This window comes from Pseudorca crassidens, chromosome 15, assembly GCF_039906515.1.
Source record: "Pseudorca crassidens isolate mPseCra1 chromosome 15, mPseCra1.hap1, whole genome shotgun sequence".
NCBI classification, from domain to species: Eukaryota; Metazoa; Chordata; class Mammalia; order Artiodactyla; family Delphinidae; genus Pseudorca; species Pseudorca crassidens.
Genome location: NC_090310.1, coordinates 66,712,407 through 66,833,811, shown reverse-complemented (window position 1 = coordinate 66,833,811; position 121,405 = coordinate 66,712,407). Strand labels below are relative to the sequence as shown.

Genomic DNA, 121,405 nt, shown 5'->3' with positions numbered 1-121,405 from the left:
CACAAACACTGCCGTATGCAGACACTCCATCTGATGAGAGACCGTCACGAAATGATTAAGGGGGCAGGTAGCATATACAGCGTGGCTATGCTGGACAAAGGAATGATTCACTTCCCCGGGGGAGGGAGCAGGACAAGAGATTTCGACACACTGCTCCGGACAGCACAGCAATTAAAAACTTACGAATTATTTACTTATTTTCCATTCAGTAGTTTCAGACCAGAGTCGGCCAAGCGGAACTGAAACCACGAAAAATCAGGCAAACTACTGTACACGGAAAATGGCGCCAGCTCAGCCACCATCTTCTCCGTAGGTCCCCGGGCGGGCGGGCACAGCGCATATGCGCCGCCTGGCGTCCTCAGCGCGCCTGCGCGGGCGCAGAGCCTCCTCCCCACCCCCCCACCCGCCCGCCCCACTCCCGCCGCCGCGGCTGCTGTGCTGACGGCGGGTGCCGGAGCTTCGGGTGAGTGTGAGCGCCTCAGCCCGGCTGGCGGGGGGCGCGCCATACTGCATGCGGGGTCGTCCCTCCTCTTGCCTTCTCCTTCCCCGCCTCATCACCCCAGTGCGGCCGGGCACCGGGTCAGCGCTGCCAGCCTCGTCTAGGTGTCCGGGCGCCCTCCGCCCTCCTCTCCTGGGGACCCGGGGGCAGCCCGGCCTCCCTCGGCCGCTCCCCACCTGGGCGGCGGGGCCCAGGGCGAACCCGCCAGCGACAGCGTGCAGGCGGCAGCGGCCGAACCTCTGGGTGCCCAACAGCTCAGCCTCAGGGACCCACCGCAGGCGCGACCCCCTTTCCCGCTCCTGCTCTGCAGGCGGCGGAGCTCGGTGGGCCTCGGGGTCGGGCATTCGTCTGCCCCGTCCGCCCGGCGGGGGGCCTGGAAAATGGGCCGGGAGCTCGCCTTGCACCCGTGCGGTGCCGGTGCCGCAAAGAGTACCCTCTGGCTGGACCCGGCGACGACCATGCGAGGGAGGGGCTTCTTAGACCCACGTTACAGATGAGGAAACTGAGGCACAGAGCGGTGAAGTGCCCTGCCCAAGGTCACGCGCCAGACGAGAGTTAGGAATGGCTCTTGAATTCAGGGTCTGGAGCTGTCAGGCTAGTGCGGTTGGAATTCGATCTTGTCCCTTTAAAAAAAAATCTGAAATGCACTTTCATCTCTGGAGTTGCTTCTTCAACGTCATAAAAGTAGGCTGCAAAAACAGCATTTTCTTGTTGTTGGAGTACAATTGAGGTATTACTGTAATAATGGTAATAGTAATGTTATTAATTAGGGGCTCACGTTCATCCAGCGCTTGCTCTGTGCCAGGGCTCCTGCCAAGCATTTTAAGGTTATCTCAGTATCTCAGCGCTTCGCCATGGGATGCGTCCTCCTTCCTTTTCATGCAGCTTTTTTTCTGCAGAGCTGGCCTCCCTGTCACAGATAAACTAGGCTTAGGAGGCAGGGACGCTCTCAAGGTGGCTTACTGGCAGAGCAGGGGTAAGTCTTGTGTGCCTGAGTCCAGATTTTGTCCCCAGAGGATATTATTAGCCTTCCTATTCTGGCTGCCAGGAGTGCAAGACTGGGATAGCTGGGCTGGTTGAATTTGGAGGTGACAGAGCGAATCTGGCGAGCATTCCCCTTATCCTGGGGCTTTCTGGCTGTATTCCAGTGCTGGGCTTGAACATCTCACTTAAGATGAAGTAAAAAGAGAAGGAGAGCATTGACAAGGTAGTGTTGCATCTAAGAAGCCTTACCGATTTAAAGTCCCAAAGGAATGGCTGTAAAAATATGCGAATGTTTCTTCCCCAAAACAACTAGCTCAAACTTTTTTTTTCTTCCTTAGCAAACCCTCCTACACACTTCAAAACTTCATTAACTTACCACCTTTTCTGTGAAGCCTTCCTTGCTTGATTTTCCCAATTAGAATTACACACACATACATATGTATATATGTGTGTGTGTAGGTAGGTAGGTAGGTAGGTAGGGTAGAAGCTTGTCTTACCCTTTGGCCTGTTAGCCCCTTGAGGTCAGGGGCCATCTTTGCAGCCCCAAGTGACTGGCTCATAGTAGGCCCTTGGTAAAGACTCAGTGAATTTCCGTTGCTCCTTTTCATTACTTAAAGGTGTTTTCCTGCCCTTCTGTTCCTCCTTCTTGCCCTTCAATTTCTCTTAGCTGTCCTTCTCTTTAGTTTCAACTTCTGGTCATCACTGGCCACTCAGAGGTCTCTAGTCCACCCTGTTGTGTCTGAAAATTTGCAGAAAAAGGTCCTATGTCAAGAAGCCTGTTTATGCCCAAGAGTGGAGTTGGTATATGTCACCTAAGTGTACAGGACTGTTTTTATTTGCATGTTGCACTAAGGTAGCCTAAGGCTTATAGCTTTTTAGTCTATTCCTAAATACATGTAAGATTCATTTTTACATTCTTTCGCCTTACGTGGCTGACTGCCCCAGTGTTATCAGAGTAATCACAGTTTTTACCATAAATCATTTCATAGTATTTATAACAATAAATATTTGAAACGGCCCTTTGGGAGGCAGTAGGTCTGCCAAAGTACATAGGTTCTCTACATAAATGAAACTTCTAAAATAATTTTTCCAAATAATCTTCTGCAAATAGATTGAGCTGTTATGCATAAGGCATGGTGCTGGGTATGGTGGAAGATTCTCATAGTTCTTGTTCAAAGAGCTCACTAGCAAAGCGATATGAGTCTAATGGTATACTCAAGTATAATGGAATAAGATATTCCAATGTGAGACGTTTCATAAAGTCATACGTCGCTCAAGGCTGAAAGGAAGTGTTAGGTCATTGAGTCCAGCTGTCTTGCTTTTACAGACTTCATCCTGAGAAGTGAGCTTGTCCAAGGTCGCAGAAGTGGTGCTACAACTTGAATGTAGACTTTTTATCCATCAAAAGTTTATCAGTATTTCTCTCGGTGAATTTATCCTTAAAGACCGGCAACTTTATTAAAATTTGTGCTTAGAACAGGGGTGAGGAAGAGGTGACAAAAATATGATTCATGTCTTCAAGGGAAGAGTAAAGAACTGTCCTCTATCATTGGAGACAGTGAGTACCTAATTGTGAAATTGTATGGTAGGGCAACTAGGTATGTCATAGGAGGGGGAGGAGCAAGGGGAATCAGTAAGAGCTGTGGTACTGAGAGCACTTTGGGGAGGATCGAGGACTTTCTGGGCTTTAACAGATTGGTATGATCAGAATTAATCAAAAGGACAAGAAATGCATTTTGAAATAGGGTGGTAAAACCAAAACAAGGTTACAGTGCCTGACAATATAATGTTTAAGGGACAATAAAAATAAAAAACCGGCTTGGGGCTTCCCTGGTGGCACAGTGGTTAAGAATCCGCCTGCCAATGCAGGGGACACGGGTTCGAGCCCTGGTCCGGGAAGATCCCGCATGCCGCGGAGCAACTAAGCCCATGTGCCACAGCTACTGAGCTTGCGCTCTAGAGCCTGTGAGCCACAACTACTGAGCCCACGAGCCACAGCTACTGAAGCCCATGTGCCTAGAGCCCATGCTCTGCAACGAGAGAAGCCACCGCAATGAGAAGCCCGCACACCATGATGAAGAGTAGCCCCCACTCACCACAACTAGAGAAAGCCCGCACACGAAGACCCAATGCAGCCAAAAAAAAAACCCAGCTTGACCAAGGTGGCTTGACTGTTAGAGGAGTGGTTCTCAACCATTAGTGTGCATCTGAATTACCTGGAGAGTTAATTAAAACACAGATTGTGGGGTCCCCACCTCCAGAGATTCTGATTCAATAGGTCTGGAGTGGGGCCTGAGAATTTGTATTGCTAACAAGTTCCCAGATGATGCCGATGCTTCTGATCCAGGCACAGCACTTAGAGAACTTGAGCTGGATTAGAAAGTTGAGAAGCGGGACTTCCCTGGTGGCGCAGTGGTTAAGAATCCGCCTGCCAATGCAGGGGACGTGGGTTCGAGCCCTGGTCCGGGAAGATCCCACATGCCGCGGAGCAACTAAGCCTGTGTGCCACAACTACTGAGCCTGCGCTCTAGAGCCCGTGAGCCACAACTACTGAGCCCGCGTGCCACAACTACTGAGCCCGCGTGCCACAACTACTGAAGGCCGCGTGCCTAGGGCCCGTGCTCCGCAACAAGAGAAGCCACGACAATGAGAAGCCCACACACCGAAACGAAGAGTAGCCCTCGCTCGCCACAACTAGAGAAAGCCCGTGCGCAGCAACAAAGACCCAACAGAGCCAAAAATAAATATATTTATTTAAAAAAAAGAAAAAAAAAGTTGAGAAGCTAGAGTCAGAAACTGTCAAAGAACTTGTTCCAAAAAAGTTTTAGAGTGTGTGTGTGTGTGTGTGTGTGTGTGTGTTATATACCAGCATAGGAAAGTTCTGGAAAGATACATTCCAGATTGTAATAGTAGTCATTTCTGGGAGTGGGATTTAGGAGGTTGGAGAATTCACTTTCACTCCATACCTTTCAATACTATTTTTGCATTGTGCACATATAGCTTTTGTATTTTAAAAAGGGAAGAAAAGTAAGAGTCCTTTTTGAAGATATGCACTAAAATATTTATGGATTAAAAAAAGAGCTTGCTAAAGTAATCTAGTGTCATACAACAAACATTTTTAGAGTGTCTGCTCTATGCCAGTTGCTGCTGGTTCTGGAAATACAAAGCCTTTGGTAAAGCTTGTAGTCTGGTGATCGAGATGGGTAGATTGCAGCTCTACTGAGTATCACGTGAGCTTCCTAAGCTCAAGGACAAGGGTCTAGCTCTGTGCGTGGCAGATAATAAGCACTTGGTAAATGATGAATGAATGATCAAATCCAGGCAAGAAGCGAGGACAGTCAGAAAGAAAAGGAAAGGGCAAATGGGAGATTCTGGAAGAAAAATTGACAAGCCTGAATAGAGATGATGAAAAGAAAGGGTGTATCAAGGACTTTCAAGTCCAAAGATTGATAACATTTGGATTTACTGCAGAACTGGATGTCCAGTCATCTATTCTGAAAGACCTTTTTAAACCATCCCCCCCAGTCCCACTTTTTTTTTTTTTAAGAGACTGCTTGAAAATAGCACGCAAAAACTTAACTAGATTTAGTATGAGTATTTACCAGGGCTTTCTTTGGTAAATGAAACTTTTTTTTCTTTAATCACAGTGCTAATTCTAATGTATTTATAAATATTTATCTATCTATCTATTTAGCTGCACTGGGTCTTAGTTGTGACATGCGGGATCTTTTTAGTTGAGGCATGCGGGCTCTTAGTTGCGGCACGCATGCAGGATCTAGTTCCCTGACCAGAGATGGAATCCAGGCCCCCTGCATTGGGAGCACAGAGTTTTAACCACTGGACCACCAGGGAAGTCCCTTCTCTCCCACTTTTTTTTTGTGTGTGTGTGATATGCGGGCCTCTCCCTGTTGTGGCCTCTCCTGTTGTGGAGCACAGGTTCCGGACGTGCAGGCTCAGCGGCCATGGCTCACGGGCCCAGCTGCTCTGCGGCATGTGGGATCTTCCCGGACTGGGGCGCAAACCTGTGTCCCCTGCATCGGCAGGCAGACTCTCAACCACTGCGCCACCATGGAAACCCTCCCCCACTTTTTGTTTGGAGGTGCTACTTTTTATATTCTTCAGAGATTCAATATAGAAAATTAAAATTAATTTCCCTAATAGAGGAGTTTAGCTATATCATTTGATTGTAATCCCTTTACCACCTAAAAATGCCCACAGTCTACAGTTTGAGTTTTCAATTGACCAAATATAAATTTCTGATACAGCCACTCTTCATACTTGATTTTATTACTAATTATTTTAAGGTTTTTTTGGTTGTTATTTTGCAGTATCTTTTTAAAGGTAATGCTATTTCAGGTTTGGAGCTAGTTATGTTTGTGAGTGTGATGGCCCAAAAACTCATATATTAGGATAAGGAAAATTTAGCTCATAAAAACTTGCTTCTCTTTTCTAATGATAACTTAAGAGAAGTCATGTCAGCTTTTCATTTAATTGGTAGTTGTCATATGATAATCTTTGCAGAAATACCATTTGCTTTCAAAAGAGACACAGTTGTTTATTAAAAATGACAGTTTTATCCTTATCTTTTAAGCCTGAACTTTCAACTTGAGGATAAAAATGAATGCTTTTTGAAATTGTGAGATTTCTTAGCTCTAAAACCATTTAATTTGAAACCTAATAATTGGCAGAGAAAGGAGAAGAGAGGAATCAGGCTATTATCTCTTTATCCCTGTAGTTGAGAAAGCTCTGGGGACCAGGCTTTCTGGGACCCAGGTTTTTAACCAGGATGTTGACTAAAGTGTAACTTAGGGTGATTAGACAGTCCACAGGGTAATTGCTTTTCAAATACTTCCAGATTGGTGCAGGTCTGTCCTATTCATTGAAGTAGTAATGATGATAATAATAATACCTAAACTTAGTATGGTGCTTCTCAGTTTTCAGAATTCTTTGATCATTAAGATCCTGGTAGACTCCAGTAGCCAAAGCTGAAAAAAATAAGTAGAAGAATTAATGGTCAGTTGGCATCAAGTGGAAGAGTCGTTTATAGAGGCTGCCCAAGCTCTAGCTGCAGGTGCTCAGGTGCAAATCCTTATTCTGCCCCTTGCTAGCTGTGTGACCTTTGGCATATTACAGAACCTCTCCAAGCCTCAGTTTCTTCATCTGTAAAATGGGGAGATTACAGTACTATCTTATAAGTGTGTGGGAAAATAAAATGGAATAATGGATGAAACTGCTTGTTCTGGTATCTGGCATAGAGTCAGTGATCAATATCTTATGAGCATCAAGTTAGTATGAGTATTAAGTATTGCCTCTTAGGGCTCTTATTTGTCCTTCACCTCCACGCACGTTGTCTTAAAGAACAGATTGTGTTCAGGGATTCTATCTCATAGCTGGTGGGAACTTGGAACCCATCCCAAGAGCACGTACCAGAGCCTTGCCAGCAGTAGCTTTCCTGGTGTCAAGAGTTGGAGACAGAGGGTAGTGCTTCTGCTTCTAAAGTGACTTTAGTATGACCCCCTTGTTAGGCTTCAGCTGGTTGATGGGTGTCTGGGATTAACAAGAACTCCCCTAGATGTGTGTTGCTTTGTTCTAATAGCTATCTGTACCAGTACCCTGGGATGAATAGAATGGTTATACAAGCAGACTCAGATCCCCAGCTTGGCAGTCTCTGCAGACCTCCCGTTTACCACCTGCTGCCAGAATCCTGGAGTGACACAACAGGAAGGCGGGCCTATTGTGAGGGGTGCTACTCTTTTCCTTTTAGAAAAACACAAGGTGCGTGGACAGCCCTTATCCAGGGCTGAGGACTATAGAGAGATTTACTGTTAAAATGAGGGTCTGGGGCTTCCCTGGTGGCTCAGTGGTTGAGAGTCGCCTGCCGATGCAGGGGACACGGGTTCGTGCCCTGGTCCGGGAAGATCCCACATGCCGCGGAGCGGCTGGGCCCGTGAGCCATGGGCCACTGAGCCTGCGCATCCGGAGCCTGTGCTCCGCAACGGGAGAGGCCACAACAGTGAAAGGCCTGCGTACCGCAAAAAAACCCCCAAAAAAACCAAAATAAAATGAGGGTCTGTGGGCATGCTTCAGCAGCTGCCTTTGATCACTCTCCCCGTCCCCCACCTCTGCTTATGGCATAGCATCTCTGAAAGTATTTTACTGGTGAAGAGTAACCCAGACTTTCCTTTATGCAGTGCAAAACATCAGTGAGCTGTATTTTAAAAAGTCATTGTTTCTTCCACAGAGCTGGGGGGTTGGCTTGTTTATCTGGCTTTCTGGGGAGTCTCCTGAGACCCTTTCCTTTCCTCAGGGCCCTCAGGAGACAGCAATGAAATCAACGTCCATTACCCTAGACACTTGAGAGGATGCTTAAGTTAATAGTTTTATGATACGATTAATTCAGGCTTTAACCCTGGCAAAACTTAAGAGGCAAGTCATCAGATTGTGCCTCTTAAAGACTGAAGTATGGCCTCTAGCCCAGGACTCTGTGGTATCTTTCAGAGCCTGGAATAGGAGTCCAGATGCCAGTCCCAACCCTACACCCAGCCGACTATGTGAATTTAGGCAGACCACTTAAACTTCTAGGCCTCTTTTCTCATCTGAAAGTGACAGCATGACTGTAGACCAGTGGTCCTCAGTTCTAGCTGCGTGTAAGAATCACCTGTGGAGCTTTAAAAGCAATACCTGGGCCCTGTCTTAGCCCGATTAAATTGGATCCTTAGGGTTGAGGCCTGGGTATTGATGTTCTTCAAAGCTCCCCAGGTCTTTCTAATGTGTAGCTAAGAGAACTGCTGGACAAGATGCCACGTTTTAAACAACTGTGTCATTTTGTTCCTCAGGAACCCTCAGTGATTGTCCAGTGATGTCTGAGTCATGTGCTCTGTGTTCTGACCAGCCTTGTCTTCTTTCCCAACTACGTTGTTCTTCCTGGTGTGTCTTGGATATGTTGTGTACATTTATTTCTTTTCCAGCTCAAATGTCCTCACCTGGAATGTCCTCTCCTCCCTTCCAGCTATCCAGAACATATCCATTCAAGGCCCTTCACTCTTAACTCCTTTGGGAAACTCCTGACCATCCCAGTCCTTAGTTATTTCTCCCACTTCTGCACTGGTTCCGACCTTCGTTTAACTCTGGCTAAACGTAGTGAACACTAGATGCAATGTAAGACATGATGCCCAGGTAACATTCTGTCCTCCTGGGTAGGTGGGACACATGGAAATCCACTGGTTTGACTTGTATACTGTTAAACATCTGTGTAGTATCTTGTATTGTTGGCTATTTCATTACGGTGTGTATCTTGTAACTGTTAGTTGATGGATGGCTCTCTGTGACCTGACTCCAGTGGACGTTTTTAGCTTTATCACCTATTACCAACAGCAAGCTTCTGCTCTTGCCAAACTGGAGCGTTTTCCAGCGGTGCTTTCTCATCATCTTGCTTTTTCGTTCTCCTCCCTTTCTGGCATTCCTTCTTTTATTCTCTCATCCTGACCTATAGGAATGGTGTCTATTCTTCAAGGTCCAGTTCAAATATTACCTCCTCCATGAAACTTTTTCTCAGCACCACAACCTGCATTGAGTGACCTTTGCTGTAAACCCCTGTAACCCTTAGAGCAGTGGTTCTCAGCTGGGGCTGATTTTGCCCCCAGAGGACATTTGGCAATACCTGGAGATATGTTTCGTTGTCACAACTGTGGGAGGAGGGTGCTGCTAGCATTCAGTGGGTGGAGGCCAGGGATGCTACTAAACATGCTACCCAGGACAGCCCCACAACAAAGAATTATCTGGCCTAAAGTATCAGTGGTGCTGAGGTTGAGCAAATGCCTTAGAGTTTGTCCAATTCATAGGCTCATGTTTATCCTGCCTCAGACTGTAGTGATTTGTTTATAGACTTAATCTCCCCCACTCAATTGAATTAATGGGTGAAGGCAGACTCCAGTTCCAAATCTGGGCTTTCTTGTTATTAACTTCATATTAAGGTTTAATCCTAGAGCCTGTGGCCAGATCCTAACTACACAGTGTAACTGAGGACCAGAGATAAAGCGGTTCTTAGTGTGGGATGGGCGCAGTGAGGCAATCAGCTGAATTTCTCTCCTTTTTACCTCCAGGTCTTTCCATCTGTGATAACCTGGGAGGAACTGTGGTGCAGGGCATAGAGTAATAAGCATTGGGGATCAGAAGAAAATTGGATTTTGCTTCGAGCCGTTGCATTTATTAGTTGTGTTTTTTGGTCAGTCCATTTCACCTCTTTAAGCCTCAGTTTCCTCGTCTCTGCGATAGAAATGATGCAGTGCCCCAGTGTTTTACCTCACAGTGCCATTGTGATAATCCAATGAGATGGTAGGTCTTTAACCTAAATTGTAAAGTGCTGTAATAATCATTTAGCCAGGGGTTTATAGGTAAAAAGAGAGGACGTGAGTCAGCTTGCTGTAGGAACACCACTGTCCACTTTCCCAGCCAGTCCTCTGGCCACTTTCTGCAGCTTTCCAGTCATAACTGCTTCAGCACCAGCTCCAGCTGACCCCTTCCAGCTCAGTCTCCTTAGTGTGCCTCCCTCGTTTGCTGCCTTCATTTTGGTTTGGTTATCTGCCTGCAATCTTGCCAAAACCAAAAGTGACTGATTTTGCCCTTAGAATACAAACTAGTGGCCGGGTGTCAGTACATCCTGGCAAAGCATGATGAAGGCCAAACAAATTACCTGGGTCATAGCATAGGGAAAAGCGACAAAATAAGACAGTGTAGGGCTTCCCTGGTGGCGCAGTGGTTGAGAGTCCGCCTGCCGATGCAGGGGACACTGGTTTGTGCCCCGGTCCGGGAGGATCCCACATGCCACGGAGTGGCTGGGCCCGTGAGCCATGGCCGCTGAGCCTGCGCGTCTGGAGCCTGTGCTCCGCAGTGGGAGAGGCCACAGCAGTGAGAGGCCCGCGTACCGCAAAAAAAAAGTAAGGGGGGGGGCATTATCTTTTTCTAAAAAAATTTATTTATTTATTTATTTTATCATTATTTTTTAAATCTTTGGCTGGGTTGGGTTTTCACTGCTGCGCACAGGCTTTCTCTAGTTGTGGCGAGTGGGGGCTACTCTTCTTCGCAATGTGCGGGCTTCTCATCATGGTGGCTTCTCTTGCTGCGGAACACGGGCTCTACGCACGCGGGCTTCAGTAGTTGTGGCACGCGGGCTCAGTAGTTGTGGCTCACGGGCTCTAGAGCGCAGGCTCAGCAGTTGTGGTGCATGGGCTTAGTTGCTCCGCAGCATGTGGGATCTTCCCGGACCAGGGATCAAACCCGCGTCCCCTGCATTGGCAGGAGGATTCTTAACCACTGTGCCACCAGGGAAGTCCGGGCCATTGTCTTTTGACAGGGAAAGTCAATGGCATTAAAATCTAGAAAAAATAAGATTCAGTACTCCATGCTAAAAAGCCCATGACTATGACTTATTAAACATCTAGAAAATGACATTTCTGAATTTAAGTGCAAGCAAAAATGACCAAGAGAGACACCAGTGTTCTTTGATACACAGAGTCAGCACTGAGAGGGCCTTTAAAGATCATCAAGAGTACTGACTTTTAATTATTGCACCAAAACCCTGATTCTTCTAGTCATGGAAAGAGCGCATCAGATGTGGACTCTAGACCTAGGTGGGCCCCTACCTAGCTGAGTGGCACTAGGCAAAGCATTTCTCCTTTCTGGACTTCAGTTTCCCCATCTGTCAAGAGAAAAGGCTGGGCAGGATGACATCTTAGGCCCCTGATAGGACTGACATTCTGTGACCCAAAAGCTCCCTGTAAATGTCGTACTTTACATGTTCCCCAGGGTAAGCACTCCCCTATCCTCTGCTTCACAGGGCTCTTACTATAATCCTACGAGGTCACCCAGTTATCAGTCTAATGAGGTTCAACGATTAGCTGAAGGTCACTCAGCAAATCAGTGGGAGGCTGCCCTTGGCCTGATTCCAGGGACATGAGGGTCTCAGGCTTTTATCTTACTCTACACTGTTTATTTAGTCAGAAAAACTCACTGAGATTTCCAGGGCTTAAAAACATTGTTTTGCTACTTTAAAAAGACAATAAGGAACTATACATAGTATTGGCTTTCTAAACTATACACTGTATTTTTTTTGGGGGGGGGGGTGCGGTACGCAGGCCTCTCACTGCTGTGGCCTCTCCCACTGCGGAGCACAGGCTCTGGACGCACAGGCTCAGTGGCCATGGCTCACGGGCCCAGCCGCTCCGCGGCATGTGGGATCTTCCCGGACCGGGGCACGAACCCGTGTCCCCTGCATCGGCAGGCGGACTCTCAACCACTGCGCCACCAGGGAAGCTCCCCCCTTTTTTTTTTCGTTTTTTGGCCGTGCTGCACAGCTTGTGGGATCTTAGTTCCTGAACCAGGGATTGAACCCAGGCCCCCAGCAGCGAGAGCGTGGAGTCCTAATTACTGGCCTGCCAGGGAATTCCCGCTAATGGCCCTTTCTTAGTCCTCCTCCTCTTTTCTGCTTCAGCATTTGACAGTTTCCCTCCCCTTCCATGTAACTTGGTCTTCTTCCTTGGCTTCTTTGACATTGTATTTCTGCTTTTCCTCTTGCATCTCTGAGCTTTTTTTTCCGGTTGTGCCAGGCCTTAGTTGCGGCACGCGGGCTCCTTAGTTGTGGCATGCAAACTCTTAGTTGCGGCATGCATGTGAGATCTAGTTCCCTGACCACGGATCGAACCCAGGACCCCTGCATTGGGAGCACGCAGTCTTATCCACTAGGCCACTAGGGAAGTCCCTCTGAGTTTTCTTTTTCTTTGTTTCTTTTCCGTCACTGAGCTGTCTTTCAGAAGAACCCAGGGCCTGCAGCTCCTCCTTGTCTCTGGTTTGGTGAGCGCCTACAGATTTTCCTCACTAATTCTGACTCCTACCTGTGTATCTCTTGTAAGGCCAAATTTCAGCTCTGGTTCAAAAGTGTTTTTTTCACCAATTTCTCAGTTCCCCCATTTCCGTTAACAGTGCCATCATTTTTTTATCCCTAGAAACCTTGGGAAAATCTGGCTCTTCTCTGATCTCAGGCTATTTTTTACCAACCATATACCCCAGATCTCCCTTTTTCTTTCTTTTTTTTTTTGAATTTTATTTATTTTTTATACAGCAGGTTCTTATTAGAATAAGAATCTCCCAATCTCCAAATTCATCACACCACCACCACCACCCCTACCGCTTTCCCCCCTTGGTGTCCATACGTTTGTTCTCTATATCTGTGTCTCTATTTCTGTGCTGCAAACCGGTTCATCTGTACCATTTTTCTAGGTTCCACATATATGCGTTAATATGCGATATTTGTTTTTCTCTTTCTGACTTAGTTCACTCTGTATGACAGTCTCTAGATCTATCCACGTCTCTACAAATGACCCAGTTTTGTTCCTTTTTATGACTGAGTAATATTCCATTGTATATATGTACCACATCTTCTTTATCCATTCGCCTGTCGATGGGCATTTAGGTTGCTTCCATGACCTGGCTGTTGTAAATACTGCTGCAGTGAATATTGGGGTGCATGTGTCTTTTTGAATTATGGTTTTTGCTGGATATATGCCCAGGAGTGGGATTGCTGGGTCATATGGTAGTTCTATTTTTAGTTTTTTAAGGAACCTCCATACTGTTCTCCATAGTGGCTGTATCAATTTACATTCCCACCAACAGTGCAAGAGGGTTCCTTTTCTCCACACCCTCTCCAGCATTTATTGTTTATAGATTTTTTGATAATGGCCATTCTGACTGCTGTGAGGTGCTACCTCACTGTAGTTTTGATTTGCATTTCTCTAATAATTAGTGATGTTGAGCAGCTTTTCATGTGCTTCTTGGCCATCTGTATGTCTTCTTTGGAGAAATGTCTATTTAGGTCTTCTGCCCATTTTTGGATTGGGTTGTTTGTTTTTTAAATATTGAGCTGCATGAGCTGTTTATATATTTTGGAGATTCATCCTTTGTCCGTTGATTTGTTTGCCAATATTTTCTCCCATTCTGAGGGTTGTCTTTTCGTCTTGTTTGTAGTTTCCTTTGCTTTGCAAAACCTTTTAAGTTGCGCTAGGTCCCATTTGTTTATTTTTGTTTTTATTTCCATAACTCTAGGAAGCAGATCAAAAAAGATCTTGCTGTGATTTATGTCAAAGAGTGTTCATCCTATGTTTTCCTCTAAGAGTTTTATAGTGTCCAGTCTTACATTTAGGTCTTTAATCCATTTTGAGTTTATTTTTGTGTATGGTGTTAGAGAGTGATCTAATTTCATTCTTTTACATGTAGCTGTCCAGTTTTCCCAGCACCACTTATTGAAGAGACTGTCTTTTCTCCATTGTATATCCTTGCCTCCTTTGTCGTAGATTAGTTGACCATAGGTGCATGGGTTTATGTCTGGGCTTTCTATCCTGTTCCATTGATCTATATTTCTGTTTTTGTGCCAGTAGCATATTGTCTTGATGACTGTAGCTTTGTAGTATAGTCTGAAGTCAGGGAGTCTGATTCCTCCAGCTCCGTTTTTTTCCCTCAAGACTGCGTTGGCTACTTGCAGTCTTTTGTCTCTCCATACAAATTTTAAGACTTTTTGTTCTAGTTCTGTAAAAAACGCCACTGGTAATTTGATAGGGATTACACTGAATCTGTAGATTGCTTTGGGTAGTATAGTCATTTTCACAATATTGATTCTTACAATCCTAGAACATGATATATCTCTCCATCTGTTTGTGTCATCTTTGATTTCTTTCATCAGTGTCTTATAGTTTTTTGAGTTCAAGTGTTTTACCTCCTTAGGTGTTTATTCCTAGGTATTTTATTCTTTTTGTTGCAATGGTGAATGGGATAGTTTCCTTAATTTCTCTTTCTGATCTTTCATTGTTAGTGTATAGGAATGCAAGAGATTTCTGTGCATTAATTTTGTATCCTGCAACTTTACCAAATTCATTGATGAGCCCTAGTAGTTTTCTGGTGGCATCTTTAGGATTCTCTATGTATAATATCATGTCATCTGCAAACAGTGACAGTTTTACTTCTTCTTTTCCAATTTGTATTCCTTTTATTTCTTTTTCTTCTCTGATTGCTGTGGCTAGGACTTCCAAAACTATGTTGAATACTAGTGGTGAGAGTGGACATCCTTGTCTCATTCCTGATCTTAGAGAAATGCTTTTAGTTTCTCACCATTGAGAATGATGTTTGCTGTGGGTTTGTCGTATATGGCCTTTATTATGTTGAGGTAGTTTCCCTCTATGCCCACTTTCTGGAGAGTTTTTATCGTAAGTGGGTGTTGAATTTTGTGAAAAGCTTTTTCTGCATCTATTGAGATGATCATATGGTTTTTATTCTTCAATTTGTTAATATGATTGATCACATTGATTGATTTACGTATATTGAAGAATCCTTGCATCCCTGGGATAATTCGCACTTGACCATGGTGTATGATCCTTTTAATGTGTTGTTGGATTCTGTTTGCTACTATTTTGTTGAGGATTTCTGCATCTATATTCATCAGTGATATTGGTCTGTAATTTTCTTTTTTTTGTAGTATCTTTGTCTGGTTTTGGTATCAGGGGGATGGTGGCCTCGTAGAGTGAGTTTGGGAGTTTTCCTTCCTCTGCAAGTTTTTGGAAGAGTTTGAGAAGGGTGGGTGTTAGCTCTTCTCTAAATATTTGATAGAATTCACCTGTGAAACCATCTGGTCCTGTACTTTTGTTTGTTGGAAGATTTTTCATCATAGTTTCAATTCATTACTTGTGATTGGTCTTTTCATATTTTCTGTTTCTTCCTGGTTCAGTCTTGGAAGGTTATACCTTTCTAAGAATTTGTCCATTTCTTCCAGACTGTCCATTTTATTGGCATAGAGTTGCTTGTAGTAGTCTCTTAGGATGCTTTGTATTTCTGCGGTGTCTGTTGTAACTTCTCCTTTTTCATTTCTAATTTTATTGATTTGAGTCCTCTCCCTCTTCTTCTTGATGAGTCTGGCTAATGGTTTATCAATTTTGTTTATCTTCTCAAAGAACCACCTTTTAGTTTTATTGTTCTTTGCTATTGTTTTCTTTGTTTCTATTTCATTTATTTCTGCTCTGATCTTTATGATTTCTTTCCTTCTGCTAACTTTGGGTTTTGTTTGTTCTTCGTTCTCTAGTTCCTTTAGGTGTAATGTTAGATTGTTTATTTGAGATTTTTCTTGTTTCTTGAGGTAGGCTTGTACAGCTATAAACTTCCCTCTTAGAACTGCTTTTGCTGCATCCCATAGGTTTTGGATCCTCGTGTTTTCATTGTCATTTGTCTCTAGGTATTTTTTGATTTCCTCTTTGATTTCTTCAGTGATCTCTTGGTTATTTAGTAACGTATTGTTTAGCCTCCATGTGTTTGTGTTTTTTACATTTTTTTTCCCTGTAATTGATTTCTAATCTCATAGTGTTGTGGTCAGAAAAGATGCTTGATATGATTTCAATTTTCTTAAGTTTATTGAGGCTTGATTTGTGATCCAAGATGTGATCTATCCTGGAGAATGTTCCCTGTGCACTTGAGAAGAAAGTGTAATCTGCTGTTTTGGGGTAGAATGTCCTATAAATATCAATTAAATCTATTTGGTCTTTTGTGTCATTTAAAGCTTGTGTTTCCTTATTAATTTTCTGTTTGAATGACCTGTCCATTGGTGTAAGTGAAGTGTTGAAGTCCCCCACTATTACTGTGTTTCTGTCTATTTCCTCGTTTATAGCTGTTAGCAGTTGCCTTATGTATTGAGGTGCTCCTATGTTGAGTGCATATATATTTATAATTGTTATATCTTCTTGGATTGATCCCTTGATCATTATGTAGTGTCCTTCCTTGTCTTTTGTAACATTCTTTATTTTAAAGTCTATTTTATCTCATGTGAGTATTGCTACTCCAGCTCTCTTTTGATTTCCATTTGCATGGAATATGTTTTTCCATCCCCTCACTTTCAGTCTGCATGTGTCCCTAGGTCTGAAGTGGGTCTCTTGTAGACAGCATATATATGGGTCTTGTGTTTGTATCCATTCAGCTAGCCTGTGTCTTTTGGTTGGAGCATTTAATCCATGCACATTTAAGGTAATTATCAATATGTATGTTCCTATGACCATTTTCTTAATTGTTCTGGGTTTGTTTTTGTAGGTCCTTTTCTTCTCTTGTGTTTCCCACTTAGGGAAGTTCCTTTAGCATTTGTTGTAGAGCTGGTTTGGTGGTGCTGAATCCTCTTAGCTTTTGCTTGTCTGTAGAGCTTTGGATTTCTCCATCGAATCTGAATGAGATCCTTGCCGGGTAGAGTAATCTTGGTTGTAGGTTCTTCCCTTTCATCACTTGAAGTATATCATGGCACTCCCTTCTGGCTTGTAGAGTTTCTGCTGAGAAACCAGCTGTTAACCTTATGGGAGTTCCCTTGTATGTTATTTGTTGTTTTTCCCTTCCTGCTTTCAATAATTTTTCTTTGTCTTTAATTTTTGCCAGTTTGATTACTATGTGTCTCAACATGTTTCTCCTTGGATTTATCCTGTATGGGACTCTCTGTGCTTCCTGGACTTGGGTGGCTGTTTCCTTTCCTGTGTTAGGGACGTTTTCGACTATAATCTCTTCAAATATTTTCTTGGGTCCTTTCTCTTTCTTCTCCTCTGGCGCCCCTGTAATGCAAATGTTGTTGCATTTAATGTTGTCCCAGAGGTCTCTTAGGCTGTCTTCATTTCTTTTCATTCTTTTTTCTTTATTCTGTTCCACTGCAGTGAATTCCACCATTCTGTCTTCCAGGTCACTTATCCGTTCTTCTGCCTCAGTTATGCTGCTATTGATTCCTTCTAGTGTAGTTTTCATTTCAGTTATTGTATTGTTCATCTCTGTTTGTTTGTTCTTTAACTCTTCTAGGTCTTTGTTCTTTAATTCTTCTAGGTCTTTGTTAAACATTTCTTGCATCTTCTCGATCTTTGCCTCCATTGTTTTTCCGAGATCCTGGATCATCTTCACTGTCATTATTCTGAATTCTTTTTCTGGAAGATTGCCTATCTCCACTTCATTTAGTTGTTTTTCTGGGGTTTTATCTTATTCCTTCATCTGGTACAAAGTCCTCTGCCTTTTCATCTTGTCTGTCTTTCTGGGAATGTGGTTTTCCTTCCACTGGGTGCAGAATTTTAGTTCTTCTTGCTTCTGCTCTCTGCCCTCTGGTGAATGAGGCTATCTCCCTTTTTATCTCTGTGATTCCAATAGCATGGTCAGACTCTTGTCATCTTTCAGCTGGATTTCTGCAGCAATCTTCTCTCTTTCTCCAATGTATTCCCCCTCTAGTTGGTCTGGCCTGTTGAATATTTTAAAAATCCCATCTAATTTATTGAAATCATTTTTGGTTGAAGGCAGGATGAAATTAGATTAACAGAGTCTATCTCTACCCCGCCCTCATCGTCTCTATTAAGGATTGTTGCTAATAATCAAGCCCTTCATTTCTTCACCTTCACCTCAGATGATCCCCACTTCTCCTCAGCTGATGAGGTCATATATTGGACTGTCATTGCTCAAAACTGATTATACCTGAGATCTAAACAAGATCCCCAGGTGATTGATTGTACATTAGAGTTTGAGGCTCATAGTACTGAAAACAAGCAAGAAATAGCCCTCTTTTCAGAAACTGGGTACCAAGTAATAGCTGGGATTTTGCTTCACTTTTCCCTACTCATTTCTTGTTCTCCTTGTCCTCAGCTAACTACTGAGATAATGAGAGTTCTTGTCCCGGTGTGATGACTCAAACCTTCAGTCTGAGGCATCTGAGTCATTGGTGGTATAGGATTGCTCTGAGTTTCTGTCACCTTTATTTCAAGGAGGTGCCTCTGTGGGGAGAGTGGAGGAAACCTGCCCAGGGTCCTACAACCAGTAGATGGGGGTCTGGCATAGACGTTATGGTATAGTGGGAAAAGCAAAGGTTTTTAAATCCTTGCCTTGTTACTTCCTTAGATGTGGATATTGGAAAAGTCACTTAACTTCTCTAAGCCTAAGTTTTTTGCTTATAAAGTAAGAAATGATGATATCTACTTGGGAGGAGTGTTAAACATAACCTCTGGGAGGAGGAGAATTAAACATAAGGTCTTGAGGTTATAATTTCTGGCACAGAGTATACTTTTCCTCTTTCCCTTTCTAGCCTTTTGATACGGGGTTTGCTTCCTCAGTTTGAGGATGGCTGTTTTTTACTTGTCACTCTCCCCTCTATCTCATAAAACTGGAAAAGAGTTCTTATCTACTACAGTTTATAAAATCCCTACTAGCCTCTTAAAAATATTAACAGCTCTTAGTTCCAGGATGGGAACTGGCAGCCATATCATTTGTGCAGATGAGGGCACTGCAGGCCTTAGATCCCCAGGAGGGAGCCAGTCTGTGGAGCTGAGGGATCTGGAGATGGAGTTTTCCACCATGTGATCTTAGTTTTCTTATAGGTGTTATAAAACTGCTCATTGGCAAGGGTTCAAGGGCAGTGAGAACTGAGCAAAAATTGAGTCTCCTCTGAGTCTCTGGAAGAACATGTTGGGTCCCCTGTGATGTGGAAGGTGAACATCTACTGTCTTGTTGCCAGTTCCTAAGTCACAGTGTCCTGCCTTGACTGCATTGTGCCTGGATGACAGGGACAACCTTCTCACTTAATTTGTGCCCTTGTTTAAGTGTTTGTCCTGGCACACACTGCATATTTCTTCATCTTTAAATAATGCATGGGAACACTAGGTGAATGCGTCACTTTGGCGGCGCCGCAGGCTTCCCTCTGTCCCTGAGGCTCCTTGACAGGCCTCCCCCCGTGGAGTCACATTTGAAAAATTAACATCTTGCAGTGCCCTGCTTTCACATGAGTGAATTAAAGTAAGGAATAAAGAGGTGGGTTGGAAAAACAGTTTCAGGAAATCACCATTTTACATGAGGGGAAAATGGAAATAGACTAAAATGTTAACGGTGGTTTTTAGAAGGAAGCTGTGAGTAAAACATCTTTTCATTATTCCATGGTTTCCGCATTTTCTGAAGTGAGCACACGTTACTTTTAAATAGGAAGAAGAAGTTTGAAATTGCCATTTTAAATTACTGGTAAGTAGTGAAATCCAAATGAAAAGTAGCCACAATTTATAGTGTGATTAATAAACAGAGTGAGTAGATCCCAGTTAGGCCAATATTTTGGGAGTTAACTGGGTTGAAGTGGGGACTATAAAAGAGAAATTTTAGATGCTGGCGGAAATTTGTGATAAAACGTTCAAGCCATCTCATCCCGTTTTGAAGTGTGACTGATATGAAAATAAAATAAACATTCAGTTTCTGGGCATTCAGTAGCTCAATCAAGTTTATAGAATACCTGGGATCTGAGAAAAGAACCACGTCCTATAGGGAGGTTTAATATCGGGCTTGTGCTGTCTAACTGGCACAAATGTTTGGGGTCCTCATGTTGGCAGGTGGGGTCCATAGTTTGAGCGGTGGTCCCTGTTGGCACCCTCTGGGTTCTTCAGAGTAATGGTAGAAGAGGTTTTGTTAGTCAGCCTTAATGTAGTCATAGTTGAGCAGGGTTTATTTTGGTGTATTGGTCATTAATAGTTAAGAGTTTGCCTGGAACACATACCCTCTCCATAGCCAACCAAGTCAAAGCCATACATCCTACCTCTGGAGGGAAAAACAGAAAAGTGGATTAATATGATAAAGTAGTATCTTGTGAAGGATTCCCACCAATCAGAAGTAATTGCTCCTCCTTTGAACTCCTCTGGCTCTTCTTCTTACTTCTCATTTTGTAGTTAGCTTTATAGATAGCTGTCGTCTCTACTCTTTAGTAAGCTCCTGGAAGGCAGGGACCTTCTTTATATCGTCCATAATGCTTTGCACAGTGAGTACTCAATAAATGGTTGTTGAATGTCTGAATTCCCAACTCATGAATTTAGCATTTTTCCTGCAGGGCCAAGGCAGAGGAGATGAAGCCTAGAGCTTTGGAGTCTGGGTGGGAATCACTTGCATGCAGTATCCAGTATCTGCAGCCTCTGCCCATGGCTTCCTGTACAGTAGGACGGAGGCTCTGCCTCTCTATTCCAACTTCCCCTAACTTCTCCCTCTTTGTGTTAGTTGTCTATTGCTATGTAATAAATCACTCCAAAACAAAGTTATATATTATGTCTCATGGTCCTGGGTCAGGAATTGGGGAGCAGGCTGGGCAGGGCAGCTCAGGATCTCTTCTGAGGTTGCAGTCAGATGTCTCCAGGGCTGCAGTCATCTGCAGTCTTGACTGGGGCTGGAGGATCCATTTGCGAGGTGGCTCACTCACATGGCTGGTAGGTTGGTTCTGACAAGTTGGTTCTCTTCCCCAGAGGGCTATTTGAATGTCCTCACTATATGGTGACTGGCTTCCCCCAGAGCTGATGAATCAGGACTACAGTGTCTTAAAACAGAAATTATAATGCCTTTTATATTGTCGCTTCAGAAGTCACATACTGTTGCTTCTGCCATATTCTATTACTTACACAGGCCATCCCTGATGTTTTTGGATGGGAGATTACACATGAGTGCAGATATCAGGAGTCAAGGACCCTTGGGCTCATTGGAGGCCATGGTGGAGGCTGGCTACCATACTCTCCATCTACTGCTTTGGTTCCCCAGGTGAAGGCTGGTGAGCTTAGCCTTGGTTTATCTGTTTATCCTAGGCTACAGCATTAACCTTCAATTTTTGTTCTCCCTTAATCCACCCTCCAAACTGTTGCTTTCTGAAGTGTAACTGTGAGCAGTGTTGTTCTCTTACTTATGCAAAGTAACTAAAATGGATTTTCCACGAGGGCAAAGACTATTGTATTAAGTATCTGTTGCTGCATAAAAATATTACTGCAACCTTAGTGGTTTAAAACGACACACATTTATCATCTCAGTTTCAGGGGGTTGGGATTCCAGCTGGGTTGACTGGGGCCTCTGCAAGGCTGCAGTCAAGGTTCCGGTCAGGGCTGGCTTCTCATCTGAGGCTCGACTGGGGAAGGATCCACTTCCAGGCCCATATGGTTGTTGGCAGCCGTCCGTTCCTTGCAAGTGGTTGGACTGAGCATCCCAGTTTCTTGCTCTTTTGGCTAGAGGCTGTTTCTTACCACATGGCCCTCTCACAACACGCCAACTTGCTTCTTCAAAACCAGCAGGGGAAAGTGTGTCTCTCCACAAGACAGATGTTAAATATTTTTGCAATGTAATCATACACAGATACTCATGTACATTCCATCACTTTTGCCATATTCTAATGGCTAAAAGCAAGCCATGGGTCCCACCCACACTCAATTGGTGGGGTGGGAAATTATGCATGGGTGTGAATGCTAGGAGGTACAGAGATCACGGAGGCCACTTTAGAGTCTGTTTGCCCTAAGCATCTAGTCTAATGTGTCTTCAGCACCCTGAACCACGCATGACACATACTAAGCTCTAATATTTGAATGAATGGATGTAGTGTGACTGTTATGTTTCCAGCTCCTAGTTTAAGCTTTTTGCTTCACTTCTCGTCTGTTTCAGAGTTACTGATTTATTCTTGAGAATCCTCTACTCTAATCTGTCCTCATGGATGAACTTCAGGATGTTCAACTCACAGAGATCAAACCACTTCTAAATGATAAGGTAAAGACTGCTGTTGTCACTAAAATATATGTAAGTCTTTTCTTCTGTGATTAGTTCATTTTCTATATTATCTAAATAGTAACTAACTCAAAACATATTTAACTTGACTTTCTATGGAGAGAATACTTTAAAAAATATATTGCTTAACCTTCTTCTTGATGTCTTGCCTCCCTTTCTTCCTACTTTTGTTTCCACTGGCCAAATTCAATCAAGTTATCCTTGGAATTTTCTTGTTTTACAGATAGAGATGTTAAGCAGAGAGTGTGAGAGTGGGTTTGACTTGGAATCCAAGTGTCTTGACTTTCAATTTCTATAAGGAAAACTTAACATCCATGGCTGGTGATGTACACAGGCTGCAGTGCTCTCTTTAAAATTTGTCAAGTCTGTGATGTGACCTTTCTGTCTACGTTGAGGTTTTCATCAGGGATGCCTGGATGTTGGTAATACACCTCATTTTTATGTTCATGTCAGAGAACTACACAATAAGCATCATAGTTAATAGCCACCAGGATTCAGCAAGTAAAGAGTGCTGTGATGGTGGGAGTTACCAAAAAGCTAAGAAAGGCTTATCCGCTCTCCTCTCCCTCTCCATTCAGTAAATGCGCCTGAAATTCTGTCTTTTCAGCCCTATTCTTTTGGTTTATTGTCATGGTCCCCTATTAAAATACTGTTCCAGCTTGATGTGGATGAGTGCATGGCATCCTTTCCTGAGGGAAGTATTGTTGGAGAGTAAGGGTAAAGATGGGTGAGGTCAGGATGGGGGCAGGGGCTATACCAGAAGATACTATTGCCTGTTATCTCTTTTGCCCAAAGCAAGGCCCTTCACCTACAACTTCTGGGGCGTTGACTTACTGTGTGTTCGTTAATTTGCTGTTGAAACCTGTCAACCCTGTTTTCGTCCCTGTGACCTCATCTCCATCCCCACTCCCACTCCTTCCTTTATCTTTCACCAGATTTCTTGCTCTCTCCCTTGGCAAGCTGCACACTTTTTTAAAACCCCCATTTGGTTTCTTCTGCTGCTTCCCTTCATGTTTTCAGAAAACTCTCTCCTTTAAGCAGTGTCTTTTGGTGCATGTGAAGAGCTGTCCCCAAAATGATTTGCTACAAAGAGGAGGAAGGAAATAAAATCTGCATCTGTAAAGCTTATGTATAGCCACAGAAATGAATCGTTACAGGGCAAGTGGGGGTAGGCAGTTTAGCTTCAGGAAGGTAGTAACCTATCCTAAACCTGGCTGATAGTCAGAATCAGCTGGGGAATTGCTTAAAAATACAGATTCCTGGGCCCCACTCTAGAACAACTAAATTGGAATCTGAGGGGAGGGGGACAGGACACACACACTTCTCTATAATCAGTGGTCCTCAACCCTGGCAGCTTATTGGAATTACTTGGGGAGATTTAAAAATGACCGATGCCTAAGTCCTACCTCCAGAGGTTCTAATTGAACTGGTCTGGGGTGAACTTTTTTAACAGCTTCCAAAATTGAGAACCACGCCTAAAGTGATTGTGATTAGACAATGTTGGAAACCCATGACCTGATGGATCTCAGACATTTGAGGACTAGGACACAGATAAGAGGAGGATTCTGCGTTGACCCCGGAAGTCCACAGGATGCCTGAGACACCTACATGAAGAGTTGCAGGCGGGACTTCCCTGGTGGTCCAGTGGTTAAGACTCTGCACTTCCACTGCAGGGGGTGCGGGTTCGATCCCTGGTCGGGGAACTAAGATCCTGCATGCTGTGCAGCGTGGCCAAAAAAAAAAAAAGAGTTGCAGGAGTTAATTGACTGGATACCTCGTAGAGAAGGCAGCTGGAAAAGAAAAGATTTGGTGACCATAACCACAGAAAAGCATTGAATTAACATCTGGGTCCTCATCTCTGAGGCCATAGTGATTCCTCAGCTATGTCTGATGTGTGCCCAAGTTCTCTGAACAGAATTGTGTCCCCTCCCCTAAAATTCATATGTTGAAGCCCTAGCTCCCTGTGTGACTTTATTGGAGATAAGGCCTTTAAGGAGGTGACTAAGGTTAAATGAGGTCATATGGTAGAGCCCTAATCCAGTAGAATGGGTGGCCTTATAAGAAGAGTGGGGGAGAGGAAAAGAGAGAGATCCACCCTCCACTCCCACTCCTGGCCAGGTGAGGACACATCTGCAAGCCAAGAAGGGAGCTCTCACCAAAAACTGAACCCTGCTGGAACCTTGATCTTGGACTTCCAGCCTCCAGAACTGTGAGAAGATAAATTTCTGTTGTTTAAGCCACTCAGGCAGCCTGAGCAGTCTAAGATACCAAGCGTTGTCTCACTTCCTCAAATCTGTTAGCTCTTCTTTGATAAGCCTGTGCCCACTTCCCACGCTCTATCTCCCTCCCTCCTCTTCCTGGGAAGTGCTTCTAGCCCATCACTATTCATGAGCACGCCCCTGTTCTAGCCAAGCTTTACTGAAGTAGATTGGCAAGAGGGCCCTCTTTAGAGGGTATCATTCCCAAAGAATTCTACCCCATCACACCCCACACTCCCCCACTATATCCATGCTTCTACCTTTGCCCAATAAGTGGGTGCTTTTGCATTATTTTGAAAGGTATAATGGTGATGATGCTTCTCATCCGTTATCTCATTTGATCCTTCCGAAGGCCTGGCGATGTAGGGCGCACAGATCAATTTATTCGCATATTGCTGATGAGGAAACTAGGGCTAAGAAAGCTGAAGTAGCTTACTCAGATTGTGTACCTAAGAACGCCTGCTGTATGGCAGGATTCTCAGTCTTGGCACTGTGAGTGTTTTGGGCTAGATTATTATTTATTGTGGGAGACTGTCCTGTGCATTGTAGGGTGTTTAACAGCATCCTTGGCCTCTACCCACTAGATGCCAGTAGTACCCTGGAGTCATGACAACCAAAAATGTCTCCAAATATTGTCAGATGTCTCCTGGCGAGGGGGGCAGAATCTCCCCATTTGAGAACCACTGCTCTTAGGGTATAAGCCTCCAGGTTTGAATAGGAGATGTCTTGAAATTTTTTGTTTTCGGGGAAGTTTTATTTTGCCTAATAGCCTATCCTGCTATTATGTATTAAGCACTTTTTCTGTGCCAGGTGCTTTACATACCTTCTCTCTTTTAATCATCAGAATATCCCTATGAAGTAGATAGTATTCCTCACTTAGCAGATAAAAATCTGACTGAAAGATGGGCTTGCCCCGTCAGTAAGTGGCCAAGCCAGGACTGAAACCCAAATCTTTCCTACTCCACAACCTGAGGCCTTTCCACTGTGTTCACACTAGATATTTTGGCATCACCTCTGAGGCTTGCCCTCTCTCTTTAAGGAGAAGCCTAGAGGCATTTATTATTTCACTTCATCTTTCTGTCCGTTCTCCTCATAGACACTCTTAGCCAGAGACATCGCTGTGCCCTTCCAGGCTTCAGGGAGCTAAAGGAAGTCTAGACCCAACCTGTAATGCAGAAATTTGTCCTGAGCTGACTATAAGGAAGCATTCTCAAAATAGCTTTAAGCGAGGCTTCTGTTAACTTTTCTCTTGTTTGTTGGTACTTTTCCCATTTACTTTTAGTATGCCTGTGATTTTGTCGACGGCTCAGAATGGTGAAGAAGTGGGTAATCTTGCCATGCTTGTTTTGGCTCCCGTGATGAAAAGAAGCACCTGCCAGCACTTCTGTTTGTTATTTTGGAGGCAGATATCGCACAGGAATGTGAAATGATTTTTTAAAAAATAACATTTAACCATTTTCAGAGCACTTTCACAAATACTATCTAATTTGAATCTCCTGACCTCTTGTGACGTAGGTAGTTAAAAGTATTTTTAGCTGCATTTTACAGATGAGGCCCAGAGAGGTTATATGACTTGTCTAACATTGGTGTCTTGAAGCCGGGACTAGACCCCACAGCTGTTGACTTCAGCCTGGATCAGGGGGTCTAGGGCTCTTCTCACCATATGCTGCCTCTTGTAGCTGGTTGTTCCAACCTCTTCACATAACAGACCTTGTACAAGCAGGAGAGCTGGCTGGTTTGTGCTTCATTTTCCCTGCCCTCCTCTACCTAATGTTAGTTCAGATACTGCCGAGCCTGTGAAAGCTGAAGACCAGGCTTGAGAAAATAAATAGTAGAACACAGTTGGCTTCATCAAAATTGAGGACCTATCAAGAAGGGGAATAAATACTTAGTGGGGGGAACAGAAACAAGTTATTTGCTTTGGTTGTTACAGTAGAAAGTGAGGAAAACCCTAAGGGAGGATATTATAAGAGGAAGCAAGGAGAACCCAGGGATGAGCATTTTTGTAACCTGCAGGACAACAGAGACAGGCCAAAGGATTTATGCCAACGTCTCTTTTAAAAAAACAACACAGGGCCTCCCTGGTAGCGCAGTGATTAAGAATCCGCCTGCCAGTGTAGGGGACACGGGTTCGAGCCCTGGTCCGGGAAGATCCCGCATGCCGTGGATCAGCTAAGCCTGTGTGTCACAACTGCTGAGCCTGTGCTCTAGAGCCCGCGAGCCACAACTACTGAAGCCCATGCGCCTAAAGCCTGTGCTCCACAAAAAGAGAAGCCAGTGCAATGAGAAGCCTGCGCACTGCAACGAAGAGTAGCCCCCGCTCGCCGCAACTAGAGAAAGCTGCGCACAGCAACGAAGAACTAAGGCAGCCAAAAATAAATAAGTTAAATAAATAAATTAAAAACAAAAACAAAAACCCCCCACAGATTTACTGACATTTTCATTAAAGAGTATTTGTGAAGTGCAGCATTGCTTGCACAATTCCCCATCTTTCTCCTTTCTACAGTAATCCAAAAAGGATTATTGTCCTTTTTTAGTAGAAATGCCATATTTTATTCTCTTTGACTGTTTTTAATCAGCTTGTTTCTAAAACTTTTACTGTTGTAACAACTCCTCCTCACTTTTGTTCCGAGCTCATCAATTGCAGGTAACGCTTCCTCTTTGGTATTCATTTCTTACTCAAATTGAGTATCTCTATTTTGAGATGCTCATAATCTCTTCCAAAATGATATTCATTGCATTTACTAAGTGCCAGAACTGGGAATAGAGTGGTGAATCAGACACAGCCCCCCCCCCATCAAGTTCACAGAACAGGTAGATTTGCCCCAAATCTCTTCCTGTTGGTAGTTGGTTCTAAGGTCTTATGTATCTTGTCTTTCCATTATATTGTTGCTTTCTGTCTTTTGACAGCTCTGTTCATTGACTAGATCTCATGTTGGGAAATTACATTTCTCTTCTCTCTAGCAGTTCTTTGTTTTTCAAACTTTCCTCCTTACCTTCCGCGCCTTATTTCATACTTCTCTTCATACACTGATGTATTCTCAGTTGCTTTTTGCTTATTCTCCAGCCTTGAACTGAGAGAATTACTTGTTTTTAATTCACTTTCTTGAGCTGCTTCATTTACCTTCTGCATTTGGCACTGAGCCTCCACCAGGAAACATTCCCCTTAGTTGGCTTCTACCTTGACTGCAACTTGCAGTAATGACTTTTTTCCTTGAGTTATTCTTTTTTTTTCCTTCCTCCACATTATTCTATTTAAAAAAATTTTTTTTTCTTGAATCCCTTTCTGCTACTTAAATCTGCTTACTGCAAGAATCTCTCTGAACATGGAATTAATGGTATATTCAAAATGGACAGAAAATAAAAAGAAAGCACACAGAGCCTGAAACTTTTGGAAGTTTTGTTGGAGTGGAACCTTGTACCGCAAATATAAGGGACAAATAAGTCCCCAGGGAGGTCTTTCTCCTTCCAGAATCTACCTAGTGAGTAGTATTGAATTTTTCTTTTTTTGGCCATGCTGTGTTGCATGCAGGATCTTAGTTCCCCGAGCCCCCCTGAAGTGTAAGTGCAGAGTCTTAACCACTGGACTGCCAGGGAAGTCCCCAGTAGTATTGAATTTTTAATGAGTTCAGAGAATTTGGCTTCAGTTGACCACGCTCAACTGAGGACCAGCTAATGAACGTCATTCAGAAACTCTGGATCCACCAGAGGGCAGACAGCAGAAGCAAGAGGAACTACAATCCTGCAGCCTGTGGAACAAAAACCACATTCACAGAAAGGTAGACAAGATGAAAAGGCAGAGGGTTATGTACCAGATGAAGGAACAAGATAAAACCCCAGAAAAGCAACTAAATGAATGAAGATAGACAACCTTCCAGAAAAAGAATTCAGAATAATGATAGTGAAGATGATCCAGGACCTTGGAAAAAGAATGGAGGCAAAGATCGAGAAGATGCAAGAAATGCTGAATAAAGACCTAGAAGAATTAAAGAACAAACAAACAGAGATGAACAATACAATAACTGAAATGAAAAATACACTAGAAGGAATCAATAGCAGCATAACTGAGGCAAAAGAATGGAAAAGTGACCTGGAAGACAGAATGGTGGAATTCACTGCTGCAGAACAGAATAAAGAAAAAAGAATGAAAAGAAATGAAGACAGCCTAAGAGACCTCTGGGACAACATTAAACTCAACAACATTTGCATTATAGGGGTCCCAGAAGGAGAAGAGCGAGAGAAAGGACCCGAGAAAATATTTGAAGAGATTATAGTCGAAAACTTCCCTAACATGGGAAAGGAAACAGCCACCCAAGTCCAGGAAGCACAGAGAGTCCCATACAGGATAAACCCAAGGAGAAACACACCGAGACACACAGTAATCAAATTGGCAAAAATTAAAGACAAAGAAAAATTATTGAAAGCAGCAAGGGAAAAACGACAAATAACATACAAGGGAACTCCCATAAGGTTAACAGCTGATTCTCAGCAGAAACTCTACAAGCCAGAAGGGAGTGCCATGATATACTTCAGGTGATGAAAGGGAAGAACCTACAACCAAGATTACTCTACCCGGCAAAGATCTCGTTCAGATTTGATGGAGAAATCCAAAGCTTTACAGACGAGCAAAAGCTAAGAGAATTCAGCACCACCAAACCAGCTCTACAACAAATGCTAAAGGAACTTCCCTAAGTGGGAAACACAAGAGAAGAAAAGGACCTACAAAAACAAACCCAGAACAATTAAGAAAATGGTCATAGGAATATACATATCGATAATTACCTTAAATGTGAATGGATTAAATGCTCCAACCAAAAGACACAGGCTTGCTGAATGGATACAAACACAAGACCCATATATATGCTGTCTACAAGAGACCCACTTCAGACCTAGGGACACATGCAGACTGAAAGTGAGGGGATGGAAAAAGATATTCCATGCAAATGGAAATCAAAAGAAAGCTGGAGTAGCAATACTCATATGAGATAAAATGACTTTAAAATAAAGAATGTTATAAGAGACAAGGAAGGACACTACATAATGATCAAGGGATCAATCCAAGAAGAAGATATAACAATTATAAATATATATGCACTCAACATAGGAGCACCTCAATACATAAGGCAACTGCTAACAGGTATAAAAAAGGAAATAGACAGAAACACAGTAATAGTGGGGGACTTCAACACTTCACTTACACCAATGGACAGATCATCCAAACAGAAAATTAATAAGGAAACACAAGCTTTAAATGACACAATTGACCAAATAGATTTAATTGATATTTTTGGGACATTCCACCCAAAAACAGCAGATTACACTTTCTTCTCAAGTGCACAGGGAACATTCTCCAGGATAGATCACATCTTGGATCACAAATCAAGCCTCAGTAAATTTAAGAAAATTGAAATCATATCAAGCATCTTTTCTGACCACAACGCTATGAGATTAGAAATCAATTACAGGGAAAAAAATGTAAAAAACACAAACACATGGAGGCTAAACAATACATTACCAAATAACCAAGGGATCACTGAAGAAATCAAAGAGGAAATCAAAAAATACCTAGAGACAAATGACAATGAAAACACGATGATCCAAAACCTATGGGATGCAGCAAAAGCAGTTCTAAGAGGGAAGTTTATAGCTGTACAAGCCTACCTCAAGAAACAAGAAAAATCTCAAATAAACAATCTAACCTTACACCTAAAGGAACTAGAGAACGAAGAACAAACAAAACTCAAAGTTAGCAGAAGGAAAGAAATCATAAAGATCAGAGCAGAAATAAATGAAATAGAAACAAAGAAAACAATAGCAAAGAACAATAAAACTAAAAGCTGGTTCTTTGAGAAGGTAAACAAAATTGTTAAACCATTAGCCAGACTCATCAAGAAGAAGAGGGAGAGGACTCAAATCAATAAAATTAGAAATGAAAACGGAGAAGTCAGAACAGACACTGCAGAAATACAAAGCATCCTAAGAGACTACTACAAGCAACTCCATACCAATAAAATGGACAACCTGGAAGAAATGGACAAATTCTTAGAAAGGTATAACCTTCCAAGACTGAACCAGGAAGAAATAGAAAATGTGAACAGACCAATCACAAGTAATAAAATTGAAACTGTGATGAAAAATCTTCCAACAAACAAAAGTCCAGGACCAGATGGCTTCACAGGTGAATTCTATACAACATTTAGAGAAGAGCTAACACCCATCCTTCTCAAACTCTTCCAAAAAACTGCAGAGGAAGGAAAACTCCCAAAGTCGTTCTATGAGGCCACCATCCCACTGATACCAAAACCAGACAAAGATACTACAAAAAAAGAAAATTACAGACCAATATCACTGATGAATATAGATGCAAAAATCCTCAACAAAATAGTAGCAAACAGAATCCAACAACACATTAAAAGGATCATACACCATGGTCAAGTGGGATTTATCCCAGGGATGCAAGGATTCTTCAATATATGTAAATCAATGTGATACACCATATTAACAAACTGAAGAATAAAAACCATATGATCATCTCAATAGATGCAGAAAAAGCTTTTCACAAAATTCAACACCCATTTATGATAAGAACTCTCCAGAAAGTGGACATAGAGGGAACCTACCTCAACATAATAAAGGCCATATACGACAAACCCACAGCAAACATCATTCTCAATGGTGAGAAACTGAAAGCATTTCCTCTAAGATCAGGAACGAGACAAGGATGTCCACTCTCACCACTAGTATTCAACATAGTTTTGGAAGTCCTAGCCATGGTAATCAGAGAAGAAAAAGAAAAGGAATACAAATTGGAAAAGAAGAAGTAAAACTGTCACTGTTTGCAGATGACATGATACTGTACATAGAGAATCCTAAAGGTGCCACCAGAAAACTACTAGGGCTCATCAATGAATTTGGTAAAGTTGCAGGATACAAAATTAATGCACAGAAATCTCTTGCATTCCATTACACTAATGATGCAAAATCTGAAGGAGAAATTAAGGAAACACTCCCATTTACCATTGCAATAAAAAGAATAAAATACCTAGGAATAAACCTACCTAGGGATGCAAAAGACTTGTATGCAGAAAACTATAAGACACTGATGAAAGAAATTAACAGATGGAGAGATATACCATGTTCTTGGATTGGAAGAATTAACATTGTGAAAATGACTATACTACCCAAAGCAATCTACAGATTCAGTGCAATCCCTATCTAATGACCACTGGCATTTTGTACGGAACTAGAACAAAAAATGTTAAAATTCGTATGGAGACACTAAAGACCCTGAATAGCCAAAGCAGTCTTGAGGGAAGAAAACGGAGCTGGAGGAATCAGACTCCCTGACTTCAGACTATACTACAAAGCTACAGTCATCAAGACAATATGCTACTGGCACAAAAACAGAAACATAGATCAATGTAACAAGATAGAAAACCCAGAGATAAACCCACGCACCTATGGTCAACTAATCTATGACAAAGGAGGCAAGAATATACAATGGAGAAAAGACAGTCTCTTCAATAAGTGGTGCTGGGAAAACTGGACAGCTACATGTAAAAGAATGAAATTAGAACACTCCCTAACACCATAGACAAAAATAAACTCAAAATGCATTAGAGACCTAAATGTAAGACCGGGCACTATAAAACTCTTAGAGGAAAACACAGGAAGAACACTCTTTGACATAAATCACTGCAAGATCTTTTTTGATCCACCTCCTAGAGTAATGGAAATAAAAACAAAAATAAACAAATGGGACCTAATGAAACTTAAAAGCTTTTGCACAGCAAAGGAAACCATAAACAAGACGTAAAGACAACCCTTAGAATGGGAGAAAATATTTGCAAACAAATCAACGGACAAAGGATTAATCTCCAAAATATATAAACAGCTCATGCAGCTCAATAGTAAAAAAACAAACAACCCAATCCAAAAATGGGCAGAAGACCTAAATAGACATTTCTCTAAAGAAGACATACAGTTGGCCAAGAAGCACATGAAAAGCTGCTCAACATCACTAATTATTAGAGAAATGCAAATCAAAACTACAATGAGGTATCACCCCACACCAGTCAGAATGGGCATCATCAGAAAATCTACAAACAACAAATGCTGGAGAGGGTGTGGCGAAGAGGGAATCCTCTTGCACTGTTGGTGGGAATGTAAATTGATACAGCCACTATGGAGAACAGTATGGAAGTTCCTTAAAGAACTAAAAATAGAATTACCATATGACCCAGTAATCCCACTACTGGGCATATATCTAGCGAAAACCATAATTCAAAAAGACGCATGTACCCCGATGTTCATTGCAGCACTGTTTACAATATCCAGATCATGGAAGCCACCTAAGTGTCCATCGACAGATGAATGGATAAAGATGTGGTCCATATATACAATTGAATATTACTCAGCCATAAAAAGGAACGAAAGTGGGTCATTTGTAGAGACGTGGATGGATCTGGAGACTGTCATACAGCGTGAAGTAAGTCAGAAAGAGAAAAACAATTATTGTATATTAACACATATATGTGGAACCTAGAAAATGGTACAGGTGAACCGGTTTGCAGAGCAGAAATTGAGACACAGAAGTAGAGAAAAAACGTATGGACACCAAGAGGGGAAAGCGGCGGGGGTAGGGGGGTGGTGTGATGAATGGGCGATTGGGATTGACATGTATACACTGATGGGTATAAAATGGATAACTAATAAGAACCTGCTGTATAAAAAAATTAATTAATTTAAAAAAATAGAAGAAAAAGAAACTCTGGATGCCAAACACTGTCAGACTGACCCAGTCATATCCTTTCTCCAGGATGATCAGTCACTCATGAAGCGTGAAGCCATTCTCCAAGAGGATCTGGCATCCCTTTGAGGAAAAAAAAAAAAAAGCCAAGAAAACAAGTGTTATATAGTCTTCCTCTGATTATTAGTACCTTTTCTTTGGGAGTCAAGCTGTGTACAGCTCTGTACATTGCATAAGGAACGTGGAATTTTTTTTTTATTTATTATTTTATTTATTTATTTTGGCTGTGTTGGGTCTTCGTTGCTGTGAGTGGGCTTTTTCTAGTTGCGGCGAGTGGGCTTTTCATTGCGGTGGCTTCTCTTGTTGCGGAGCATGGGCCCTAGGCGCAGGCTTCAGTACTTGTGGCTCGCAGATTCTAGAGCACAGGCTCAGTAGTTGTAGCACACGGGCTTAGTTGCTCTGCGGCATGTGGGATCTTCCTGGACCAGGGCTCGAACCCGTGTACCCTGCGTTGGCAGGCGGATTCTTAACCACTGCACCACCAGGGAAGCCCATGGAATTGTTTTTTTGCTAGGGACTCAACAAAGAAAAGATCACTTTGGTTTTTGGAGAGAATTGCATCTTTCTGCTTTTGGCATTTCCTTTTGCGCTCTTCTCAGGCTTCAGGGCCTCACAGAATGCTTCATGACTGTGATCACATGATAGTGAGTTAGGGAATTCATGCACACAGGGACAGCTGCTTCTCAAATTGCTCATCAGAATTTGTGTTTCTGTGTTCCAGGACCAAGATTTTAGTTCAGACTAGAGCGATTTTCCCTAATCTTTCTAAATAATCTGTAAAGGAACCTCTGGGAGCCCAGTAGGATTGAAGCTCTAATATGGTCTGTTTTGACATCATTATAAATTATTCCTCAAAAGATTAAATGAATCTTTAAGTTGTATATTACAAAATACTAAGTTACAGACTTTTTTTTTTTTTTTTTGGCCACGCCATATGGCATGCGGAATCTTAGTTCCCTGACCAGGGATTGAACCTGTGCCCTCTGCATTGGGAGTGTGGAGTCTTAACCACTGGACTGTCAGGGAAGTCCCGGCAAACATACTTTTTGTGCTATACCAAATCCTTTTTTTCTAAGTTTTTAATTACTAAAGGTAAGTTATATGCTCATTGTAGAAAAGTATAAAAAAAATTGTAATCACCCATAATCTATTTAGAAACAGCTGCTATTGTTAGTGTTTTGGTATTTTTCTTCTAGTCTTTTTTAGTGCATATTTTAATGTAGATGAGGTCAAACTTGGAAGACCATTCTGTAGCCTACTTTCTTATCATTTAATAACCGTATCATGTCTTAAACTGGAATGCAGTGGAATTTTTTGTTGTTTTCGACCCAAAGTCTTAACAGAAATATTTCAGCATTTAATTTCGTTATATTGGCTTATTCATTTTATAAATATATATTAACTTATACCCGGCCCTGTGCTGTATGTGGTGGAAGATGCAAGTTGAATCAGGGATCAGGGGCTCACTGGCTGGTCATTTATATCCTACTACAACGATCTACCCTGGTCCCTGAGAGGGCCCTTCCTCCTGCTTCTCATGTCTAACTAGATTTTAAACACAATGACTTCTCTGAAGGAGTTCTCAGGAATTGTATGGGGCTAGTGGGGAGCTAGGGAACTCTGTGATCCTTTTTACCAAGGGCAGCATTCCTTGGAAATGTGCTACCCAGTCCCATCTACGTGGCATCTTAGTTGTCTTTCCACGCTGTGACTGCATCAGACTTGACTTTGTGAACTTGGCTTCATGCCGGGACTAATACCTCAGACCGGCTGCCTCCACCACTCTCTGTCCTCTGTGTCATCTGCAGTCTCTCTGTGATGGGTAATCTATTGTGACTTTACTGCCACCTTTACAGAAATAAGGTGGTAGGATACAGAACTGTTTCTAAGAGGATCTTCTCGAAGGGGGATGGGATTGCTTAGTACTCCCTTGGCATCAGATTTCTTGATCTTCTCCAGAGGGGCAGCTTTGGGGAAGGTGCTGATAATTATTATAGCTCCACACCTTCTGGAAGCCGTTGTAGACAGATATAACACAGTTTCTAACTAACGAGAGGGGTGTTTTTTCTGGGCAGGAGCTTTTACTTTATGAAAAATCAAGTCAGAAGGTTTTCTTTTCCTCCCAAACACATCACTCATTACCCTTTTTATACTCTTATGTCATACTCTTGCAACTCTGAAATGCTACAAAAATGCCTCTGAGTCATTGGCATTGATTTTTTTTTTTTTTGGCAATCAAACATTACTATGATACAGTCTCTTTTTAGAAGGTTCGTGAATTCTCCTTGCATCTTTTGACTGTGTTTTACTTTTTAAACGATTCAGTGATTTGTCCTTTTTCCTATTAGGAGTTTCCTGGGATATACCAGTGTATTAGGAACCCTGTTTTATCATTCTTTCCCTCCTTCGATGACACCGCCTTTCTTCCTTGTTAAATTTCAGATCTTCCATTTCTGATCCACCTATATCTTTGTTCTCTTCTTTTTTTTTTTTTTTTTTTATTAAAGACACTTTTTCAATTTATTTTGGCTGTGTTGGGTTTTCATTGCTGGGCGCGGGCTTTCTCTAGTTGAGGAGAGCCGGGGCTACTCTTCGTTGCGGTGCGCAGGCTTCTAATTGCGGTGGCTTCTCTTGTTGTGGAACACGGGCTCTAGGCACGCGGGCTTCAGTAGTTGTGGCTCGCAGGCTCTAGAGCGCAGGCTCAGTAGTTGTGGCGCACAGGCTTAGTTGCTCCACGGCATGTGGGATCTTCCTGGACCAACGCTCGAACCCGTGTCCCCTGCATTGGCAGGCAGATTCTCAACCGCTGCGCCACCAGGGAAGTCCCTGTTCTCTTCTTAATCCTTTCTTTGCTTCCTTGTCCCGGGCACTCTGGCTCCTGCCTTTCTTTGCATGTCTCAGGGTTCCCTCTAGCTCCTTTCCTCCCAGGTACCTCCCGTGTGGGTTGTGAATGTGCTCTCAGACTCTGATCCATGTTTTACTCTCTCTCACTGCTCTCCTTAGGTAGGGAGACAAGTTACAGGCTTTACTGGGAAACCAGGCTCCTTTCCTTCATCTTCACAGGAAGCCTGCCAAAGTGTAGCCGCACCTCTAAAGGCTCACCTTTTGCTAACACACGTTAGGAACCCACCCGGCCTCCTCTGAAGCCCATTGATGAGAACCATTTTAGTTTTATGGCAACCAAGAGGCTGCACGTGCACTGCTTTCACTGTGAACTGAATTTGCTGCACATTTGGGGAAGCCACATGGGGAAACTGACTGTGTTTTCTGCCTTCTGTTGACAGAATGGTACACGAAACTTCCAGGACTTTGACTGTCAGGTAAGGACTGTACAAACACCAAGGAGGGCTGTGTACAGGATCTCTACAGTGCTCCCCTCCCTGTGCTGGTGGTGTTATGTAGAGGTGGATCTCTCTTCGTAGCTAATCATGACGCCTTCATATTCTTTTGGTCATTGGATCAAGTTTATTTAAAGTGATTTGCTATTGTGTTCAACAGTTGCCTGCCAGGTACCTGTTCTGTGGTTGTAGGTTATTGGGTGGGGCTTTCTCTTTGTAATTAAGATCTCCTTTCCTCAAATGTTATTGGAAACCCTAGTTACAGGTATCAAATGGTTGTCACCTCGCTGCAGAGAAGGCAGGGGAGGGGTATTTTGAGGGGAGACTTAACCAACAACAAACTCTTTTCCTAAAAGAAGAAGACACATTAAGTGTTATTAATATAAAATGCAGATATCTCTTGGCTTTATCTTTGGAAACGCAAAATTCAACCTGGCTCATTAGTATTTTCCTAAATGATATTGTTCGTCTTAGTCTGCTTTTGCCTATAGCTCTATTGCCAATTTGAAAATCAATAGAGTGAACCAGCAACCCTCCCTCCATCTTCCTACTTTATCTGTTGCCTGGCCCTGAAAGAAATGGGAGAAAGGAGTATGGAAATGGGAACCTTATAAGCCCGTGCAGCGTGACTCTCCTACTTTTGGGGTAGATGTCATAAGAGTGGCTATCAGAGGCAACATGAAGTAGACTCAGAGGGTACTAGGCAGGAAAGGAAGGTGCAGGGAAGCCAACTTCCTCGTGTCCAGGATTCACCCAACTTGTATACCCACAGGCGGATAGTTATTTTCAGATATATTAAGTTATGTTAAGTACAGTGGAATCTCTCCATATAGCATTAGAATCAAAAGGAAGAACTAATATCTGTCTCATAGGCAAACGAGTTATATCATAATAATTTATTGGGTACCTACTGTAGATACTAAACATACATCAACTCTAGTGCTTGGAACAATATCATTAGGTGGTTTTTATTAGAGATGAGGAAATTGAGAATCACATTTCATAACTTGCCATTGGGTGGAATTGGAGTTGAAAAACCCCCTTTGTCCTGAATCCATTGTCCATTCTTTCTCAGTTGGGAATGTCCAGAGCTGAGATGTGGCAAGGAGTTGAGTTGTGTGTAAAACTGAGGCTCCTTGGCAGGACAAATGAGACTGAGCCTCACTTTAGAAGGGGCAGGCTCCTTGTTACAGACTTTTTAATCCCAGTGCCAAACACCTCTTGGTGTGACTATTTGGTATACTTACATATACAACATAATCAGCCAAGTGCTGTTAGGGAATCATTTGCTATAGACCCTTACTCAAAAACAGGAAGTCGGGCTTCCCTGGTGGCGCAGTGGTTGAGAGTCCGCCTGCCGATGCAGGGGACACGGGTTTGTGCCCCGGTCCGGGAAGATCCCACATGCCGCGGAGCGGCTGGGCCCGTGAGCCATGGCCGCTGAGCCTGCGCGTCCGGAGCCTGTGCTCCGCAACGGGAGAGGCCACAACAGTGAGAGGCCCGCCAGTTTAACTTGATTGCTGTTAATATTTGATATAATTTACCTAGAAGGAGATCATTTGAGAGAGGATGACAGTAAAATTCAAGGTGAGGGATTCCAGAAGTAGTATATATATTCCTACCTAAAAGTGTGGAAGCATTTATTTTCATCAAATTGAGCACCCCCCCTTCAAAAAAATGGAATATTAAAAAATTATGTGCTTATTGCAAAATAGATAAGAAAATACCAAAAAGCCAAAAAATATAAATCACCTGTTATTTCACCAGTGTTAATATTTTGGTATATATACTTCAGGATTTTTTTTTCACACATAAACATACTTAGATATAAATGAAATTGAGTTTTAGAGATATAATTATCAATCACTTTTTAATATAAAGGCTTGAAAATAGCCTGGCAAAAATTCTTGATGTTTTGAGTGAAGCTCTAATATATTAACATGTTCTGGCCTCATCAAATATAACTTCTAGTTCAGTTCTGATACAAATGTTTGTCACTGTTTGTCACATGTCTGTTACTGGTTATGAATGTGTAGGTTCTCTGTGTTCTAAAGAAGAAAATATCATAGGCCCTTCTTTTTTCTCTCAACACTCAGGAATGCTCTTCATTCTCATCCGTCTCTTTGTTAAAGGTTTATGTGGTGTTCTGGAGACTGGGGGCATCTGGGTCAGGAGTCTAGGGACAGGTGATAGAAGGCCTAGGAAGTAGGAACTGTGCCCTGAGACATCTAGAGTGGCCCAGTTGGCCTGAAGGCTTCCCGGAGACCACTGGACATTCTTAGGAGACAAAGCAGAACAAATTTAAAGCCGCCCACTGGCATTGTCACTTAATGGAAAGGCACTCAGCCTTGACATTGGTGGTGTTCATTAGCATAAATGTGGCACGGGGCTAACTGAGGCCAGTTAATCTGGGCTTCCTTCTGGTCTCTGTCTTGCCTCAGAGAAATCTTTAAGGAATCTTTGATGATATTCCAGGAAGTTATCTTAACATCACAACCATGAGAGATCGTAACTTCAGTCTGAACTGCCTTTTCCCCCTTTACTAATCACCTACATGCTTTTTTTCCCCCCCCAGTAATTGAAAGTATACTTAAAATTGTACTATTTCTCTTGGTTCTTTGATTGTCCTAGTGACTTCATTGCTATATAGCTCCCCTGAGGCCAAAAGCAGTTGTATTGGGATATAAGAGTAATGAGGGGAGGGGTGCTTAGAGGTGACATGCTTAGAATTGCTGTAAAAGGAGAAAACCTATTGCCAGTTGAAGCAGTGAATCGGCAGGCTTATTGTCCATTTATCTACTTCAGTGCTGCTTAATTTTCTTCTATTTATGAGATTGTTTAAAAATTTGGAATTAGAGCTGAGACAAATGCTATATAGCTTCTTTGTGTTCGTGATATATTGCTTTAAAAAATAATTATACCTGGGGATTAAGAGGTACAAACTACTATATATAGATAAATGTTACAAGGATATATTGTACAGCATAGGAAATATAGCCAATATTTTATAAAAACGTTATTTATTTATTTTTTGTGGTACGCGGGCCTCTCACTGTTGTGGCCTCTCCCGTTGCGGAGCACAGGCTCCGGACGCGTAGGCTCAGCGGCCATGGCTCACGGGCCCAGCCGCTCCGCGGCATGTGGGATCTTCCTGGACCGGGCACGAACCCGTGTCCCCTGCATCGGCAGGCGGACTCTCAACCACTGCGCCACCAGGGAAGCCCTGTACAAACTTTAAATGAAGTATAATCCGTAAAACTTTTGGATCACTGTGTTGTACACCTGAAACTAATATAATACTGTAAATCAACGGTACCTCAACTTTTAAAAAAAAGATGGATTAATAAGGCGGTTAGAGGGATGGATAGACGGATAGATGCATGATAATTAAGTATAGTAAAATGTTAATGGTAGAGTTCAGGTGGTGGGTATACAGATGTTCACTGTAAGGTATTTCAACTTAGGCATATGGTTGAACGTTTTCATGATAAAATACTGCGGGGGGGACCAATGTTTACTTTTGTTAAAAAGTACACAAAACTGCTTTTAATTTTCACACAGCTCTCTCCATGGACATTTCCAGTACTTCTCCACATGCACACACACTTATGAACTTGTGATCACTATGTTTGTATAAATATCATCATTGTTATTTCTCACATGTTTCTAAAACTTCACATGTAGTATTTAATGTGTGTATATCACATGAGTAAATATGTTAAAAGATAACACTTGTGGGCTTCCCCGGTGGCGCAGTGGTTGAGAGTCTGCCTGCCGATGCAGGGGACATGGGTTCGTGCCCCGGTCTGGGAAGATCCCACATGCCGTGGAGCGGCTGAGCCCGTGAGCCATGGCCGCTGAGCCTGTGTGTCCGGAGCCTGTGCTCCGCAACGGGAGAGGCCACACAGTGAGAGGCCCACGTACCGCAAAAAAAAAAAAAAAAAGATAACACTTGTGTATAATCAAATTTAGAAAATGCAGAAAAGTATGAAAATAAAAGTTTCCTATAATCCTGTTCCCTAGGGATAACCGTATTTTATTTCTTTCCAGTTTTTACTTTTATATTCTGGTTATCAAAAGAGTACATGCTCATAGTTGAATATTTGGAGAGCACAGAGAATTATAAAGTAGCTAGAGAAAAGCTCACAGTCCTACAACCCAGGGGCAACCATGTTAATGTGTTCAGTGTTGAGATGTATGTCTGTGTGTATTATTTATTTATATTATTTATATTATTTATTTATTTTTATTTTGGCTGTGCTGGGACTTAGTTGTCGCATGAGGGATCTTTTTTTTTTTTTTTTTTTTTTTTTTTTTGCGTCAGGCAGGCTTTTTGGTTGTGGCATGCAGATTCTTAGTTGCGGCACACAGGCGGAATCTAGTTCCCCGACCAGGGATCGAACCCAGACCCCCTGCACTGGAAGCGTGGAGTCTTACCCACTGGACCACCAGGGAAGTCCCTGTATTTTATTTTCTAAAATATAATTTTTAAAGTTTATATAATTGGTCACCCTGGATGTACAATTATGTATCTCCTTTTCTGACTTAATATTAGAACACAATCTCATTTACGTGTCATTTTAAAACTTGCATAAAAATAATCTCTAATGGGGAATTCCGTGGCAGTCCAGTGGTTAGGACTTGGTGCTTTAACTGCCAAGGCCCGGGTTCAGTCCCTGGTCAGGGAACTATGATCCTGCAAGCCACGTGGCACAGCCAAAAAAAAAAAAAAATCTCTAATGGCTGCCTGTTATTTCACCATATGGCTATCCCATGACTTAACTATTCCATTATTTTTGGAAATTAGATTGCTTATAATATGTTCAGTTCACTGAACATTTCTATGCATAAATTATATGTACACGTTGGATTATTTCCTTAGATGGATTCTTGGAATGAACACACTTAAGGCTCTTGGCATATCTTGTCAAATTGCCTTCCACTTCCACCAGCGGGGTACTCAAGAAATATTAATGGAAAGTGAAAAGCTGCTGTCTGCCACAATATATCATTCCTGTAGAATTTGCTGATGATGGAGTGAACTCAAGAATGGAGTTCTTGCTCCTAGGAGAAGAACTCCAGGCCTGGCCAAGGGCTGAGTAATTTCATGCTGGCTGTTTAATTGCAGTAGCTCTTAAGAGGACTGATTTATAGAACTCTACTGTGAGGACTGGTTTTTTGTGCCACAGTTCAAATGTATGTATGTGACTGCGCCTTCTAAAGGGGTATAATCAGCTTTAAACTCTTGCAGGTCACTTGCTGAATGGGCGCTATTACAAAATAAGAATTCAGTGAAGTAAATAACTGAAAGTGCCTTCCACAGAAGAGAGGTGTTTGGAGACATCTGGGATTCAGCCACCTGCTACAGTCTGTTAGAGAGCTTGACCAGTTCCACGCTCCTCCCCTTGCCTTGAAGGATGTGATTGTGGCCCCAGTCCGCCTTTCAGCCTGTTGTCCCACTGCTTCCCATTGTACACTCCACCCACTCCCAGGAAAACTAGAATTATTGCTGACCTACCCGTCCTTCTGCTTTGTGCTTTTCCTTTCTGATGGCCTTTGTTCACAGGTCCTCCCCTTGAGATGCATACCCGTCCCCTTTTGGGTTTTTTTTCTTTTTTTATGACTGTTATTTATTTTTTATTTATTTATTTATTTTCTTATTAGTTATCCATTTTATACACATCAGTGTATACATGTCATTCCCAGTCGCCCAGTTCATCACACCACCGCCACCACCCCCAGCCGCTTTCCCCTCTTGATGTCCATACGGTTTTTTCTCTACTTTTGTGTCTCAATTTCTGCTCTACAAACTGGTTCATCTGTACCATTTTCTAGGTTCCACATATATGCATTAATATACGATATTTGTTTTTCCCTTTCTGACTTACTTCACTCTGTATGACAGTCTCTAGATGCATCCACGTCTCTACAAATGACCCAATTTCGTTCCTTTTAATGGCTGAGTAATATTCCATTGTATATGAATCGGATGTGGTACATATGTACCACATCTTCTTTATCGATTCGTCTGTCGATGGGCATTTAGGTTGCTTCCATGACCTGGCTATTGTAAATAGTGCTGCAATGAACACTGGGGTACATGGGTCTTTTTGAATTACGGTTTTCTCTGGGTATATGCCCAGGAGTGGGATTGCTGGGTCATATGGTAATTCTATTTTTAGTTCTTTAAGGAACCTCCATACTGTTCTCCATAGTGGCTGTATCAATTTACATTCCCACCAAGAGTGCAAGAGGGTTCCCTTTTCTCCACACCCTCTCCAGCATTTGTTTGTAGATTTTCTGATGATGCCCATTCTGACTGGTGTGGGGTGATACCTCAGTGTAGTTTTGATTTGCATTTCTCTAATAATTAGTGATGTTGAGCAGCTTTTCATGTGTTCTTGGCCATCTGTATGTCTTCTTTGGAGAAGTGTCTGTTTAGGTCTTCTGCCCATTTTTGGATTGGGTTGTTTGTTTTTTTACTATTGAGCTGCATGGGCTGTTGATATATTTTGGAGATTCATCCTTTGTCCATTGATTCGTTTGCAAATATTTTCTCCCATTCTGAGGGTTGTCTTTTCGTCTTTATGGTTTCCTTTGCTGTGCAAAAGCTTTTAAGTTTCATTAGGTCCCATTTGTTTATTTTTGTTTTTATTTCCATTACTCTAGGAGGTGGATCAAAAAAGATCTTGCAGTGATTTATGTCAAAGAGTGTTCTTCCTGTGTTTTCCTCTAAGAGTTCTATAGTGCCCAGTCTTACATTTAGGTCTCTAATGCATTTTGAGTTTATTTTTGTGTATGGTGTTAGGGAGTGTTCTAATTTCATTCTTTTACATGTAGCTGTCCAGTTTTCCCAGCACCACTTGTTGAAGAGACTGTCTTTTCTCCATTGTATATCCTTGCCTTCTTTGTCATAGATTAGTTGACCACAGGTGTGTGGGTTTAATGTTGTCTTGATTACTTCAGCTTTGTAGTATAGTCTGAAGTCAGGGAGTCTGATTCCTCCAGCTCCGTTTTTTTCCCTCAAGACTGCTTTGGCTATTCGGGGTCTTTTGTGTCTCCATACAAATTTTAAGATTTTTTGTTCTAGTTCTGTAAAAATTGCCATTGGTTATTTGATAGGGATTGCATTGAATCTGTAGATTGCTTTGCGTAGTATAGTCGTTTTAACAGTACTGATTCTTCCAATCCAAGAATGTGGTATATCTCTCCATCTGTTGGTATCATCTTTAATTTCTTTCATCAGTGTCTTATAGTTTTCTGCATACAGGTCTTTTGTCTCCCTAGGTAAGTTTATTCCTAGGTATTTTATTCTTTTTGTTGCAGTGGTAAATGGGAGCGTTTCCTTAATTTCTCTTTCAGATTTTTCATCATTAGTGTAAAGGAATGCAAGAGATTTCTGTGCATTAATTTTGTATCCTGGAACTTTACCAAATTCATTGATTAGCTCTAGTAGTTTTCTGGTGGCATCTTTAGGATTCTCTATGTATAGTATCATGTCATCTGCAAACAGTGACAGTTTTACTTCTTCTTTTCCAATTTGTATTCCTTTTATTTCTTTTTCTTCTCTGATTGCCGTGGCTAGGACTTCCAAAGCTATGTTGAATACTAGTGGTGAGAGTGGACATCCTTGTCGATTTTTTCCAGGTTGTCCATTTTATTGGCATAGAGTTGCTTGTAGTAGTCTCTTAGGATGCTTTGTATTTCTGCATTGTCTGTTGTAACTTCTCCGTTTTCATTTCTAATTTTATTGATTTGAGTCCTCTCCCTCTTCTTCTTGATGAGTCTGGCTAATGGTTTATCAATTTTGTTTATCTTCTCAAAGAACCACCTTTAATTTTATTGTTCTTTGCTACTGTTTTCTTTGTTTCTATTTCATTTATTTCTGCTCTGGTCTTTATGATTTATTTCCTTCTGCGAACTTTGGGTTTTGTTTGTTCTTCTTTCTCTAGTTCCTATAGGTGTAACATTAGATTGTTTATTTGAGATTTTTTTTGTTTTTTGAGATAGGTTTGTATAGCTATAAACTTCCCTCTTAGAACTGCTTTTGCTGCATCCCATAGGTTTTGGATGGTCGTGTTTTCATTGTTATTTGTCTCTAGGTATTTTTTTATTTCCTCTTTGATCTCTTCAGTAATCTCTTGGTTATTTAGTAACGTATTGTTTAGCCTCCATATGTTTGTGATTTTTTTGCTGTATGTGGGCCTCTCACTGTTGTGGCCTCTCCCGTTGCGGAGCACAGGCTCCGGACGCGCAGGCTCAACGGCCATGGTTCACGGGCCTAGCTGCTCCATGGCATGTGGGATCTTCCTGGACCGGGGCATGAACCCGTGTCCCCTGCATCAGCCGGCAGACTCTCAACCACTGCGCCACCAGGGAAGCCCTGTTTGTGTTTTTTACGTTTTTTTCCCTGTAATTGATTTCTAATCTCATAGCGTTGTGGTCAGAAAAGATGCTTGATATGATTTCAATTTTCTTAAATTTACTGAGGCTTGATTTGTGACCCAAGATGTGATCTATCCTGGAGAATGTTCCCTGTGCACTTGAAAAGAAAGTGTAATCTGCTGTTTTTGGATGGAATGTCCTATAAATATCAATTAAATCTATCTAGACTATTGTATCATTTATAGCTTGTGTTTCCTTATTAATTTTCTGTTTGGATGACCTGTCTATTGGTGTAAGTGAGGTGTTAAAGTCCCCCACTATTATTGTGTTTCTGTCTATTTCCTTTTTATACCTGTTAGCAGTTGCCTTATGTATTGAGGTGCTCCTATGTTAGGTGCATATATATTTATAATTGTTATATCTTCTTTATTTTAAAGTCTGTTTTATCTCATATGAGTATTGCTACTCCAGCTTTCTTTTGATTTCCATTTGCGTGGAATATCTTTTTGCATCCCCTCACTTTCAGTCTGTATGTGTCCCTAAGTCTGAAGTGGATCTCTTGTAGACAGCATATATATGGGTCTTGTGTTTGTATCCATTCAGCAAGCCTGTGCCTTTTGGTTGGAGCATTTAATCCATTCACGTTTAAGGTAATTATCAATATGTATATTCCTATGACCATTTTCTTAATTGTTTTGGGTTTGTTTTTGTAGGTCCTTTTCTCCTCTTGTGTTTCCCACTTAGGGAAGTTCCTTTAGCATTTGTTGTAGAGCTGGTTTGGTGGTGCTGAATTCTCTTAGCTTTTGCTTGTCTGTAAAGCTTTTGATTTCTCCATTGAATCTGAATGAGATCCTTGCTGGGTAGAGTAATCTTGGTTGTAGGTTCTTCCCTTTCATCACTTGAAGTATATCATGCCACTCCCTTCTGGCTTGCAGAGTTTCTGCTGAGAAACCAGCTGTTAACCTTATGGGAGTTCCCTTGTAATGTTATTTGTTGTTTTTCCCTTGCTGCTTTCAATAATGTTTCTTTGTCTTTAATTTTTGCCAGTTTGATTACTATGTGTCTCAACATGTTTCTCCTTGGATTTATCCTGTATGGGACTCTCTGTGCTTCCTGGACTTGGGTGGCTGTTTCCTTTCCCATGTTAGGGAAGTTTTTGACTATAATCTCTTCAGATATTTTCTCGGGTCCTTTCTCTCTCTCTCTTCTCCTTCTGGGGCCCCTATAATGCAAATGTTGTTGAGTTTAATGTTGTCCCAGAGGTCTCTTAGGCTGTCTTCATTTCTTTTCATTCTTTTTTCTTTATTCTGTTCTGCAGCAGTGAATTCCACCATTCTGTCTTCCAGGTCACTTATCTGTTCTTCTGCCTCAGTTATGCTGCTATTGATTCCTTCTAGTGTATTTTTCATTTCAGTTATTGTATTGTTCATCTCTGTTTGTTTGTTCTTTAACTCTTCTAGGTCTTTGTTCTTTAATTCTTCTAGGTCTTTGTTAAACATTTCTTGCATCTTCTCGATCTTTGCCTCCATTCTTTTTCCGAGGTCCTGGATCATCTTCACTATCATTATTCTGAATTCTTTTTCTGGAAGGTTGCCTATCTCCACTTCATTTAGTTGTTTTTCTGGTGTTTTATCTTGTTTCTTCATCTGGTACATAGCCTTCTGCCTTTTCATCTTGTCTATCTTTCTGGGAATGTGGTTTTCATTCCACAGGCTGCAGGATTGTACTTCGTGCTTCTGCTGTCTGCCCTCTGGTGGATGAGACTATCTAAGAGGCTTGTGGAAGTTTCCTGATAGGAGGGACTGGTGGTGGGTAGAGCCGGCTGTTGCTCTGGTGGGCAGAGCTCAGTAAAACTTTAATCCACTTGCCTGCTGATGGGTGGGGCTGGGTTCCCTCCCTGTTGGTTGTTTGGCCGAGACGACCCAACACTGGAGCCTACCCGGGCTGTTTGGTGGGGCTAATGGTGGACTCTGGGTGGGCTCACGCCAAGGGGTACTTTCCAGAACTTCTGCTGCCAGTGTCCCTGTCCCTTGGTGAGCCACAGCTGCCTCCCTTCTCTGCAGGAGACCCTCCAACACCAGTAGGTAGGTCTGGTTCAGTCTCCTATGGGGTCACTGCTCCTTCCCCTGGGTCCCGATGCACACACTACTTTGTGTGTGCCCTCCAAGAGTGGAGTCTCTGTTTCCCCCAGTCCTGCTGAAGTCCTGCAGTCAAATCCCGCTAGCCTTCAAAGTCTGATTCTCTAGGAATTCCTCCTCCTGTTGCCAGACCCCCAGGTTGGGAAGCCTGATGTGTGGCTCAGGACCTTCACTCCAGTGGGTGGACTTCTGTGGTATAAGTGTTCTCCAGTTTGTGAGTCACCCACCCAGCAGTTATGGGATTCGATTTTATTGTGATAGCGCCCGTCTTACCATTTCATTGCAGCTTCTTCTTTGTCTTTGCATGTGGGGTATCTTTTTTGGTGAGTTCCAGTGTCTTCCTGTCAGTGATTTTTCAGCAGTTAGTTGTGATGCAGGTGTTCTTGAGAGAGGGAGTGAGAGCATGTCCTTCTACTCCGCCATCTTGAATCAGTCTCCCCTTTTGGTTTTATTTTGTGGGGTTTTTTTTGGGGGGGGGTAAGGGTGAGATTAAGTACTAAAGGTAGAGGTGACTTTATTCTCATTTGGGGAGAAAAAAAAGAATCTTATAGAAAAAGCTAAGGCCTTTTATCACCACCCCCAATCTCAGTTCCCTTTTCCCCTGTCACTAGAGGGTTTATTTCTCTGACAAGCTCTGTCATAGCACGGGCTTGACGGCTGCCAACTGCCCAAAATTCACATCCTTCCAGCTTAGCAGCCTCACTGCTAAGAGAAGAGATCTTTACCTGTAACTTGAGGGAAAAGGCTAGGGGAGGGGCTTCCCTGGTGGCGCAGTGGTTGAGAGTCCGCCTGCCGATGCAGGGGACATGGGTTCGTGCCCCGGTCTGGGAAGATCCCACATGCCGCGGAGGGGCTGGGCCCACGAGCCGTGGCCGCTGAGCCTGCGCGTCTGGAGCCCGTGCTCCGTGACGGGAGAGGCCACAATAGTGAGAGGCCCGCGTACTGCAAAAAAAAAAAAAAAAACCAAAAAAGGCTAGGGGAGGAGTCTTATTGGCTTAGTATGGGACCTGTGTGTGTGGGTCACATGCATATCCTTGGACTGCTCACTGTGGCCAGAGATTGGGGTGTCTGAATTGGCCAAACCTGGACCCCTTCCTACCTGGACTAGAGAGTCCATGTTCTGAAGGTGTTCTGAGCTGTTTCATGTGGGTTAAATAGTCATTCACTCTTTTCCTCCTCATTGTTAGCTAAGGCTGTGTGAAGAAGGTATTGGAGTTGGCTTTGAAAAGACAGATAGGAAAAGATAGATTTTATGTTGACATATTGCAAAAGAAGCTTTCAAATGAAGAGCATGATTTGTAGGAAGTCTGAGAGTGTGGGTAGTGGAAAAGTAAAAGTCGATGTCTCAAAGAATATTGATTTAACCAGGCTGAAATATCTAAGAAGTAAGAGGGGAGAGAGCTGAGGCTAGAGTCAGGGAGAATGTATTACAGAACTTTAAGAAGGAAAATATGATTTACTCATAGGCAGAAAGGCTGAGTAATTGTGGAGGCAGATTCTTTTACTACGGGATTAAATGAAGTGCAAATGAACTTTATGCCACCACACAGGGGTAAGGCAGTGGGGGCATTATATTAAAATTTCCTATATAGTAAATAACAAAAACTATGCCCAAGGCTCATACAGTAGCCTGCTTATTAGAAACAGAATAAAACTCATACTAATAAAGAATGTTGACATTTCCAAGAGTGTGTTGTCCTACAAGTTTACCTAAACTGTTTCAGACTGGCCGGGGGGAGGAAGAAGCACTAATAGATATGACGTGATCAAAATTTAACTACGTTCAGAGAGGTATGACAAGTCAGATTGTGTAATAACTCTGGTGATGGCACATCTAGCAGAAGGAAAAGGACTCAGAAAAAAAGGTGAACACTGATTATTATCAATTAATGGTAATATCCTAATCTCTCAACTACATCTTTGATTAAGAGGGAGAGGCAGTCTAAGATGGAGAAGTATGTTGTGGACCGATATGATTTCAGGTGGTTTTATAAGCCTGGAGAATAAAGGATCATGTTTTAAAAGTGCATAGTCTTGGAGGTGGTAAGTAATCAGAGAGTGCTGGGAAAGATCTATGACCAGAGCCTATTGGACAGTTTCACTGTGCAGTCATACCCTCTAGAATGCTGGGGTGAAGGGTGAGGTAACTGGAGAAACAGCCTTTGCAGCAGTGATAGTTGGCTAAAGCAGAAAGGTGGCAGCAGCGTCACCCCTGCAGTGGCCTGACCACTGGATCAGCTCCATAGCCAAGGTCTCTGCACACTCATCTCCAGATAGAGACTTGTTCAGGCCATTCACATAAGGTCACAAAGGATGTATTTACAAATCCACATGGATGTGAGTGTCTCCTTTCTTTTTGTATTACTTTGAAAATGAAGAGAAACCATAAGAGATACTGACAACCAAGGGTTGCTCCACATAGGGCAACAGGATTGACAGATAGGGCCCAGGACTCTTGGCCTTTTGATACTTTGGTCGCTACACAATTTGAGGGCATATTATGGGGAGGTAGGGGCTAAGATCTCCCTAAAAAGTTGAAATTTTGTAAGCCAATTTTAACTCTGAATTTCATCCAGATTATGAAATGATGACAAAGTAGTTACTTTGCCCTGTTGCCTCGTCTGCTTTTTTTTTTTAAAGGAATTCCTTAATTTTTATTATTTATTTATTTATTTATTGGCTGTGTTGGGTCTTCGTTTCTGTGCGTGGGCTTTCTCTCGTTGCGGCGAGCGGGGTCCGCTCTTCATCGCGGTGCGCGGGCCTCTCACTGTCACGGCCTCTCTTGTTGCGGAGCACAGGCTCCAGACATGCAGGCTCAGTAGTTGTGGCTCACGGGCCTAGTTGCTCCGCAGCATGTGGGATCTTCCCAGACCAGCGCTTGAACCCGTGTCCCCTGCATTAGCAGGCAGATTCTCAACCACTGCGCCACCTCGTCTGCTTTTTAAATGTGTTCTCTTTTGCCCCATCTGTTTTATCTCCCTTTTCATCATCCTTCTGAAATTCCTTGACAGCTCACTATCCCCCTCCCTCCGCTTGGCACCCTCCCTTTTCCTGCACACACTATCCCCATCAATTACCAGGTCTTAGGAGGTCCTGCTAACCCTAGGGCCAAAGTGTAAGTTGTTTTTTTCCCTCAGTTCTCAGTATCACAGCTGAGACCAAGCCAGGATATTTAGTCAAGACTCTCCTGAAGGCTTAGATATGACACAGGAAGGCTCCAGCAACTTGACTGTCCAGATGACAGATGGTTGCGCATTCTCTTCAGTTTGGGTTCTCCTGTATTGTCACTCATCTGGCAGGGGCTGGTTTCTCCCTGTCTCCCTCTTTATTCTTTCTTTCTCTCAAGAAGTGTAACATGAGAGAGAGCGAAGCCTCCTTAAGTTCATTTTCGGAATATATCACCTCCCAGAAGGAATCAAGTCCTAACTTTAGTGTACATTCCTTCTCCAAGTTTTTATACTTTAAATATATGTATGTAGGGACTTCCCTGCTGGTACGGTGATTAAGATTCCCAGCTCCCAATGCAGGGGCCTGGGTTCGATCCCTGGTCAGGTAAATAGATCCCACATGCATGCCGCAACTAAGAGTTTGCATGCCACAACTAAGAGCCAGCGCAACTAAATAAATAAATATTTAAAAAAATATATATATATATATGTAAACATATACAATCTCTATAGTGTTGCTTTTTAAAAATATCTACATACGTAAGTCATATATCATATACAGATCCTTCTGCATTTCTACTCAGCATTGTTTTTTCAAGATTTTCTCTGTGTATTAATGCTTATAGTTCTAGTTCATTCATTTTTGTCTGCATCTCATTATATGAATGTCATAATTTATGTTTCCTTACTGATGACTAATTAGACTACTTTCAATTTTTTGACATTATAAATAAGGCCTCAGTGTATATGTATATATGTATATATATCGGCACATATCTTTTGTGTGTGAGTGTGTTTGAGAATCGCTTTAGATTATCCCTAAAAGTAAAATTGCTGTAGGGTGGACATCTCTTAACTTTACTAGAAATTACCAAATTTTTCTCCAGAGTAGTCGTTCCAGGTTACATGCCTACCAATAGTGTATGAAAGTTCTTATTTCTCTGCATCTTGGCCAACACTTGGCATTATCTGACTTAAAAATTTTTGCCATTCTGGTATGTATGAAATTGCATCTCATTGAATTTAATTTGTACTTTCCTGACTGCTAATAGAGTTAATGTCTTCCTCTTCAGTTTTCTTTCGCAGCATCCTATTTATTTCTTTCACAGCTCTGATCACAGACTATTGTTATGGGTTGGTTGGTTTGTGTGTTTATTGTCGGCCTCCCTGTGTAGAACGTAATCTCTGTGAGAGCAGGAATCACATCTCTCTTGTTCACTGTTTTGTGCCCAGAGCTCAGTCCAGGGTCTGGTAGTAGGGCTTCACTAGATAAGTAGTTGTTTAGGGAATGAGCCTGATGATGGTGGTGGAGGGGGTTCCTCAATAAGTGATGTTACCACGTGAGAAATGTTCATACAGCAACAGGAATTTATGTCTTTATATTCCTCCCATCCAAACCCTGTACTTTATTTCATAGCCAGTTCACAGTGCCTGATTCTCTCCTTCATTTCTTATTCGCCCTTTTCAAGCCTTTGAAGAGGATGTAGCAAGCAGTAATAGAGGATAGCAGAAATATTGAGTCACTTGTGGTTTGATTTGCTAGAGAGATACCTGCTGTAGCTTGCAGCCCGTGATTTGAGATATACTGACGTTCGATTAGTGTAAGATTGTTCTGTGCCCCACATGAGAGAAGGAACCAAGGCTCCGATGAGGTTCATTATTAGGTAGGAAATTAAGTTGGAAGTGCTTTGCCTTTGTTGAGATTCTTATTGACAGAGTTATTTTGTCTCAGCTACTATAACACTTCCTGAGATAGGTACGGACTTTGTCAGCAAAAATTCACTAGGCTAGGTGTGATAATTCATTTTTAAGAAATACAAATGTTGAAGAAGACTGGAATAAATCTCAGTTACTTTTTCTAGAGTCTCTTTTTTTCCTACCCAACCGCTCTTAGTGCTGGTCCCAGTAGCTCTGATTTCATCTTGTTCTAGCTTTATTCAGTTCCTGAGCTCTGCTCTGGCTGCATCTTAAATTTTACTCATTGCCTTGGTTAGGACCCTTTAGGATGCAGGGAACAAACCCACCCAAATATCTTAAACCAGAGGCAATCCAGGGATGTCTCAGAACTTAACAGCACACACAGCCGGAACCAGGAATTAAAGTGGTGGAAATGCGTACTATAAGCTCCCAAGTTTACTTCTCTTTTCAAGAGAAGAACCAAGCTGATGATGGAATCTCTTAGTCCCAATTACAGATTTTCAGGGAAGGATGCTGACCTAGCATGGACCAGATGCCCACGTGACTCCAGTGAGCCATGGCCATAAGGTTATAGTCTACAGACAAGGCGGCCAAGAGCCACTCCTGTACTGTATGGATGACACAGAAGGGCAGCTCCCAGGGAAGGGGAGAGATTTTAGGCAGATACACCCATAGGTGCTATTGAAATTATCAGTTGTTGAACATGCATTTAGAGGCTCTGAAGCCTCTGCCTTTTTACCCAGCAGCTTCTTCACATCTTCTGCTTCCTTAACTTTCCTTTCCCCAGGTTTTACCTGGCTCCTCACTCAACTTGCTGATCTCCTTGCCATAGCCAGTTATGAATATATTCTCAGCAGATCCCTGGCTTCCCCCACTTAAGAAAGTGAGCTTTGTAGATAAGGTATATTTTTCCTTAGTTTGTTTATCTGGAAGGAATTAAAAAGTAGGAATATTCTGTATGATATAACATCCGTCTAGTTGGCTTATAATTCAGCTATGATGTGTCCTGCCCCAGCTAGTGGGAAACAGCAGTGAATTGGTATTGTGAAACTTCAGTAACCTGGGAAGTCTGTTCTGCCCTTGCTGAGACCTTTATGTTCTCTTGTTACAGGAACATGATATAGAAACAACTCACGGTATGGTCCACGTCACTATAAGAGGCCTACCGAAGGGAAACAGACCAGTTATTCTGACATACCATGACATTGGCCTCAATCGTATGTATTTGATTTTATACCTTCCCTATTTTATTATAATACATATTCTTTGTATATTTTTTTAAAACACACAAGAAACCCCAGTATTCTGATAAACCATAGGCTTTCTCCTCTATACCTTAACCTTCCCTCCTCATTGCTACATGTTAATGGCAGAATTAAAGTTCCTGGGAAGTACGCAGTTGAATGCGTTTTGGGGGATACTGGGATTATATCTCCCTTTGTGTCATATCTGCTAAAGGACTGAAGATTATATGATGAACTGGTTAAGAAAGGAGAACTAAAATCAGTTTTTTTAAAAAAACAATCTGTGCTTTGGTTTTTTTCATATTTCGGGTTAGAAAATTCAGAGCTTGAACTTAACTTTGTTGTGAGCTCTTCAATAAATTAGTAAAAGTATTCTTATTATAGCCTGTCATGAGTGACTTTAATTAATTAATTAATTTTTTAACATCTTTATTGAAGTATAATTGCTTTACAATGGTGTGTTAGTTTCTGCTTTATAACAAAGTGAATCAGCTAGACGTATACATATATCCCCATATCTCTTCCCTCTTGCATCTCCCTCCCTCCCACCCTCCCTATCCCACCCCTCTAGGTGGTCACAAAGCACCGAGCTGATCTCCCTGTGCTATGAGGCTGCTTCCCACTAGCCATCGATTTTACATTTGGTAGTGTATATATGTCCATGCCACTCTCTCACTTCGTCCCAGCTTACCCTTCCCCCTCCCCATGTCCTCAAGTCCATTCTCTAGTAGGTCTGCGTCTTTATTCCCGTCCTGCCCCTAGGTTCTTCGTAACAATTTTTTTTTTTTTTTAGATTCCATATATATGTGTTAGCATATGAGTGACTTTAAATGGACTTCTCTAGATGGTAATATAAGATTCTGGCCCTAGCCCCAGGCATACAGAGTCTACGTACATGTGTTTTCTTGCACGCTCCTCTGGCTTTCAGAGGCGGCCTGCATTTGAAGTTACAGTCTAGTGTTGGAGCTTTTGTTGCCTCTTTAGCATGAGAAGGAATTTGAGCAGTTCCACCAACAGGGTAGAAATTGAAGCAAAAACCCCTCCCTGCACCCCAGCGATTTTGCCAAGAGACACAGTCTTCCACATGGTGAATGTAAGCAGCCTAAGATACTCACTTTAGCCGGGTTCTTGGGATACGGTCAGTATCTCTCTGTTAGGTAGGGGAATAAGATGCATGAAAAATGACAGTATTATGGGTGTAAGATTGTCTTGTGAAACACCAGCATTGGTTTCCTCTTTGTAGACATTCTGTAGAATTGAGGATTAGTTATCCTTTTCAAGTTGTTAAGATGTCTGGTAGTCAGCCTTTAGGACAGCTTGAATCAGACAGATTGTTCCGACACTTCACTTTAGTGAAACAGTGATTAAAAGGGGGTGAAAGAGGACGATGATGTGGAATTGATTGAGTAGAGGAAAATTGGGGAGAAATGGAGAGCTTGTGACTTATGAGTGTTTTGCTCTTGCAGATAAATCCTGTTTCAATGCATTCTTTAACTTTGAGGATATGCAGGAGATCACCCAGCACTTTGCTGTCTGTCATGTTGATGCCCCAGGCCAGCAGGAAGGTGCACCCTCTTTCCCAGCTGGGTAAGACCACAAGCAAGACCTTCTGGAAGACATGCACTCAGAGAGCAAACGGTTAAGCTCCAGAGGGAACAGTAGCCGTGTGCTTCCCTCCAAGCTGGTTTTAGCACAGCCTACAGGTTATACTTGTCAACCGACCATCTGCATATTTTCTCTCCTTGTTCTGAGAGGACTGTTACGTATACTCTATTCACGAAAACTGCATGTTTTCCCATATCCAGGAATGGCCCTCCATGAATGGGAGCCAATCACAAGGCATGAGTGTCTGGAACACCCACTTCTCACTGTCTTTTAACTGTCTCCCTCATCTATTTTTTTGGTGTGTGTGTCCCTCCCTGAAACTCCCAACTACCTAGGCCCAAACTCAGATCCCTCTGAGCTTCCTGGGAGCACCTCCCCACCCTTACCTTCAGTCTGGTGACAGGAATTTGAATATCAGTATAACCGTTTGTTTGGAGGAGCTGCCCTGTCAGCTAGAGGTGCATTTAACTGGACGTGGGCATGGAGCTCTCAGCCGCATCCTAAGCCTGCTTTGCATGGTGGAGCCACAGTGTCCCTGACTCTTCCCTGGACAGCATGATTATTGAGGAGACCTTGGAGGAGGAATGAAAGCACAAGCTGTGGAATGCTAATTCTTCCCCTCTCCCTTTACTCGTCTTCAGAGCTGCCTTTGCCAGTGGCTGCTGTGAAATGGACCGTTGCAGTGTTAGAATCATAGCTAACACTTCCCTAGTACTCAAACAGTATTCTTGACGCTGCATTGCATACTTTACATTTATTAACTCATTTAATCCTTCCAACCCTATGGGATAGGTTTACTGTTATTCCCATTGTACAGGGGAGACCAGAGATATTAAGTACCTTGGCCAAGCTTACATAACAAATAAGTAATAGAGCTGGGATTTTAACCCAGGCATTCTGGCTCCAGAGTCTATGTTATTGACTATGTCCAAGCTATTCTGTCTCTTAAACACAGATTGGCCGGTGACCAGTTTATATCCAACAAGATTTAGATCCAGTTCCTTTTTTCTATTTTACGTACAAATGGCTCAAGAGCACTCCAGTGCTTGAAGTGTTTCAAGCAGAGGCAGGCTGACTTCCCTGTCAAACGTAGAGCAGATCCTGCCCCATATGTAGGGGGTTGTCTGAAGATCCATTCCATCTTTGATGCTGTAATTTCTATTGACACTTCCTACTTCTCTTGGATTCTTGGTCTGAGTCAGTTTCGGGCTTGCCTGACTGTCTTAGGATCCAGTGGCTTAGATCATGAACCAAATTCAAAAGCAAATAATAAAGTAACCGGGTTATTCTAGGCCTAAGTAAAGCAAATCAGCCTCTATGATGAGCAGCCCAGGATTTGCGACTACGTGCCTAGGCCCAGTAAAGCTTTGTTTACTTTTGCACTTAGCTGCCTAAACCTAAGCAGCAGAGCAAGAGCAGTAGGTCGACTCTTACTGCTAGAAGTTTACTGAGCCTGAACCCCAAATGAAGTGGTTATTAGGGGTTTGGAAATACCCTGGAGAGAACCGTATTACCTGTTCTTTTCAAATGGCTTCCTCTTGTTCCAGAGATCACTCTTCAGGTCATAGAAACATGTAGGAGTTTTTTTGTTTGTTTTTTACTTTCCTCTTAGTGTGGCCGTTGTAGAGAGTCACACAACATGCCACAATCATTTCCGGGTACCACATCATCTCCTTTGAGCCTTTGGTAAAGGGAATGCTTTTATCTAAGAACCCTGTACTTTTCTAGCTGTTCTAGTGATTGGGAACTATGAGTACATTCTAATGTAAGTAAGGAGGTATCCTTCTGGATTTCAGGTACCAGTATCCGACAATGGATGAGCTGGCCGAAATGCTGCCTCCTGTTCTCACCCACTTAAAGTAAGTTCATTCTGCAGTTCTTTCGCATGGTTTTTGTTTTTTGTTTTTTCGCTCTTTCTACTATGTGTCTGATCTGGGGGATACGACGATGAGCAAAACAGTATCGTCACTACCCTCGTGGAGTGTGGAGCTTACATTCTGGTGTGGGAAATAATTGACAACAAGGAAGCAAACAAATAGTCACAACTTACGTGCTATAGAAGAAGTCAGTGGGGATGTTGTGCTGGAGGATAAGGGCAGGGTGTACACAGATAAGGCTAATTGAGGATTGCCTCTCTAAGGAGGAGTCCTTTAGATTGAGGCCTGGAGGATAAAAAGGAGTTACCTAAACAGAGAGCCAGGACAAGAGGATTCCAAACAGAAGGAATATGTCCAAAAGGCCTGAGCCAAGTGAGCAAGTGGGAGAAAGGCACAGGGTGAAATCTGAGAAATAGACAAGGACCAGATTGCACAGGTCTCACAGATGAGGTGAGAATTTGGGATTTTATTCAAAAGACAAAAAACACCGAAGGGTTTTAAGTGCTATCCAATTTAGTCTTTTAAAATGATCACTCTAGATATGTAAATTGCACATCTGTAAAGCAATTTACATTTTTAAAAAGAAATTACTCCAGCTGTGGAGAGAATGGTTTAGAGAGGGGTAAAAGAGAAAAAGCAAGGGACCAGTTAAACTGTTACAACAATCAGGCAAGTAAGTGACAATGATAGCTTGGTACTGGATACTGCCCAGGGGATGGAATGGAGTAGGAGCAGGCAGATGGAAATACTTTGAAGGTAGATTTGCTGATGGGTTGGATGTGCAGGTATTAGGAGAGTGAGCTGTCAAGGATGACTCCCAGGTTTTAGTCATATTTCATTTAATCCGTAAAATCAACTTAGAAGTAGGTGGTCATATTCTTGTTTTATAGGTAGGGAACCCAGGCTCAGGAGGTTAAAGAAACCTGACCAAATTCTGCATCCAGTAAGCGTCAGAGCCAGATTTGAACCCAAGTGCATTCTTTTCATTATGCCATCCTACCTCCAAATGAGTTAACCCTATCAATGTTGGTGTGTCCCATTCACAGTCTGAAAGGCATCATTGGGGTTGGAGTTGGAGCTGGAGCTTACATCCTCAGCAGATTTGCAGTAAGTACACGGAGGATTAGTCTCAACACTCTTGAGGCACTGCCTAGGTCACAGCTCTTACTGCTGTGTTAAACGACAAGGAACTGTTGTGGGATCTCATGTCAATTTTTCTATAAATTCTGTCAACAGATACAGGTTTGTATAAGGCCTTGCTTTGTACTTATAACACCTGAAGAATAACAGATGAGGGCAAGATATCATCAATAAAGATAATTCTCAGAGAATACTTAACGGTGGAATTTCTTACAACCATTAAAATTTTGTAAGAAGAGCTTGTAATGATATGCAATTCACATACACCATAACCTTAACAAAAAGGTTAGAATACAGATGCACATAAAGTTTGTCATAGGCATAGGAAAGAACTGAAAGGAAACATGAAAATACTAACAGGTTGATGTTGTGTGGTTAGATAATATGAGATTTTATTTTCTGCTTTTTATAATTTCTCTGTTTATCAAATTTTCTATAGTGAGCATAATCGGAGGGGGAAAAGTAAGCTGGAAAGTTTTTAGTTTACATAGAAATGTTCTTATTGATTTTTGTTTAAGGAACTCTTTCCCAAATGCCTCCTGGGTGAAGGGCAGTCTTCTGGAGGGTGGTATCACCTATTCATGTGGTTTTAGAAAAAAACTTAAGAAGGTGCTATTGGGGACAAGGTGTATGAGTATGAAATAGCCAGTCTAAGCCTCAGTAGCCCCTTATGCCCTGTAGTCCCAAGGGCACTGCCCCAGCAGGGGAGACCCACCATGAGCCAAACAACTAGAGATACCAGGTGCCGTCCTCTGCTGTGGAAATAAAAACCGTCTCCCCTGTAGATCTTTGCCAGGCGAGATCATGTGATGGTAGTTTAGGAAGCTGGTTTTCCAGATGCTAAGCTAGATTTATAGAGCTCCTTTTCTAAATATCCTCCCTAGCACCTCTCTGACCTTTCTTACTTTCAAATCTGAGGCATTGAGGCCTTGTAAGAGGTGACTAACCATGCTGCAGTGTTTTTAGAAGAAGCTGAGAGTGGGGCTCTTTACTGTTGTCTTTGTCTTGTTTCAGCTCAATCACCCAGAGCTCGTGGAAGGTCTCGTGCTCATTAACGTTGACCCTTGTGCCAAAGGCTGGATTGACTGGGCAGCTTCCAAAGTAAGACCAGTGTCCATTGGCTCATCTCTTGGTCCCCTCTCAAAATGGCTTATCTGGTTTTTATTTTTTCTTTCATACAGTCAAGGGCAAGAAGTTTTAAGTGTACAGCTTGATGAATGTTTACACATGTCATCTCCACTTAGTCAATATACAGAACATTTCCAGCTCTGTGCTTAATACTTCCTCCCTTTCCCAGAAGTAACTGTTATTCTGACTTCTACCGCCATAGATTGGTCTTATACATTCTTAAACTTCGTATCCTTGGAATAATAGAATATATATTCTTGTGTATCTTGCTCCTTTGATTCATCATTGTCTGTGAGTCTCGGTCACGAATGGAATACTATGCAACCAAAAACTTATGGGGTTTTTTTTGGTTATTTAAGGAAATGTGAAAATTCTCATGTTTAAAAAAACAGATAATAAAATTTTGTTAAATACGTATATGCATTTATAAGGAAAATAATTTGCTACTGGTAGTTACATCTTTGGCTGGTAGCATTACAGATGATTCTTATTTTTATTTTATGTATTCTATGTTTTCCTAATTTTCTATGATAAACACGTATTGCCTTCATAGTTACTTTAAAATATTAAACTATTCCACCTGCCAGCAGACCAGATTCTAAAAAGTTTATCCATTCCTCCCCACATTTAACTTCTGGAGAAATGATGTATTTCCTAGCTTTGGATGAAATATATTAACAACGCTATTGCCAGATGCTATGGAAATTCTTTCTTACAACCTGACTTATTTAAAATTTGTTTTAATTCCTATCTAGGATGTGGGTACATTAAAACTTACCTGAACACTCTTCATAATGTGATACAACCTAGTAAAAATTCTTATAAAGCTTTAGAATGACCTTATGAGTAGTAAACATGAATGAAATAGGTTATTAATTCTTATTATCTTTAATGTATAACCTGTGGATCACTGATAACCCACGTGAACATTTCTGGGCTTCTTTCTTCCTTAATCTTTCTGGGACTCCATGACCCTGCTCCACCCGTATCCACATCTGTCCCCCTGATTTCCTCTTGTCCATCTCCACCCCCAGCTCAGTACTTCACCTCTGATCCAAGTCAGCAGTAGGAATTGAGCATAAAAGCAACAAAGAAGGAAGGCTTAAGGGAATCAGCAACATAATTTGAGATGGAAATTTTTCTGAAAATAGACTAACAGTCTGCAGATTTACACAGATTGATGCATTTATTAGACTGTGATGTGCATAGTTTTGAAATGGGAAAAATTAGGAGAAAAATGTTCAAAATGCAAGAACATTCTGTAAACATAGCAGTTTCCTCCCACTACTTGAAATGAAGATAGCAAAACTAAAAGAAAGAGAAAAAATTGTTTTTTCTTTTGGATGGCTTGGGAGTAGTTGTAAGTCGTTCCTTATTAACTGTAAACCCAGTGTAACTGCAGAAATACAGGCAGGAATGAAGCAGCTAATAGCTGTGAGTTCTCGGTCCCACATTTTCGAAGAAGCAATGGCAGCATTTCTTCTAGCCACCTATTTCAAAGCAGGCTATATTATTACCCTGGATGGAAAACTTTTCGTTTTTTTCTGACTGGTTTCTTGTTCTCGGGTTTCCTGGGACCACCATCTCATGAAAATGTGTGATACTGAGTTGTGTTGTTTATTTGTTGAAGGATAACATATATACAAGAAAGTGCACTAGTGAAGTGGACAGCTTGATACATTTTTACCCATGCTAACTCCCTTGACACCAAGTTTTTATCTTTGTAGCTCTCGGGCTTGACAACCAATGTTGTGGACATAATTTTGGCTCATCACTTTGGGCAGGTAAGTGCCTGTGCCAGCCAGGAGAGGGGTGTGTTTACTGGCTTGTGTGCAAAGTCTTACTCACCTCAGGAAAGAAGGGTGCCCCAGAACTCACCTGATCCCAGTGGGTTACCACTTTCAGTGCCGTGTGAGATGCACGTGGCCCAGCAAAGGCCAGTCTTAGGGGAGAGGCATGAACTCAGTGCCACGTGGCTCTTGGCATTTGGAGAGAGGAGAGAAGGCAGCCCCCACCGCCCACCTGTTTCCTGCGAGCAGATGCCATCTGTTCATGTTTGACAACATCATGTGCCTCACCAGGCATCTCTGGAGCCAAATGAGGGAAGGGCTTTACAGAAATAGAAGTTTCAGAGAAAAAGAAACCAAGAATGTTAGTGCTGAAAGAACCTTAGAGATTATCTTGTTCAAACCCCATGTCTTACTGGTGAGGAAACAAGTCCACGGAGGAAATGGCAATTATATGGATAATTGTTACGTGAAAGAGGGGATCCCAGTCCTCTTTTCAGAGAGAAAGTGAGTTGGATAACAGAAGTCTTACACCAATTACAATGTGTGTTTTCTCCTACACCACCAAACAATTCTCAGACACCAGCTGGGTGTCCTGCAGTTCAGCTCAATGATGCCACTGTCTACCTGGAGATAGGTCAGATCCAAAAGATGAGGGCTCGGCCCTAACCACCAGGCCACCCCCACTGCTCCCCCTTCCCCCACTTCAGCCACCAGTTGCCACTCCAGGTTGTCACCTGTGCTTCTGACCAACCAGCTATATAGATCAGAGGTTCCAACGGCCCCCTCCTTGGGTTCAGTTAATTTGCTGGAGTGGCTCAGCAGAACTCAGAGAAACATTGTACTTACTAGATTACGGGTTTATTATAAAAGGACATATGACTCAGGAACAGCCAGATGAAAGAGATGCATAGGGCAAGTCATATGGAAAGGGGCACGGAGCTCCCATGCCCTCTAGGGTGCACTAGTCTCCCAGAACCTCCACGCCTTCACCAACCCGGAAGCTCTGCCGCTCCCATACTATGGAGGCTTCATTACAGAGGCATGATTATGTGGCAATCAATTCAATGGCCAGCTCCTCTCCCCTCCCCAGAGGTGGGGACTGGGTGGGATTGAAAGTTCCCACCCTCTGCTCACAGGGGCTGGTTCCACCTAGAAGTTACCTAGGGGCTTTCCTAAAATCACATCGTCAACAAAAAAAGATACCTTTTTCAATCTCATCAGTTTGGAAATTCCAAGCATTATAGGAGCCCTGTGCCAGGAGTGGATGAAGACCAGACACATATTTCTTATTATAAATCACAACATCACAGATGACCTATGAAGAAGGAATAAATGAGCAATGAGTTTGGAGAGCTGTGAGGTGTCTGGAGTTGGGGAGATGAAAACAATATAAATAGGAGTAATGCGGGCTCAACTGTAGTCTCTGTACTGAAGGAAAATGGTTGGTGGGGAGAAAATTAGCATTTACTGAGTACTCATTCTCTGTAAAGCACTTTGACAAGTACTTTTAGGTACAAACTCAGTTATTTTTCACGTGGTTCTATTAGACTTATTTTATTTTATTTTATTTTATTTATTTATTTTTTTTGCGGTACGCGGGCTGTGGCCTCTCCCGTTGCGGAGCACAGGCTCCGGACGTGCAGGCTCAGCAGCCATCGTTCACGGGCCCAGCCGCTCCGCGGCATCTGGGATCTTCCCGGACTGGGGCACGAACCCGTGTCCCCTGCATCGGCAGGCGGACTCCCAACCACTGCGCCACCAGGGAAGCCCTAGACTTATTTTAAAATGGAGAAACTAAGGGCCAGAGAGGCAGCGTAACTTGCCACCATTGTCCAGATAGCAAGTGGTTTGAATCCAGGTCAAGCTAACTCCAAAGCCCATAGTTTTTTTCTTTCATTGAGATTTTATTTTATCAAAGGTACAAATTCACACATATTTTAGAGTAGAGAAGTTCTGCAGGGCTTATTACAAAGAATCTGCCACTCACCCTGTTTCCTTCTTCTTAGATTAATTCTTTTAGCTGATTCTTTTGGGTTTTGCCTCTTTAATTATTTACTTGCATATAGTAAAGGACACAAATCATAAGTGCATCTCAGTGACCTTTATATTACATACATACACTCCTTTGTAACCACCACCAAATCAAGATACAGAGCATTTCCCTCATCCCCTAAGTTTCCCTCATGCCCTTTCCTAATCGCTATAATCCCCCTCCCCAGACAAGGTATTCACTCTTCTGTCACCTCTATACATTATCTTGCCTGTTCTTAAACTTTATATAAATGTAATTACAGTGTACCCTCTTCTGGGTCTGGCTTCTTTTGCTCGGTATAGTCTTTGAGATTCAGCCATGTCATTCTATGTATCAGTAGTTCATTCTTTTATTCTGTGTAGCAGTCCATTGTTATATACCATGAATGTTCCTATGAACATTTGGGTTGTTTCCAATCTTCTGTTTCTGTTTTACTATTATATTTATTTATTATTTTTAAAATTTTATTTATTTACTTTTGGCTGTGTTGGGTCTTCATTGCTGCACGTGGGCTTTCTGTAGTTGGGGCGAGCAGGGGCTACTATTCATTGCGATGCGCGGCTTTCTCACTGTGGTGGCTTCTTTTCTTAGAGCATGGGCTCTAGGCACGCGGGCTTCAGTAGTTGTGGCACGAGGGCTCAGTAGTTGTGGCTTGCGGGCTCTAGAGCGCAGACTCAGTAGTTGTGGCACGTGGGCTTAGTTGCTCCGCGGCATGTGGGATCTTGCTGGACCAGGGATCGAACCTGTGTCGCCTGCATTGGCAGGCAGATTTTTATCCACTGGGCCACCAGGGAAGCCCTGTTTTACTATTATAAATAAAGCTTCTATGAACATTCTTTTTTCTTTTAATATTTATTTATTTGGTTGCACTGGGTCTTAGTTGTGGCAGGCGGGCTCCTTCGTTGTGGCATGCAAACTCTTAGTTGCGACGTGCATGTGGGATCTAGTTCCCTGACCAGGGATCAAACCCAGGCCCCCTGCATTGGGAGCACAGTCTTACCCACTGCACCACCAGGGAAGTCTCCTATGAACATTTTTATATGTGTCTTTTTGGATATATGCTTCCATGTCTCTAAATACGCATATATTTCCACTTGTTGATTTTTCATTTGTGGGCATTATCTGTTGGCATTCCATTATGAAAGATGATTTCTCTCATACACACATACACACCGACCCCATGACACACGTTTGTGTTTTCCACCGCTCTATCCTCCCAATATAATGTAATTTGGATTAGATCAATTTCCAGCATTTACACTAGCATATAAATGTTATTCAGAGCTGAGCCATGACAGATTTCTTTTTCTGTACATTTCCCCTTTACCAAGTGACAGTGTTAGAATTTTTAAGTAAGGACCACTGGGGGGACACTGCAAGGTGATAGTGGCAGAAAGGCACTTCCTTTCCTTTTTTAAAAAAGTTTAAGACTTCCCTGGTGGCGCAGTGGTTAAGAATCCGCCTGCCAATGCAGGAGACGTGGGTTTGAGCCCTGGTCTGGGAAGATCCCACATGCCTCGGAGCAGCTAAGCCTGTGTTCTACAACTACTGAGCCTGCACTCTAGAGCCCACGAGCCACAACTACTGAGCCCACGCACCTAGAGCCGGTGCTCTGCAACAAGAGAAGCCACCGCAATGAGAAGCCCCCACACTGCAATGAAGAGTAGCCCCTGCTTGCCGCAACTAGAGAAAGCCCGCGCACAGCAACGAAGACCCAACACAGCTAAAAATAAATTAAAAAAAAAAAAATTTAGCCCAAGAATCAGGGCTTGCCACACAGAAGGCCTGGTGACACTCATCTCAGCAGTCTTCAGGTCACACTTTCTCCATCCTGTGGGCTGTTTCCAGGGTCCAGTCAGGAGACAGAAACCACACACTTCGAGTTGAGAAAATTTAACATAAAATATTGTTAACTAGTAGAAGGTTGCTTACTTCTCAAAGAGGTGAAAGAGGACTCTCTGGTGTCCAAAAGTAGCAGGTGGAAACCAGCAGCTACTCCTAGGCAGAGTGCATGTGGACACTCAGGGAACTAAGGACTAGTTGGCCCCCCCGCCCCCACCAAGCCTGAGAGTCATGCCTCTTCAAGGAAGGTAAGGTTTCCACAGAAAGTACAACCGGCCAGGAGTGAAAAAATTGCCAGAGGGTGAGGGCCGTAACTGGTCCATAGAGCCACTCACCAGATGAGGGAGACATTTGTCTGAAATAAGGTCTGAACAGCTGCAGAAGCTCCAGAAGCTGCAGCTGGATGGGGGAGAACCTGGGCCTAGGGCGCAGCTACAGCTTTTCTACGAGAATTCCTGACACCTTGAGCCAGTGGCTCCTGTGCTAAATTTTAAAAAGGGACTGGCAAATGGAAAATGCTTATGCATCCTAGCTCCAGTACTACAAAGAACAGTGGTTCTGAGGCTGGGGATAACTGGCACAGGTTCTTTGCCCAATGACTAGTGCTCCCTGTCTGTCCGAATTTTATAAAGGTGGATCACTGAAAGACCTGTGTGCACCAGGTGAGGCTTATCCCTTGGGTGATTAGACTGGGCCATTTCCTTGGGGAGCCCCTGATGTCAGCAGCTTTAGGTCTTTTCTCTGGGACTGGTCACATTCCCCAGATAAGCTTTGAGGTTACACACCAGACACTAATGTTAGTATTCTTGGAGCCAAGTTCAGAAAAAGACAAGAGCGCCTCAACATTCAGGCTTTAAACTTTCACTTTTCAGTATGGTGGGCCTGTGGTCTTCCAGATCAAAGACCTTGTGTTTTATCGTTCCCAGAGAATAGACCTTCAGTCTTCTTCTGAGGTGGGAAGAGGGAAGTCCCCCAGAATGCAGGGGGGGGATCTGGAGCTCCAGCTGCTTTATGCTTTGTTCCCATTGGACCACAGGTGCAGATAATTAGAATGATCATAGTCTTTGGTTTGTAATACACCCTCATCATTCATTGGTCCATGCACATAACCCACTTTTATTTAGTTAATTAGCTAGTTATTTTTAATAATGTAATAAGCACCCAAGATATTACCACCCAAAGCAAAAGCTAGGGTTCGACAGCAACCTGCATCTAACCAAATGATACTCTGAATTAACCTGTCCCCCTTCTTTTCTCACCCTGAGGAAACTACCATCTTTTATCAGTCCTTTGTTTTTCTTTATAATAGTCTTACTGAATTTATATGTGTTCTTTTACATTATGTACATATTTCTAATTATAAAAGGATATTATGCTGATGTAATTTGGGGAACTTTTTTCACTTAAAATTGCCAAGATTGGGCTTCCCTGGTGGCGCAGTGGTTGAGAGTCCGCATGCTGATACAGGGGACACAGATTCGTGCCCCGGTCCGGGAAGATCCCACATGTCATGGAGCGGCTAGGCCCGTGAGCCATGGCCGCTGAGCCTGTGCTCCGCAACGGGAAAGGCCACAGCAGTGAGAGGCCCGCGTACCGCAAAAAAAAAAAAAAAAATTGCCAAGATTTATCCACATTACTGCTGGATGACTGTGAACAGTTTTGTATATGCCTCCTGCTTTATTCGTACGAAAGTCCATCTTGGGTGTAAGTTTAGGAGTGGAATTGCTGGGTCTTCAGTGTTCATATATCATAAAATTCACACTTTTAAGGTTTAATGGTTTTTAGTATATTTATGGAGTTGTGTAACATTGCACTATCTCATTTCAGAACATTTCCATCACCCCAAAAAGAAACACCATACCTCTTAACAGTCACTCCCTGTTCTCCTTCCCCCTGTACCTGGCAACCACTAGCCTACTTTCTGTCTCTGTGGATTTGCCTATTCCGGACATTTCTTAAATGGAATCATATAATATGTGGCATTTGTGTCTGACTTCTTTCACTTAGCATGTTTTTGAAGTTCATCCGTGTTACATCATGTAGCAATACTTCATTCCTTTTTATGGCTGAATGATATTTCAGTGTATGGGTATACCACATTTGGTTTATTAGTTGATGGACATTTAGGTGTTTTCCACCTTTGGGCTATTATGAAAAATGTTGCTGTGAACATTCATATACCAGTTTTTACATGGACATATGTTTTCAGTTTTCTTGAGTATATACCTAAGAGTGGAATTGCTGGGTCACATGGTAGCTGTGTTTAACATTTTGAGAAACTGCCAGACTGTTTTCCAAAATGGCTGCACCATTTACAGTCATACCAGCAAAGCATGAGAGTTCCAGCTTCTCCACGTCCTTGCCAACATTTGATGTTGTCTGTCTTTTTGATTATAGCCATCCTACTGCGTGTGAATTAGTGTCTCATTATGGTTTTGATTTGCATTTGTTTATCTTCTTTGGAGAAGTGTCTATTAAAATCTTTTACCCATTTTTTAGTTGGGTTATTTATCATTTTATTATCAAGTTGAAGATTTCTTTATATGTTCTTGATACAGATCTTTAGATATATGAAATGCAAATATTTTCTTGCATTTTGTGGGTTGTCTTTAACTTTCTTGATGGTGTCCTTTGAAGCACAAAAGTTTTTATTTATTTATTTTTGTTTGTTTAACCTAATGAAAGCATCTTTTTTTGTTTTGTTTACATTTTATTGGGGTATAGTGTTGATTTACAATGTTGTGGTAGTTTCAGGTGTACAGCAAAGTGAGTCTGTTATACATATATCCACTCTTTTTTAGATTCTTTTCCCATATAGGCCATTACAGAGTATCGAGTAGAGTTCCCTGAGCTATATAGTAGGTCCTTATTAGTTATCTATTTTATATGTAGTATTGTGTATGTGTCAATCCCAGCCTTCCACTTTATTCCTCCCCCCATTTACCCCCCCAGTAACCATAAGTTTATTTTCTACATGAAGCACAAAAGTTTTAATTTTGATGAAATGCAATCTATTTTTCCTTTTGTTGCTTGCACTTTCAGTGTCATATCTAAGAAACCATTGCTTAATCCTTTCTCGTAAGATTTTTATAGTTTTAGCTCTTAACATTTAGGTCTGTGGTCTATTTTGAGCTAATTGTTTGTACATGGTGTGAGGTTGGAGTACCAGTTCATTCTTTTATATGTGAAAATCCAGTTGTCCCAGTACCATTTTAAAAAAGACTTTTCTTTGTCCAGTGAATTGTCTGGGCTCCCTTGTTGAAAACCAGTTGACCATAAATGTAAGGGTTTCTTTTGGAAGGCTCATTTTTATCCTATTGATATTTGTCTAGCCTTATGCCAGTATCACAGTGTCTTGATTACTGTATCTTTGTAGTAAGGTTTGAAATAGGGAAGTGTGAGTTCCTCCAACTTTGTTCTTTAGCAAGATTGTTTTGGCTGTTTAGGATTCCTTCCGTTTCCATATGAATTTTAGGGTCAGCTCGTCCATTTCTGCAAAAGAGCTAACTGGGATTTTGATAAGGATTGTGTTGAATCTGTAGATCAATTTAGGGAGCTTTGCTATCTTAACAATACTGTTTCAATCCATGCACGTGGAGTGCCTATCCAGTTATTTGGGTCTTTTAAAATTTCTTTCGGCAACGTTTTGTAGTGAAGTCTTCCCACTTTTGTTACATTTTTTCCTAAGTATTTTATTTTGGGGGTGCTATTAAAAATGGAAAGCTTTCTTAATTTCATTTTTGAATTGCTTATTGCTAATGTATAGAAATACAATTAAGTTTTGTGTATTCATCTTGTATCCTTCAACCTTGCCGAACTAATTTATTGGCTCTAATTGTTTTTTTGTGGATCCTTAGGATTTTCTACATACAAGATCATGTCATCTGCAATACACATAGTTTTACTTCTTCCTGTCCAGGCTGGATATGTTTTATTTCTTTTTCTTGCCTAAGCAGAGCTTTCTAGGCCCTGGATAGAACCTCTGGTACAGTGTTGAATAGAAGCGATAAGTGGACATCCTCATCGTGTTTCTGATCTTAGGGGAAGCCATTCAGTGTTTCACCATTAAGTATGATGTTAGCTGTGGATTGTTCATAGATGTCCTTCATCAGGTAGACGAAGCTCTCTTCTATTCCTAGTTTGTTGAGCACTTTTATCATGAAATCGTGTTGGATTCTGTCAGATGCTTTTTCTGTATCTATTGAAATGTATGTGTGACTTACGTTCTTTATTCTTTTAATATGGTGTATTACATTTATTGATTTTTGTATGTTGAACCAGCCTTGCATTCTCTGGATAAATTCCACTTGCTCATGGTGCGTAATCCTTTTTATATGTTGTTGCATTTGGTTTCCTAGTATTTTGTTAAGGATTTTTGTGTCCATATTCATAAGAGATATTAGTCTATAAGTTTCTTATGTTGTCTTTGTGTGGTTTTGGTATTAAGGTAATACTTGACCTCATAGAATGAGTTGAGAAGTATTCTCCCTTTTATTTTTTGTAAGAATTTTGGAAAGATTGCTGTTAATTCTTTAAATGTTTGGCAGAATTCACAGTGAAGCCATCTGGGCCAAAGTTTTTCTTTATGGAAAGTTTTTATATTACTAATTTAATCTTTGCTTCTTCTTGAGACACTTTAGGTGGTTTGCGTCTTTTTAGGAGTTGGTCCATTTCATGTAGGTTATCTAATTTGTTGGCATACAATTATTCATAATATTCCCTTATAATTATTTCTGTTTCTGTAAAGCTGATAGTGATGTCTCCTCTCTCATTCCTGTTTTTAGTAATTTTGGGTTTTACCTCTGTTTTCCTTGGTTAGTCTAGCTGACTAATTTTCGATTTCATTGATTTTCCCCATTCTTTTTCTATTCTCTCTTTCATTTATTTCCACTCTCATCTTTATTATTTCCTTCCTTCTGCTTGCTTTAAGTTTCCTCTCCTTTTTCTAGTTTCTTAAGGTGGAAGGCTAGCTATGAATTTGAGATCTTTCTTCTTTTTTAATACAGGAATTTACAGCTGTAAATTTCCTTCTAAATATTAACATAGCTGCATCCTATAAGGTATTTTCATTCATTTCAAAGTATTTTCTAATTTCCTTGTGATTTCTGCTTTGATCCATTATTATTTAGGAGTACGTTGCTTAGTTTCCCACATTTCCTTCTGTTATTGATTTTTAATTCATTCCACTGTGGTCAGGGGATATTCTTAGCATTTCGTTCCTTTTCAGATTTACTGAGACTTGTTTTATGTCCTAACATGGTCTATCCCAGAGAATGTTCCATGTACACTGAGAAGAAAATGTATTCATTCTACTGCTGTTAAGTGGAGTGTTGTGTAGATGTCTGTTAGGTCTGGTGGTTTATAGGGTTGTTCATTTCTTCTATTTCCTTGTGATCTTCTGCCTCGTTATTCTATCCTTAATTGAAAGTGGGGTATTAAAGTTGCAAACTGTTGTTGTTGAATATTCTATTTCTCTCTTCAGTTCTGTTTCATTTTGCTTCATCTGTTTTCATTGTTATGTCTTCCTGATGTCATGTCTTTTTTTAAAAATATTTATTTATTTATTTGGTTGTGCTGGGTCTTAGTTGCAGCAGGCAGGCTCCTTACTTGCAGCTCGCCAGCTCCTTAGCTGTGGCATGTGAACTCTTAGTTGTGGCATGCATGTGGGATCTAGTTCCCTGACCAGGGATTGAACCTGGGCCCCCTGCATTGGGAGCGTAGAGTCTTAATCACTGCACCATCAGGGAAGTCCCGGATGTTACGTCTTTATTAAACAGGACTTTCAACCAATCATCCTTCGTACCACGTTTACCCTCTGCTTGCAGGGAGAACTGGTGCGGACAAATCTTGGGCCTTTTCAGGCTCCTTGGTACGTGATCACTTAACTTCTTTCACTTTCCCCACTGCCAGCCTAGCAGCCTTATTGAGTCTGTTCAATGGGTGATTACAGTCTTCCTTCTGCTTGCCCACTTTCAAAATGTTACTGCTGTTGTCACTTTTCTTTGTTGTCTTTGTCCTTATGAGTTTATGGCTTATAAAGAAAAAAATTTACTGTTATTTTTATGATTTTTCTGGAAGGAGTAAAGCTGTATTTTAATCCAGTATCTTTAATTGGAAGTTTCAAAGACCATGATCTTTCCACTGCATAGTGCTAGATAGAGTAGGTACTTTCCTGAAGACAAAGGATGCTTGGTTTTGACTGTAGACCTTAAAAACCAGTTCAGAGAATTTACAAAATTCCATGCTAAGTGCTCTGGGAGAGACAGATGTACATAGGGTATGGCCCTTCTTCTCCAGGAGCTTACTCTGTGGAGAGATGAGATGTACAGAAATACTGCTATGGCACATGTAAAAAGGGATGAGTAATAAGAACTATTGACACCTTTCATTGAACGTCTACAGATTTCAGACAGACGTGTTATGTACGTGAAACAATTCAATCTAATAATCTCATAATGGGAATTGTATTATTCCCACTTTACAGGTGAAGAATGAATTGTTTTATACAAGGCCAGCAGCTAATAACATATCAAGGGAGATTTGAAGCCACGTGTGTCTAACTCTGAAGCTTTCCTCTTTCTACCATGTCAGGGTATCTTAGGAGAGGCCCTGTTAGGGACCTAGAGGAATTCAAAGGCAGGAGAGGATCAAGGAAGGCTCCAAGGTGGAGGCATCCCAGCTGGGCCTTGAAGGATGGATAAAGTTCAACATTTTAGATTTTGGGGGGAAGGGGAATCATTCCAGGAAGGGGGAATAGTTTGCTCAAAAGCCAAAGAGGAAGGAATTATAAGATGCATTTGGGGATTTTAAATAACCTGGTGGGAGACTTAGTGTAGGATACCTGCGTGAGGTTAATTAGCCAAAACAGTGCCTGACCTGGAAGAATGAGGCCCTGAGGTGTTTGCATTGGAATAGGGGAAAGCTAAGAAGAGAATTTTAATGATTTTTGTAAAGTAAGAACATCCTCACAACATATATATAATGTGTGTTTAATTAAAAATGTGTGAGGTCACAGACAGTGGGTTGTCACAAGGCTGAAGAGTTCATTTAAAATTTAAGCAAGCAAACACATATATATGGAATCTAAAAAAAAAAAAGTTCTAATGAACCTGGGGCAGGACAGGAATAAAGACACAGAGGTAGAGAATGGACTTGAGGACACGGGGAGGGGGAAGGGTAAGCTGGGACGAAGTGAGAGAGTAGCATTGACATATGTACACTACCAAATGTAAATAGATAGCTAGTAGGAAGCAGCCGCATAGCACAGGGAGATCAGCTCGGTGCTTTGTGACCACCTAGAGGGGTGGGATAGGGAGGGTGGGAGGGAGACGCAAGAGGGAGGGGATATGGGGATATATGTATATGTATGGCTGATTCACTTTGTTGTACAGCAGAAACTAGCACAATATTGGAAAGCAATTATACTCTAATAAAGATGTTAAATAAAAAATAAAATTTAAGCGAATGCTTGTATTGCTCTTATTGCTTTGAAATGAAAGCAAATAAGTTTTCTAAACGTTAATAATCTCATCTTCTCTAATAAGAAGAAAACCCCACAGTGATATCCCCTTTCTTATCTATCAAATTAGCAAAAATCAAAAAGTGATCATTTGTACTAGCAAGCATGTGGGAAAACAGGTAGTATAAGTAAATGAGATGGCTCCATATATCCCGATAAGGAATGACGGCCTCTGCCGTACTTTTAAGTGGAAAAGCACAGTGTAGAACGGTACGTGGAGCAGACTACACTTTGTGTTTTAAAAAAATGTGAGTGGGAGGTGCAATTTATCCGTAACAGCTTTTCCTGAGAAGTTCCATTAGCACTTAAACCAGTTTTACCCCTTTTATACCAATATCAGTCCTTCTCTTTTTTTTATCTCAAACTTTGCTGCTCAAGTTCCCCTTCAGACTTTCAAGGGGGAGCTGGATAGGTCATTTCATCTCTAATTGCCATGTGGTTCATTTGTTGTTCACTTTTCTTAGTATCTTCAGCATTTATCACGTTTTCTTGGAATGGCTCCAGTGCCCTTTAGTTTCAGGTAGCCTCTGATCCAGTTGGTAAGTTTCCTACTGTATTCTTGGCTCACTTTACCCATATAGTAGTGAGAATGCAAATACTCATTCTCCTTATCTCTGTTTCTCTACAAGGCTTGCTGGTGGCGACCTTTACACACTGCTTTAGATTTACTCTCACTATCCCTGATACATTTCTTTTCTCCAGTGTAAACATTTTCTGTTCTGCTTAAAACTATTTACTGGGGCGTGTGTGTGTGTGTGTGTGTGTGTGTGTATACATATATGTACATATATGCTTATATACACAAAAACCTAGCAACTCGTTCTGGTGGCCTCCAAGAAGACCAGCAAAATAGGGACCAGTGGACAATGGGTAGTGGAGAGGGAGATTCTCTTTTTACTGATAGACCATTTTGTTTCTCTTGAATTTTATACAGGGAATATAGCCAATATTTTATAATAACTTTAAATGGAATATAATCGATAAAAATTTTGAATCACTGTGTGGTACAACTGAAACTAATATTATAAATCAATCCTACTTCAACAAAAAAAAATAGTATTGGTAATAAGAGTAAATAAATGATAAATTGACTTAATAAAGTATTATAAATGGAATGTAATATATAATTCTACAATGTATATATATATATATATATATATGTTTTGGTTTTTTTTTGCGGTACGTGGGCCTCTCACTGTTGTGGCCTCTCCCGTTGCGGAGCACAGGCTCCGGATGCGCAGGCTCAGCGGCCATGGCTCACGGGCCCAGCAGCTCCATGGCATGTGGGATCTTCCCGGACCAGGGCACGAACCCGTGTCCCCTGCATCGGCAGGCGGACTCTCAACCACTGCGCCACCAGGGAAGCCCAACAATGTATATTATTAAATGATAGTATATAAATAGATATTATACCCATTATATTGATGAAGTTACAGATAAGTTAATTATGCAGATTTATGGCTAATAAGAGAAATGTTACTTTCCACTTATTTTATACTTTACAGTCCATATAACTTCTCTTATTTAATTTTTAAAACAGCCCTGGCAGGTAGCTGGTTATTATCTTTATTTTACAGACACTCTATTTTTATGAGAATGGCAGAACATGAATAAGACACAAATAAGGAAACTAGGCTTCCGAATGGTTAGGTAACCTAAGTTTCACATCTAGTACTTGAATCCAAGTTTAGTGCAGTTTCCTCTGTGCTGCAGAGAAGGGTGTTCAGAGCATACTCCCAAGTTTTTGTGCTTGATTTGGAGTTGATTACTGACCTTTTCCATCATAGATTCTTTGGTGCCCTCATTGAACACAGAATATGGCACTGAACCAGTCTGATACAAATAAAAAGAAGCCAGGGCTTCCCTGGTGGCGCAGTGGTTGAGAGTCCGCCTGCCGATGCAGGGGACACGGGTTCGTGCCCCTGTCCGGGAAGATCCCACATGCCACGGAGTGGCTGGGCCCGTGAGCCATGGCCGCTGAGCCTGCACGTCCGGAGCCTGTGCTCCGCAACGGGAGAGGCCACAGCAGTGAAAGGCCCGCGGACCGCAAAAAAAAAAAAAAAAAAAGAAGCCATTCAGCCTACCAGTACATAAGTAGGCACCCCAGGCTCTGCCCCATCTCCCATCATGGGCAGGGAGCTTTGGCTTTGGGCATTGAGAATGCGAACCAAACAAGATAGACTTGTACTGTAGCTCAGAAGTTCACCTGTGTCTTCTTTTCATTGTTCTAGGAAGAGTTGCAGGCCAACCTGGACCTGATTCAAACCTACAGACTGCATATTGCCCAAGATATCAACCAAGAAAACCTGCAGCTCTTCCTGGGTTCCTATAATGGGTACAGTTGTTTCTGTTCCTTCACTTAAATGCAGACTAGGTCTAAGAAGATAACAGATATTTAAGAGAGAAGGAGAAGAGGAAATAAACTACTTCTTCCAGTGTTGTGTGATGGGATTGCTTTCGTACTTTTCACCACAGTAGAAGGGGAAGGGCTTTCAGACAGAAATGAAGACAGCTTTCAAGAGCAATGCATGAATTCAAGGCTGTTTCAGGCATGTTCAACTACCAGTTGTACTTTTAAGATGTTTTGAGACCAGAAGTACCTAAAGTTATGTACACACACAAAACACACAGATTGAGGTGGCACAGAAAGATGCGTGTAGAGGAGGCAAAGAATAGAAGTCTTGGGCCCCAATTCAGTCTCTCTGCTGGTGTCCTGTCATCACGCAGAAGTGACACACGGAGAGAAGCTTAATTCTTATCTTGGGACCAGCTTCTCCAAGGTGAAAATGTTAGCTCCTTCTAACTTTCTGGGTACATGGAAAAAGATTAAGGAAATGGGTCAGCTGTAACTTACCCAGAGTCACACAGCCGGTCAGGAGCAAAGCCAGGTTTTGAACCCAGTCTCTCTAGCTCCTTCCTCTGTGTAACAAAGCCTCCTTATTTTTCGTTGAAATCAGAAAGGTTATTAAGTACCGCACTGAACTGTTAGTTACCAGGAGAATGTTCCCCCAAGAAAGTTCCCCTTGGACCTCCATGGCGGTCCAGCACTTAAAATTCTGTGCTCCCAATGCAGGGGGCACGGGTTGGATCCCTGGTCGGGGAAGATCCTGCATGCCACGTGGTGTGGCCAAAAAAGAAAAAAGTTCCCCTTAAGAAATCATTCCTATAAACTAGTTGGAAAATTGAACACTTAAGACTTGAGGATTTCAACAGCATTGCTATTGAGTTTTGAAGCTGCCTCCTTTTAGCATCCTGCAGAGTCCCTTTTTCCTGCTCTGTACCACTCAGGATGCCACTGAACAAAGTGCACAAGGGCCCCTTCCCTCATCTGTGTGAAAGAAAGACAGTTTTCAGATTTCTTGATACATTTTGTTTTTCACAACCAGGAAGTAACCTGAGTTGCCATGATTTTACCTGAAAAGTGCATTGATTCCTTTGCGTTTCTCTAGACGCAGAGACCTGGAGATCGAAAGACCCATTCCGGGACAAAATGATAACAAATCAAAGACATTAAAGTAAGTCCCTCAGTCTCCCCCGCTACGCTGCTCGACATCTTTGCCTGTCACAGGCAGAGTCACTTTCAGTGGAGTATATGTGCTGCCTGCTGAGTGTCCTCTTACTTTCCCTTTCCCCAGGTGTTCTACTTTATTGGTGGTAGGTGACAATTCACCTGCAGTTGAGGCTGTGGTAAGTATGTCCTGATGTTGTGAAGATGAATAAGATGAAATGCAATAAATTGTGTGTAACACACTCTGCTGACGCACTCGAAACAGTTGGTAGGTACTAGCTTTCGTGATTTCTCATTACACAGACCAGGGTTTGCACTTTGTTACCCAGTGTGGAGGAAGAATTCCTCGTTGATCACTGTGTTTCATCAGAAGGGTTCAGGACTGCCCTTGAGTGCTTTGGGTGGTGGAGCTCGCTCTGTGGCAAGCAGGACAGGTAAAGGCCACGGGCTTATCGTCAGACTTCTGACAGCCTTGGCCTTCTGCAGCCACCACAGATATAGAAGGCTGCTGGGAGCCTGTACACTTGCCTGAAGCACGTAGCACACTGGCAACAAAAAGATGTGCTCATTGTAGAAAATTGGTAAATAGGAGGACAGGAGGAGAAGTCATGACCCCATTACTCAAAGACAAGCCATTATGTTTTTCTTTACAATAGATGGGATGATATTAGCTATACAGTGTTTTGGGACCTCATTTTTCCATACTATAAAGTCAGTATATCTGTATAATACTCAGTCTTATAAATACACCCTTGTTTAGGTAACCCCATTCTCCTGTTGATTATTCCTGATTTTGCACCATTAATAATGTTGCTGTTGAACATCCTTATAGAATCTTTGCTTGAATCTTTGATCATTTCCCTGGGATGAGTTGGAAATAACGTGTCAAAAATCATAAACCTCTTTAAGGTTTTTAATACATTCTGCCAGTTTCCTTTCCAGAAAAGACATAACAGTGTGTTGCCACTGCCTATGTTTGAGAGTGCCTGTTCCACAGCATGCTGTTTAGCATTGGACTTTCAAATTTCATTAGTAGTTAATTTGATTAAAAATGGTACCCCACTGTTTTAATTTGCACTTCTGTATTTACAGATGAAGCTGACAGTTTTTCATAAGTCTGTTATCACTTGCTTGTCTTTCCCACAGCATATATAACTTAAGTATCTGCGTGAAATTATCTGGTTTTCTTTGGCCTACTTCACTTCTACCCTATTAGAGCAAAACATTAGGAAGTAAAGCTTTTAGAAAGGGAATCTAATAATTAATCAGAGATGCAGACATAGATGAGAAGCTTGGTGGGCAGGGGGAGTGTTGGTAGGGTGAGATAGGTATGACGATAGAATATATTCACACTTCCCTGAATTACCCTGTAAAACATTCTGTGTCTAGTGTAAAATACATAGTGTGGCTTGAGCACAGAGGCGAATAACTCTCAACTCAAAAAAAAAAAAATCCCCAAAGGTAATAAAGTTATAGTGAAGATCTCATCAAGAAGGAGTTTTGTAAAGGTCCATCTTTTTTGGCTAAAAAGGTAGAGATACGTGCTACAAAATATCAAAAACATTTTTTCATAAACAATGTGTTTATGAAAATAGTATCGTTTATAGAAAATACCCTTAATCAGAATTCTCTAATCATGCTGAGTTGCCTTTTGGAAATTACATGGACTTAAAACAACATTACCAATTATTTTTCAAGATTGTGTAAGTTGGCCAATACAGATAAGATCTTTTTCTCTTTCTGATTTCCACACCTTCAGTGTTTATAGAGAAGAACTTCAGGAACCCCATCTGTACCACAAACTAGATGCTCTTCTAGACACATTCAAAACCAGCTCCCCTGCCCCAGAGCCTTTTATCCCATAAGTTGGTAGGGATTCAAGGGCTATATCCGTGCATGGAAGAGCAGGAAGAAACTCCACAAATTCTGGTCACTGTTGCTAGCTATTCTTGCTCACATATTCATTCAGCATCATATTTTGAGCATCTCCTATTCTCGCGATGCTGTGGAGAATACAAAAATGAATAAGACGGAGTCTCTGCACTTGGAGCTGGGGAGAGAGTAGACATGTAAAAAACCAACTGTTGTTCTTGGCCTACCAGAAACGGAGACTTCTTATAAAGTTACAGAAATTACAAAGTGATGAACCAAGGAAAGCATGCTTTATTATATTAAATACAGACTTGGGAGTTCATTCTTCCAGAAAATATTTATTGTATGTCTACTGTGTTCTCAGCACGGTGCCTGGCAGTTAGGGATCCGGTTTTTACATTCTGCCCTTTAGAGCACCTTCTATAGTAAGTAAACGGGTACATTTGTTTGTCACTGCCTGCGTTGTCATTTGTGTAGAGCAAAAACCTTGATTTGGTGATTCTGGCTTTTAGATCATCCTGTGATTTTAGAAGAGTTTTGAATACCTACCCATCAGCAATCCCCAGAGTAAACTTTCAGCTGTGTTACTGGTTCTTGCCTGGGTAATTTTAATAACTCCCTAACTGGCTCGCTGCCTCTGCAGTCTGTCATACAGGCCACTGCTGGTTATTTTCCTAAAACAACTCACATCCTGTCACCCCAGAAACCCTCTGTGGCTTTTTGCCTTCCACAGTCAGTTCAAGTCTTTCCAACCTCTCCCCACAGTGCACCCTCACGCCATGCTTGTCTCTGTAACCCCACACATGCTCTGCACACTCACTTCGCAACCCCTGGGTCTTTGCTTATGCTTTCCCCCTGACTCTGGAAGCCTTCAGATGCCCGCCCCTTCTTACTCTAGCTATAGAAATTCTACTCATTCTTCTATTCTCACTCAGCTCAGAAGTGAAATTTTCAAGTGATCTCATTCTGCCTCATATTACATTATTACATTTCCACCCCACTAGCTTTTCCACGCTCTTAGCACAGTGTTTTATATGTGTGCTTGGGCAAGCATGTGTAAAGAAGAGATCCAGTTAATCAGGTTAACCATAAAACACTGTTGAACCTGGAGATTATCTCCCCAGAACATTTTCTTTGAGGTCCCTGCCTTTGTGGATACAAAGGTATGAGATACGATACAGGTAAATGTACAAGGTTGTAATTCTTAATTGTAATGGCTACAGTGAGAGAAAAACCATAGAGAGTTCAACTTTACATGGGATAGCCGAAGATCTTGAGGCAGAAGAGAATCAGGGTGTAAGGAGTGGCAAACCCACTGCATCCAGGGCATGGGAAAGGGGTGAGAAATGGGCAGGGGAGGGGTATAAGGGCCAGTCATAAGGGCCAGTTGTGCTGGGAAATCAAGACCCCCGCAGGTGAGGGCCACGGTCCAGTTCAGTTTTTAAAGTAGGTAACTTGTCCCCATGTTATGTAGCGAGTAGGAGGAATTAGATTCAACATGTAGTCCTTTAAAGACTCTACTTGTAACGGATTCAGAAAATGAACTTTGCCAGATTTTTAGATCTACTAAGAAATATAAGATATAAAGTACTTCATGTAAACATGTCTCCCACTTTGTATTTTGGTAATTTGGCTGATTCAGCCATCTCCAAATGAGCCATTGATCTTGGAAGATCATTCTCATGCCAAGCTATTTCTTATTTTTCTAGCAGTTCATAAAATTGTCTTTCTCTCTCTCTCTCTCTGTTTTTTAAGGTTGAATGCAATTCTCGCCTGAATCCTGTAAATACAACTTTGCTAAAGGTAATGTGTCTTCTTTCCTCATTGCCAACCACGAGTGAGTAAATTATACGTGGTTCAAATTACTTTATTTCTGGAATAGTTGCCCAGAAAGAAGGAAAGCTTCTCTTTCTCTGATTCTCTCATTCTCTTAAAAAAAATTTCTTTTCCTGAATATATTCTCATTGTAGAAAATTGGAAAATAGGAAAAAAATGGAAATATAAAAAAAGAATAAAATAAAAATTACCCTAATCCTGCCCCCCAAAGGTAACCTTCTGGTAAAAACATCAGTCTTTTTCCTATACATTTTTACATCATTAAGATCATAGGCTGTTTCTAGCCCTGTGTCTGTTTTCCTCAACTTTTTGACATATAAACATCTTCCCGTGTCATTAAAAACGTCATAAGCACTATTTAATATTGTTTTGAGAAATTAGTTAATGAATGGAAATTCTTTACGTGCTAAATCCCCTTGTATGGATAAGGAAGCTTCCAGTAACATTCTCATGATAAGGGTAGATGCATTTTTTTTCGTTCTCTTAGGGCAAATAGAGAGTAACTCTTGTACTGAATTTCTAGGGTTAATATCAAGCTTCTCCCCGTTTTGACTGTACCCCAGGCTCACATTTTCTGGAGCCTCTAGTGACATATTTAAGGGCCTGACCTCCTGCTTTGAATTTGGATTACCGTAGATTTAAGTACTGATCTTATGCTTCTGACTGTTGCTTTCTCAGCCTGAAAGACCTCTGCTTTCTTCCCTTTCTCTTTGAAGTGAGATTAAAAGGGAAGTGCTGCCACCAGAAGCAGCCCATAGTTCCTGGAAATATAACATGAGGTTAATGCTCTGAGGTTACAAAACTCAGAGTGTTCTGGGGTCCGGGTGATTGGTGAACTAGTCTAAAATACGAATTTTTGTTTTTTAAAGCATGTGGTTTCAAATTAGCTTTCGTTGCAGGTTTGAATCAGTTTTCCAAAAGCGCAAAACAACTTTACAGTAGCCATAGATGTGCTTATTTCTGGGCAAAAATGCCCATCCACAGCAGCGTGATGGAACTGATTCTCTGTTTGAGAGAGAAAGCTTGGAAACAGTCTTTCCCAGTATTCTCTCTGCATACGGGAACTGTTTTACAGTTCTAATCAGACCTTGACTCCTAACCTTCATGAAAATACAGTCTGGGCCAGTTAGGTCTATTTGATACTTATTCAGGTTAAATATTTGTTCCTGGGCTTCCCTGGTGGCGCAGTGGTTGAGAGTCCGCCTGCTGATGCAGGGGACACGGGTTCGTGCCCCGGTCCAGGAAGATCCCACATGCCGCGGAGCGGCTGGGCCCGTGAGCCATGGCCGCTGAGCCTGTGCGTCCGGAGCCTGTGCTCCGCAACGGGAGAGGCCACAGTGGTGAGAGGCCCGCGTACCGGAAAAAAAAAAAAAAAATTTGTTCCTGATCTTACACGTAGAATTTTCAGGGAACTGACTGTTCCTTATTAACCTCAAATTCCTGTGTCTCCTGTGGCATCCCATCTGCTGAATAACAGTCCACCCTCAAAGAAGGTTTTCATGTTAGTGAAGGGAGACCATGAGGTTCATGTCTCTTTTTTAAAAAATGCCAGTCAGCCTGAATAGGCTACTATCTGAGTATGGAATGCATAACAGCTGGAAGGAGGAGGGTGGCCTCGTGGTTGGCCATCATGCCCTAGAAGCAGTGTTCTCTGCGGATTGGCAGAATATGCATCACCTGGCTTGTTAGAAATGCAAGTTCTTGAGACCCGCTCCAAACCTATTAAATAAGAATCTCTAGAGACTTCCCTGGTGGTCCAGCGGTTAGGACTCCGTGCTCCCAAGGCAGGGCGCCCAGGTTTGATCCCTGGTCAGGGAACTAGATCCCGCATGCCGCAACTAAAAGATCCCACGTGCTGCAGCTAAAAAACCCGCACGCCACAACTAAAGATCCTGCACGCCACATCTAAAGATCCTGCATGGGGCAATGAAGATCCCACGTGCCGCAAAATAAATAAATATTAAAAAAAAAAAAGAATCTCTAGGGCAGGAATTCAAGAATCTGAGTTTTAACAAGTCCTCCTGGTAATTCCAACGCATGCTAATAAAACGCTACTCTAGAAATCTTTGCACAGGTGAGAATAACCAACTGTAAAGATTTATGAAGTGAGAGACAGTCGCCTTGCCAAATCCGACTATGAAATGAAAGTGGCTGACCAAGTAGGTTGGCTGAATTCAGCCTCAGTGCCTGATTGGAGACATCCCGTTAATCGTGAAATGAAGACAATGTAGAGTTGAGACAGAACCTTAAAAGTGTGGTACCCTGAGAAGTTAGGATCACACTGTTTGAGGACTCTGAAAGTAACATTCTCCAGGTGGAGGCAGAACCATGGTTGAAGGTAGCGGTTAACTTCACTATGACCCAAATGGAAAATTCCCGACATGGGCCTGAAAGTTAGGCCCTGCATTACTGATTAATAAATGTTGAATAATCTTTCAAAATTACATCCAAGGTTATTGCTAGGATTTAAGTCTTTGTGTAAGAGTGCATCGAGGGGGACTTCCCTGGTGGTGCAGTGGTTAAGAATCCGCTTGCCAGTGCAGGGGACACGGGTTCAAGCCCTGGTCCGGGAAGATCCCACATGCCGCGGAGCACCTAAGCCTGTGCGCCACAACTACTGAGCCTGTGCTCTAGAGCCTGCAAGCCACAACTACTGAAACCCACACGCCTAGAGCTCGTGCCCCACAGTGAGAAGCAAGCACACTGCAGCGAAGAGTAGCCCCCGCTCGCCGCAACTAGAGAAAGCCTGCATGCAGCTGCGAAGACCCAACACAGCCAAAAATAAATAAATTTATTTTTTTAAAAAAAAGAGTGCATTGAGGAGATGGACACTTGGATGTAGTTAAACATTAAGTTAAGGAACCTAAAATTTGATCCTGTCCTGTTTGAAAGGACCCATGGATGTTCAGAGCATTTCCCTTAAGCGTAAGTCTCAGCTGACTTACATATTTTTCCTCTTCTAGATGGCAGACTGTGGTGGACTCCCCCAAGTAGTTCAGGTAAGGAGATTTTTTTAAAAGCACCCATTTGATTCCAGCTCTCTGACTGTGCAAGGATTAATGCCTTCTTATTTTGTCCCCCTAGCCCGGGAAGCTCACCGAGGCCTTCAAGTACTTTTTGCAGGGAATGGGCTACAGTGAGTAGTACACAACTTTCTATTCTACCAAAGGTTTATTGATAATGGGGTCATTTTGGCGTCTGATGAGTACTCAATTCTCAGGGCTTAACCTCTGTGCTAGCCAGCCTGAAATCAAATAGAAACCAAAATGTTCATGGAACATTCATCTGTGCATATATATAAAGATGAGCTAATGCTTATTAAGCACTTACTTTGTGCCAGGCACTCTGTATTCTTAACCTTGAGAGGTAAGTTCTGTTATTAGTTCCATTTTATAGAAAAGGAAACTGAGGCTCAAAGAGGCTAAGCACCTTTCCCAGGGTAACAATTCAGCTGCAGAGCCATGCTTCAAACCCTGCCAGTCTGACTCCAGAGCCCACATTTTCAACCACTGAAGCTTAGCCAGACCTAGCTATGAATCTGAAGTTGTTATTTGCATCTGAACTCAGCTGGTTAATGACTCCTGGACTAGAGAGACAAAATGGAGACTCCAGATGAAAAGGAGTTAAATCAGTTAAGTCTGCTCCACCACAGGAGATGAACTTGCAGAATATTTTAGAGTGAATCCAAGGATGTGTCCGTATCATGTGCCACTGTCCTGGTCTCTTGTATTGTGAGACCCCTGAGCTTTCTCATTTGTCACAGAATATCCGCACTTGCTCCTTTCTTGGAGTTATAAAAAAGAAAACTCTTCTACCCAGGTACAGAGCTCTTTATCCAGTAGGGTGACTTTTCTCCTGTCTTTGGTATCAATGTGTTTAATGACGATTGGGCAGCTGCTCCGGGCAGCAGCTGGGCCCCTGGGTACAGCCCTGTACCTGGCAGGCAGCTCGTGTATGTCTCGTCTAGAGTGGCTGTGTCATCCCCGTCTGTGAGCCACTACCAACCGAGCCCACACCCATATCCCTCTGGGAGGAGCAGAAGTCCCTCTCCTTTCCTAGGAAGCAGCTGTTCTGATCCAAGCAGGTTGGCTGTTCATAGTGAAGGAGAAAACCTTTGACTAGTTGAGAGAAGTAACATCTGAGATGTTACTGAAGCATCAGTTGGCCTCACCTCCTTTCTGGGGCCTTAAAATAAAACTTCACCCCTGGCTTAGAGTGTTCTGTCAGTGTCTGCTAGGCAGCCAAGGTTGCCACTTGGCACTGTCGGGTCACTAACCTGCCTTTTCCTGTGTCCATCCTGCTTCCAGTCCCGTATGTGCAGCTCAGTCACCTGAGCACCGAGTCAGGTACCTTTCTCTATGCTGGCCCCTGCCCCTGCCTCCCAGCCATGCTCTCCTGGCTGCATTGGCTGCCCGCAGCATGTCCGTGGTTTTCCTGTGCAGTGAGAGCCCGATAGAACGTGGCTCGTTGTGCCCTGTGCGAGTTAGCCTGCAGGTCCCGCCCTGGTCCCCCCAGGAGTAAAGGAGCGGGTTGTAACAGCCAGGGTCACAGCGGCAGCTGAAACTTTATAGGCAGGGCCCCTCCACCACCACCAACCTACTTACTGATCCTTGAGTTAACCCCCAGACACTGGATTCTCAATTAGGAGCATCAGAGCCTGTGCCTGGAGAACTGCAGGTGATGGCATCTTCGGACCCCTGCGTTGAAATGGCAGCTGGGGGAGTGGCTCGTGTCTCAGAAAGATAGGCAGGGGGCGGGTATGCCAGGTAAGGCCCTTTCCTGGCCAAGCTGGAGGGACCTTACAGACAAAGCAGTGGCAGTAGGCAGGAGTCTGAGTTAAACAGCCACCTCCCGTGCCCTTGCTCACAGGCAGCCTGTACCTCACCCCCTGTGCAGAGACCAGCCCGCCTGCCCTCCCTACACCTCATCTTCCTACACGTCTCCTCCCCAGGTAGCAAGGGTCGCCTGTGGACACGGATGGTAGTCTTGTTGTATCGGGCTTGCACTGTGTTTGTGAAACACCTTCATCCTTGTGTGGTGTGGTTCGTCTTTCTTTGGTTTAGTCTTGCATGCACTGCAGGTTTTGGTTACCTGCTTGGGTTCCCAAAGCCTCCTTCCTGATCACCTTATGAATGGCATGGGCATAGCTAAGAGGCTATACTCTGGACTTAGGTTTCCCCTTGTTCTGCTGTGGACTAGAATCAGCTGAGATTGCAGCCAGAACCAGAGGATTAAAGCAGCCTTGCCTAGAGCCCCTCGCCTAGAGCCAGTAGTGCAAAGTGGGGATGGCTATGTCTTGTCCTGGTGTCACCTTAAATGGGTTGGGAAAGCGAAATGTAAAGCTTTTGGTGAAACTTCTAGACTAGCTGAGTTTAACCAGGGCTCCCTCCTATAGTCCTCTTGGTTCTTTCTTACAGTCCCATCTGCCAGCATGACCCGGCTCGCCCGATCACGGACCCACTCCACCTCAAGTAGCATCGGCTCTGGAGAAAGTGCCTTCAGCCGATCTGTCACCAGCAATCAGTCAGATGGAGCTCAAGAATCCTCTGAGTCTCCTGATGTTCTGGACAGACACCAGACCATGGAGGTGTCCTGCTAAGCAGATGCTCCTCCCCTGGACCATGCAAGTCCATCCTCCTTCAGACAGCCACTCCATAATATAACCCTTCATCCAGCAAACTGGCATCTATCTATCTTTAAGTCTTGCATGGCCACTGACTCTCTCTTTCTGGTATCCTGGATTAACCATCCTCTCTGCCTGCCCGCCCCCCTTTTTGTATGTACCGAGAACCACTTCCATGCCATTACTGTAGCATTCCAACACCTTCAGCTGATCAGATCTCCACATCTTCTCTTGCCAGCTTTTCCCTGTGCTTTCCCAACTGTGTAGCTAAGATTGTTTGATCCTGATGTATGTGTGTGAGCACGCGTGTCTGTGTTTGTGTGTGCATAGTTCTGTGATTTTAGACAGGCTTTCTTGTAGAGCTTCTGCAAAAAACAAACAAAAAAAGGGACTCTTTTTTTGCATTTTCAGTGGTGTTTTTAGGGGAAATATGCAGAACAGGTTTCTAGGTTGGGTAGGCCATTGCATTCTCTTTCGCTTCCATATTGGTCAACAAGATCTGCAAAGTGACTTCAGGAGAGAGCAGTTCTGAGGAATGTGGAAGATCATAATTCCTGTTTGGATGGTTGACTGTGACCAACAGAAGGGAGCCTGTTACATAGAGAAGCAGGCCCCGGGTGGCCAGCCACCTTCTCCTCTCCAAATGAATTCACATATACTATTCTGTGAATAAAAGGGAGGGATATGTTCTCTTAGAAGCCCATGAATGATGAGGTTCTGATGCAACGTGGAGTTTTTCCCAAGGAGTGAGTGTGGCTTAATCACTGGACTTTTTCAGCACAGGAAGGGGAAAACGAAATCCCAGGCCTCTGCTCTGTCAGAACAAAACTGAGTCTCTGCAGTGTCTGATACCACATACCAGACGTCTGCAGGAAGCGCCGCCCAGGAGGAACACTCTCCACCCCTCGATTGCCCCAGAAGGGAGAGGTATAGCCTGAAAATTATGTAGATGATGAGGAAATGGCTGGGGAGAGAGGAACAGTATACACTTGATTTCAGCAGACTTAATGGAAGCTAAATGAAAGTCAGATAGAACCCATTTCTCAGGAAGTTATTTGTGTGAACTCCCTTTTGTAGGAGGGAAGGGGCCAATCTGTAAGGGCAGCCTGTCCGGGTAGAATTTTGTTCAGTCCGCTGCTATGTGAGGGAGTCACAGCCACCCAGAGAGTGTGACCAGGAGGAGGGTGAGAGCAGCTGCCACCCAGTAAGGGCCCAGCTTTGAGGGCATTGAGACGTTACGTAGAGAAGGGTTGCACAGTTCTGATCTTAGGAAGGGGCTTTTCAGATGTAGCATTTGCTTTCTGCTGAGATACGGAACGCGTTACTCTGTCAGAGTACAACTTTTTACGGATGATGAAATAAAGCTGTATATGTCTCATTGTTACCCGGTGGCTGGTGTGACTTCTCTCAAGCCACTTCCTGGGGCTCGGGGGGGTACCGAGTGACTGCGTGTGGGCTCCATGCTGGGCACCCTCACATACCTGATGATTATCCACCCAGCAGCACTGTCCGTTTAAAGTGAGGAAACCAAGACCCAGGATAAATAAGTTGCCCGAGGTCATACCAGTAAGCCAGCCGAGATTGAACCCTGAGTCCCTCTGACATGCCTATATTCCTCTCAAACTGAAAACCTGACCGTGAGAAGCCTGACTGTGAGGTGATGCGGGAGAAGCCGAGATCTCGGAAAGGCTGCATCTCAGCTCTGCCCTCTTTGCGCAGTTGCCACCTCCCACCCCTCATGTAGTAATCTGCAGCCACCTGCCAGGGCTCCTGCAACAGACCAGACTGTAGTTCGCCAGGAGGGGCTGTCTTCATACCCACCAAGGACAGTTTCAGGAGGCAGCCGTCTCAGGTCAGTTTTGAACAGTCCAGGGGCTGCAGCTACCACTACATCGAGGTTGCTGTGTCTGTGGCAGACGCTTGTAAAATGACTCGACCCTGCCCATCCTGGTAGAGGACAGGAAACAAATGCATGTGGGCCGATACAGGTGACCGTGCTGAGGTCCTTACAGAACAGGCAGAAGCAGAGTTCCAGAGCTGGAGGTGGTCTCATGGGCACAGTTGCTCTACGAACCCACCTTGCTCCAGCTGCCTTGGCTACACATCGGCAGGGATGGTTGCCTGTTTCCCACCTTGGCTGTGTGCCTGGAGTCGGGCCCCAACTGGCTGGTCCTTACCACACTCATCCTCTTCTCATTTTCATTTCCTTTCTTCCTATTCAATATATTCCAAAAAAAAAAAAAGTTGGGGTGCCTGCTTTGTGAGAGGCAAGGAAATGGCCAGGTAGATGCTCCCACCCAAGATGCTTGTGTGAAGCTTTTTCATATAAATTTCGTATAAATTCCGGAATTCCATATAAATTCCATATAAATAAAAATCTCACCCAGTTCTCATGGCAACTCTGCAAAGTGGCAGTGTGTGTTACAGACAAAGAACAGCTGAGGAAAGTTAAGTGATTTGGCCAAGGACACCTAGCTAGAAAAAGTTCCCAGTTCTTCCAAAATCGATGCATTTTCATATTTTATTAGCTACAGGCCACGCCCTTACACCTTCCTGAATGTTCCTCCTACTGAGCCAGTACGGTAGACCCTTTTCCAGTTTTGTGGATGAGAAAACAGGCCCAGAGGTAACCAATTTACAAATGGTCAAAAAACTAACAGAGCAGCAGATCTAGGCTTTAAACTCTCTAATTCTCAGGTGCCTCCTTGAGTGGAACGGGAGAGGATATGGTGGGATTTTTTTGAGACCATAGATGGTCATTCCCTACTTCCTCGTTCATGGGCCTCTCCTTAAGGCCAGTCCAAAAGTCTGCCTGTCAGATGAAGAGATAGACATCGCGGTGGTGTGGAGGCAAGAGCAGGAGGGTGGGCCTGTGATCAGTTCCCTCCCAGCCACAGGCCACATCCTTGAGTGGCCGTCACCCACCCTAACATCCTGGTTAGAACCTCCACTCTGGCTCCCTCAGCCCTCCACGCCAGGTGCCGCAGGAGTTAAATCTCAAACCAGCCTTTCCCGGGAGAAAGGGAGAACCTGAGCCCGGGTGTGCTCAAGGCCCCAGAAAAGGCTGCATTGTCTGTGAAATAGCGGTTTCACATTAAAAGCATCTGTCTCCAGGATTGCTAAGCCCCTAATGGGGAGGCAGTGAATGGGTGGTTGTTTAGATACTAATGAGCTGAGATTTTTATTAATTTAAATTCAAAAAAAATTTTGGTTTTTTGGCCACGCCACACGGCTTGTGGGATCTTAGTTCCCCAACCAGGGATGGAACCCGGGCCCTGAGCAGTGGAAGCGTGGAGTCCTAACTACTAGACCACCAGGGAATTCCCTAAATTTAAATTTTAATGACTGATTTAAACATACTAATCAAAGGGGGTTCTATCGGAGCTTCTTTATCCTAGCTGAGTGGTTCTTAAGTTTAGGGTGTGCATCAGAATCACCTGGAGGGCTCGTGAAAACAGGTTGCTGGGCCCCTACCATGGAGTTTCTGATTGGGTAGATGAGAGATGGAGCCTGAGAACTGGCATGTCTCACACATTTCCAGATGATGCTGAGGCTGCTGGCCTAGGGACCACACTTGCGGAACCACTGTCCAGGTCCTGCTACACAAAGCGTGGTTCCCAAACCAGCAACATGGGTATCGCCTGGGAGTTGTTAGCAATGCAGAATCTTGAGCCCCACTGAACCAAAATCTGCTGTTTAACCAGATCCCCAGGGGATTCCTATACACATTAAAGGTTGGGACACTCCAAGGCAGTGCTTCCCATACTTGCTAGTCAAAGGAATCTCTTGGAGTGTTTAAGATTCAAATGTTGGGGCTGCTCCTCTGGTGACTTGGATTCGGAAGACGTGGGGGAATCCCAGGAATCATACTAACAGGCCCCTCAGGTGATTATAATAGACCAGGTAAGCATGGGAAACTCCTGCTCATTTAGCTTGGTTCTGTGTTCCTTGGATCAGACCAAGCCACACAGTCAGAGAGAAACCTCTCCCTCCAGGATCATGACGAGGCAGCTGCTTCTCCCCCATAAACCGGAACTTGGGGAAGGTGGCTCCTCGACGGTCTGTGATGCCGTCAGAGGAAACGGGTGGTTGTGAGAACCACAGAGCCTGCAGATGTGAGCTGGGAGCCCCAAGGACCCTGTGACAGAGCTTGAAGAGCCCTGGGCCTGCTTCCTGGCCTGGCTGTGCTTGGGAGGGCCAGCCAGTTGGAGGTGGGGCTCCTTTCCCATCCCCGGGGTACAGACTGCTGACCACAGGCAGATGCCAAGCTCCCCAAAGCAATATCGAGAGCCTCTCCCTGAAGACTCCCAGGCTAAGAGGGTCCCGGGTGACCTAGGACGAAGGACATTGGCCGACTTCCAGAAGGGGCCCCCCAAAGCCCTAACCTCTTCAGCTAAAGCATGAGTCTTAGCCGAGCCCCTGCCCCAAGCCTCTGATGACAGGAAAACAGTAAGTATGCTTGCTTTTTGTTTTCCGACGGCCTTGGGACTGTGAGGAAGGATGGTCCCCTCAAGACTGGGAGTGGGCTTTACGGTTGGGACAGAGCGTCAGTGGATAAGAGGAGTCTAGATTATAACTTCTGAAGACACGTTCAGCTCTAGAGTCTACAATTCTTCTTAAAAGGGTGATCTTTCTCAGTTGAAAGGGAGGGAGGTCTCCTTTCAGCTCAATCCAAATTTATCACTTACGCCGCCACAGAGAAATTATCTGCAGAAAGTTATCTTCAGAAAAACACAAAAGACGCGGATTGTAGATCCAGCTGTGCACTAACCCGCTACGAACAGTGAGCACGAGGTTGCTCTCCCTGGGCCCCGGGCCTTGTTTTGAATGGCATTCAAACCCTGCCGACCTCTCAAAGGGTCAAGTACTGTGGTCAAAACACCAAATGTTCCACGTGCTGACCGCGGCTGCCTTTAATTCTTCGCTTCCGCCCATGCCTGGGTCCCCTAGAAAGTGCCTACCTAACATGTAGTAAGTTGTTCAGATACTTAGACAATTATGATTAGATTCTTAAAAGTTGGGGCCAGTACTATCCCCCCCTTCTAGGTCTGCCCACCCACGGTCTTCACTTTGCCCCTAGAAGGCCTCCTGACATTGACGGGACCAGGTGAAGGGAGCTGGCAGAGTGCTGGGGGCTCTGCCGGCCTGAGTGCAGGGTTCTCCTGCCTCTCGGGCCCAGCCCCCGGCGCCACCTGCAGCGGGGAGAAGTCTCTGGGTTCAGTGTGGTTGGTGACTGTCTTGCTGAAGCAGGGGAAAGGAGACTAACCTCTGCTGAGCACACACTCCGTGCCAGGCCCCTCAGCTTCTCCTCACAACCCCTTCGAGTCAGTATTATCCCAGATTCACCAGTGAGACTCAGAGAAGTTACACGCTTTGCCTGAGGTCACACAGCTCGAGCTTGGTTGGTCTGAATCACTCGTGCTCCCCAGGAATGATCTCTCCCAGGGATTTTCTGGACCCCTGTCCGCATAGTTAAGCACAGAGCATGTGCCCCATACCCAAGGGGAAAGGACTATTGAAAACCCGGCCTGAAGGGGTGCCTTGGCATTGAGGGAAGCAGAGACCCCAGGAGGCAGCAGCGCCATCTCGGGCTGCCAAGCCTTCAGGATCCCAAAGTCGGAGCAGGAAGCGGCTGCCGGGAGCCATTCCCTAATGGTGGGCCTGTTTTGTGTTAAAGAGCTCTCCTGTCCCGTGAATACGGAACTCCCCCGGGAGGCAGGAGCAAACATGCCGTCATCCGCATGTGGACGGCACGAGACTACAGACAGCTGTTCCATTCTCCAGGGCCGGATCCTTGCTCCTCAGACAGGAAGGCCCGTGAGGCCATGGGAGTCACTCCACCATCATGACGGACACCCGTCCTCACCCAGGTGTGGGAAAAGGGTCAAAGGCAAGGATGGAGCCTGCTCTGTCCCTAAACTGGTATAATTATGCCTTGTCTCTAACGAAGAGACTGAAAACCGTCTGAAAGAATGAAACCATCTCCCTACAACATCTTAATACGTATAGTGTTTGAAAAAATCGGCATTACCCTAGAAACCTGGGAATTTAAATTATTCTAAGGATAAGACACCTGTCCAAAGAGCTAATAATCACTTCGTCCATTTAGATAATGTGTATCAAGTGCCTTCCGTGGGTGAAAATGCTGAGGAAATGGGCAGAGAGGTCCTTGTTCTCAACAAGCTATAGAATAATGGCTCATTATACAAGCACCCAAGTATGTGAATAGTTAAAACTTGGGTAGAGCACAACAGGGAGCCCCGAGAGGGAGAAAAGGGAAGGTCCCCAGGCATGGCCTCTGGGGAAGTGCCACTCGGAGCGTGAAAGAGGAAAAGCAGGCCCTGACCTGGCTCTTCACGTGCGCTCTCTCTCAGACCCGTATGGTGGGTATCGTTATCCCCATTTTTCAGATGGAGGCAAAGAGAGGGAAGTGGTTCGACAACCAATCCTGTAAAGGCTTGCAAGTCATGACTATGTCACACAGTCTCCCAGGCGTCTTACTTTGCCCTGTGACACCAGTAACAGTGTGCTCAGTGTCACCTTAGCGCGTGAGACATGCCAGCTAGCTCCCAAGCCCCCTCAGATTCCCCTTGCCCACCTAGCCGTGGGTCCTGGTGTGCCTGGAGTGAACTCTGTCCTGTCACTGGCCCCTGCCGCCCAGTGGCAGAATGTGATCCCAGGTCAGGCAGTGGTTCTGAGTAGACATAGGAGTGATCAGCTAGGGCTGGGGGATTCGGGGAAAACTTCCTGGAGAAGGGTGGGATCCAGACAGGCCCGAAGTGGAAAAAGGGTCTTCCAGTAATGGGAGGGGGCTTCACACACGCAAAGGCCCAGGAACAAAGAATGGAGCACGGCTACAGTGTAGCAGAGATGGGAGGCAAAGAAAACAGGGTCCGGTTTGCAGAAAGCCTTAACCGTCTGGTGGAGGGGCTGGAACCTGGTCCTGATGGGAGGGATCTCATTTGCTTGTGTCCACAAGGAGGTCAGCAGGGCTGAGCTGGGGAGGGAGGGTGTCTGGGCACCAGGCTGGGAGCCATGGCTCTGTCCCCATCACAGCATCTCTTTCAGATTTCTCTTGGTGATGCACTTCTGAGTGTTCTGCTGAGGAACGATGGGAAGTCAGCCCAGCAGGGGGAAAGCCCTTCCAAGCCCAAGCCTGAGCCCCTGTGTGCAAGGCCAGGGGCCTGAGCCCATGCAAGCAGGTAGGCCGAGGGCCCCGGGGCAGCCAGGCCCTTCCTGAGCTGCCACTCCAGCCTCAAGTATCAATGAGGACCTGCTGTATACCAGGCCCTCCCCATGAACCACACAGCCGGGGTCCCTGCTCTTAGGAAGCTTATATATTAGTGGTCAGAACATTAAACCAGATAAACTAGAAAACGTGAGAGTGACCAGAACTAACCAGGAGCGTGTGATGGTCCCCCAGGCATCTCCCATGGCTTCCCTCCTCCTAAACCAGTTTATCCAGAGCCTGAGCTGCAACCCTAAGACCAGCCCACGTCCATAGCTCTCCAAAGCTGCACCGTCCATTACGATAGCCACTAGCCTTATGTAGCTATTTCAGTTTAAACTGAAGTCAATTAACATTAAATTAAATATTCAGCTCCTCAGTAACACCAGCCATATTTTAAGTGCTCTCCAGCCATTTGAAGCTAGTGGCTACCTTACTGGGCAATACAATTATAGAAGATTTGCATTATCGCAGAAAGTCCTACTGGGCAGAAATGCTCTTATCCTGAGAGGTGCTGTGAAATACTTGAAGCAAAACAGAGCTATGATGATTGGAAAAAATGAGTTCATGCAACGCATGGGCTGAACCTGTAATTGTGGTTTTCTGAGGCAGTCCTGACTAAAAAATGCCAGTTTTTAGGACGATTAGTCAATCAAAGTATCCTGCAATATCTAGTACTTTGATGTCAGAGCTACAGCCCCGGTTTGTTTCTTGTTCCCTGAAACAGCCCACAAATCCTTTCTCAAATCACATTCTGATTTGGTTTCGATAATGTATTTGTCAGGGTTCCCCAGAGAGACAGAACCAGTAGAATGTGTGCGTGTGTGTAAGAGAGAATTTATTTTAAGAAATTGGCTCACGCAGCTGTGGGGTGGCCAGTCTGAAGTCTGCAGGGCAGGCCAGAGGGCTGGAGACCCAGGGAAGAGTTGATGCTGCAGAATTCCACAGTGGAGTCTGGAAGCAGGATTCTCCCTTCCTCAAAGGACCTCAGCCTTTTTCTCTTAAAATCTTCAACTGACTGGATAAGGCCCACTCACATTGTGAAGGGTAATCTGCTTTATTCAAAGTCTACTGATTTAAATGTTAATCTCGTCTCAAAAATAGTGTCACAACAACATCTAGACTGGTGTTTGACCAAATATCTGGGTACTGTGGGCTAGCCATGTTGCCGCATAAAATCAGCCATCAGAGATAACAAGATGACTCTAAACCAAGCAGCACTTCTAGGAGGAAGGACACAGACACACAGTTAACAGAAGTAGAAGACTGCAGAGCCACACTGGATATCTGTGTTTGGCAGGCTCTCCCCCAAACTGAAAAGTCCTCTGCAATGGCTGGGGCTTCCTTTCTGCTCCTCAGCCCCCGTCCCCAATATCCACCTTTCTTTTTCTTAAATACTCTTATTTTTTATTAATTTTTTTTCTTTTTGGCCGTGCTGCACAGCACGTGGGATCTTAGTTTCCTGACCCAGGATCGAACCCGCAGCCCCGTGTTGGAAGCGTGGAGTCTTAACTACTGGACAGCCAGGAAAGCCCCAATATCCTGCTCCTCTCTTTAACAGCAGCCTCCCCTAGCCCCCTTGGTCATCGATCGGCACCCTGGACCCTGTAGACTCCTGCTGGGGAGGCAGTTGCCTCCTTCTAGCCACACAGTGTGCACCGAGAGCCTGGGGCCCAGCAGGCCCTGCAGGAAGAGATCTGGAAACCACACAGACCCCCACCTCATTTCCTCTGAATCTAGCCACAGGCAGCGGCCTCGAGGCTGCTCTGAGTCATGCCCAGGATGCTGAGGGGGTGACCCCCCGGCAGGTGTCCTGGGGCCCTCCTTGCCTGTGGGAACTGAGGGGCACGGTGTTCCCCTCTCTGTCAGGGTCTCCAGGGGACGAATGGGCTTCTCTCAGTACTTCTACCCCTGGTCCCAGCAGGAGCATGGATTCTGGGCAACTCCTTTGTCCATCAGCCTTGCATCCAGCCAAAATCTACGAAGGTTCTACCCCATGCCAGGCCTTGTGCCAGGACCGGGGGACACAGTAGTGGACAAGATGGACACAGTCCCTGTGTTCAGGGACAGTCAAACCTCAGAGACAGGTGCTAAACCAATAATCAATTACAACTGTGTTAGATTTTGATGACAGTGTTTTAAGGGACTCTGACCAAGAGTGTGTGCTGAGGGGCTCATCAGGGAAGAGACGTTTCATCCAAGGAGTGAAGGATGAAGGTGACTCAGCTGCCGGAGGGGACCCATCAGGGGGACAGCATGTGCAGCTCAGTGGCTCCTGGGGTGCAAGGCCAGGGCTTCCAGGAGGGGGAGGGGCCCTTCTGGCCACCTGGCTCTGTTCTTGTCAGAGGACACCCTCCCCAGACTTACTTGTACCGTGTATTCGGGCATCAGGTAGGCATTTCCCTGCACCAAGGGATGGCCAGGCCCTACGTTCTGAGGAGCTCCTGTCTGGGGTCACCACGGCGGTCTCCATGTGTGTCTGGGAGGACATGTAGGAACTGGTCCATTTCCAGAATCACAGTCTCATTCTGCTCATGTCCCAGAGGCCCTCAGCCCGCATAGTGTCCAGCTCTGTGTCTGCCCCACCCGTCCCCTGGGTCCTTGTCTGTCCTCTTCTCTCCCTCCCTCACTTCCTGGGGCCCCAGCCCTGTCTAGAGGGCCTCACAGAGGCCTCTCAGCCTCTGAGGAGCATCTGTGAGGCGCATAAACCTTTCTTGCTGACCTCACTGCTTCTCATAGCCTAACGCAGAGACCCCTACTGAGATGGGGTAGGAGGAAGAGAAGGGAGGGCGCTGGGGGGTGGGTGAAGGGCGCCCTGCAGCCCGTGTGTTTTCAGGACAAGTAGGCCTGGACAGGCATCAGGAGGTCTAGATGGTCGGGGCAGGCTGGTCCCGGAGTCGGGGGCGAGGGGATGAGCATTCTGTGCTCAGGGAGCCGCTTGCCGCCTGCTGTCCAACCTCAGAATTGGGCCTCAAGGCCACCACGTGCTCAGGACCAGTCCTGAGGGTGGGGTGCGGTGGCTTGGTGTCCTGTCTCTGTGACTCCCTCTCTGAACGCCAGCCTCCTGGGGAGTCTGGGCCTTTCAGAGACGTGCTGCTGCTGTCCAGCCCAGTCCCCCGGCCCTGGGCCCGTGGGAGGACAGGGACGGGGTGATGTGGCATAGGAGCTGTGCCCGCCCTCCCTGGCAGACTGCCCCGTGCAGCCTCGGTTGCCTTGCTGTGCAATGGGGCTGAATGGAGGTGACACATACAGCACCCGTCAGGCCCTGACACAGAGCAGGTGCTCAGGAAGAGGTGGCAGGTGTGTGACCAGGACACTTGACTGAGACACACATTCCTGCTGGGCGTCTGCTCTGGGCCAGGCCTGTCCCAGTGGGCCCTGGGGCTGCACCTCTTCTGAGGGGGCAGCACAGACCTACGCCTGTCGCTCTGGACAGAGGTCACGGGAGAGCCACTCTGCCCACGTGCACGGCACTCCAGAGTTACAAAGCCCGACCAGGTCAGTGATTTCCTGGGCCCCTCCGGGAGCCCTCCCCCTCCCATGGCCGCCTCCCAGCCCCTCAGAGCTAGTCCATCTGGTGGCCACCTCATCGGTGCCTTTCAGAAGCTGAGCTCAGAGATCCAGGCTGATACCTGCTTAGAGCTGTCGGCTTTAAGCTTGCTGAATTCCTTTATCAGAATCTCCTGTGATGATCTGTATAAAAATGGAATTGTAGCCAGGAGCCCCACTCCTCTTGCCACACCAATCCTTTCCCCGAGGGGCCCCCAAGAGATGTCTGGGCACCCCCAGGGCTCTGCAGAGCCCTGTGGAAAAGCATCAGATTCCAGGTTGCCATCCCAGGATCCCGGCAGACATGCCGCCCTAGGGTGCCCGTGGGAGGATTGATGGTGGGAGCCCAGCCTCCACTGGAGCTCATGTCTGGCCAGAGGGTGACCATCTCTGTCCCTCCATCCAGAGAGGAGCAAGGCCAAAGCTGTGGCCTTGGGCAGTTTCCCAGTAGGCGAGCAGGCAGAGCTGTCTCTGAGACTGGGGGAGCCATTGACCATCATCTCTGAGTAAGTCCCCCTGAGGGCACGGGGTGGGGTGCTCTCTCCCCTCCCCCGATCCCCGAAGATGCATTAGTGGGAGGAGGGGCCCCTTCCAGGGGAAAAGAGCATGGACTTTTGTGCTGAGCTCACACAGCACTGTAATGGTGGGATTTTAGGCAGCTTGACACACCTGCAGGGAAAAGCAGTGGGTGCACAGGGCCTTGCAGGGGGGCCCTGAACCAGGCCATTCACTGCCCAGGAGGTACCCAGACTGGCTGGTGCAAGGAAACCTGGGAAACTCAGGTGGGATGGGTGGCCACAGGACCTACCCTGGAGGGTCCTTGTGAATCCCAAATGAGCGGTGCCCAGGGCCTTGGCCCTTCTGAGAGGGGTCCCCTCGCCCTTCTCTCTCCAGGGATGGAGACTGGTGGACGGTGCTGTCGGACATCTCAGGCAGAGAGTACATCTGCCCCAGCATCCACGTGGCCAAAATCTCCCATGGGTGAGTTCACAGCCCAGGCCCTGCCTCTGGGGAGCTTCCTGCTTTCTCCTCCCACAAGTGTAGTTCTTCACGCCCAGTCTTATGCTGAGCAAAGCTGGGGTCAGAGGAAAATCAGGCCCAGACCCTGCCCTCCAGAGGAGCTGACGACTGACTCTTAGGTCAGCCTGTGAGACATGGAGCCCAGAGGAGAGGGCTTGGCAAGGCCTCGTGGAGACGTGGCACCTGAGCTTTGGAGGGTGGCCGGGAACCTGGTGGTGGAGAATGCTGGAAGGGACTTGCAGGAGGTGGGGACGGCCTGCGTAAATGTCCCCAGAGAGCCTCCTCGGGCTGCCCTTCCAAGAGGCACTTCCTCAGGAGGGCTGGACTCGGGGACGCAGGGTCTCAAAAAGTGTGAGCCATCCCTTGCCCAGAGTAAGTGACAGACTGACTCCAGAGCAAATTCTATGTCGAGAGAGAAAGGCAGTGAATAACTGGAGCCAGGGACATGTCACTGTGTGTGCTGTGACAGCCACGCTTCAGTTCTGAGGAGAAGCACGGCTCCCACACTGGATGGCCTTCCTCTCTGAAGCTCGTGGTGTGTCTGGCTCTGAAGCAACATAGGATCCCGAGACATGTGGACACATCATGGAATCAGCTCACGTCTCCCAGTGGTCTGGGCCTGCGGGGCAGGGGTTTGCCTCCACAGCCTGGCGTGAAGTTTAAACAGAGGAAACACCGACTACCTCCAAGAGTCCCCTTTCCTTGCCTGCACTTCATTTATAGCCTCGATTTTCATAAATCGTATGAATGATGTATTTTATTTACTATAAAACTAGGCTCAGTTTGCTGCTGGCCCCCAGAGAATCACAGCTTCTCTACGTTATTTACTTGGAATCAACTCAACCCTGACTCTGGCATTTCACAAAATGACAGGGAGGCAACCATTTCCATCAAATTGGCTTCTGGAGGCTTTGCCTGGGACCCCCGGACATGACTCTGGGGACAGTAAGAAGCTGATGGACTGTAAACCAAAACATTCCTGCACGACTCCTTGAACTTTTCACTGCAGTGAAGTCCTTCATGGACGCACATAGGTGAGGGATTAAGTGAAGAGAGAAAAGGAAGATGTGGGCTCAGAGTTATCAACAATCCCAGCATTGGAAGAGGCACGTGTGGCTGTTGATGGGCTACGTGATTTTTTCCAAAATTTTAGAATGTCTTGAACATTCTAGTTCCAAACTTTCTACTCACAAATAAGCTACAGTGGAAGTTAGATTTCAGTGATAATGAGTAAATGTTCACCTGCATACCTTTTGGCTACAAAGTTAAACTTTAAACTGCTGAAATAAAATATTTACTAAAATTAAAAAAAAAGAGAGAGGCAATTCTTGGAGAGGTGAAGGCTTAGACAGGTGAGTGGATGGTGTAGGGGTGCTGGGGGAGCTGGGCAGTGAGAGGAGAGGGTCTGGGATCACCTCACCTGCCCCCAGACCCTGGCCACTTGGGAATGAGCTCTTCAGTTAGAAAAGGCTGGGGCTGACCCCATGAGATGGTCCTGGCTGCAGGGGCCTCGGAGGTCAAGGACAAAGCTGGGGGCCCTGAGAGACCTGAGGCCAGCTCTTCATGGGACGTATGGAAGTCTGAGGCCCACAGAGGGAAGAGAGGTTCCAGTAGAGTCTTGGGCCACCCACCCCCAGGCTGACCCCCGACCCTCTCTCTGCTCATCTCCCCACCCCCAGGTGGTTATATGAGGGCCTGAGCCGGCAGAAAGCTGAGGAACTTCTGCTGCTGCCTGGAAACCCAGGAGGGGCCTTCCTCATCCGGGAGAGCCAGACCAGGAGAGGTGGGTAAGCTCAGCCTGCCATGGGCTTTTCCCTTTCATGCCGAGAGCCAGGTGTGATGTGACTTGGGGGTAGAGGTAGGAGGCCACATGTGGAGGGCTGGAGACCTGGCCTTGGAGTCGGGCAGTCTGGCTGACTGACCACATGTTGCTGCCGTGAGAGCCTATCAACAATGGGGCAGGGCTTCCCTGGTGGCGCAGTGGTTGAGAGTCCGCCTGCCGATGCAAGGGACACGGGTTCGTGCCCGGGTCCGGGAAGATCCCACATGCCGTGGAGCGGCTGGGCCCGTGAGCCATGGCCGCTGAGCCTGCGTGTCCGGAGCCTGTGCTCCGCAACGGGAGAGGCCACAACAGTGAGAGGCCCGCGTACTGCAAAAAAAAAAAAAAAAACAACAACAACAATGGGGCGATAACCTGCATTTCTAAAAGTGGTGTGAATTGCCCACGGGAGGGATCCAGCTCAGCCAACACTTTAGCAACCAGAACTCGTAACCGAGTATAGTCACAGGACTTCTCTGCCTTGACCAGCAATGATTTCTCCCTCCCCAAGACACAGCATGACCCTGATCTCTTGACAAGGTCTCTGTGCTTTGGGTCACCAGCCAGTCGGAGCCAGAAAACCCACTAGGAGTCACCTCATGATCTTCCTTTCTGTGCTGTGCAGATGGGGAAACAGAGGCCCACAGAGGGATAGGGACATGTCACACTGCACGTTCATATGGGACTTCTCCCACCCCAGGTGCAAACAAAACACGAAGTCGAGTCTGTCTCTGATGCCCCTGCTTCTCTCTGAGCTGCCCTGAGTCCCTTACACCAGGGACAGAGAGGGACGTTGAAGGAGTGGCAGTGCCCTCATTTATGTTAGGCTCTGTAAATGCCTTCAAACAACCCTGTGGGGATTGTACTTCCAATGTCCCCATTTTACAGATGAGGAACTGGAGATTTGGGGGAAGAGAAATGATTTGCCTGGGGAGACACAGCTAATAAGTGCAGAGCTGGGATTCAAACCCCGCTGAGGTTCATCGCACTTCAGACACCCAAGAGAGGCCCACCTGTGACAGTAATGGTAGCATTACAAGCACAGGGGCAGACTAGGGAGAAGCTGTTCAGGAGTGAGGACGGGCTGCCTGTGCTTCCCTTAACTGAACTCACTTTGATGCGTCATCAGGGTCCTTTGCTCTCTACTCAGTCTCCCTCCTGGGGCCCCTTCCAGTGCGTGTCTTTGCCTCTCCTTCCCTTCCTTTGGGAGCCCCCTGGGTTGACCTCTCCCCAGCCCCTCCTACTATTTTCCAGGCAGCGCCAGCATCTCTCACATACACCCATAGGCAGGCCAGGGTGGGGGGCTGGCTCAAGTGCAACAGCTACAAACAGGAAACCATAGCGGTGCTGTTGGGGGCGGGGGCACTGTAGACCGGGCCCCAGTGAGTGTGAGAAGCCACAGGAAGTGCTCCGTGCTCAGCTGCCCCTCCCACACCCCTTCTCTGGCCTGGTTCAACCCCAAGAGCATAGTGACCGAAACTTATTGCCTCTCTGAGCCCCTTTTCCAAGAAGGCACATATACAAGAGGAACTGGTGGAGAAATAAAGGAGAAAGCAGATAAGAATCCATGGGATCTTTCTTTTTTTCCTTGCAGTTTTATTGAGACATAATTGATACACGGCACTGCGTAAGTTCAAGGTGTAAAGAATCCATAGGATGTTTAAGGATCTGCAAAATTGCTGGGATTAAGGTTAGATTTGACTCTGAGGTTCCCCACAGCAACACCAAAAAGGGATAGATCAGAATGCAGCTCTCATTATCGAAAAAGGAAGAATTTGCCAATTCTGCAGGAAAGGCAATTTCCAAGTACTAATTTCTAATCTCTCATCCTGGGCTTCCTTTTGGAGAGTGTCTGTTAAGCTGCAGGTTACAACCCATTTGTGGGCCAAGAAATCAGTTTGGTTCAGTGGTTATAGACCAGTGGGTCTCAAACCTGGGTGGGCATCAGAACACCTGGAGGGTTTGTTAAAACAAAGAACTGGTCCAGCTTTAAGAACCACTGATCTAGACCTTGGCTGTGTGTTGGAATCATCTGGGGGAGATTTATAAATTACTGATGGCTGCACCCCACCCCCAGAGTTTCTGATTTAATTGGTCAGGGGTGTGGCCTGGGCCCTGGAAGCTACAAGAGCCCCCCAGGTGATTCTGATGTGTAGCCAAGGTTGAAACCCATTGGTTTAGTGGATCTGGACCAGGGAGCGTTGAAAGTGAAATATAGCTGAAAACATTAAGATGCATCACTGGGGTTGGGGAAAATATTGCTTCACCAAACTTTTTGTTTTCGATAATTTTAAGTGTGTTCTGGGTCACTGTAAAATTTCATATGTGGTTTGTGGTCAAAAAAAGTTTGACACTAAATCTGTACGGGCCCGAGTGACGCCACAGGATGGTGGTTCTCAGACTTGAGTGTACAGGAATTGTCAGGGGACCGTCTTGCTGATGCACTCTTAGGCCCCGCCGCAGACCTGCCCAATCAGACTGCGGGGTACAGAGGTCAGAAATCTGCTTCCTTCACAAGCTCTCCGGATGGTTCTCATGTGCTTTTAAGTTTGAAAACACAGTTCCAGTCTAGGGAACCCAAAATTAAGTAATGAGAGACAATGTTTTTCATGTTTACATAATGCATCTTGTCATATATAACGGTAATTAACTGTTGACCAAGTGAGTGAGTGATATCAGGATCAGCTCTTCTTTGGCCCAAGATCGAGACGTACCTGTGGGAAGGGAATACTGTAGGGGCTTTGAGCCTGTGGGTGGACGAAGGCGGAAGGCCTGGGGCCACTGAGCTCCCAAGAACACTACTCAAGAGTCTGGAGGGGGAGGGGGAGACCCCCCATCTTCCCCAGAGTCCCTCTGGCATACCTGGTTGTGTTCTAGGCCTGGGGGGAGCCATGGCAGGGCCCAAGTCAGGCCGAAAACCTTGGTGTGAGAAGGGGCACAACGAGTTTGTGGAGGTCCCAGGACTGCTCCAGAGGTTAGCGCCAGCGCCAGACCCCTAGAGCGTCACCCTCTTGCCTTCCTACTGTCCTACTATGTGTCCGTGCTGTGTTGAGCATTGCAAGGGAGACTGATGAGCAAGACAGGCTTCCTGCCCCTGAGGGACTCACCTCTGTGATTCTGTCAGCCGAGAAGCACTTAAAAGCATCTCCTCCGAGTCAGGCCTGATAAGTTTTGATTCCGGCCCTCAGGCTTCAGACAGTCAAGGGTCCAAGGTGCAGCATTCTCGAGGCTATCAGCTTCTTAGAGGTCTCAGAAGAAGTTCAGAGGGTCCTGCTAGACCTACGTCCCCCAAACAGGTTTTAACGTGCTCCCTCACACCACTGTGGACCCCTCCCCTCCTCCCGGCATCATCATCAGAACACCTGGGAGAACATGGCTCCTTAGGTCACTGCAGGCCAGGGTGTGACACTGGCTAAGCCTGCTGGAGCTTTCTGGAATCCGGGACCTCATACTTTCCTTGCCTTTTTCCCAGTGGGTCTCCCTCCAGGCCCTGCACCCAGGCTTAGCTCCTACCATTCCTTCCCACAGCCTGCCTCTGGCCCACTGCCCACCAGAACACTCCTTGAATGAACACACCTTGTTCTTTCCACTGCTCCATCCTGCACATGAGCCTCCCTCAGGGCCTGGAAAGCCCTCTCCTCCAGTCCTCCACTTGGCCAACTCACACTGATCCTTCTCGACCCACTGCAATGCCATTTCCCCAGGTTATTTGTCACTCTTTGCTCTCAACTCCCACAGCATCCTGAAAAGACCTCTTCTGTAGCTGCAATAAACTTATTTCTTAAAACAAAGTCAGGGTATGTGGTCTAACAGCAGGGGAACTAAATATTTGAGATGAGGACCATAAAGGAAAATTCTGGCTGAGGGATGTGCTGAGGGACAGTATTTCTTTCCCCAGAGTATGAAGATCTGATTACCTGTGTCTGGGGCTAGTGCAGTGCCAGCTTGTAGTAAGTGTTCAACAGATGTTTACTGTATAAATGGATGAGTAAATGAGTGCATGTATGTACGTTGAGGGGAGGAGAGAGGATGAAGAGCTGGGGTAGGGTAGACTGACCCCCAACACCATCTGTGCTCACAGCGGTAGGAGTGCATATGGTGGCAAGGACTCCTCAAGTCTGCTTGTATCATGGCCGTGTCCAGTGTTTATCACAGAGACTCAGTAATTCATTCAACAAATAAATATTGCATGGTGACTCTGTGCCAGCCACTGTTCTAAGTGCTGGGGATTCAACAATATAAAAAGCACCAATAAAGAGGTTAAAAAAACAGCAAAATCCCTGCCACAATCTAGTTGGCAACGTGCATAGTGAACAAACAGTAATTGAGCAACTGATCATGGCAAGTGCCACGAAGAAACAATAAAGCAACAGTTCAAAGGAACAGAGTAAACAACAGGTGCATCCTCAGCAGGAGGCAGGTGTGCCTGGAGCAGATCCAAGGTCACCGGAAGTCAGGTCATGCAAGGCCTTTCCAGGGTGAGAGCTTCAGATTTATTTTAAGTGTTGACAGGGAGGGTTCTAAGCAGGGGAGTGACATGATCTGATCCCTCTACGTTGCAAAGAGAGGATTTGGCAGGGGATGAGGCGGAAGTGGGGAGCCACATGGGAAGTTGTTGCAGGCTAATAAGAAGTGGTTAGATTCCGGATATGTTCTGAATGTAGCCAGTAGGGTTTTCTGTGGGGCTGGATGGGAGGTGATGGAGAATGGAAGCTGCCAGGGATGATGCCGGGGTTAGGAGCTTAGTAATGAATGGATTGCGTTGCTGTTTTCTGAGATGGGAAGATGGTGGGCAGATAAATTAGGACGATCCCTTGTGAGGCTCACAGTTGGTTATATGGTGGGGTGGGGTAGTGTTGAGGGACAGACGATGGGAGAATAGGACCTTTGGTGCTAGCACTTGTGTCTGGGCAAGCCTAGAGCTGGGGTTTCTACCAGGCAGAGAAGGTGTTCTGGAGAGGAGTTGCCTGAGTAGGAACTGAGTTGTAAAAGGAAGGCTGGCGGTTACGCAGGTGGAAGAGTGTTCCATATAAAGGGAACAGTGTGAATAAAGAACCAGAGAACTGAGAAGGGGCACTGGATGCTTGCTATGCGCCAGACACTGCTATTTGCTTCACCTACTTTACCACCTGGATCTCTGTGGCAATCTATTGAGGCGAGGACAATTATTATTCCCCTTTAGAAAGGAAGAAACATCTGAGAGGTCAACTAATGTGTCTTAAGAGACACAGGTAGGGTTATAGGATGTAGGGGTGTTATAGTGTGTGACTCTGGGTGAGATATGAAACCAGGGAGTCCGAGTTTAAAAGACGTCCTGGAGGGCTTCCCTGGTGGCGCAGTGGTTGAGAGTCTGCCTGCCGATGCAGGGGACACGGGTTCGTGCCCCGGTCCGGGAAGATCCCACATGCCGCGGAGCGGCTGGGCCCGTGAGCCATGGCCACTGAGACTGCGCGTCCGGAGCCTGTGCTCTGCAACGGGAGAGGCCACAACAGTGAGAGGCCCGCATACCGAAAAAAAAAAAAAAAAGACGTCCTGGAACTGGGAGCCAGCCATAGATATCTGGGGCTGGCTGAGCAGCAGTGAGAAGGAACAGCAGGATAGCAGGCACACAGGGCAGTCAGAGGTGGCCTTGGTAGGTGACCTGTCCCCACAGCAGGGTAGACAACCCCACATGGGCTTGCCAGAGCTTGCTTATTATCTCTGAGTCTACCAGTCAGAGCCTCAGTGTAGCTGTGAGGCTCCCTCCTGGTTCTAGTAACTGTGATGACAGTGGCCAGGGTGGGGTGGCTGGAGAACCAGGCCCCAAAGAGGGACTTGGTCACTTAGTTCAGCGGGTTGGTTGGCTTCCAGGGCCTAGTTTCAGATATGTATCCCTTTCCCAACCACAGAGCTTTTTCAGGGTCACAGCACAGCTCCAGAAGAGATTCTTCTTAAAGGTACAGAGTCAAGGGGTCTCCAGAGTCAGGTAGAAAACAACGAAAAGGAAGCAAGGACCTTACTCCATACTTCTCAAAGTATATTGACTTTGTATCCTGTAGCCTTGCTAAATTCACTTATTAGTTCTCATCGCTTTTTTGTAGGTTCCTTAGGATTTTCTACATCTATGATCACACGTTATCTATAAATATAGTTTAACTACTTATCTTCCAATTCATATACCTTTTTTTTTTCCCTTGCCTTACTGCACTGGACCTCTAGTATAACAAGTAAAGTGGTAAGAACATTCTTGCTTTGTTCTTAGAAGGAAAAATTCAGTCTTTCCCATTAAGTATGATGTTACTTATAGATTTTTCACAGATGCTCTATGTCAGGTTAAGAGGAAGTACCCTTCTGTGGTAGGCAGACTAGCCCCCCCAGACGATGTCCAGGTCCTAATCCCTGAAACATGTGAATATGACTTACCTTACATTGCAAAAGAGAGTTCGTAGACATGATTAAGGATTTTGAGATACGAAGTTTATCGTGGATTATCCAGATGAGCCCAATGAAATCACAAGGGTCTTTATAAGATGGAGGCAAGAGGGTAAGAGTTTGAGAGACTGGAAGATGCTATGCTGCTGGCTTTGAAGATGGAGTAAGGGGCCATGAGCTAAGGAATGCTGGGGGCTTCTAGAAACTGAAGAGGCAAAGAAACAGACATTCCTCTAGAGCCTGCAGAAGAAGTACAGGCCTGCTGATACCTTGATTTTAGTTTAGTGAAATCTGTTTTAGATTTATGACCCCCAGAATTGTAAGATAACACATTTTTGTTGTTTTAAACCACTATATATATGGTAATTTGTTATAGCAGCAATAGGAAATTATTACACCCTCTATTTGTAGTTTTCTTTTTCTTCGTTTTTTAAAAATCATGATGCGTGTTGAATGTTGTCAAATTTTTCTACATTTCTGCAGGTGATCATGCTTTTTCTCCTCTATTCTACTAATTTAGTGAGTTAACACTGACGTTCAATTTTTAAATCAACTTGTATTCCTGGGATAAAGCCAATTTAGTTATAATGTATTATCTTTTTTATACATTGCTGGATTCAATTTGCTAACAGTGTGTTAAAAGATTTTTTGTGTCTACATATATGAGGTATATTGGTCTATAGTTTTCTCATAATGTTTTTGTCTGTTTTTCTTAGCAAGTTAATTGCTGGCCTCATAAAATGGGTGGGGAAATGTTATCTTCTCTATTTTCTTAAAGAGTTTGTATAAAATTGATGTTATTTCTTCTTTAAATGTTTGATAGAACTCACTAGTGAAGCCATCTGGACCCAGAGTTATCTTTCCAGGAAGTTTTTTTTTTTTTTTTTTAGGAAGTTTTAAAATTATGAATTCAATTTCTGCAATAGATATGGGTCTATTCAAATTTTCTATTTCTTGTGTCAGTTTTGGTAATTTGTGTCTTTTAAGGAATTTGTCCATTTCATCTAAGTTGTAGAATTTATTGGCATAAAGTTGTTCACAGTATGCCCTTATCCTTTGAATGTGTGTAGGATCTATAGCAATGTCCCCTCTTCATTCCTGATGTTGGTAATTTGTGTGTGTGTGTGGTGTTTCTCTTTTTCTTTCATCAGTCTAGTTTGAGCTTTATCAATTTTATCAGCCTTTTCAAAGAATCAGCATTTGATTTTTCTCCATTGTCTTCTATTTATTTTTATTTCCTTCCACTTAAATTTATTCTTTTTCTAGCTTTTTAAAGTAGAAACTTTATTTTATGCCTTCTTTTCTTCAAGTGTAAGATTTAAAGCTAAAAATATACCTTTAAGTCCTGATTTAGCTGAGCTCACAAATTTATTTATTTAGTTAAAAATATTTTCTAATTTTGCTTATGATTTCTTCTTTGATCCCTGGGTTATTTCCAAGCATCTGGGGATTTTCCATATGTCTTTCTGTTATTAATTCATAATTCTGTGTGGTCAGAAAACATACCTTTAATTATTTCAATCCTTCTACATTTCTGTTTTTACGGCCCAGTCTATAGTCTGCCTTGAATATTCCATGTGCTCTTGTTGGGCCCAAGGTTTGTTAATTAAGTCAAATGGGCTGACTGCATTGTTCAACTCTTCTATATGCCTGTTGATTTTCTATCCTATCAAGTACTAAGAGAGGAGTGTTGAAATCTCCAATTATAATTATGGACATCTATTTTTTCTGTTAATACTGTTGGCTTTGCTCTATATTTTGAAACTCTGTAACTGGGTGCATACAAATTCAGGATATCCTCTTATCTCTGGTAATACCCTTGGTCTTGAGTTCTACTTTTCTGATATTATCACTCCAGTTTTCCTAAGATTAATGTGTGCATGATACATATTTTTTACTTTTAGCCTGTGTTTTAATATTCAAAGTGTGTTTATCATGTAGTTGGGTCTTGCTTTTTAAAATACAGTTTGAAAATCTCTGCCTTTTAACGGAGTATTTAGACCACTTCCTCAAAGTAAAAGCTTCCTAAAACTGAGCACTGCCTGTGGTTTGGGAAAGTCACTCCTGCATTTTGTTGGCATTCCACGGGAAAGGTTAAGTGACAGGGTCACTGGCTCTTCCTCCAGGTTCTCTGTGCCAGTGTTCTCATCTGTAAACTGGGGATAACTGTACCTACCTCACAGGGTGGTTATGAGAATTAGACGAGATAGTCCATATAAAAAGTGCATAGTAAGCACTCAATAAATGAAAGCTACAGATAGCTTTAAGTAATTAGATAGTAATAATAGGTTATTACTGTTATTCCACTAAGCACCCTCTTCCCATTTGGCTTTGATGAAGTGTTAAGAAATGAATCCCACTTTACAGTTATAAAGAGCACTCGTATGCAACCTCATCTGCTGAAAACTACTGCTGGAGGCCTGATTTTATATAGTTATATAGTTATGATTTTATATAGTCTTTTCTCTCTATTCATTTTCAACCATGTGCTTTTCCTCTTCTAGCCAGTTATTCTTTTTTTTTTTTTTTTTTTTTTGCGGTAAGCGGGCCTCTCACTCTTGTGGCCTCTCCCGCTGCGGAGCACAGGCTCCGGACGCGTAGGCTCAGCTCAGCGGCCATGGCTCACGGGCCCAGCCGCTCCGTGGCATGTGGGATCCTCCCGGACCGGGGCACGAACCCGCGTCCCCTGCATCGGCAGGCGGACTCTCAACCACTGCGCCACCAGAGAAGCCCCCAGTTATCCTTTTTTTAAATTAAAATTTTTGTTGAAACCTATCAAACTGTACACTTTAAACATATGCATTTTATTTTATATAAATTATACCTCAATAAAGTTGATTTTAAAAACTAAAACAGGGAGTTCCCTGGTGGCCTAGTGGTTAGGATTCTGGGCTTTCACTACCGAGGTCCGGGTTCAATCCTGGTCTGGGAACTGAGATCCCACAAGCCACGCAGCTCGGCCAAAAAAAAGAAACAACTAAAAACTGGAAAAATTCTGTCACTTGCATCAGTGAATATAATATTCATGTATAGGTTTAAGACTAATAACAGGGACTTCCCTGGCAGTCCAAGTGGTTAAGACTCTGTGCTTTCACTGCAGGGAGTGTGGGTTTGATCCCTGGTTGGGGAACTAAGATCCCAAATGCCGTGTGGCACAGCCAAAAAAAAAAAAGACTAATAATAAAACCAACATCCATATGCCCACTTACCAGCTTAAGAAATTGTGCAACAGTCCCTTTGAAGCCCTTTGCCTGCTTCACTGTGTTAATCAGTTACTTTTCTTCATGGTTTTTTCTTTTCCTGGTTGTGCCAGGTCTTAGTTGCGGCAGGTGGGTTCCTTAGTTGCGGCAGGTGGGCTCCTTAGTTGCAGCTCACCAGTTCCTTTTAGTTGCGGCACATGTGCTCCTTAGCTGTGGCATGCAAACTCTTAGTTGTGGCATGCATGTGGGATCTAGTTCCCTGACCAGGGACTGAACCCGCTTCCCCCGCATTGGAAGGCAGATTCTTAACCATTGTGCCACCAGGGAAGTCCCTTCTTCATAGTTTTGCCATACATGCATCCCTATGCAGTAGTCTTGGCTGCCTCTGAACTTTATTTAAATAGAATCATACTGAATGTATGCTTCTGTGACTTGCTGTTTTCTGCTCATTATTTTAAACATTTATCTATGCTTATGTGTGTAGTGGTTATTAACTTTTACTGCTGAATAGTGTTACATTCTAGAATCTACCATTCTCTCGAGTCCATATGGGCTGTTTGCAGTTTTTGGGCTTTTCCGAACAATGCTGCTGTGAATACTTTTGTTCATGTATTTGCAAGGCATCATGCTGGGATGGAACGGCTGGGTTGTGAGGTATGAGCATGTTCAACTCGACTAGTTAATGCCAACTGTTTCCAAAGTGGCTTATACAATTTATCTTTCCACCAGCAGGGTAAGAATTCCTTTCTCCACATCCCTGCTGACATCTACTGACACATTTTCACATCCTAACACTTCTGCCCACTTGAGTCTTTATAGTAACAGCCAACACTTAATGCTCACTTAAACTGTGGCAGGCCCTGTTCTGAGCCCTGTGTGCATGACCTTGTTTCCTCCTCACGAGAGCCCTAGCTATGATAAGTGTGTTGTCATTTATAAGCAAGAGAGCAAATCTCTGTCCCTCCCTTCCCCCTTCCCTCGTTTGGGCCCAGTGCTCACTCTCTGTGGCCATTTCATGTCTTCCTTCTCCCATCCTGGGCTGGGCTTGGTCCCAGCATGGCCTTAATCCCACCCCGGACCCTTTCCTTCTCAGGCTGTTACTCCCTGTCGGTCCGCCTCAGCCGCCCTGTATCCTGGGACCGGATCAGACACTACAAGATCCAACGCCTTGACAATGGCTGGCTGTACATCTCACCACGCCTCACCTTCCCCTCACTCCAGGCTCTGGTGGACCATTACTCTGGTATGGCCATCCCCTACCTCCATGAGAGCAGACTGGGATGTGGGTCTGTGGGGAAGATAGTTTGCCTGCTGGAGAATATCTAGGCAGAAGAGGGACCTCCCCTCTCTCCATGCCAGTCCCTGTGCCAAGAAACACAGCCCGGAAGCCCCAAGTTCATCTCGTGCCAACAGAGCCACGGAGGTGTCCCGTGTTAGTGCAGGCCAGTGCCTCACCCACAACTGTGGTTCTGAGTCAAAGTCCCCAATGGCTGGCACAGTTCTCTCCACAGGAACAAGGCCCAGAGCTGTTGCTATTGTGGAATTCAGTTGATTCTCAGCATTTTCTGGTGCCTGTTCTGTAACAGGCACTGCAGCCACTACAGCAGAGAGTCAGAGAAGCAGAGAGGAAAGACTGCTACTGGGAAAACTGATCGGGGGATTTCAGGACAGTCATTCCATGCAGCAGACACTGACAGAACAAGTAGAGACTGATCATCCCTTAGCTTTCTTCTTTCCAAAGCGCTTTTCTAACCAGAAACTGGGGCTCAAAGAGGTCCATCAACTTACCCGAAATCACACGGTAAATTAAGTCTCCCGAAACCTAGCCCAGAACGACCTTTGACTGCATGTCAGCTTCCAGATTAATAGCCTGGGGCTCATGCTCCCACCTGCCAAGTGTGGAAAGCTGTCAGGGTGAGGGTGGAGTTGTTGGGGAGGAAGGCAGGGCTGGGGCCAGCCATGTCAAGGGTCTAGGTCTCTTCCTCAGAGCTGGCGGATGACATCTGCTGCCTACTCAAGGAGCCCTGTGCCCTGCGGAGGGCCGGCCCACCCCCTGGCAAGTCCATACCTCTACCTGTGACTGTGCAGAGGACACCACTCAATTGGAAAGAGCTGGACAGGTGAGAAGCCCCTGGAACATGAAGGCAGAACAAAGGAGACTTAGAAGGACCCACCCCTGGGAACCCAGAATGGGCTTGTCACCTTCAGGGACACCTGGGAGCCAATAAGCGTTGACTGAACTCAGGCCAGCCCAGGCTCAGCAGGTCTGCTGCGGGGACTAGCAGGGAGGCCAAAGTGGGCATGGATATGGGGCTTGCCTGGGCACCGAGGTGGCCAGGATGGAAGGTCAGACAAGATGGGGTACAACAGAGAGTGAAGTGAAGGGGAGTTTGATCTGACTAGGAACAGGGAACCACTGTGAGTTTTTCAGCAGGTTTTGAGAACAGGGAACCATGTGGTAGGTGCATGGAGGAGGGTGAGGCTCCCTGATGCAACTCTTTCCCCCTCTCCACAGCTCTCTCTTGTTCTCTGAAGCATCTGCCACAGGGGAGGAGTCCCCCCTCAGTGAGGGACTCCGGGAGGCCCTTAGCTCCTACATCAGCCTGACTTATGACATCTCCTTGGACGATGCCAAGGCCCAAAGCAGAGACCGAAAGGGGAACCAAGGCTGCAGCACCTAGAACCCCAACTCAGCTCAGCCTGACTGAGCACCCCAGAGGCAAAGACTGTGCAGAGTGAGGGGAGGGCTGGGACGCAGAGGCACAGCCAGAGTCCCACCTCTATCCTCTGTTCCTTCCTCTCTCAGCCCTAAGAAGTCACCTAACCTCCTCCCAGTGCCATGACCCGACCTACAGCCTCTAGTTCAAGTAAAGACCAGTTAAGAACAGGGCCAGGACTCCAGAGAGACTAGATGTCCTCGGTGTGACCCAGCCAGTTCCCGAGTTTGGGAGTCCCAGTACCACCTTCCTCCCTCTGCCTGTCGAGTCGAGTCTCATTCTACATCCCCACAACCACTCGCACAAGGCAGAGAACGCCCACTAGCATCAAGGAGAAAAAAATAATCATTTAAGGAAAACTGACCGGTCTCATTCAGAATGCCACCACACCTCAGAAGGTAGAACTACGGCCTAGAAGGGACAGGAAGAAGAGGGGATGGGTGGCTTAGACGGCAGCAGAACCTGGGCTCCCCAGCTTCCACCTGACCGCCACGGCAAAGAGCAGGACCTCTGACTGTCCAGGTCCTCCACGTCCCCATTAAGCCCCTTCTCTGGACAGTCCTAGCTCTCAGATCTTTCATCTTGTGGCTCATCGTTTGAACCTGGCTAAGCTTTCTTGGCTACAACAGCCTTGCCGTCTTGTAGCCAAATGCAAAAGACACCACCCGAGCCTAGCACACCGCAGTGAGCTCAGTCACGCCTCTCAGTGCTGAGCCGGGGCATCAGGGCATCAGGCGGTAAGCCCTCCCTCCAGAGTCAGGGCCACAGCCCACACCAACTCCAGCCCTTGACTTCCCTGCTGCACATTAAGGGAAAGAAGCCTGGATAGAGCTGTTCAGGGAGCAGGGAGAGGAGGAAAAGGGAAGGGGGAAGAGGGAAGGGGATGGGAGGGCACCACCTCTATTGCTCCTATTGGGTTCTGAGGCTAGAGGTGAGGTTGGAAAGGCTTTACCAGGTATCACCAACAGGGGCTCAATTAAAGATCTGATTTATTCAAGTATCTGAAAACATTCTACAACGAAAACTGTTATTAGATGCTGCTTGTACTGTGCTATGGACCACGCACATACTGCCATACTGTTTTCAGAAGACTTGAAATGCCAATGTTTGATATAGTTTAAAAACCGTACACCTGATGGAAAAGGAAGACAATTTAATGTTTCATCCGGATCCAGATGTGCACCAAATTACAGGACAGCTCCAATCGGCCAACAGGTGTTTCATGATGGTATCCAAGAAGAAACGGTTGGTGATGGACAATTCAGAAATGCTTCCCCAAAAGGTGGATGGTTCTTTAAAAAGTTTCAGGTCACAACCCTTGCAGAAAACACTGACGCCCAACACACTGATTCTCGGTCCAGGAAACACGGGTCTTCCAGGTTCCGCGTGGCTGGGGTGCCCCCCAACAATCGTGTTTCTGTGGTGTAACTAAGAGGGTCCTTTGGACCAGACAGGGAGCAGGTGGGGACTGTGCACCGTCAGTCATAGTGGATGGCAGTGTAAAAGATGATCCAAATGACCTAGAGAGGAAACAAGCAATGTTCATGGGCTCCCTCACCAACAGGGTCAACACAGGCTCCCATTCCACAAAACAAAAGCATCCTAAGAATGTGCGCACAGTGTACTTCCCGGGGGCTATCCAATGCATAAGCTGCTTGGGACAAGAGCACTGAAATCAAGCTGTCTCTAATAGAGCCCAGGACCACCGTCCTGTGCTCCCAAAGGGACCCTGGACAAGTCTCTCCCCTTGCCAAACAGAGACCAGAGTGCGAGGGCTTAGAGTTATAGGTGTGGAAATGATACAGGTAAAGCAAGCTGTACTGCTAGTAAGTGTTAGCATTAGCAACAAACGTGAAAACAAAACTACATCATATCCTGTCAGCTTCATATCAAATAAAGCAGAGGTTCTCAAACCTGACTCGCCTTTGCAATCTCGTGGGCTCTTTAAAAACACACAGAGAGATGCCTGGGCGCCACCTCCCAGAGATTCTGATTTCGTTGTTTGGGCTAGGTTCTATAATTGTTTAAAAATAACTTTGAGGTATAATTCATATTTCATGAAGTTTACCCTTTTAAAGTATACAATTCAGAGGTTTTTTAGTATATTCAGAGTTGTGAAAACATTTTGGAGCATTTGCGTCACCCTGAAGACAACATCTATTCCCATTATCAGTTACTTCCCATTCCCCCCCCCCCCCCCCGCCACTGGCAACCATTAATCTACTTCTTATCCATGTGGATCTGCCTATTCTGGACATTTCACATAAATGGAATCATACAACATGTGGTCTTTTGTGTCTGGATTCTTTCACCTAGCAGAATGTTTTCAAGGTTCATCCTTGTAGCATGTACCAGTTCTTCATTCCTCTTTATGGCCAAGTAATATTCTACTGTCTGGGTATGTAACATTTTATCTAGCCATTCATCGGGTGACGGCTGTTTGCATTTTTTGGCTGTTATGAATATATTTTTAAATGTTTTCCAGTTTTCAATATGCAGCCAGAGTTGAGAATTAGATGTAGAAACTGACAATGAGCTCTGGATTTGCTCACCACAGGGAGACTATACAGTGTATCACACCACATCTTTTGGGACATTAACTCAAGAAAGGACATGCCCTCCAGCCTCAGGAGTCTTGAAAAATGGTACCCACATCACACACTGTAACTCAGTCAAGGGGCTCCCCTTGAATAACTGGCATCTCAGGAAATGACAAAACCTGCTGTGAAATTACCAGCTACACATACCATGAACAAGGCAAACGATGTCATAAACCCTTCCTTTGTGAGCTCCCACGTGCCTCCATACTCTTCCTCATCTATCTGTAGGTAGTTGCTGAAATAGAGGTACAGGACACCTGCATTGATCAGGCAGAATCTGGAGCAAGGGAGAACAAGCACAAAACATAAACTGTAAGCTTGGAAGACTGAGAACTCCCACCAACACGGTCCAGCTCTATCAGGGCACTTGCTGTCGCACAGTTAACTCTATTACGGAGGCAAATGAAATAATACATAAAAACGCCTAGGCCCTCAATAGAGCTGCCCACTTGGTTGTGCTAGAGACTTAAAAAAGGAGCATCTCTTTTTAGCTGACCAGCAAAAGCAGAAAATAAAATAAAAATGAAGCACATATAAGTTCTCCAAGTCCCCTTGAAGTAAGACAGAAGGCTGCTTGCTGAACAGCCCCAAATAGGTCCAGTACCTGACACGGGCCTCCAGGTAGCTCCAGCTCGGGGGGTGGGGTGGGGGGGCATGGGGAAAACACATGTTAAGCTGCTGCTTCATGGCCTAGTTGAGCAAGCAAGGGCATAGTAAAGCAGCCTCTGCATAATTCCCAACGGGAGACAATTTCTGAATGTCCACTGTCTGCTACTGCACTTGATGCAGAGGTGAACATGACAGTTCCTGCCCTCAGCTCACCGCCTATTAGGAGCCAGAAACAGCAGGCAGAGTGGAATTGAAACCAGAGGTTTATGAGCACTTCCAGGAAGGTCTTTGACCCCTATCACATATGATTTAACTGATGCAGGAATCAGAATACCATGAGTAGTAACACATCACTCTGCTCTACTGATCTCTATGTAAAAGTAATATTCATAAAGTGATCAAAACTCTCTTTTTATGATCTTTCCAGTTACGGCACCTAATCCAATGGGGGACTATATGCCTTAGGCCACATCCCTTCTGAAGGCTGCAGTAGAAAATGCAGAGAACAGGTTCCTCCTATCAGTTAAGTGTGGGCTGGTGCAGGGCAGGGCAGTATGATGGCGATGAGGAGTGTATATGGGGGGGGCGGGGCAGGGAACAGACCCTGAGGCTGTCTGTGCAAGGTTAACAAGGAGACAGGGTGTACCTACACCAGGAAGTCTAGTTTGTGAGTAGTCAAGAGTATGGGCTTTCCGTGAGTGGAAGGAAAAGGAGCTGGGAGGCTGGTTTAGACCTGTTTCAGGACATAAGTACAAATAAAGTTTGAGGACGGGGACTGGGAAAATGGTTGAATGGAGAGGCAAGAATCCCCAAAGGCTTCAAGCCTAAGGACCTGGGAGAACCATGGGTCCAGTAACAGAAGCAGGGAGTCAGGAAGGACAGATGGTTCTTTTGGATTTCACACGAAATACAGTCCTTGGCTTGGCTATGTCATGGCCATATCCTGATCGTCTACTAGGAATCTTGGGACCCAGCCAATCTGGCCACCTCCCTCTGACAGGAGTTCCATTTTGGACAGGCTGAGTTAGTGGCTCTAGACAGCCTACTATCAGGACTTAGCAATGTCACTCTGGGGCTCAGCTAATAAGCTAGGGCTGGACAGTGACTGGAGACTCTGACAGTCTCCAGCTGTAAGGTGGTTGCTTAGTGAGATGAGAAAGGGAAATATAAGGGAAAGAGATAAATAAAGGATGACAGGGAGAGAGAAAAGGGCTGACATAGGCCCTGCCTTCCAAGGGGCACACATTAAGTAGAAAATGAATTCACAGACACAAAGGCATTTAAAAGTCTGGTGTACCAGGGGGAGGGGTCAGGAAAAGGACTGGAAAGGCTCACACTGAGCTTTAAGGATGGGCATAAATTCTGTATTGGAAACGGGAGAGAATGACATAGCAAATGGGTGGACAAAGAAATGAAAATACTGGGGATTTCCCTGGCAGTCCAGCAGTTGAGACTCCAGCTTCCACTGCAGGTGGGCAGGGGTTCAATTCCTGGTGGGGAAACTAACATCCTTCATGTCACATGGGGCAGCCAAAACAAAAAAAAAAAACAAAAAACTGACTCTCAAATGGATTTTTAACAATTCTATCTTAAAAACTCCAGTCTTAACAAAATAACGAATCTAACAAATACTGACTTCAGGGCTGGAAGGTAATATATGACTCTGCTTCCAAGGGTCAATGGGAACTCGTTTCAGCTTTTCAAAAATTTTAACAAGCATTCACTGAGCACCTCTTGATCATGTGCCAAGCTCTATGAGAGACAGAGGCAGAAAGGGATGAATAGAACCCCTCTCCAATTACGTAAAACCTCGGCAGACAGAACAGAACCATCACACTCAGTTCCCAGGCAAATTTTAAGTAATGAGACCCAAGGAAATGGCTTTACCTTAATAGGTCCTAGCTGGTGCCCACACCAGAAATGAAGAGAAGTCAAGTGGGGGTCCAGACAGAGGGCAGCGAAGGCGGGAAGTGGGGAGGAGACAGTCACCACAACTGAGCACCAGGCAGCTGAGTCAGATAGATGGAGGAAAGGGGGTGTGTGTGGAAAAAATCAATGTCCTTGGGCACTTTCCAAGAGCTGGGAAAAAGGTGCCAACCAAAGGAGGGAAGGGATTCCTTTGGAGAGAAACTGGCTCTGGCAGGACAGTGTGGGACTGAACCCTAGAAAACAGGCAGTCCTGAGAAAGTGGCATGATGGGTAAGCCACTCCAAGGTGAATTCACTGCAAACACCCTGTTTCTTGCTTTCTCAATAGCCAGCCATATTTTATCACTCTTTGTAAAGCTAATCATATGACTGCAGTGAACCACTTATGGAGTGCCTATGATGTACTAAGCCCTACCTTTAGCAGTTTACTTGAATCACCTCATTTAATTCACACATCAATCTCATGAGGAAGGCACTTCTTTATTGCCCTCATTTTAATGAGGAAACTGAGTCTCACAAAGTGAGCTCCAAATTATGTAGCTTGAAAGTGGCAGAGCTGGAACTTGAATCCAGAGCTTTCTAGAAAGTTAAAAATCTGGGGCTTCCCTGGTGGTGCAGTGGTTGAGAATCTGCCTGCCAATGCGGGGGACACGGGTTCGTGCCCCGGTCCGGGAGGATCCCACATGCCGCGGAGTGGCTGGGCCCGTGAGCCGTGGCCGCTGAGCCTGTGCTCCGCAATGGGAGAGGCCACAGGAGTGAGAGGCCCGCGTACCGCAAAAAAAAAAAAAAAATCTGTTTGGGCAGACTTACTCATTTGCCACAGTGGGAAGGATACTAGACTAGCTCTAGTCTTTGCTATATTATTTGCAGATTGGTGACTTCGGAAAAATCCCGTAGGACTCCTACAAGACGAGATAGGTGCTGGGGATTTGAACCAGTGTCATCCTCTCCTAGAAAAGTGATCTGGGGAAGACAGGAGACTGACTACCTTTTGCCTTTAGATTGCCTTCTGCCTTCTCTGGCATTTTCCTTATATCTGCCTTTTTTCTCATAGAAAGCTAAAATTGGGTGACCAACATTCTAAAAATGTATCTACATACCATTTCCACCCTGAGAAGACCTCTGTGAACACCAGGTCCTGCCCGTGTCTCATCACCCTCAATGAGTCCTCATCAAATGTCCACTCTGTCAAAGTCAGTCAGAGGATAAACTCTTACGGTTTCCTTGGACAAATGCTTTGATCAGCATCATAAATAGAAAACCTCTTTAGGGACTTCCCTGGTGGCGCAATGGTTAAGGATCTGCCTACCAATGCAGGGGACACAGGTTCGAGCCCTGGTCTGGGAAGATCCCACATGCCGCGGAGCAACTAAGCCCCATGCACCACAACTACGGAGCCTGCACTCTAGAGCCCTCGAGACACAACTACTGAGCCCGTGTACCACAACTACTGAAGCCCGCATGCCTACAGCCTGTGCTCCACAACAAGAGTAGCCACTGCAATGAGAAGCCTGCGCACCGCAATGAAGAGTAGCCCCCTCTCACCACAACTAAGCCTGCGCTCAACAACGAAGACCCGATGCAGCCATACATACATACATACATATATACATACATACATAAATACAACAAAAACAACTCTTTAGTTAGGAGAGGGAACTGTACATTCCTTTTGCGTTATCTTCTGAAAAAACAGGCAACTCAAAGAAGTTTGAAACTGTTTCACACTTTTCACCCCAGAGTAAGGAATAAGAGATGTATGTGATCATGGTTAAAATAATATATGTGATTTTCCATGGGTGAGTATGACAGTTTGTATTCCCAGAGGCCTGCCTGTCTATTTCTACTATAACTTGCCCACAACTCCTATCCTAAGACAATTCCGGGACTTCCCTGGTGGTCCAGTGGTAAAGAATCCACCTTATAATGCAGGGAATTTGGGTTCAATCGCTGGTTGGGGAACTAAGATCCCGATACCTGCCATGGGGCAACTAAGCCCGCACGCCACAACTACTAAGCTTGTGCGCCTCAACACGAGAGCCCACGTGCCACAAACTACAGAGCTCACATGCTCTGAAGCCTGCATGCCACAACTAGAGAAGAGAAAACCCGCACGCCACAATGAAGAGCCCGCGCACCACAACAAAAGATCCCACATTACTCAATAAAGATCCTGTGTGCCGCAACTAAGACCCGATGCAGCCAAAAATAAATAAAATATAATAAAATAAAATAAATACATCTTAAAAAAAAAGAAAAACACAATTTCCACAAATCCTATTAATTCAACCTGGCGGGCATTTGGACTTGCTCTCAGTGACTGGTTAACAAGCTGAGCCACGACTGGGAGCTCGTGTCAACTGCTGCCACAGGCACACAATAAAAAACTGAGGGCTTAATCTCTACTTCTTCACTGCCTTTAAAATGTAGGCACCTGGGACTTCCCAGGCGGTCCAGTGGTTAGGACTCCACGCTTCCACTGCAGGGGGCATGGGTTCCATCCCTGTTCAGGGAACTAAAGATCCCGCATGCTGCAAGACGCGGCCAAAAAAAAAGGAGGGACCTAAAACAACTTCTGCCAAGTCCAAGATTCTGGACATCCAGCACAGTGCACAAGGGAGTGGTCATCAAGTATCAGAAGCTCTTCCACTTTCCAAACTTCCACAGACAACAAAGGTCATGTCAGAACTAGATGCCTGCTGCCAACAGGCAATATGGCAACCTCTTGCATGAGGTCACTAAGGACCCATGAATAAATAAACTAACCTGGATTTTCATAAAGGTAACATGCCTGACCCAAGCTGCTCCCAAGCCTGTGGAACTGACGAGTGCTGTATCAGACCCAGGAGTGCCATCATGGGGCCAGTTTTTTGATTTAGTCATTACACACACACACACACACACACACACACACACACACACACAGGGGAAAAAAACAAAACAAAAAACCCAAGACTTACCCTGCTATTCCCAAGAAACCTCGCAATGGTAACACTCCCCAAATGACACCTAGGACCACAGCAATGATCTGTCGGAACCAGTAGATCACATCTAAAAATTCATCCTGTAGAAAAGAGAGAATGTGTGCATAATCTGGAGTGGGTGCCACAAGAGAGCCTCTTGTGATAGGTGAGGAACAGAAAAGCTTTCTGCTAAACTCATCTTCCAGAGGAATTTTCCCCAAAAGCAACGGTATACAGTTCTTGAATCTCCACATCTTCTTATACTAAAATGTGGTTAAAAAATGATGTATTTAGTTATCTTAAGTGATGGCTTCCAGGGCGTTGTGCTCTACATAAAAATTTTTAGAAAAATCATTTACTTAATTTTTTCAGAAGCTACAAAAATGAAATTGCTGTGATAATAACTGAGCTACTGGCCAGTTAGTTATCTGACCTGGAGAGACAAGAACAGACTATCCACAAGCAGAAGGGCTGACTGTTAACCAATTCAGTACCACCTTCCCACACTCTGAATTTTGAGTAAGTCACAAAAGAGAAAAGAGATTAGAAACAAAAGTACAGGAGGGGGCTTCCCTGGTGGCGCAGTGGTTGAGAGTCCGCCTGCCGATGCAGGGGACACGGGTTCGTGCCCCGGTCCGGGAAGATCCCACATGCCGCGGAGCGGCTGGGCCCGTGAGCCATGGCCGCTGAGCCTGCGCGTCCGCATTGGGAGAGGCCACAGCAGTGAGAGGCCCGCGTAACGCAAAAAAAAAAAAAAAAAAAAAAAGTGCAGGAGGCAGGTGCCTGCATATCCAATTTTCATACAAGAACACGGAAGACTCAGGTTTCTGACCTGCTCTGGACTGCAGAAACCAGTCCTTACACAAAAAAGGAAAGAAATGACACAGCAAATCAGAAAGATTTTACAAGAGCTGGGCAGCACTGGCGGCAGGACAAGGGCACCTTCAGGAAGTACCTCCCATCCCCCCCCTTTACAGGAACTCTAGGGAAAACTACTTCTGATGAAAGTAACTGATGAAAAACTACTTCATCAGTCCAAAAAAATAAAAGGGGGGGAAAGACTGCAAATCTAACATTCTTTTCAGGCCAACTGGAATCAAGCTATTTGTGATGGTTCCTTCCACGCGATGGAGCAGAGTTGGGGAAGTGCTTACACTCAGATCTTCTGAGTGCGTGTGACCAGTAAGGACATCTTGAAGTCCCCCAACCATTCCTCACACACATTTGGTGGTTTCTCCCCCACTCCCTCGCGTGTATACACACACACACACCACACTCACCCCTGAAAGGTGGTCTCATTCTCCCCTCTCAACTCTCACACTTATTCTGTTTTCTCATTCAACAGAAAAGCACTGACAGCTCACCTTTAGTGAGCCTCACCATGTGCTAAACGCTTTACCGCACCATGGTACCCGACTTCAGAGTTGTTCGGAGACTTGAGTGAGATGACGCACAGAGGGCGCCCAACACACAGCAAGCACTCAGTAGAAGTCTGTTACCGTTACTGTTCGTGCTAACCACGGTGGTAAGTTGTTAATTCGACAAGGTAAGTCACTTACTCAAGATCCTACTGGGAGTAAAAGGCGGAGATCGAATCGAATTCAGCTCGCTCTCGCCGTTCAGGCACCCGACCTGCCCGCGGGGGGGCAACTGCTCCGCCCCCTCCTTGCTGCTTCCCGCGTGACCCGGGCGACTTCACTCTTAGGCCACTCCGTAGTGAGCCCGGAGCCCGACAGCCGGACCCTCCGAGTTCGCCCCGACACCCTTGGACCACCCGCCCCACCACCCCGAACACTCGGCAGCGCCCGGACAGGGGCAGGGGCAGGGGCAGGCTCGGGCCTGTCCATTCGTCCCCGAGTCCCAGCCGGCTCCTCGAACGTGCGCCCTCGCCAGGCCCCACCGCACCTTGTCCTCCCAGGCCGCGTCGCTCCGTAGCACCTTGCTCCAGACGGAGACTTTGAGGGCCCCGTTAGCCAGCAGCGGCTGAGGCGGCTCCTCCTTCCGCCGCCCGCCGCTCATCCTCCCGTCGCGCCGCCCGGGCCGGGCCTGGGGCGCGCGGGCCGATCTAAAAGAGGTCGGGGTCTGGGGTCGCGGGTCACGGCGCACGGGGCGTGGCGGTGGCGGTGGCGGCGGCGGCAGCAACAGGCTCAGCGGATCGGTTCGGCGGCGCGCCTGCGGCTGCCCCCACTTACCCGAACACCTTGGCTCTGCTAGCTCGGCCGAGACCAGGAGCGCGGAGGGCGGAACAACGCAGCGCCGCGCGTCCTCCCGCCGACGTGCCCACGCAGCCAATCGGTGGCCGCACAGCCGTCTACACGGAAGAGCAACTGTCGCTTCGGCGCAAGCGCTCTACGCGCGGGGAAGTGACGGCACGCTTCCGCCAGCCCCGCGGTAGAGTGAGAGGGAAGGGACAATCTTGGTACGGACGGCGACACGAGCGCGAGGAGGTGCTGCGGAGACTGAAGAACGGTGGCTGA

General features: G+C 44.6%; 3 protein-coding genes across 9 annotated transcripts; 2 read left to right on the top strand and 1 right to left on the bottom strand.

The window, feature by feature from the left end:
- Window positions 1-323: 323 nt before the first annotated feature.
- NDRG3 (NDRG family member 3) lies at window positions 324-86,268 on the top strand. Of its 6 annotated transcripts, none has more exons than XM_067708043.1 (18): window positions 396-463; window positions 21,334-21,487; window positions 21,956-22,057; window positions 36,427-36,462; window positions 52,980-53,085; window positions 54,579-54,699; window positions 56,514-56,576; window positions 57,641-57,701; window positions 58,749-58,835; window positions 60,590-60,646; window positions 74,277-74,380; window positions 75,495-75,560; window positions 75,681-75,732; window positions 79,181-79,228; window positions 82,225-82,260; window positions 82,346-82,397; window positions 83,569-83,607; window positions 84,679-86,268. In XM_067708043.1, exons 3-18 carry the CDS (start codon window positions 22,001-22,003, stop codon window positions 84,858-84,860), a joined length of 1,167 nt encoding a protein of 388 aa, XP_067564144.1. In that variant the 5' UTR covers window positions 396-463; window positions 21,334-21,487; window positions 21,956-22,000; the 3' UTR covers window positions 84,861-86,268. The 6 variants fall into 6 exon arrangements, with proteins under 6 accessions (XP_067564143.1, XP_067564146.1, XP_067564148.1 ...); XM_067708044.1 differs by lacking the exon at window positions 21,334-21,487 and adding an exon at window positions 20,939-21,080 and having other exon boundaries at window positions 400-463; XM_067708042.1 differs by lacking the exon at window positions 21,334-21,487 and having other exon boundaries at window positions 324-463.
- Window positions 86,269-86,395: 127 nt separating this feature from the next.
- On the top strand, window positions 86,396-112,746 carry SLA2 (Src like adaptor 2). 2 transcript variants are annotated; one of them, XM_067708049.1, is made up of 8 exons: window positions 86,396-89,333; window positions 91,953-92,086; window positions 96,068-96,167; window positions 96,556-96,642; window positions 98,361-98,464; window positions 109,205-109,354; window positions 110,099-110,231; window positions 110,627-112,746. In XM_067708049.1, exons 2-8 carry the CDS (start codon window positions 91,996-91,998, stop codon window positions 110,790-110,792), a joined length of 831 nt encoding a protein of 276 aa, XP_067564150.1. In that variant the 5' UTR covers window positions 86,396-89,333; window positions 91,953-91,995; the 3' UTR covers window positions 110,793-112,746. The 2 variants fall into 2 exon arrangements, with proteins under 2 accessions (XP_067564150.1, XP_067564149.1); XM_067708048.1 differs by having other exon boundaries at window positions 86,396-92,086.
- RAB5IF (RAB5 interacting factor) lies at window positions 111,967-121,122 on the bottom strand. The gene is made up of 4 exons (XM_067708057.1): window positions 120,834-121,122; window positions 118,926-119,029; window positions 113,576-113,705; window positions 111,967-112,348 (listed from the first exon to the last, which is right to left on the bottom strand). The coding sequence occupies exons 1-4, from the start codon at window positions 120,945-120,947 to the stop codon at window positions 112,307-112,309; spliced, it is 390 nt and encodes a 129-aa protein (XP_067564158.1). The 5' UTR covers window positions 120,948-121,122; the 3' UTR covers window positions 111,967-112,306.
- Between the last annotated feature and the right edge of the window lie 283 nt (window positions 121,123-121,405).

What these genes read in the sequence shown, in the direction of transcription:
- NDRG3 (XM_067708042.1), top strand. Translation starts at nt 22,001, where the DNA reads ATGGATGAACTTCAGGATGTTCAACTCACAGAGATCAAACCACTTCTA. An exon ending in AACCACTTCTAAATGATAAG is followed by an intron (nt 22,058 to 36,426) that starts GTAAAGACTGCT and finishes TTCTGTTGACAG; the next exon opens with AATGGTACACGAAACTTCCA. An exon ending in TGGCTCATCACTTTGGGCAG is followed by an intron (nt 60,647 to 74,276) that starts GTAAGTGCCTGT and finishes TCATTGTTCTAG; the next exon opens with GAAGAGTTGCAGGCCAACCT.
- SLA2 (XM_067708049.1), top strand. Translation starts at nt 91,996, where the DNA reads ATGGGAAGTCAGCCCAGCAGGGGGAAAGCCCTTCCAAGCCCAAGCCTG. An exon ending in GGAGAGCCAGACCAGGAGAG is followed by an intron (nt 98,465 to 109,204) that starts GTGGGTAAGCTC and finishes TTTCCTTCTCAG; the next exon opens with GCTGTTACTCCCTGTCGGTC. An exon ending in AATTGGAAAGAGCTGGACAG is followed by an intron (nt 110,232 to 110,626) that starts GTGAGAAGCCCC and finishes CCCTCTCCACAG; the next exon opens with CTCTCTCTTGTTCTCTGAAG.
- RAB5IF (XM_067708057.1), bottom strand. Translation starts at nt 120,947, where the DNA reads ATGAGCGGCGGGCGGCGGAAGGAGGAGCCGCCTCAGCCGCTGCTGGCT. An exon ending in ACGCGGCCTGGGAGGACAAG is followed by an intron (nt 119,030 to 120,833) that starts GTGCGGTGGGGC and finishes TCTTTTCTACAG; the next exon opens with GATGAATTTTTAGATGTGAT. An exon ending in GGTTTCTTGGGAATAGCAGG is followed by an intron (nt 113,706 to 118,925) that starts GTAAGTCTTGGG and finishes CCCTTGCTCCAG; the next exon opens with ATTCTGCCTGATCAATGCAG.